This window comes from Octopus bimaculoides, chromosome 1 (assembly GCF_046866305.1).
Source record: "Octopus bimaculoides isolate indiv1 chromosome 1, ASM4686630v1, whole genome shotgun sequence".
NCBI classification, from domain to species: domain Eukaryota; kingdom Metazoa; phylum Mollusca; class Cephalopoda; order Octopoda; family Octopodidae; genus Octopus; species Octopus bimaculoides.
Genome location: NC_142928.1, coordinates 4,836,145 through 4,980,323, shown reverse-complemented (window position 1 = coordinate 4,980,323; position 144,179 = coordinate 4,836,145). Strand labels below are relative to the sequence as shown.

At 38.9% G+C, this 144,179-nt stretch overlaps 1 protein-coding gene and 1 long non-coding RNA gene across 3 annotated transcripts; both read left to right on the top strand.

The window, feature by feature from the left end:
- The first annotated feature begins 25,615 nt into the window (after positions 1-25,615).
- On the top strand, positions 25,616-29,924 carry LOC149137440 (uncharacterized). Its single transcript, XR_016238226.1, has 2 exons — positions 25,616-25,658; positions 29,456-29,924. It is a non-coding gene; the product is annotated as an uncharacterized LOC149137440 (long non-coding RNA).
- Positions 29,925-69,862: 39,938 nt separating this feature from the next.
- Positions 69,863-141,188, top strand: LOC106880951 (uncharacterized). 2 transcript variants are annotated; one of them, XM_014931134.3, is made up of 3 exons: positions 69,863-70,030; positions 127,732-127,825; positions 135,702-141,188. In XM_014931134.3, the coding sequence occupies exons 1-3, from the start codon at positions 69,920-69,922 to the stop codon at positions 135,980-135,982; spliced, it is 486 nt and encodes a 161-aa protein (XP_014786620.1). In that variant the 5' UTR covers positions 69,863-69,919; the 3' UTR covers positions 135,983-141,188. The 2 variants fall into 2 exon arrangements, with proteins under 2 accessions (XP_014786620.1, XP_052832164.1); XM_052976204.2 differs by lacking the exon at positions 69,863-70,030 and adding an exon at positions 104,996-105,138.
- The last annotated feature ends 2,991 nt before the right edge of the window (positions 141,189-144,179 follow it).

Here is a 144,179-nt window from a genome sequence, read left to right as displayed (position 1 = left end):
GACAAACCAGACATAAAGACGCACATGTGCACATACACACAGACACACACACACACACACATAAATATACGTCAGGCTTCTTTCGGTTTCCTTCTGCCAAATCCACTCACAGGGCTTTGGTCAGCCTTGAGGCTATAGTAAAAGACACTTACCTAAGGTTCCACACAGTGGGATTGAACCCAGAACCATGTGGTTGGGAAGCAAACTTCTTGTCACACAGCCACACCTGCACCTATTTATTTATTCATTTAATTATTTAATTATTTAATTATTTTTCTCTAGACTAGTGCCCACTGGCTAACATCATCTAAGAAACCATTTCTCTAAGACAGTAGGATGTGAATTGAGGGAGATTCAGCTGCTATTTCTAGCAGACCAAATGTCTACATAGTGGTTTCCCCTGTTATGGCTAAATTAATGATTGTAGAAGCCGCAGCAACAATTCTGGCTGCGTTAAGTGGTCGTTACCATTGTAACTCGTTAGTATTCCTGGCTGACCAAACAGCAATATTAGCGACAAGGTCTGGTCAAGTGGAGTTGACCAGAGAACAGAGAAAAGCGGGAGGGGGAGTGGGTGGCTACTCTACAACCATAACGGCTGCTGCTGTTGCTGCTGTTGCTGCAACGTCTGCTGCTATGACTACTACTACTACAACCACTACAGTGGTGTATCTAAACTTCTATCAGAGCTGCTACTACTAATACTACTATCACCACCACCACCACTACTGCTGCTGCTACTAGCACTATAGTACTATAACTAAACTACTATTAGAGCTGTTACTACAATTAGTACCACTACCACCCCCACCAGTACGCCACCACCACTACTAGCACACCACCACCACCACTACCACCACCACCATTACCAGCACACCTCCACCATCACCACCACCACCACCACTAAACTCCTACAACTACTACTACTGCTACTACTGCTGCTGCTGCTGCTGCTGCTGCTACTACTACTACTACTACTACTACTACTACTACTACTACTAGAACACTAGAGTAAGGCAATCAGTCCTGTCCTTTGCTATTTATATGAACGAAATATTCGAGTTGATATTAAATCAGGTTAAATGTCTCATTCTGCAAGTTTTGGTTGGTTGCACCGAAATGGTTGAGTGGGTAAGGTGCTGCACTACCAGCCCGCAGGGAGTGAGTTCAAATCTACTTTGAGATCTTTTGTTGTTGTTTCTTAAAAACCAAAGCTGGCTTGTCAACCGTGTGGTCTTGAGTTCAGTTCTACTGTGTGGCACCTTGAGCAAGTGTTTTCTATTATAGCTTAGGGCTGACCAAGGCCTTCTGAGTGAATTTGGTAGCTGGAAACTGAAAGAAGCCCATATGTACACTTGTGTGTGTATGTGTGTGTGTGTGTGTGAATACTTGTCTTGATATCATTTGATGGTTGTACATCAGTGGTTCTCAAACTGGGGTCTGTGGTCCCCTAGAGCAGGGGTTTTCAAACTGTGGCCCCCGGAACACAGGGGGTCCGCAAGGACAAGACAGGGGCTCCGTAGACAGCAAATACTGTTTATGGGCAATTTGATTTTTAATCGAAATCTTTTAATTGACAATAAACCTATTTGTTAAATACTGTTAAATAAATAAATGTAAAAATATATGTTATTTTAAGCAAATATTTATGTATAAATTTCATAAGCGTTTAATACAAAGGGGTCCACAAGTCAAAAAGTTTGAAAACCCCTGCTCTAGAGAACAGCGAAGTGATTTTAGGGGACACTGCGAAGGGAAACTGAAGTATTGTGAAAACAGGGTAGCTTGAGTCAGTTAAGTTTTAAAATTTCAAGACTTTCAAGTTTTTGCATGCTATCATCCTTTTTTTGTCATTGCCCCCCCCCCCCCCCCAGCCCACATCACTCCTACACGTTCATTTGCTAATCACACTTGGCAGATAGAAAATATGTAGGGATAACAGTTGATCGTTCATGTGCTGTCGGTATTTTTCGTTTCTCATCTGTTTTGTAACCAATTGACCAACTGATTCCCCATATCTTCACATGCATTTATTGTATCCCTATAAGGCAACAAGCTGGCAGAGTGGTTAGCACGCTGGGCGAAATGCTTAACAGCATTTTGTCTGTCTTCGTGTTCTGAGTTCAAATTCCGCTGAAGTTCACTTTGAGTTTCATCCTTTCAGGGTCGATTAAATAAGTACCAGTTACGCACTGGAGTCGATGTAATCAACTTAATGTTTTAATTTAATTAAATTCTATGTCTTTGTGCAGCTGAGGATTGCTCTGCATCTTAAATTGATTTTAATCACCTTATTTTGAAATTCTATAGATAATACCGTACTAAATTCTGGTGCCCCGACTTAAGTACCTTATTCATCTGAATCTCTCTCTCTCTCTCTCTCTCTCTCTATATATATATATATATATATATATATATATGTATGTATGTATGTATAGGGTATTAGGTGTGATGTACAGAATTGAATATTGAGAAAAAAAGTCATCAGAATTTTGGAAAAAAATCCTTTTATTTCTTCATTATTATTAGCACTTTCGTTCTCTCTAGAACTTGTCAAATACAGTTTTGTGAATGTACAAACAACTTGTTCATTCATGTAAAACAGATATTTTTGGGGGGTTTTGTTTAGAAGAGGACTTTGTTTTTGTTTTTTTTGGGGTGAGGTTCCAAGACAATGGAAATGGATAGATAGAAATATAGGTAGGTAGGTAGGTAGATAGATAGATAAATGGATAGATAGATAGATAGATGGACAGACAGACAGATAGGTAGATAGATAGATAGAGAGATAGAGAGATAGATAGAGAGATAGATAGCCAGATAGATAGACAAATGGGTAAAGGGTAAGAGAGAGAAAGGGTATCCACCTTCCTATTCACCTTACCAACCACATGGTTCCGGGTTCATTTCCACTGTGTGGCACCTTGGGCAAGTGTCTTCTGCTATAGTCTCGGGCCGACCAAAGCCTTGTGAGTGGATTTGGTAGACGGAAACTGAAAGAAGCCCGTCGTATATATGTATATATATGTATGTGTATGTATATGTTTGTGTGTCTGTGTTTGTCCCCCAGTGGTGTGTTTACATCCCAGTAACTTAGTGGTTTGGCAAAAGAGACCGATAGATTAAGTACCATGCTTCCAAAGAATAAGTCCTCGGGTCGATTTGCTCAACTAAAAGGCGGTGCTCCAGCATGGCCACTATCAAATGACTGAAACAAGTAAAAGAGAGAAAGAGAGAGTATATATATATATATATATATATATATATATATATATATATATATGGTGGTTGTCTACTCCTTAAACAGAGTTTGACCACCTCCTGCACCTACACCTTAGCCCTTTCATGGCGTCTGATGTGGCTTTTTAAACCAGACAGTGTTTTGAAAAAACACCCACACAGATTGCACCTCTGATTTGCACTACCAATACCTGCAAGTAAGTTCTGCTCATTGTGGATCCTAACATGTCTTTTAAGACCCCCATTGGATTTGCAAACCCTCTGGCACACACCACATTCAAACGTGTGCACAAACATATAATCAGAATAGCTGGATGAGGTTTGTTTTCCATGGGTTCGCAGGTGAGATTTGAGGCCAGCCAAGGACAGACATGTGTATATATATATATATATATATATATATATATATATATATATATATATATATATATATATATATATATATATATATATATATATATATATATATATATACATATATATATATACATATATATACATGTATATATATACATATATATATGTATATATATATATGCGTAAGGATAAGCATCTGAAAAGGGGTCCGTGAGAAAACTCGTTTAAATAAAAGGGGTCCTTGGCAGTGAAAAGGTTGGGAGTCATGGGTATAAACTATCAAAGATTGTTTACTTAGCTAACATCATCATCATCATCATCATTTCATGTCTGTTTTCCATTCTGGCATGAGTTAGATGGTTTGAGTGGAACTGGTAAGCCAGAGAGCTGCATCAGGCTCCAGTCTGCTATGGTTTAGTTTCTATGGCTGGATGCCCTTCTTAATGCCAACCACTCCACAGAGTGTACTGGGTGCACTTGACATGTCATCAGCACAGATAATATTTCTCACCTGAAGAGTAAAACCTTAAAATTTCTTATTTTATTCTCTATGGTTTAAACCTGACCAGCTGCTACCAGTTTGTGTCAGTCACTGTCGAGGCCCCAGGTGTTCTCGGACCCTCCACTGCCGATTTCCTCCATAAAATCGGAATAAATGCAGCCCACCTGAGAAATGAGCCTCACATTGTGAGGGGCAGCTGCCGCAGCAAATGCTGTTGGCCATTCTCCACAGCAACGCCTTTACAATTATGTCTGCAAGGCACAGCTAAACACACCATTTTTTCCAGGGGTGTACCATCCATTACTCCTTCGCCCCCACCATCTACTGTTCTTAATTTGACCCCTTTTTTCTTTTCTTTTTCTTTGCTACCTAGGTGGGGTACTTCTAGGGCTTTTCCTCAATAATTTCATGTTTTATTCTTCTGATGTGCTGTCTTTTTTTCTTCCCATAAAAATATACATTATTTACATTATTTACATTTGACGGATATTTGTCCTCATCTTGTTTGTTGTTAACACAACATTTCAGCTGATATGCCTTCCAGCCTTCATCAGGTGTCTTGGGGAAACTTCGAACCTGATTTTTCATTCCTAAGGTATTTTTCGATGTTATTATTATTATTATTATTATTATTATTTGGGTTATTGACTGGAATTGAACTCGGAATCTTGGGGCTAGTAGCCCATGCTCTTAACCACTGCGCCATATGTCCATATCATATATAATAACATAAAAAAAAATACCTTAGGAATGAGAACCTAGGTTCGAAATTTCCCCAAGACACCTGATGAAGGCTGGAGGGTATATCAGCCAAAACGTTGTGTTAACAACAAACAAGATGAGGACAAATATCCGTCAAATGTAAATAATGTAAATAATTCCTCATCTCTAAATATGGAACTGTATTAGCTGTAAAAATGTTGTTAAAATACTTTTCAATAAAAAAAAACTAACAGGAAAAAAAAATTAATTGGGTTTGATGAATATAAGAGGTGGGGTGGGGGAGGGGTGGGTCTAATGACTTTTTTTTAGATTTTGGGGTTTTTTTTTGGGGGGGGGAAATATGAACTGATGCTAACTAACAGTCAGTGACTGGGAGATGCATTAGTGTGCAACTGCAACAACAATAGCAGCAGCAGCAGCAACAGCAGCAATGACAAGAGCAAGAACAACTGCTGCAGCAGCAACAACCACAATGATAACACTAATGGCCATTGCAACAACAACAACGATAGCCCCCCCCCCCCCCCTCACAACCACCACCACCACCACCACTACCACCACCACTACTACTACTACTACAGTGGTAGCATTAAAAAAATCAGTAATTAGTGATTTTCGGATGATATTCAGGTGAGCATCACACTAACCAACAACAGTATATTTTGTAGTGGCGGTGGCGGCGGTGCTAGTAGTGGTGGTGGTAGTGGTGGTGATGGTGTGGTGGTAGTAGTGATGGTGGTGGTGGTGGTAGTAGTAGTAGTAGTAGTAGTGGTGGTGGTGGTGGTGGTGGTGGTAGTAGTAGTAGTTGTTGTAGTAGTAGTGGTGGTAGTAGTAGTAGTAGTAGTAGTAGTAGTAGTGATGGTGGTGGTGGTGGTGGTGGTGGTGGTAGTACTTGTAGTAGCAGCAAGAACAGCTGCAGAAGTGATAGCAGCTGCGGCAGCAGCAGCAACAATAACGTGAATGCAACAGTGGAAGTGGTAGTGGTGGCGGCAGCGTGATGGTGATGGTGGTAGTGGTGGTGGTGGGAGTGACCAGAGTGGTGGGGGTGATGGTAGTCATTGTGGTGAAGGTGATGGTGGGGGCGTGCTGATTGTAGTAGTGGAGGTGGAGGTAGTAGTGTTGTTGGTGTTGGTGTTGGTGGTGATTGTGGTGGTGGCGGTGGTGTTTAGCCCTTGGTCGACCCTGATCAAGCACACCTATGATCGAAAGCATGCCACTGATGAGCATTTCCAAGTTTTTCTTTTCTCTTCTTCCTTCCTTCCTTTCTTTCTTTTTTAGACAGGCATCGTGTATCTAAGAGTATATTTATCTAATACAGTTTTAAAATGTCTTTGTTTGGTTGTTATTATAACAGTAAGGTGGGATTCAAATGAGATTTGGCTGCTTTTTCTAGTCAATCAATCACAGTCAATCAATCACATAGATTGATTGACTAGTGGTGAAGAGTTGCAGGGAGAAGTAGCAGCAACAAGGAGTATAATGAAGTAGTGTCCATAGATAAGCAGCAGCAGCAGCAGCAGCAGCAGCAGCAGTAGTAGTAGTAGTAGTAGTAGTAGTAGTAGTAGTAGTAGTAGTAGTAGTAGTAGTAGTAGTAGTAGTTGCAGTTTAGAAGGCAAGTAGGAGCGCACCAGTGCTCACTTCTCAATCCTCTGCTATTTGTCATTCTCCTCCAGGCCATAGCAAAGCAGTTTATGACTGGGGGCCCATGGGAACTCCTGCCTGCAGAGGATCTCGTTCTTACAGCTGAATCTGGAGCAGAATTGGAGGAGAAATTCCAGGCGAGGAAACAAGGCCTGGAATTAAAGAGCCTCAAAATTAACAAAGTTCTTTGTAAGCAGAAAACAGACAGACCATTAATCTTTCCAGGACAATGGTCCTGTTTGACATGTAGAAAAGGTGTCGGTAGAAATTCGATACAGGGTACCTCTTGCGGCTCTTACTGACAACTTTTCTCTTTTCCCTTGTTCCTTACTATGAAACCGACACCCCCACCATCCCAAGGGTTCATAGTCCTATGAACTGCATGGTAACCTCAATAGTGCTGGCATTAGGAAGGGCATCCAGCCATAAAAACCTTGCCAAAGCAGACACCGGGACATGGTGCAGGCCTTGGACACAATAGATCCTGTTGAAACATCCAACCCATGCCAGCATGGAACATGAACATTAAATAATGTTAATGATCCTGGTACACACACACACACACACACACACAGTCCGTTTGTCTGTCCTTGTTTGTCCCCTCTGTGTATAGCCCCTTGTGGATAGTGAAGAAATAACACATACATAGTCTGGTTGTTTGATCAACCTACTCATTGATCAACCTATCACAAAGTGGTTGAGTATTCCAAAGAACATAAGTATTTTAATGTAATTCTCAAGTAATACATACATATATATACATATATATACATATATATATATGTGTGTGTGTGTGTGTGTGTGTGTGTGTGTGTGTGTATGACGGTCACTCCTGTTGATTTTGATGTATGAGTGTTTGAAGGAGAGGATTTTAAAATTTTAAAAAAAAAGAGAAAAACAAAACGACTTCAAAATAAAAGAAACTGCATCTATTTGTGGTGGATGTATTGTTTTACTTTCTTAAGTAACTTAGTGGTTTGGCAAAAGAGACTGATAGAATAAGTACTGGGGTTGATTTGCTCAACTAAAGGCAGTGCTCCAGCATGGCTGCAGTCAAAATGACTGAAACAAGTAAAAGAATATATATACATATACAACGGGCTTCTTCCAGTTTCCGTCTACCAAATCCACTCACAAGGCTTTGGTCAGCCTGAGGCTATAGTAGAAGACACTTGCCCAAGGTGCCATGCTGTGGGACTGAACCCGGAACCACGTGTTTGGTAATCAAGCTACTTACTACACAGCCACTCCTGCACCTGAGTCCAGGGATGGATTTTGCCATGAAGTCACATTAAGGCCACTGGCGGTTTTGACTTTGCTTGGGATTGGCCAAATGTGTCTGTTGTATATATTTATTAATATTTAGAAGAAGTAACAGAGTGACTCAAGGACCAGAAGTTTTATACCTTAGCACTTCCCTAATGCAAAAAACACTTGGCCCTTGAGCCACTCTGTTACTGCTTCTAAATATTGATTTCAAATTTTGTCACAAGGCCAGCAATTTGGGGAAAAGGGGGGCACATAAAAAACACCTTTTGAGTATGGTCATTGCCAGAACCGCCTGACTGGCTCTCATGCCAGTGGCACGTAAAAGCACCCACTACACTCTCAGAGTGGTTAGCGTTAGGAAGGGCATCCAGCTGCAGAAACCTTGCCAAATCAGATTGGAGCCTGGTGCAGCCTTCTGGCTCACCAGTCCTCAGTCAAACTATCCAACCCATGCCAGCTTGGAAAGCAGACGTTAAACGATGACAATGACGATGATGATATATATATATGTATATATAATTAATCTAAAGGATTATTCCATACTTTTGTAGAGTACAAATTCATTATTTTTTTTAACAAGAATAGTATTAACAGTGACTTAGAAGTTTTCTGCCAGTTTAGCCATTATCAAAGTTATAGTATTAAAGTAGTTGTCACCAGCATACAATGTATTAATGGTTAAAATGGACATAGTTGCCATTGTTGTAAATGATATAAAAGAGAACTCAGTGCAAATAAACATATAAGACGAGATCAATATTGTTTTATTTCTAAATATTTGCTTTTTAGAATTGATTGAATATTTTTCTCTGGACATAATTGTGAATAATGAAATAGTTGTAATTAGTATTTCCACCATGTAAAATGTTGATAGCAAACAGATTAACACAAGTAGGTCATTATAGTGTTGTAATGTTACAGGATATGAGGATATTAGGCAGTCAGAATATAGCTTCTGTGTGTGCGCGTGTGTGTGTGTGTGTGTTACTGTTGGCCATATTGTTAGTCTATCTGAAACCTGTTGATTTAACCAGATAGCTTTCAAACCAAATCCACTTAGATCTATATTGTCTGCGATTGCCTGAAAATTTTGAACTGATCATGTTGGATTGTCTCCCTTACTTGTGATTTTAAAATTTAGGAACAAGAGGAAAATTTTATCTATTCATTGCTTGGATAGTCTCAACTGGTCAAAGTTTTTCATCTCCATTAAATAACATAAATGAGATTTTACAGTATATATATTTAACCTTTTTCATACCAACCCACCTGAGATTGTCCCTGGTTCTATATTAGGAAGACTTCTGGTTTTAAATTGATCTAGATTAAAATCTTCCATCAATATTTCAAGTTCATTTATGTGCCAGACACCAGCTTAATAATAACAAGAGTATTTTACTAAATTCTTCCTTATTTTCAAAATTAATTGAATCAAAAGTAATGTATACCCTCAACTACTGTATGTATGTTTAACATATTCTGAGCAACGTATGCTAACATATAAATATCCTGAACTGCATCACCAGCCATGTTGCATGGTCAATGTCAACATATAGAGAGTAGTGAGACAAGAAATGTTATTTAATTAAAACTATATCTGTAATGAGAGGAGAGAATCATTAACTTGATTGTTAATTAAGATCAATAAAGGCATGGCTATGTGGTTAAGAAGTTTGCTCCCCAACCACATGGTTTTGGGTTCAGTCCTACTGTGTGGCATCTTGGATGGACAAGTCTCTTCTAATATATCTCCAAACCAGCCAAAGCCTTGTGAGTGGATTTGGTAGATGGAAATTGAAAGAAGCCCATTGTATATACGAGGGGGTGCTGGAAAGTTCCTAGCTTTAAGGGTACAGTGAAAGGTCTGGTTAGAGGCCCAACCTTCCAAGTTTTTTTTACAGGGCTTAGAAAAATTGAAGGACCCCAGCAATAAGTTAAGTGTGTGAATCTGTGAGGGAAGGATGTTGAATAAAATCTCAATTAACTGATCCTCCTCTATTTTCTTATACCCAAAACCAAGAACTTTTCAGTACACCCCGTATATATATATATATATATATATATATATATATATATATATATATATATATATATATATATATATATATATATATATATATACGTATATATCATCATCATTGTCGTCGTCGTTTAACGTCCGCTTTCCATGCTAGCATGGCTTGGACAGTTTGATTGAGGACTGCCAAGCCAAAGGCTGCACAAGGCTCCAACCTGATCTGAAAAAGTTTCTACAGCTGGATGCCCTTCCTAACACCAACCACTCCGAGAGTGTAGTGGGTGCTTTTACGTGCCATCGGCACGAGGGCCAGTCAGGTGGTACTAGCAACGACCACGTTCAAATGGTGTTTTTTATGTGCCACCTGCATGGCAGCCAGTCCGGCAGCACTGGCAACGATCATGCTCGAATGTTGTTTTTCATGTGCCACCAGCACATGTGCCAGTAAGGCGCCACTGGCAACAATTACACTCAAATGGGGCTTTTTACATGTCACTGGCATGGAAGCCAGTCAGCGGCCCTGGCCACAATCATACTTGGATGCGCTTTTAACGTTCCACTGGCACGAGTGCCAATCAGGCAGTACTGTCATCAGCCACATCAGCGATTTTGATTTCACTTGCCTCAACAGGTCTTTGCAAGCAAAGTTTATTGTCCAATGAATGAGGGGTACTCATAAGTGGGCTGGTTATACACCACTGGCATAGGCCATGGGTTATATATACATATGCCGGAAGTAAAAGAAATTATATAACACATGCGTTTAACTCCATTTATTTAATCTTATATATACATATATATATATATATATATATATATATATATATATATATATATATATATATATATATATAATATATATATATAAACACACACACACACACGTATTCTTTCTGTTGAAGAGCGTAGTTCGAAACGTCAAAGACTTTCCGTATTCCCGAGCGTCATACTAATATATCCTTTTGTTATTTACACCACCTGTCCTCGTCTGTTGTTATTATTTGTATATTCTCCCACACACACTTACATACATACATACATACATACATACATACATACATACATACATACATACACCAAAGTAAGCACATAAATGTGAAATAAGGTGGGGAAAAATAGTACTTGAATACCTGAGGTAGAATAATATCAAAGTTGCAAAAACATTAAAAAAATATCACAAAACTGCTACTCAGAGTTTTGCGTTCCCATTCATCAAACTGTCCGACGAACAGGAACGTGAAACTCTGAGTAGCAGTTTTTTGAGATATTTTGTGATGTGTTTGCAGCTTTAATGACAATAAAGTATATATGCGATATGACATGCTTGAGAGTGTCAGGTGATATGATATGCTTGAGAAGACTTGTTGAGTCAAGTAAAACCAATATTGTAGCTGTGGCCAGTACCCCCTGACTGGCTCCCATGCCGGTGGCATGTAAAAAGCACCATCTGAATGTGGTCACTGCCAGGTCCACCTGACTGACTCCCATGTCGGTGGCACATAAAAAGTACCATCCAAACGTGGTCGATGCCAATACCCCTGATTGGCACCATGCCGGTGGCATGTAAAAAGCATTATCCGAATGTGATCGATGCCAGTACTGCCTGACTGTCTCCTGTGCCAGTGGCACGTAAAAAGCACCCACTACACTCTCGGAGTGGTTGGTATTAGGAAGGGCATCCAGCTGTAGAAACCTTGCCAGATCAGATTGGAGCCTGGTGTGGCCTCCTGGCTTGCCAATCCTCAGTCAAACAGTCCAACCCATGCCAGCATGGAAAGCGGATGTTAAACGATGATGATGATGACGACGATGTATGTATGTATAAATGTATGCCTATCTATCTATCTATCTGTCTATCTATCTATCTATCTATATATGTATGTGTGTGTGTGTGTGTGTGCATACACCACAGGCTTCCACACAGTTTTTGTCTCTGACATTCACTCAGGTGACACAAGGAAGATCATTGGCAGTGACCCTTGCAGAAGAATTAGAGTTCTGAATAGAGAAATGAAAAGAAGAGAGGAGTGGATGAATTGTTTGGTGTTGGGTTTAAGGTCAAGATGCAGCAAGGATGACAGGAGAAGGAGGGGTGGGCATGTCCAGGTTGAGAAAATCTGTTGCTTTTGGAGATAAGGAAAAAAGAGAGAGAGTTAAGTTAATGGTTGTAGCTTGTTGATCATTGAATCATTGCCAGTCAATGAAATAATGGTTTTGTCTTGGATTCAGTCTGGTGTGTGTGTGAGTGTGTCTGTTTGTGTGTGGGAGGGGTGCATGTGTGTGTGTTTGTTTGTGTGTGTGTGTTTGTTTGTGTGTGTGTGTGTGTGTGTGTATGTGTGTGTTTGTTTGTGTGTGTGTGTTTGTGTGTGTGTGTGTTTGTGTGTGTGTTTGTTTGTGTGTGTGTGTGTGTGTGTGTTTGTGTGTGTGTTTGTTTGTGTGTGTGTGTTTGTGTGTGTGTGTGTTTGTGTGTGTGTTTGTTTGTGTGTGTGTGTGTGTGTGTTTGTGTGTGTGTTTGTTTGTGTGTGTGTGTTTGTGTGTGTGTGTGTTTGTGTGTGTGTTTGTAGCAACTCTATGTGGTATATGTGGATAGCCTTTGTATGAGTGCATATGTGCGTAGTAACACTATCTCTTTCATGGAATAGCTGTGTGTGTGTGTGTGTGTGTGTGTGTCCATGTGTGTGTGTCCCCGTGTGTAGCAGCACTATTTCATATACACGAACAGTCTATTGTAGTCTATCAGCAGCACTAACCATGTTCTATAGACAGCCTGTTCTGTATGTACAACAGGCTTGTCTCATAAATCTGATTATGTTCTATCTGTGTGTGTGGCTGTAGCAGCAGAAACATTATCCCGTGTATATGGGGAGAATCCTATCTAATCAGACTTGAAGAATTTCCAGAAACTCGGGAGAAATCATTCGTGAGGTGCACACAGAGCAACGACAATAATGCTTTGAAGCATTCTGTATATGTTCTGACAGACTGAAACACGTATACAGACTTGTTACCAGTTCAAATATGTTTTGTGGCATATTTGGACCTGTAAGAAAGTCATTCGCTGTATTTTATCTTGGAGAATATTTCTTGTTGTAGACAAAGAGGTGTAGATACACTGAGCCAGCTTACAGCACCCTCTGACCAGTCTGTTGGATGGATGCATTTCAGAGTGGTTATCTCCTCTTCAGCAATAGAGCCAGGAAAGGCAGATGCTGTCAACTGACATGAGAGACAGGTCCATCATATGAAAATCCTGGTCATCATCCAATGACTGGTTGTGCTATTCAACAGCTCACAGTAAATAAAACACAGGATGACAGCACTAATCAGGGATGTGTGTATGATGTGGTACCCAAAAGAAACAGGAATTTTGCAATATTGTTTCATTCACTTAGTTTTACATGTTTACACTTTTATCGCCTTCAAAGTATTCTCCATTTGAAGCAATACATTGGTCCAGACTTGTTTTCCACCGTTTGAAGGAATCCTGAAACTTTTGCAATGTGATACCTTTTAATACTTAGCCTGGTGCAGCCTCTTGGCAATCCAGACCTCAGTCAAACTGTCCAACCATGCCAGCATGGAAAACAAACATTAAACGATGATGATGATGATGATGATGATGATGATGATGATAATGTTCTTTTTTTCTTCACCTCTTCCATATCTTCAAAACGTTTTCTTTTAAGGACTCTTTTCATTTGGGGAACAAAAAAAAAGTTGCAGGGAGCAAGATCAGGTGAATAGGAAGGGTGAGTAAGTGAGGGGTCATGCCATTTATGATCAAAAATTGTCTCACATTCAAGACGAGGTGCAAAGGTGCATTGTCGTGATGAAACCACCACTCTCCACTTTGCCACTGGTCGGGGCATTTTCATCTCACTGCGTCTCACAAATGCTTCAGAAGTGCCAAGTAAAATGTCTGGTTAACAGTTTGACCAGGAGGAACAAATTCTGTGTGGACAATTCCTTTTGCATCAATGAAACAAATCAGCATCGTCTTGACATTGGATTTCACTTGACGTGCTTTTGGGGTGCGTGGTGACATTGAATGCTTCTATTGACTTGATTGCTGCTTCATTTCCAGGTCATAGCTGTAGCACCAGCTTTCATCACCTGTGATGACCTTTGGAAAAAAAGGTTCAGATCAACTTTCAACAGTTCTTTCAGTTCACAACACACATTCACTCACGACTGCTGTTGATCTTCCGTGAGTAAGTGAGGCACTAAATTTTGCTGCAACTCTTTTCATTCACAATTCCTCACTCAAAATTCGTTGGGAGCATCCCCAGGACACACCAGTCATATCAACAAGTTCAGCAACTGTTTGGTGACGGTCCTCCAAGTTCAGTTCATGAATTTTCATGGTGTTTTCATTTGTTTGGGAGGTCGACAATCACCCTGTATGAGGTTGGTCTTGAAGCATCAAGTGACCATTCCTAAAGGGTGAAAACCACTCATAAACTTGTATTTTGATTATGGCAGCATCCCCTTGTAAGCTATTTGAAACATAACAACTGTTTTGGTTGCCATTTTCCCCAGCAAAAAACAGAATTTTACAGAAGCATGCTGTCCCTATGTTTCAGCCATCGCAAAAACTGACAAACAAGGAAGAAACACTGTGATTTTAGTTTTGATCACATGACCTTGATTGTCTTGATTGCTGTTATTTACCTGCTGTACAACTGCACAGAGTTCTGTTCTGTTTACGGCACGTGTTCACTGTTGGTTTTAGGTAGTCGAGAATGTAGCAACTTGCTGCATAAAACTGTTATTGCGTTGAAGTTTAGTTTTGCTTACAATTTAGCAATCTTTGTTTGTATTGTAGATTGCTGTATTTTTAGTTGATTAAAACCTTTTAAACTTAGACATTCCAGTTTGGGCTTATAACACACTGCAAAACAAAGACGCACCACATGGTAGTATCACTCCACTTGATGAAGCCATTCAGCAGACTGGTACCTGAGGGTCGCATCAAGTGGTTTCTAGTGGCAGAAGCCTGAATTACAATGGTCATGTCCCACAAATAACGTTTCTGGTTACTTTTTGGTACCCCCCTTGTAAATACAGGTTTGTTGCCAGTTCAAATATGCTTGAGACATATTGGAAACCTGTAAGAAAGTTGTTCACTGTATTTTGCCATGGAGAAAATTTCTTGCTATGGACAAACAGGTGTGAATACACCAGGTCAGTTCACAGTGTTCTTCTTCTTCTTCTTCTTCTTCTTCTTCTTCTTCTTCTTATTATTATTATTATTATTATTATTATTATTATTATTATTAATAATAATGATAATAATAATAATATTTGCTTGATAGCATTATCAGTGATTCTGCTGGTTTCATTTGCTAAACATCAAGCTGCAACTCTTGTCTTTTAAGATTCTAGCTGTGTCAAGGAGACATGCTTTCTCTACTCTCACAAAGTTAATAATTATGTTCGTTTCAGAAAGCCATTTAATGTTATCCATTTAGTAACAAATATAACTCATATTTCCTTGCAGTTCCAAAACCATTTTAATTTCCTTGTTAGAATCCTGGGGTTTTATATATCTTCTCATTTTCTCTCAGTTTCTTTGTTCTTCACCCTGGTCTCCAATCGACTGTCCACATCTGATTATTTTAGAATTCACAGTTTCTTTCTTTAGCACAACAATATCCGGTCTTGAATTGTCCAGTTCCTTGTCTGTCTTGATTTTCATGTCTCATAAAAATCATAGTTTGATTATTTTTGACAACTTTCATCATCATCATCATCATCATCATCATCATCATCATCATCATCATCATCATCATCATCATTATCATCATCATTTGATGTTCATTTTTCTCTGCTGGCATGGGTTGGCCAGTTTGAGAGGAGCTGGTTAGGCCAGGGTCCACACCAGGTCCCATTTGTCTGCTTTGGTATGATTTCTACAACTCGGTGCTCTTCTTAATGCCAACCAATTTACAGAGTGGCACTGGAGGGTTTTTAATGTGGAGCCAACTCCAGTGGGGTTTTTTTTGTGTGGCACCAGCACCAACAGAATCACCAAGCAACTTGCAAGACAAAAAAAAAAAAAACCCTCGGCTGTGCCTGTTAATGAGCGATTAAAGGTATGTAGGGACATGGATAGATGTCTTGCTGTAGAGTAGACACACGGATACCTCAGCTGGAAAAGAAAGGAGAGCAGGTTGGGGGGGGGGAGCAAGATAAAGAGAACAGGTGAGTCAGTGAGTAATAGTGAGAGGTGTTGGTCTACATGAATACCACATGTCTGGCTGTTCTCAACCATGTGTAACTGTGTCACTGTAACACTGGTCAGTGTGTAACTGATGTAATTCAGTCATGTCTCCATCCTTTCTGTGGTTTCTGTACCAGGGTCACATACAAGGAGTTCATACATGAGAAGGCTACAGTCTCTACTCTCTTGTCACCCAACGGACACAGTAGTTGAGAGCGTGGGCTACTAACCTCAAGATTCCGAGTTCTCTATGATACATGTTCCTGTGTTGGTAATTATACCTGTCCTAAACAAAATGGCATTACTTTTTGACTCACCCTCGTATATACATAAATTAAGAGGGATAACTATAATTCTGGCTATCATCTCATTAGCACATATTTCCAATATTACGGTATGTGTTATATAATACTGTGTGAATTGCATAACATTTTAATGAGATATGGAATATATATATTCTCCGTTTATGGAAACAATTGTAATGTCAATCTAACTTCCCCTTTCTTCATTGAAATGATTATATATACATTGATTATATATATATTGATTTGTAGTGTAGTAAGGTTCCTGCTGTGACCTGAACCATCGTGCTCAGACTCCCTTGCTCAGGATGGTTGTGGTTGTTGTAAAGGTGGTAGTGGTGATGGTAGGGGTGGTGGTGGTGGTGGTAGTGGTGATGGTGGTGGTGGTGATAGCAATGACAATGACACAAAATAAAGACATCGTCTGAGAAGGAAAGAAATAATTACATCTCGTTAAATAATTATCAAACTGAGCAGTCGATGAGGTATATATTCACTGTAACAACAATAATTTATTAATTTTCTTTTTTCTCTTTTGTCCAACTTCACTGAAAATGACTTTAAAACACAGAATCAATAGTTTTGTACAAACAAATTGTTTATTAGATTTACCGTACTCAAAGATATCTTATTTCACCCTGTCTGAAACATAGCATTGTTCATTTGCAAGTGTTTATACTGTTTCTTTCTGCAATGGAATCATTCAAACAGTTTGTTGACATCACAGGGAGACCAAAAGAAGGGAAAAAATAATGCCTTGAATGTTTCTTTACTTCGTGTGATATTATGTCATATCGCATAAAGGCCGTGTGAGCCGGCAGAAATGTACCACCTGCACAGGAGCCAGTCCAGTGGCACAGGCAACGACCTCGCTTGAACGTTTTCTAATGTGTCACAAGTGCCAGTAAGGCGACACTGGTAACGATCACGCTCAAATGGTGCTATTTACATGCCACTGGCACGGAAACCAGACAGCTGCTCTGGCAATGATCACGCTCAGATGGTGCTGTTAGTGCTCCACTGGCACGGGTGCCAGTCATCGAATATGGTTCAATTACGATTTCGATTTCACTTGCCCCAACAGGTCTTCGCAAGCAGAGTTTAGTGTCCAATGAAGGAGAGGTTGGGATGGGTGCCAGTCAATGAATTTGGTTCAATTTCGATTTCACTTGCCTCAACAAGTTGTTAAATAATGATAATGATAAGAATAATGAAAGCTGGATAAGAGGTCCTCTACTGTATAATACCAACGCGGTGAGATGGCAGAAACATTAGCACACCAGGTGAAATGCTTAACAGTATTTCATCTGCCGTTATGTTCTGAGTTCAAACTCCACCGAGGTCGAGTTTACCTTTCATCCTTTCGGTGTTGATTAAATAAGTACCAGTTCTGCACTGGGGTCGATATAATCGACTTAATCCCTTTGTCTATCCTTGTTTGTCCCCACTATGTTTAGCCCCCTGTGAGCAATAAAGAGATTTGTATAGTACTAAGATATGCTGTACTCGAGAGGAACCACCCACCAAGGTGCTACATAGAAAGCATTGGTGTGGGTGCTGGTGCCACATAAAATGCACCCGTGCCAGTGCCATGTAAAAAGCACCAAGCACATTCTGTAAAATGGTTGGCGTTAGGAAGAGCACCCAGCCGCAGAGACCATGCTAAAACAGACTCTGGAACCTGGTGTGGCTTCTGGCCTTGCCAGTTCCTGTCAAACTGTCCAACCCATGCCAGCATGGAAAACAGACATTAACTGTCGATGATGATGGCTTAATAGTTAAATAGTTTGTTTTGAATCATGAGGTGAGGGCTTCAGTCCTACTGTATGACATCTTGGGATTGTGTCATTTATCATACCTTTGGTTTTATGCAAACCTGCATGAACAGATTCAAGGCACCACTGACATCCTGCAAGACCAAACAATGACAACCTGAGTAAATTCCAATCTTCTCCTCAAAGACGAAGAATGAGAAATGGTTAATAATTAACGTGGTGCATTAATTAATATGGTGTGTTCGTTGTCGTGATGGACCTGACAACTTTCGTTGAGTTCACTGCAATGTGTTTAGTTGTCAGATATTTATTCAATTGTTTTTGGTTGAGTGAATAACTGTTTGAAAATCTGATATTAATAATGCAGATGTAATCATCGTCGTCGTCATCGCTGCCATCATCATCATCATCATCATTCCCACCACCAGCATCCTCATCATCATCATTTAACACCCCTTTTACCATGCTTCCATTCTCACATGAAATCTGTTGAAGCAGATTTTCTACGACCAGATGCCCTTCCTGCCACTGACCTTCATCTGTTTCCAAATAATCTAATCTTTCCCCGTGACCAGACATGTTTTTGCAGAATATTGGAAATAACAACATCATATGTCTGACAATGATGCTCATTTTAAACCATCATGTGATGTCTGGACAAAGGTAGCCACTAACATAAAACACACACGTTGTTGTAATTATTGTTGTTGTTATTATTATTATTATTATTATTATTATTATTATTATTATTATTATTATTATTATTATGATTATTATTATTATTAAGGTGACAAGCTGGCAGAATTATTAGCAAACCAGGTAAAATGCTAAGCGCTGTTTTGTCTGTCTTCACATTCTGGGTTCGAATTCCACCAAGGTTGACTTTGCCTTTCATCTGTTCGAGGTCGATAAACTAAGTACCAGTAAAACACTGGGGTCAATGTAATTGGCTAGTTCCCTCCCTGCAAATTCCAGGCCTTATTATTATTCAGTAGTTTTATTTTTATAACGTGCTTTCACTTCACTACCGAGCGCAGCTCTGTGCGCTTTGGGTATGTGCTGTGGTTTGCTGTGATGCTCTTATGGTTACTGTATTGAAAGTGTTTTGCGTAGGATGTGTGTAGTAATGCAATTTTCTGTATGTTATATATTATTATTATTATTATTATTATTATTATTATTTAGCATTTGGTAGTTTCAGGCAAATTCCTACTGCATCACCTGCTGCACCTTCATGTTGCTGGGGTGTGCAGCATTGTATGTTTTTTATTTGTTGTTGTTGAGCAAGTGCAAACTCTTCCTGGTATTGTATTGCATCACTTTCTTTTGTTATGGGATTTGGTTGCAGTCTTTTGTTGTATTAGTTTTTGTATTTCATGTTGTGTGTGTGTGTAATGTGCTAAGTATACTAGCCTGCTGGTGGTTGTTTATTTTATTGGATATTTGCTGTACAGAGTTGTCTTGTGTTTGTGGATTGTTTTGTTTGGGTTGTATTATTGAATTGATAGTGTCTTGCATAAGATGTGACCTACTTGTAGCAGGGCTATTTTTGAATTGTGTGTAATGTTGAGGGTCCAGGTATGGCGCCTACGTTTTTGTTCATATGTGCCAGTGGAGCACTAACAGTACCATTCGAGCGTGATCATTGCCAGAGCAGCTGTCTGGCTTCCGTGCTAGTGGCACATAAATAGCACCATTTGAGTGTGATCGTTACCAGTGTCGCCTTACTGGCACTTGTGCCGGTGGAGCATTAGAAAATCATTTGAGCAAGGTTGTTGCCAGTGCCGCTGGACTGGCTCCTGTGCAGGTGGCATGTAAAAAACACCATTTGGAGCGTGTCCGTTGCCAGTACCGTGTGACTGGCCCTCGTGCCGGTGGCACGTAAAAGCACCCACTACACTCCCGGAGTGGTTGGCGTTAGGAAGGGCATCCAGCTGTAGAAACTCTGCCAGATCAGATTGGAGTCTGGTGCAGCCTTCTGGTTCGCCAGTCCTCAGTCAAATCGTCCAACTCATGCTAGCATGGAAAGCGGATGTTAAACGATGATGATGATGTTTTTTATCATGCCCATTGCCCAAGTGTCTTCAACTATAATCCTAGGCTGACCAATGCTTTGTGAGTAAATTTGATAGATGGAAACTATGTGGAAGCCCACCATATGTATGTGTGTGTATATGTATATATTTCTATATATATATATATATATATGCATATGCTTATGTATATGCGTTTGTGTCTGTTTTCGTCTCCTTTCCATGGCATGACAATCGATGTTGGTTTATTTTTATACCCATAACTTAGCAGTTTGGCAAAAGAGATCAATAGAATAGGTAACAAACTTCAAAAAAATAAATAAATAAATAAATAAATAAATTAAATTAAATAAAATAACTACTAGGGCTGATTTGTTTAACTAAACTCTTCAATGTGGTGCCCCAGTTTGGCCACAGCTCAATAACTGAAATAAATAAAATGTAAAAAAAAAATGGTTAAGAGGTACTGTTAGAGTTCCCATGGTATGTAAAACAAGTGGTTGCCAAAGGTAGGAAGATTCCATTAATGCTAGGGACACCAGAAAATTCTTTCTGTGCCTGCCATGTCGGCTCCACCAGAATCAGTTTCCTCAGCAACTGATGTTCTCGTTAACAAAGCTTTACAACCAATTGTCAAGTGACATTTTCAAAAATATTTGTTTGATATGGAAAATAAATTTAATGAAACAAGAGAAGCAGATGTTGAATGATGTCATTTTCTAATGGCAACTGTGTAATTAGTTAATTTGTTGTTTGACCAGTGAATTGTTGTGATGTTAGAGTTTGTGAATGATGGAGGAAAACTGGAAAAGTGGATGTGACAGGAATCAGAAACAAATGAGAAAACTGTGTTGGCTTAGGCATCATCATCATCATCATCATCATTTAATGTCTGTTTTCCATGCTGGCATGGGTTGGGCAGTTTGACAAGAGCTGGCAAAGCCAGGAGCCATACCAGGTTCTATAGTCTGTTTTGCCATGTTTTCTACAGCTGGAGGCCCTTCCTAATGCCAACCACTTTACATAGTGTGCTGGGTGCTTTTTACATGGAACCAGTACTTTCCATGTGGCACCAGCACCAGTGCTTTTTACATGGCAGCAGCACCCATGCTTTTCATGTGGCACCACTACCAGTGCTTTCACTGCTGATGGTGCCCCATGGTATATAAAATATGGAGTAAGAAGATACGTGGTCCTGTGCTTAGAGTTTTGCATTCATAATCATAAGATTGTGGGGTTTGATTCCTGAGCTGGACAGGGCATTGTGTTCTTGAGCAAATTACTTCATTTCACATTGTTTCGGTCCACTCAGCTGTAAACAAGTTCCAGCAAGAGATGGAAAGTTAACCCTGTGAAGGACTGGTATCCCATCCAAGGGGTGGCTTTATAATTTTAGTGACTTATACACCACAGAAACCAGGTTTAAATTCTGGTTTTATGAGTCCTATGGCTCATGACAGACCTGTTGTATTTGGAATATATCAGCTATATGAAGAATTGTGCAGCACTGCATGTGAAGGGGACTTGAGAAAGACAGACACCTAGGAAGATTTGAGGTGAAATGAGGAAGATGCATCTCAAGATGATTCGCACATAAAAAGCACCATCTGAACATGGTAAATGCTAGTACCCCCTGACTGGCTCCCACGCCGGTGGCACATAAAAAGAACTATCCAAATGTGATCGATGCCAGTACCTCCTAACTAGCCCCCGTGCCGGTGGCACGTAAAAAGCACTATCCAAACATGACTGATTCCAGGCCCGCCTGACTGACTCCTGTGCTGGTGGCACGTAAAAAGCACCCGCTACACTCTCGGAGTGGTTGGCGTTAGGAAGGGCATCTAGGTGTAGAAACAATGCCAGATCAGAGCCTAGTGCAGCTGCTGGGTCTCCGGACCTCAGTCAACCAGCCAACCTTTGCCAGCATGGAAAACAGACATTAAATGATGATGATGATATATATATATATATATATATATATATATATATATATATATATATCATTTGTAGAAAACATAAATCTGGAGAAGCACACTCTAAGATGTAGAGTGGTAATGGGGGAAGGTTGGTTTATGGGATTACCCTGGGTTTCCCAGCTATAAAGGGTTTAGCTTTATGGCATATCGTCAGACCCTAAAACCTGTTGGCCTCAGACCTCTTAGGTTTTGGGGTCAGATGATACACCATAAAACTAAACCTTTTATGGATGGTAAACCCAGGGTAATCCCATAAACCAGCCTGCCCCATTTTTAATACACACACGCACGCACATGTATGTGTTTGTGTGTGTGTGTATAAAACTAGCCTGCTGGAATGATAGATAGATAGATAGATAGATAGATAGATAGATATATGATGTTATAGAGAAACAATAGTTAAAATTCTAAATGACTGACCTAAATAACAAATGCCTTTTACTGTTAGGACACATTAACTATGTCTCATTAGCTTCAATTTTCTTTTTCCTGTTGCCCTGACACATTGTACTTCACACACGCACACACACACACATGCGCGCATATACATACACAGAATTTTCCTCGATACGAATGTAATTTTAATGAATTAAAATTTCTTGGCTTCGCCCACAACTTTAAAATCTTTTAACACTGACCTGTGTGTAATGTAAATAGTACGACCATGCATGAGAGAAGCCAGAAGATGGAGGGTTATTAAGAATTATCGTGTAGAGCATGCTTTCCTTCCAACCATGAATGTAGTCAGAAGACGTAGCACAAGATGATGAAATTGAGGAGGTAAAGGAGTACATCTGCTTTGGATGTACAATGAACCTGCACCAAGGTATGGGTGCTGAAATCTCAAAGAGGATAAGGGTAAGATGGAAGGCATTTAATTCGAGAAAGACGTGTTCCAATCAAAGCTAGACAATGCCTTACATGCCAGACTCTTCAAAAGCACCATCCTACTTGTGTTCTCATTCACGAGATATGGCCTACAACAAAGAGGATAAAACGTCAATTGGTTACACTGTAAAAGGCCGTGGAAAGGTCCATGCAAGGAATACCATTAACTGATTCGTGCCGAAATTTTTCTGATAAATGAAATTGCTTGAAAATTCACATATTCTATTATTTTGACCTAAATAACAACTGAAAAAAAAATTCATTGAAATCTGTTTGATACAGATCATACACAAGTCACAATTTGTATCAAATATTTGTTTTATACCCTCATAAATTGTCAGTTTAAACAGATGATCGGCATGAATGGGTTAAAACAGAGTGTATCACAGAACCAGTGCCAGTCTGAGACAGATTGGCATCAAAACTGCTCTGATTCCAGCCAGTTTCTAAATTCCGGGTATTTGGCAGTATTGGTAACAGGAGGCTAATGCATGTTTCGCATCTCTCCTCAAAATTTTAATTCAGATCACTTTAACCCTTTTGTGCTGAAATTTTTCTAGTGAATGGAATTGCCTGAAAATTCAGATACTTTTATTTTGACCTGTAAATGACTGGGCAAAGTTTTTACAGCTAGATGCCCTTCCTAACGCCAACCACTCCGAGAGAGTAGTAGGTGCTTTTACATGCCACCAGCACAAGGGCCAGTTAGGTGGCTCTGGCAACGACCACACTCAAAAGGTGTTTTTACGTGCTACCTGCACTGGCAACAACCACGTTCGAATGTTGTTTTTCACATGCCACTGGCACGTGCCAGGCAACACTGGCACGTGCCAGGCAACACTGGCAACAACCACGCTCGAATGGTGTTTTTCACATGCCACCGGCACGGGAGCCAATCTGTGGCCCTGGCAACGATCACGCTTGGATGTGTTTTTAACGTTCCACTGGTACAAGTGCCAATCAGGCGGTACTGTCATCGGCCACGTCAGCGATTTTGTCTTCAAACATTCCATGCTTCCTGAAATTCATTGACACTTCTCTTGGTGTGCCTTATCCATCTTTTCTGCTTTAAGATTCTTTTAAGGCTCTCTTTTCTGTCTTTTTGTATTCTATTCTGTGTACTGTGAATGCACCTTTTAGCTTCCATTGCTGTCTTTCTTTACTAGGCTTATTATATGTCTGCCTTCTATCCTTTCTTTTAATCTTTTCTGATGAGCAGTAGTGCACCTGAGTGCTTTATACGATAAGCTCATTATCATTTTCCTCTTTCAAAAGGCAATGACTTTCCAGCTGTGGCCATCCTTTCTCTCTCTTCTTCCTTCCTTCCGTCTCTTTCTAACTCTCTTCAAATAATTTAATTCAATACATTATGCATAATATTTTTGTGCTAAAACATCAAAGTATTGAAGGAGATTTAGTCGTTATTTCTAGCAGCTCAGCTGACCGTATTGAGACACTTTGTGTAGTCGTTTTGAAAGTAAACAGACTTAAAAGTGATTATTCTTCAATAATTCTTTCATAATTTCATTGAAATTTGAAAAAAAAAATACAAATAATTGCATTTTGTTTTATAATTATTCATATTCGGTTGATATTTACCAAAAAACAAAGGACAGAGCCAGACAATCACTGCAACATATTTTCATTTCGAAATAATAATACATCAATGACAATATTATAGATTGAGATATTTCAAGAAAATTTGATTGAATATAGTTGAGACAATTGAGATAATGGCTTGCTAGCTAAGTTTACCTCCTGTGGGGGTCATGAAACTAAGGATTGATATATCTCATGTATTCCCTGACCCCAAAAGATTTTGTCATTGCACCTATGTTAGGGATCATTATTTAATTCAGTCTCATTGAGTTGGGATTACAATCCATCCAGACGGGATCGAATTTGCCTGATAAAGCTTTGTTGCCAAAAGAATTTGGGGTCTGGGTTACATAAATGATATTCTCTATCTCTCCTCCAGTCTACTTTCTGTCCATATTTATTCTTCCGTTTCTTAGTTTTCGAGCAACGATCTCGTGTTTTCAATACGAAGTTCTAATTCTGTGGAGATGGTTGATTTGTTAGTTCTCGAGAAGAGAAGACCGACTCCGTTTGGGGACAATACCGTTTAAACAACCTGATCGATCAATATTCGAAGTCTCGTTTGACTTTGCAAGCAATAAATTTTCTGAAGATAGGTCTTTAAGTACTCCCTATTCTCTAGTGTACAAACGAGGAAATGTATATGCCTTTCTGACTAAATTTTATTATTATTATCCATTTATATTTGTAAACTATATTCTTAACAAAAAAATATATTAAATAAAGGTAGTGTGGCGATTTCACTTTCGGAATTTTTTTCAATTCAGTTTTGTGATAGATATATTTTTATATCATTTGTTTTGTTTTATTCTCTATTGATTTATTTATTTGTTTCAATATAAAACTGAATTTCTTTTTACGATTTATTTACCAAAAATTAAAATTTCTTACGATTATTACCGAAGTACGTTTTACGAAATACATTTTCTTTTCCAACTTTTTATTTTTAACTAATAATATTAATCTTAACATCAAATTATTATTTTATTTTCGCAAAAATTCACAGATAATCTTCATTTAACAATTTATTTGATAGATATGTAATAATCTTTTTAACTATTTAAATCATTACTTTGGTTTCCATTCATTATCAGACGACAGGTTCATCTCTGCGTAAGTCTGAACAACGGTTTTACTTCTTAAACTTTAATTATTATTATTATTACGATTATTTTGTTTGAGACCCTCACATTAAAATTAACAACGTCGAGCTTTGATTCAATTAGTATCAAAAAAATATTTTATTTACTTTCTTTATAGAATATTTGGCGGAGATAAAAAATATGTACACCATCCGTTTTCAACGTAACAAAAACACTAACCCTGACCCTAATGCCAAACCCTAAACCTGACCCTAATCCCAAACCCTAACCTTAACCACTGGGTGTACGTATTTTTTACTTTCGCCGAATATTTATGTAATTATAGAAGTTTGGACGTTAAGGACATTGCTCTGTTAAAAGCTTCCTTGCCTCCCGTAATTCCCCAACATTACCCCTGACCTAACCCTTCTTTCATCTTCATGACCCCTAATGTCCACTTTTTTCTATCTATTGCTTATATTACTTTTTAGCTTCCGTTGATGTCTTTCTCTAATTACATGTCTTCTTTCTCTCTTTTCTTTTTTTTTTTTTGAACACTTTACAAAAGCTCCTTATATTCTTCTTTGGAAAGTTTTATTATTATGTACAATTTCTATTTTATTACATAACACGTATGCATATGATATATAATACATATGTAAGACCAAGTGCCTCAATGGGTCGCAACTACGAGGTTCAATGGAACCTACTGAAGCAAGCAACTCCAGAGGCAGATCAAAGGAGAGGCAGGAGGGCTCCCGATAAGTTTGCCTAGCAAAGTCGAAGAGCTGTGGGGCATTCCCCCTTACTGCATGGAGGATGACATTCCAGCAGATGGAATTGAAGGCATTCCTGAGATCAAGTTTGAGAATGACCTTTGGGGTCTCAGAAGGCAACTTAGTGGAAACTCTTGTGGCATGAGCAGCAGCCTCACAACCTAGCTTTGTACCCAATCTCTAGCTGAATAGGGGAAAATTTGATAGACGAGGCAGTTTGAAACTGAGGACAGACACACTTTTGCTGTGGGCTGTCACAGTGTACACCCAGCTGTTATGGAGCAGAGGTCACCGTTGGACTTTGTGAGATCGAATAGTTTAACCCCAAAGAGCAGGGGGAAAATGTAAGGAAGAACACTTTCAGACAAGGACATGTTGATGAACTGGGTTAGGTTTTCCAAGAACTCAAGACTGGCACCATGGCTGACAGGGAGATACCATTTTTGAGATGCTGAGTTTGTAGACCATCAAGCACAGCATTATAACTTGCAGGAAAAGATGCAGCCACCTTCTTGATATTGTCAGAGATGAAAGAAGGTTGTAAAAAAACCTAATAGGTTGGGCCAATGAAGGATAAAGCCAGACATTCATGGTAAAATGTTTTTATTTGGAAATATTATATCAATGACAATCTTTTTGATTAAAGATTAAGATATTTTAATAATATTTGTTAAAATGTAGTTGAGACAGTTGGATAAGTTTACTTTCCATCCTTCTGAGCGGTGGGGATAAAATAAAGTACCAGTTATGTACTGAGGTAAACATATTCCATTTTACCCCGACTCTAGAAGATTATGGTATGATCTTGTCCCTATGAGAAAATAAAATACAGAATAAAACATAGATAATGACATGAAATATGTTTATTACAAAAACTGAATTGAAAAAAACTTCCGAAAATGAAACGGTCATGAAATCTCTAATATATATTTTAAGACTGTGTGTTACAAAATATACTTTCTTAATTGTACATTACAATAGGGAAAACTGGAAGCTCTATTTCCAGAATATATAGTGCTCACAAAGTAAAGTGAGACTTTGAATACCGATTGATCAATCAGATTGTTTCAATGGTAAATTGTCTCCAAACGCCTTCAATCGATCTACCCTTTCTCTAGAGCTAACAAATCAAGCACTTCCACAGAATTAGAGCTTCATCCATTTGGAGCTAATCCATATTAGAAAACATGGGTTCATTGCTCAGCAAGGAAGAAGAGCAAGCATAAACAGAAAGGAAATTTGGGAGAGATAGAGAATAACATTTATGTAACCCCAAATTCTTTGAGCAATACAGCCTGGACAGGCAAAGTTGATCTTGTCTGGATGGATATTAATCCAGACTTAATGATCGAGATCTTTTTAAAATTCTTCTAACCACTTCTAAAAGTCTGGTGAAAATATAAAATAATTTTAAAAAGATCCTATTTATTTGCTTCATTTTATTTACTGAAAATTAATTATCTTTACGATTTATTTACCAAAACTAATGTCTATTTTCATGATTACTACCACAGTATGTTTTATGAAATACATTTTATTTTCCAAGTTTTTACTTTTTCACTAATAATATTAATCTTAGCATCGCATTAGAATTTTATTTTTAAAGAACAATTACAGATAGTCTTCATTTAACAGTTTATTTGATAGAAATATAATAATTAATATTTTGACTATTTAAATCAATACTTTGGTTTCCACTCATAACCAGACGATAGTTTCATCTCTGCGTAAGTTGAAACAACAGTTCTAATGCTTAAACTTTAATTATTTTTGTTTTTTGTTTAAAACCCTCATACAAATATTAATGTCATCAAACTTTGATTCAATTAATATCAAGAAATATATTTTATTTGCTTTCTTTATTGAATATTGATATAATTATCAAAGTTTGGACATTAAAGTACTGACTTAGTAGAAGCCCACAAAATACCCACTATCTTTCCATCAAAAATTTTGGTCACCTTTTTTAATTTAGTTTCACTCGCAAATGCATGTTAATAAAATAAAATAAAAACAAGGCAGCACCTTTGACTTCCAGAAACATTTTTTTCATGATCTGAATTGTTAAACCCTGGAATAAACTACTCACACCAGTTCTTAATCTGTCTGGACACCGCATTTTTAAAAAATTCCATATCATCATCGTTTAGCGTCCATTTTCCACGCTGGTATGGGTTAGACAGTTTGACTGAGGTCTGGAGAGCCAGCAGCTGCACCAGGCTCCAATCTCATCTGGCAATATTTCTACAACTGGATGCCCTTCCTAATGCCAACCACTCTGAGAATGTAGTGGGGTGCTTTTTATGTACCACCAGCACAGGGGCCAATCAAGTGGTTCTGGCGTTGATCATGTTCGTATGGTGCTTTTTACATGCCACTGGCACAGGAGCCAGTCAGGGAGTACTGGCATCGGCCACGTTCGGATGGTGCTTTTTACGTGCTACCATCACTGGTGCCAGTCAGGCAGACCTGGCATTAACCACGTTTGGATAGAGCTTTTTACATGCCACTGGCACTGGAACTGATCAGGGGACACTGGCCATAGCTGTGATATTGGTTTTACTTGACTCAAGAGGCCTTCTCAAGCATATCATATCATCCGATGCCTCAGGGGTGTTCTTTACTAGGCTGGATATGCATGGCTGCGATCTCACTTTAGTTGCTGAGTCTTCTCAATCACAGCATATCTCCAAAGGTCTCAGTCTCCTGTCATTGCCTCTGTGAGGCCCAATGTTTGAAGGCCATGCTTCACCACCTCATCCTATGTCTTCCTTCCATGCTTCCCAAAATTCACCAACATTACTCCTGATGTGCCTATCCATCCTTCCATCTTTATGACTCTTTTAATGTTCACTTTTCTATCTTTTTGTATTTTATTCCGAGTACAGTGTATGTACTTCTAGCTTTTATTGCTTGCTTTACTTATATGTCTGCTTTCTGTCCCCTCTTTTAACCTTTCCTGACAAGTTGCAGCGCATCTGAGCCCTGTATACAATAAGCTTATTATTACTATTATTCTGCTGAGGTCATCTTTGTCTTTCATCCTTCCAAGGTCAATAAAAGAAGTACCAGATGAATACCGGGGTCAATAGTGGGAATATTTACCAGTCAGAGCACTGTATCCTACGTCACGATTCGCTAGAATATTACCCATGTCATCAGAAAGATCTGATCAATCAAGAATTTGCATAGAACAGGCTCCAATGGAAATTTCATCTTTTAGTTTGCTTCTTTCTGAGCCTAACCATCAATATATATTCGGTGCACCTTAGGTATTTAGACAAATGGTAAGATGAGATGAGATGGCAGACAGACAGCCAAGAGACCGTGGACAGCAGTTAAAGCAAGAGACATTAGAAGATGGTAGCATGGCCAGCAGCTAACCACATTTTAACTACTGCTACATTCACACAAATCCAAGAACAATTATCTCCAAACTCTGTTGATGTTTTGTCATTCATAGCAATGACCACATTTTTCTTTGTTTACGAAAAGAATAAATATTTTGTTTATCAAAAGTCTCAACAGATATCAATGTTTTTCTGTGAAACAAGTGGTGACCCGAGTGTATGAAGAACATTCCACAACCTCATCTTTGTAACAAGTAGTAACTCCGAAGGAAGAATATGATGCAGTCTAGAACTCGCTGATGACCTTGTCTAAGGACATTGTGCAGCTTTGCAAGGTGAAAAGCACTGCCACTACACACCTTACCAACACCTTATAAGTTCACATGAACAATGTTGATATATCTCTGAGAAAATTCTCTCTCCAGGCAACTTTTCCCTGCCATTGTAGCCTTGCTGTGCCACCATCATCTCTGTCAGTGAAGCACTGGTTATCAGGTCCCAAACATGCTTCTTATCATTACATCAAACGTTTTCAGCAACACCGCTGGGATGCCAGTCCGCCGCCTGCAACACCAACCTCAACATTTACACAAATAATATCAGTACATTCTTCCACAGATGCCACCATCTGCTCCAGTGACAAGAATGAGATAAGTCAACATGTGTTTTCTCAGTGCAGTTTGAAAAAAGACTGTTTTCTTCATCAAGATTATTACATTTTTCCTATTGCTTTCTCCTTCTTTCTGCTCATTCACGCATACATCTGAATGCATTTTTACATTACATACACTTCAGCATGCACACATTCACATCTAAAATGCACACAAACACCCAGCACCTGCACAGCATGCTCATAGACAATTAGCAAACACATTCTCATTGCTAGCAGTATACATCAAATTACTATGGATAGAAGATGCAACCCTACTTTGGCTGCTTTTGTTCAGAAGCTTGGAAATAACTGAATTGGTTCACTATACTGACCCACTGATTATCAATAATCAATGCAAATGCATGCATATTCAAGGGCACATGAATAAAATTGCTAATGTGGCCGATGACAGTACCGCCTGATTGGCACTCAAACCAGTGGAACATTAAGAGCACATCCAAGCATGGAGTGTAATCACCCCACTTATGAGTACTCCTCATTCATTGGACAATAAACTTTGCTTGCGAAATCAAATCAAAATCGCTGATGTGGCCAATGACAATACCGCCTGATTGGCACTTGTGCCAGTGGAACGTTAAAATCATATCCAAGCGTGACCATTGTCAGGGCTATGGATTGGTTCCTGTGCCAGTGGCATGTAAAAGGCATCATTCAAGCGTGATCATTGCCAGCGTTGCCTTACTAGCACATGTGCCCATGGTACGTGGGAAACAACATTCGAGCATGGTCATTGCCAGTTCTGCTGGACTGGCTCCCATTCAGGTAGCATGTAAAAAACACCTTTTGAGCATGGTCGTTGCCAGAACCGCCTGACTGGCCCTCGTGCCGGTGACACATAAAAGTACCCACAACATTCTCGGAGTAGTTGGCATTAGGAAGGGCATCCAGCTGTAGAAACTCTGCCAGATCAGATTGCCAGCATGGAAAGCGGACGTTAAACTATGAAGGTGATGATGATGATGATGATGACCCACTGGTAGACATAACATTAACTCACTGGTGTACATGCACATGAACCACTCTCTCAATTATACATTTAGCTGCACTCATCTGGTTCATGTATTCACATGTAACCTCATCAGATCTTCTTTCCTAGTATTTTTACAATTATACACTGGCCCAACATTTAAACACAAGTCTGATTTCCCTTGCATAATGTTCATTTTTATATTTCTTATTATACAATCCTGGTTTTGCAGACTTTTGAAACACAAACTTGTACAATACTTCATGCATAAGAAAGCATTGCACTGCACACGAAAACCATCTTCTGAAAGTACTACAGCTCATTTCATCTGGACTAGCTGCTTGCCATTTATGAAATTCAACCAAGGTTCTTAGTCTTATATTCACCCTTTCCTAATGCAAGCTCTCTTTGTACACTTCACATCTGCAATTCCTGCACTACTCTCATAATTTTGTTCAATTCACCATGAACGAGCATTTTTACCGGTAGGGGAGTCAGACAGCAGGAATGTTTAGCAATCACATCACTATATCTAATACTGTGATTTGCTAGAATATTACCATCATCATCATCATCATCATCGTTTAACGTCCGCTTTCCATGCTAGCATGGGTTGGACGATTTGACTGAGGACTGGTGAAACCGGATGGCAACACCAGGCTCCAGTCTGAAGATGATAATGATGATAGTGCTTGGAGAGCTGTGAAATATGGTTCTTAAGGAGAATATTGAAGATAGCATGGACAGGTAAAGTGTCTAATGAAGAAGTGACGACCCGAGCTGCAGTAAGTAGGAGACTGCTTTGCGAGGTAAAGGGCCAAGCGACTGAGGTTTCTTGGTCATGTGACGAAGGAAGAGGGCCTGGAGCATTTAGGGATGACTGGAAAGATTGAAGGGAAAAGGAGGAGGAGAAGAAGGAGAAGGGTGATGTGGATGTCACATTTGATGAACCGGTTGAAAGAAAGAGGCATTTGAATATCAGGAAGTGGAACTACATGCAACCTACAACCTCTCATTGTGCTTAAGAAGACTAAATGGCTAACCACTGCATGAAACTTCATTTAAAAGAATCCACTCTCTTGAGCTCGACTGTGAGGGGAGATAACTCAATACATTGGCCTACTCTTCCCTACAGCAACAACCATTCAAACCTTAACCATTCCAGCCGTTATCCAGGATTAATCTACCCTGTTCATATTAATCAACGTATCTTATTTTTGAGACATGGGAGTAGGTAGATTTAATTGACCAACCACAAAGTTTTGTTTTTTAGTCCATTCATATTTTCTCTTGTTCGTTCAGGGTTGACAGAAGCAGAACAGGTGTTGAAACTATAAGTATCAACCATTGTGTATTCTCTGTACTGCTCTTGACCATCTTTAAATCGATTGATAAAATACAAATATTACTTCCTTCAGTCAACTCCATGCTTGAATTGGTTGTGGTCATGTTCTTGGGCATGGTCATGTTTATGGTTGTGCTTGGTTCCCAGCTCGTGCTTGTGTCCATCTGATGACAGTTTGGCTGTGGAGGAAACAACTAAGTCCTCGGTGACTGTCACACTGCAAGTACTCTTCAACAACTATGAAGAGGAGCGCATATAGCAGCTGGCTGCATTGATCTCTGCATTCCACCACCATCATCATCATCATCGTTTAACATCTGCTTTCCATGCTGGCATGGGTTGGACAGTATGACTGAGGGCTGGCAAGCCAGAAGGCTGTACCAGGCTCCAATCGGATCTGGCAGAGTTTCTACAGCTGGATGCCCTTCCTAACGTCAACCACTCCGAGAGTGTAGGCGATGCATTTTACGTGCCACCAGTATGAAGGCCTGTCAGGCGGTACTGGCATCAGCCACGCTTGAATGGTGCTTTTTACATGCCATTGGCATGGGAGCCAGTCAGGTGGTACTGGCAACGACCATGCTCGAATGATGCTTTTAATGTGCCACTGGCACGAGGGCCAGTCAGGTAGGTGGTGCTGGCAACGACCACACACAAAAGGTGCTTTTTACGCGCCACCAGCATGGGACCAATCAGCTTGCACTACCAGAACATAATCCTTTCTACCAAAGGCACAAGGCCTGAAATTTGGGAGACAAGGACTAGTCAATTACATCAACTCCAGTGTTTGTTTCACTGGTACCTAATTTATTGCTCCCAAAAGGATGAAAGGCAAAGTCGACCTAGGCAGAATTTGAACTCAGAACGTAAAGAGGAACGAAATACCGCTAAGCATTTCGGCCAGTGTGCTACCGGTTCTGCCAGCTCGTTGCCTTACCACCAGAATATAATGGCAAAGAAAATTTCCAGTAGCTGTTTTTCCACATAGCCATAAAGACTAAAGGTGTGGGGGAAGGGTGTTGATAGGGGTTATAACATTCCCGGGGGGGGGGGGGCTGATGGGTGTAAGAGTATTAGTGATACAAGGGGAGAAGCTACATTCAGGAATAGAAGCCAAACAGCATACTATTTTATGGAAGGGCTTTACCTTCTTATCTCTAGTAGTTGCTATTATGTGGCTATTTGTTTGATAAAACTAGATTCAGACTTGTAGAATAGTGGAGAAAAATTATGTCAAAACTACATTTCCAACATTGTGTTTTAAACCTGGAAAATAATAGAATGTTCCGATAAAAATTTCTGTCAAATTGCAGACATAAAAGAATGGATATTATCTTTGGCTTAAAGAAAGGAAAAAATTCTATTGTTATGGAAATAAGTTGGCCAGTTAATGGGAATTTTACGTCAAAGGTCAGTGAAAAATGAGGACATTTACAGATAGTTGATGTAGAACCTGCAGCATTATATTCTGATTATAGGTTCTGGTTTATTATAATCTCTGGTGCCGTTTGATAGCAGTGATTGTGTTACTGAGTGCTTCAGAGGTAAACTTAACATGGAAGTTCTCAAGAAATAAACAAACAAAAACTACAGCAAATCATGTCCTCCAATAATAAACTGGTGAAAATATGAAATTTTATTTCTGAAGTGCTTCTGATTTATTGTGTGAATTTCAACAAGAGAGATTTTTCTCTTTATTAGAGACTCGGTCCAGAGTTTGGTGAAGACATTTGAAAGGGAAAAAAGAAAAGAAAAGGAAACACATTTTCTCTCTCCCTCTCTTTCTGTCTGTCTGTCTTTCTTTCTCTCTCCCTTTCTTTCTCTGTTGTTTTCTCTCTCTATCTCACACACACACACACAAAACCACCCATGTACACACATGTGAGAATTGTCCATGGACAGGGACATGAAACTCTGTGAAATAGAATGCTACAGGGTGGAATTGTAAACCTAATATATTTTATATTTACTCAGGCTAATGTATTGAGTTCTTATTTATAGACTATACTCAGTCTAATGTATTGAGTTCTACTTTGTAGAATTATTGTGCATGTAATAATATATGCAAACATGCTACTATATATGTGTGTGTGTGCGCGTGTGTGTGTGTGTCTGTCTTTCTGTCTGTCTGTCTCACTGTTTTGTGTGTACAGATAGATGCATGGCCGCTATTGTATGAGTTAGAGCTCTATGTAGATTACCATCATCCGATCAGCTTCAAGTACAGTGGTTGGTCTACCACTGTACGTAGCAGTGTTACTAGTTATGGCATACAGAGAATATCTAGGGGAAAATTAAAATAAATTTTTATCCCCATTTTCACTATTTATATTTGTGTATAAAGAGGAAATAATGGGATATAATGATGGATGGCAAGAATTCATTTAAATGAAATGTTATGTGTGTGTGTGTGTGTATATATATATATATATCATCATCATCGTTTAATGTCCGCTTTCCGTGCTAGCATGGGTTGGACGATTTGACTGAGGACTGGTGAACCAGATGGCTGCACCAGGCCCCAATCTGATCTGGCAGAGTTTTTACAGCTGGATGCCCTTCCAAATGCCAACCACTCCGAGAGTGTAGTGGGGGCTTTTACGTCCCACCGGCATGAGGGCCAGTCAGGCGGTACTGGCAACGGCCACGCTCAAAATGGTGTATTTTACATACCACCTGCACAGGAGCCAGTCCAGCGGCACTGGCAACGATCTCGCTCGAATGTCTTTTCACGTGCCACTGGCACGACCACCTTCCTGGCACTTGTGCCAGTGACACGTGAAAAGACATTCGATATATATATATATATATATAAATACAGTGTACATTTAAACACATAAGAGAGATGTCCATAATAGGACATCTAACCCGCTAGAAGGAGCAGTCAAACTTCAAACCACAATTAGGGATAATTTCAAAAGGGAATGAAAAATAAAAACATTTACCATCTATTTCCTGAACCATGGTTTCAAGCTATTTTCAGCAAAATAAAATAATTTGCTAGGCCAGCTATCGTCAGCAGGAAAGCCAAGGTTAACATGTAAACATGAGGCAATACATAGAACATGCCTTGTGCTTATATGTTATAACTTTTCAAATCTACCAGGCATGTGCGGTTATTTTATCAGCAGAAGATACAAAAAATGCCGATTTTCTTCCAGAAATTTTTTACTACCCTGATATATATATATATATATATATATATATATATATATATATATATATATCAGAGAATGAAAATACACCTTGACAGTTGTTTCAAAAATTTAACAAATTGTTGATATTATTATTATGCATATAGGTTTGCAATAATTTCAATAATTTCACTTGACTCAACAGGTTTCCTCAAGTATGCTGGGTCTACAGCTCTCATGCCAGTGGCACATAAAAAGCAGCATTCGTGCATGGTCGATGCCAGTGCCACATTTGGCTTGCCAGGTTTTCTCAAGCATGCCATGTCAAGTTTTTAGCCAACACTCTGTATAGACAGACATAAACACTTTATCTGAAGATTTCTTGTCACTTCCAGCTATTCTGCCCATCCATTCCATCAATATCCTTCAGACCAGATCAATACTCTATTAACACCAATTCCTTTTCACTCAAGGAATTTCAACCATGTTTCGTGGTCTGCTACCACAACAGCTCCTTTATAGGATCCAGTTAGCTCAAGACATCATCAAGAGGAACCACGTCCGGTTTCGGCCCCTACTCCTCTACCGTTTTGACGTGGCGGGGCCACCCCCTTTCAGAGGTGTCTTCAGCTCTGGTGTTGGGTGCATGTCTTCTTTCACTGTTTGTGACTGTTCTAATTCAACTGTGGAATGTCCCTCGCTATGGTTATTTTCCAGGAGGTTCTGGCCACACGTCTTACGGTTCATCAACCTGCGTTGTTGAATTACTTTCTTCACTTCACTTTTTTCAGTCAATTTCGTTTCTTATCCATTTTTTGACCCTTTTTGATACCAACCTGCCTGGGATCACCCTTGGTTCTGTGATACAAATTTCCTGTTTATGTAACCTAAATCAAAACCTTCCATCAAAACTTCATGTTACTTTAAGTTCCAAATACCAGCTTAATTGTGAAGAAGTTATTTTAATAAATTATTTCTTATTTTCAAAATTAATTGAAACATGGCAGTGTTTTACAACAGAAATATGGTAACCAAAGGGTTAAAGTGATCTAAAACCCTTCCATCATATATACAGGAGTGTGTGTGTGTGTGTGTGTATTATAAAACAAGATGAAGAATATATGAATGTGGGGAGGAGAGGTGGTGGGATGTGGTGTGACAGATCATGAAAGACTGGAGAGGGTAGCATATGGTTGTGTGTTTGTGATAGAGACAGAGGGACAATAGAAGGGGCAGCACAGAGATATAAAACCAGTCACACTGATAGACTGGGGTATAATGGTGGTGGTGGTGGGAGGGGGAGGGGGTGGGAGATATGAGAGTGATAGACAGGCTGACAGACAGTCAGACTGACAGATGGTAGACTGATAGGGAGGTTTTGTGTGTGTGTGTGTGTGCGTGTGTGTCTGCATCTGCTCGTGTGTAAAACAATAAGTATCTTTTGATCTTTTTTATTTTTAGAAAAGAAATGCAAATTTAAACAGAAAATAAGGCGGCAGAGAGAGAGATAGAGAGAGAGAAAGGGAGGGGGCAGCAACTCGTTATAGAGACACAGAAACAATAGAGAGAGAGAGAGAGAGAGAGAGAGAGAGACAGACAGAGAGAGAAATGGAAACAATTGAGAGACAGACAGACATAGAGACAGAAAGATATGGGTGCGTACACACACCCACATCCATACAATGTAGATAGAAAGATAGATAGAGCCAATGTAGATAGAAGGAAAGAGACAAAGAGAGAGAGAGGGAGGGACAGATAGACAATGTAGAAATAACTAGAGACAAAATGGTGGGGAGAGAATGGGGGAGAGACAGACAGACAGACGCAGACAAAGGGGGAGAAAAGAGACAGAATGGGACAAAGAGAAGTTAGGAGAGAGTGGATGACATGAGCAAGCTGTGAGAGAGAGAGAGAGAGAGAGAGAGGGGGAGTCGTAAGGAGACGGCATAATGAACGTGCTTATAAGAGGGTGTATAATGTGGGTATATATGGGATAGAGAGAGAGAGAGAGAGAGAGAGAGAGAGAGAGTGTGCGTGAGTGAGGAAGTGAGAAGTAGTGTGTCATAAGCAGAGATAGACAGGCAGAAAATGTGTGACTGGTAGAGTGTGTATGAGAGAGAGAGAGAGAGAGAGAGAGAGAGAGAAGGAGAGAAACAGACAGACAATGTGGCTGTGAGAAAGACTGACAGGTAAAGATAGAGGTGGGTAGAAAGAGAGGAAGAAAAACAGGTAGTGGCAGGAAGAAGACAGAGAGTGAGAGAGGAGAAAGAGAGAGGTAGGCAGAAGACAGAGAGAGAAGAGAAAGAGAGGCAGAAGACAGAAAGTAAGAGAAGAGAGAGAGAAAGAGAAAGAGAGAGGTAGGTAGAAGAAAGAGAGAGCGTTTCTGTGTAGGAGTGTGAAAAATTAAGCCTGTTTCTGCAATATAGATTGTATCAGAGATAGAGAAAGAGAGTTACTGGGCGTGCGTGTGTCAGTGTATGTGTGTAGTAAAAAAAAATGGAAGCATGTTTTTGTGATAAAAACGAGATTAAAGCTGAGAATGTGAGGATGAAGTAGAGGGGAAACTGTGTGTCAAGTAGACTGCGTGGATGCCTGTATGAGAGTATATGCTTTTGTGTATGAGAGAATATGTGTGTGTGGTTGGGTGTATGTAAAGAGGACGAGAGAGTGTGTGAGTGTGTGTGTGTCTATGTACAAAGGACAAAACTTATGAGAGTGTGTGTGAGTGCGTGTGTGTAAGAAGACAAGCCTGTGTGTGTGTATGTATGGAAGGAAAGTGTCTTTGAAAGAGTGCAGATAGAGGGAGAAAGAGAGAGGGAGAGAGAGACAAAGAGAATGGACAAATGAAAGATACAGAAAGGCAAAGTAAACTCATCAAATAAATAGGTGTATATGTATGGGCGAGATCGTAGGATTTTCGAGCGAGACCGTTGCCAGTGCCCCTGGACTGGCTCTTGTGCGGGTGACACATGAAATTTTTCGAGCGAGGTCGTTGCCAGTGCCCCTGGACTGGCTCTTGTGCGGGTGACACATGAGATTTTTCGAGCGAGGTCGTTGCCAGTGCCCCTGGACTGGCTCTTGTGCGGGTGACACATGAAATTTATCGACCGAGGTCGTTTCCAGTGCCCCTGGACTGGCTCATGTGCGGGTGACACATGTAAGTTATCGAGCGAGATCGTTGCTTGTGCCCCTGAACTGGCTCTTGTGCTGGTGACACATGAAATTTTCCGAGCGAGATCGTTGCCAGTGCCCCTGAACTGGCTCTTGTGCGGGGCTGTCGGAGGATTTTCGAGCGAGATCGTTGCCAGTGCCCTTGAACGGGCTCTTGTTTGTGGCCGCCGTAGGATTTTCCAGCGAGATCGTTGCCAGTGCCCCTGGACTGGCTCATGTGCGGGTGACACATGAGATTTTTCGAGCGAGGTCGTTGCCAGTGCCCCTGGACTGGCTCTTGTGCGGGTGACACATGAAATTTATCGACCGAGGTCGTTTCCAGTGCCCCTGGACTGGCTCATGTGCGGGTGACACATGTAAGTTATCGAGCGAGATCGTTGCTTGTGCCCCTGAACTGGCTCTTGTGCTGGTGACACATGAAATTTTCCGAGCGAGATCGTTGCCAGTGCCCCTGAACTGGCTCTTGTGCGGGGCTGTCGGAGGATTTTCGAGCGAGATCGTTGCCAGTGCCCTTGAACGGGCTCTTGTTTGTGGCCGCCGTAGGATTTTCCAGCGAGATCGTTGCCAGTGCCCCTGAACTGGCTCTTGTGCGGGTGACACATGAAATTTTTCGAGCGATATCGTTGCCAGTACCCCTGGACTGGCTCTTGTGCCGGTGACGCATGAAATCTTTCGAGCGAGATCGTTGCCAGTGCCCCTGAACTGGCTCTTGTGCGGGTGACACATGAAATTTTTCGAGCGAAATCGTTGCTTGTGCCCCTGAACTGCCTCTTGTGCTGGTGACACATGAAATTTTTCGAGCGAGATCGTTTCCAGTGCCCCTGAACTGGCTCTTGTGCGGGGCCGTCGTAGGATTTTCGAGCGAAATCGTTGCCAGTGCCCCTGGACTGGATCACGTGCGGGTGACACATGAAATTTTTCGAGCGAGATCGTTGCCAGTGCCCCTGAACTGGCTCTTTTGCTGGTGACATGAAATTTTTTGAGCGAGATCGTTACCAGTGCCCCTGGACTGGCTCATGTGCGGGTGACACATGAAATGCACCGTTTTGAGCGTGGCCGTTGCCAGTGCCGCCTGGCTGGCCTTCGTGGGATTTTCGAGTGAGATCGTTGCCAGTGCCCCTGGACTGGCTCTTGAGCGGGTGACACATGACATTTTTCGAGCGAGATCGTTGCCAGTACCCCTGAACTGGTTCTTGTGCTGGTGACACGTGAAATTTTTGGAGCGAGATCGTTGCCAGTGCCCCTGAACTAGCTCCTGTGCGGGGCCGTCGTAGGATTTTCGAGCGATATCGTTGCTAGTGCCCCTGAACTGGCTCTTGTGCGGGTGACACATGAAAGTTTTCGAGCGAGATCGTTGCCAGTGCCCCTGGACTGGCTCTTGTGCGGGGCCGTCGTAGGATTTTGGAGCGAGATCGTTGCCAGTGCCCTTGGACTGGCTCATGTGCGGGTGACACATGAAATTTTTCGGGCGAGATCGTTGCCAGTGCCCCTGAACTGGCTCATGTGCGGGTGACACATGAAATTTTTCGGGCGAGATCGTTGCCAGTGCCCCTGAACTGGCTCTTGTGCGGGGCCGTCGTAGGATTTTCGAGCGAGATCGTTGCCAGTGCCCCTGAACTGGCTCTTGTGCGGGTGACACATGAAATTTTTCGAGCGAGATCGTTGCCAGTGCCCCTGAACTGGCTCTTGTGCCGGTGACACATGAAATTTTTCGAGCGAGATTGTTGCCAGTACCCCTGAACTGGCTCTTGTCCGGGGCCGTCGTAGGATTTTCGAGTGAGATCGTTGCCAGTGTCCCTGAACTGGCTCTTGTGCGGGGCCGTCGGAGGATTTTCGAGCGAGATCGTTGCCAGTGCCCCTGGACTGGCTCATGTGCTGGTGACACATGAAATTTTTCGACCGAGATCGTTGCCAGTGCCCCTGAACGGGCTCTTGTTCGGGGCCGTCGTAGGATTTTCCAGCGAGATCGTTGCCAGTGCCCCTGAACTGGCTTTTGTGCGGGTGACACATGAAATTTTTCGAGCGCGATCGTTACCAGTACCCCTGGACTGGCTCTTGTGCCGGTGACGCATGAAATTTTTCGAGCGAAATCGTTGCCAGTGCCCCTGAACTGTCTCTTGTGCGGGGCCGTCGTAGGATTTTCGAGCGAGATCGTTGCCAGTGCCCCTGGACTGGCTCATGTGCTGGTGACACATCAAATTTTTCGAGCGAGATCGTTGCCAGTGCCCCTGAACTGGCTCTTGTGCGGGTGACACATGAAATTTTTCGAGCGAGATCGTTGCCAGTACACCTGGGCTGTCTCTTTTGCGGGTGACACATGAAACTTCTCGAGCGAGATCGTCGCCAGTGCCCCTGAACTGGCTCTGGTGCGGGTGACACATGAAATGCACCATTTTGAGCGTGGCCGTTGCCAGTGCCGCTTGACTGGCCTTCGTGGGATTTTCGAGTGAGATCGTTGCCAGTGCCCCTAGACTGGCTCTTGTGCAGGTGGCACATAAAATGCACCATTTTGAGCGTGGCCGTTGCCAGTACCGCCTGACTGGCCTTCATGCGGGTGACACGTAAAAGCACCCACTACACTCTCTGAGTGGTTGGTGTTAGGAAGGGCATCCAGCTGTAGAAACTCTGCCAAATCAGATTGGTGCCTGCTGTAGCCATCTGGTTTCACCAGTCCTCAGTCAAATCGTCCAACCCATGCTAGCATGGAAAGCGGACGTTAAGCGATGATGATGATGATGTATGTATGAGCGTATGTGTATATGTATATATATGTGTGTGTGTGTGTATGTATGTATTTATATATGTTTGTTGGGGTGTTAGTGCCTCCCTACTCTGTAAAATGGTGTGTGTTAGAAACTATGCTAGGCATGAGTGTGTGGTAAGAAGCTTGCTTCCCAACCACATGGTTCCATGTTCAGTCCCACTTCATGGCACCTTGGGCAAGTGTCTTCTCTACCATAGCCTTGGGTCAACCAAAGCTTCATGAGTAGATTTGGTAAATGGAAACTGAAAGAAGACCAATCTCAAAATGCAGAACCTTATGAAGGAGATAACAGGAGACCAAGATAAGTGGCGCATTGCTGTAGTCAAGGAGACCCGTCTACCACAGCAGAATTGAGATCCTAAATCCAGGGTACCATGTAAAAAGCATTGATGTGTGTGCCAGTTCCATACAAAAAGCCCTAGCAATGGTACCACATACAAAGCACCCAGTACACTCTGTAAAGTGGTTGGCATAAGGAGGGCACCTAGCCATAGAAACCACGATATGCGTGTGTGTGTGTGTGTGCGTGTGGACATGCACGTGTGTGTGTATGTGTATGCATGTATGAACTAGGTGTGGCCCCTGGCCTTGCCAGTTCCTGTCAAGCTGTTCAACCCATGCCAGCATGGAAAACAGATGTTAAATGTTGATGATGATGATATAATGTGTGCGTGTGTTTTTTTGTCTCTCATCACTGCTTGATAACCAGTATTAGTGTGTTTACATCGCTGTAACTTAGTGGTTTGGCAAAAGAGACCAATAGAATACATATGTAGCTTAAGAAAAAGAAAGTAATGGGGCTGATTCATTTGACTAACAATTCTTCAAGGCAGTCCTCCAGCATGGCCACAGTCTAATTACTGAAATAAGTAAATGAAAGACTTTGGAGCTGAACAGCCCCCCCCCCCCAGCCCATTCACCTTTCCTGCTGGCATACGTTTGATGGTTTGACAGGATCTGACAAACCAGTGAACTGTGTGGGGCTCCAATGTCAGCTTTGGCATGGTTTCTACAGCTTGATGCTTTTCCTAACACCAATTGCTTTGTTTTTTTTCCTGACACCAGCATGAATGAGGTCACCGAAAAACACACCACACAAGACAAGATCCCTTGATGTGGTGGGGTACAGTATTGAGGGAGGTGGCTTTGGGCCAGGTGTTGAAAGGCAAAAGCATGATGAAGGAAGAGGAGGCACAGGCATGTTGCTGTAAAGGAGACACATGGCTACCTGAGCTGGAAAGGGAGAAAAGATGGTAATGACGAGGTGTTAGGGCATACCTCAAGGTTTAGGAAGGAAGGTGGAAATAAAAGGGAATAAGAATAGAGGATCAAGGATGGGTAGATGGGTAGGTTTGCAAGTGTGAAAAGGGAGACAGATTGTTAGAGATGGGGAGGGGGGGTTAGAGGTGAATGGAGGGCACAGGTGAAAGCATGGTCCATAGTAAATTTCAGTTTGGAGGGAAAGGTAAGGTTCAGGAAGAAGGTGATGAGTGGCTGTAGACAAAAGGGTGTTGGTGGAGAGCAACAGGATAGTAAAGACTGATGATAAATCAGGAGATGATGTGAATTGGGGACAGGTGTGAGAGACGAAGGTTAGGGGTACATAGAAGATATAGTGACAAAGGTTGGCATCTATGACAGATATAAGAGGGTTTCAGTGGAAAGTGAGGTGATAGGGGATAATGTTAAGAATGCAGGATGGGTTTCAATTAGAAGTATTTCTAAGGAGGGGCATAAATGGTAGCTCAAAAGTGGGATGAAATACAAGGTCTGGTCAAAATGTATCAGGACTGTTGCTATGGTAACAGAGCCAAAACATGCAGAGTGAAGTTGCTTGACCCAAATTAACCTTGAATTCTTTCACACATGCACACTCAGTTATAATGTTCTCACTTACTCCTATTGTTTATAGCAATGTTTGGAAGTAAAGTGTGTAGAGTTTGGTAGTCTCAAAAAAGACAGGTTTCGGCTATACAGGGTTTCCTTGATTGTGTTGAGGAAGATGAGAATTTTTTTTAAAACAGTCATAACAAGTGGCAAATCGTGGATCTATGGCTATGACCCTGAAACCAAGGACTCAGCCTTTGCAGTGGAAGACCTCACGAAGATTTCAAGATGTTGGAGGCAGCTGTTTGCTATCTCCAAAAAGGTGTTCCAAGAATGCTTCCATCAATGGAAACAATGCTGGATAAAGTGTGTGGCTTCAAAAGGGGACAACTTTGAAGGAGACCAAATGCCAAATTGCTGTGTGTTGTAGTTTTCTGTTTATAGCAGCAGTCCCGAAACTTTTTGATCAGACCTCATATGTGATACACACACACACTGATGGACAAATGATGAAATTATTGCTGAGCTATGTTCTTAGGAGAGACTATGTGGAATTTTTTATTTGGACATTCACAATACTCTTAGACATCCAATATGATTTATTTATTTATCTATTCTGTTGCCATATAACATATGACTACATTTGTTTGCTTTTTATTTCCCTTAGAAAAATTATCATGTGACAAGACAGACAGACAGCAAATTTGTCTGCTAGTCACCGATCATGTATTTATTTGATATATTATTAGTAAATTATGATTTGTGACAAGAAAAACTGGTAAAGACGGTGCATATAAATGGTGCTTAGTAATTGTAGGTATTTCATGAATAAAAATTATATATGCAACAAAACGTTCAGACAATGATCTTGTTGTCCAGCATTTATATATTTATTTGATGTATTCTTTATAAATTACTATTTGTGACAAGTAGGTACAGCCATGGCTGTGTGGTTGAGAAGCTTGCTTTTCAACCATGTGAGCAAGTGTCATCTACTGTAGCCATGCACACGCTCCTGTGTGTGTGTGTGTGTGTGTGTGTGTCTGTGTGTGTACCCTTGTCTGGTCATCTCATGATGGTGGTAAATGAGCACCATTATCATACAAGTGAAGATGTTCATTTTCATATTTCCATGAAAAAGATTCTATCTTTGGAAACAATTAAGAGTTGGTGACAGGAAAGACATCTGGCTGTAGAAAATCTACCTCAGCAGATTCCATCTGATCCAGACAAGCATAGAAAAATGGAAGTTAAATTAAGATGATAATGAAAACAAGACAAGTGGAGAATACAAATACTGCCGGGCATTCATAGGAGAAGTGCTGGCCATACTTCTGCCTCACCACTGATGTCGACAAGATTTTTCTGGATTTGCTCCTTCAGTAAACTATGCAGAAGTATCATGTCACCACTCTTATCCCCAGAGAATACGCAGTCTATGCTCATCATCACCATAATTTAATATCCATCTGGCACAGGTTAGACAGTTTGACAGGAGCTGGCAAGCCAGAGGGCAGCACAAGGCTCCACTGTTTGTTTTGGCTTGGTTTCTACAGCTGGATGCTCTTCCTAACACCAACCACTGGACCGGCTTGCCAGTCCTCAGTCAAACTCTCCAACCCATGCCAGCGTGGAAAGCAGACGTTAAATGACGATGATGATGATGATATGTATATGTTTGTGTGTGTGTGTGTGTGTGTATATGTGTACATGTGTATATGTGTACGTGTGTATACATGTGTGTATGTAAGAGAGAGAGAGACTGTATATGTGTGTGTATTATCAATATTGTTTTAATGTCCATTTTTTCCCATGCTCGCATGGAATTTGTTGAGGCAGATTTTCTACAGCCAGATGCCCTTCCTGTTGCCAACCCTCACCTGTTTTCCCTGTGACCGGATATATTTCAAGCATGTTTCCATGGAAAGTAGGAAACAAGGGACATTATTTGTGTGCGAATGACACTCATTTACAACCATCTTGTAATATCAAGGCAAGAAGACACGAGCACACACACACACACACACACACACACACACACATTATGTTAGCACATAAAATGTCAAGACTTTCCTTTCCTTTTAAGTGTGAAACTGCTACAGTATTTGTTAAAACTTGTCTCTCTGATGCTGTTTTCTTTTTATGTTCATTGTTTAAAACATGTATACTAGTTCAGTATCTCATCATTGCCAGGAAATTTTCACAATAGAGTGCCTTTATTTCAATTTTTTTTCTATTCCATATCAAACATTGTCTTTCCTGATGGATAAGTTTTTTGATCAGAATGGATTTCTGCATTATTTGGGACAATTTACGATGTCTTGATTAATGAAATTTTTTTGCTTTTCCATAAGGTGCATATATGTAAAGATTTTTTTACCTCCTACTCCTGAACATCCAATGTAATGCTGCCTTTGAGTGAAGCAGGTCTCTTCAATTTGTAAACTGGCAACTAAAAATGTTTGCCCCTGTGATTTGTTGACGCTCATGGCAAAACTAAGACTCACTGACAATTGAAGTTTGAATTGAAATGGAGTCTGTGTGACAGAGGCTCTTGAGCACTTAGCATCGAATCGATGCATCCTCTGCTTGGATGTCTCCCAAAATTATGTGATGCAGGCTTTTATATAGCCTCATCATCATTTAAAGTCTGTTTTCCATGCTGGCATGGGTTGGACAGTTTGACAGGAGTTGGCAAGCCAGAGACCAGGATCCAGTCATCTATTTTGTATGGTTTTTATGGCTGGATTCCCTTTCTAATATTAATGTCAATTTTTCATTGAACTGAAGGATTATGCAATTCTTCTGGTAGAGTACATAATTGTTAAACTTTTAGAAGGCAAAGGTTAACAGGGACATCAAAGTTTCAGGTGCCATCTTACCTTTGTCAGGCAATCTCATAAAAGCAAGCAAACTGAAATTTCAAAGTCACTATCAAACTTTTCCTTGTAAAAGTTTAATGAACACACACATGCATGTGTGTGTGTGTGTGTGTGTATATGTGTGTTTATATATAATATATATCTGTGTATAAATATATATGTATGTGTGTGTGTATATATATATGTATGTATAAATATATGTATAAATATATAAATGCATATGGGTTGGATGATTTGACTGAGGACTGGTGAAATCAGATAGCTACGCCAGGCTCCAATCTGATTTGGCAGGGTTTCTACAGCTGGATGCCCTTCCTAACGCCAACCACTCCGAGAGTGTAGTGGCTGCTTTTACGTGCCACCAGCACGAAGGCCAGTCGGGCGGTACTGGCAATAGCCATGCTCAAAATGGTGTATTTTACGTACCACCTGCACAGGAGCCAGTCCAGTGGTACTGGCAGCGATCTCGCTCAAATGTCTTTACACGTGCCATCAGCACAAGTGCCAGGAAGGCAACGCTGGGCACAGGTGCCATCACGATTTCTCTTTCGCTTGCTGAGTTTCGTGTCCAATGAAGGAGATGACGTTGGCATGGGTGCCAGCTGTCGAATTTAGTTTGATTTCGATTTCACTTGCCTCAACAGGTCTTCGCAAGTGGAGTTTAGTGTCCAATGAAGGAAAGGTACGCATAAGTGGGCTGACTACACCCCTGGCAGAGGCCTTGGATTTAGGTCTCACTTGGCTTGCCGGGTCTTCTCACGCACAGCATATGTTCAAAGGTCATGCCTCACCACCTCATCCCAGGTCTTCCTGGGCCTACCTCTTCCACAGGCTCCCTCAACTGCTAGGGTGTGGCACTTTTTCACACAGCTATCCTCATCCATTCTTGCTACATGACCATACCAGCGCAATCGTCTCACTTGCACACCACAACTGATGCTTCTTGAGTCCAATTTTTCTCTCAAGGTACTTACACTTTGTCGAGTATGCACACTGGCATTACACATCCAGCGGAGCGTACTGGCTTCATTCTTTTCGAGCTTACACATGTCCTCAGCAGTCACGGCCCATGTTTCACTGCCATGTAGCATGGCTGTTCGTACACATGCGTCATACAGTCTGCCTTTTACTCTGAGAGAGAGACCCTTTGTCACCAGCAGAGGTAAGAGCTCTCTGAACTTTGCCCAGGCTATTCTTATTCTAGCAGCTACATTTTCAGCGCACCCTCCCCCACTACTAACTTGGTCACTTCGATAGCGGAAGCTATCAACTACATCTAGTTTTTCTCCCTGGAATGTGGCAGAAGTTGTTTTCTGCAAATTTACAGTGTTTATTGCTCCTGAACATCTGCTACATACAAAAACTAACTTCCTAGTTAACCTTCCTTTGATATTGCTGCACCTCTTATGTGTCCATAGCTTGCACTGGGTGCAGCTCATAGAGTTTCTACCTATGCCTTTTCTACAGATCGAGCAGTGTCATCTACTTGAAGGGTTTTGTGTTTTTTCTACCTTCCTACTTATTAGGACTTTGGTTTTAGCTAGGTTTACTCTAAGGCCCTTCGATTCTAGTCCCTGCTTCCACACCTGAAACTTCTTCTCTAGTTTTGATAGTGACTCAGCAATTAGTGCAAGGTCATCAGCATAGAGGAGCTCCCAGGGGCATCCTGTCTTGAATTCCTGTGTTATTGCCTGGAGGACTATGATAAATAGGAGGGAATTCTTCACTGTACTTGTTGACAACCATCACCTTACTGACAGCGTCTCTGTATATGGCTCGCACAGCTCTCACTAACCATTCTTCTATCCCTGGTTTCCTCATTGACCACCAGATAAGGGATCGGGGGACCCTGTCAAAGGCTTTCTTCATGTCAACGAAAGCCAAGTACTGAGGTTTATTTTTGGCTAGGTATTTCTCCTGCAGCTGTACATATATCTATATACATGTATATATATATATATATATATATATATATATATACATATATATATGTATATATATCTATATACATGTATATATATATATATATACATATATATATATATATATGTATATAATACAAATGATATGTGAGTATATGCATATATACGTACATGTATGTACATACCTACATCTACATGTATATATAGATTCATATCTGGGTCCAGGACGTCACAAAAAAACGTGCACAAAATGAAAAACAGAACATAAACAGAACACAGAAAACAAACAAACCACATAGAGAACATTTCCTTCATCAGCTGCCACCATTCTATGCCAAGCGTTTCGAAGAGTTAGGGCATGTATATATACATATGTGTATATATATATCTATATACTTGTATATATATACATATATATATGTATATATATCTATATACATATATGTATATATATCTATATACATATATCTATATATATCTATATACATATATATATCTATATATATCTATATGCATATATATATATATATATATATATATATATATATATGTATGTATGTATGTATGTATATATATATGTATGTATATATATATATATATATGTATGTATATATATGTATATAAAACATTTGTATAAATACACATATACACGCACACACACACGCACAGAGACTACTCAGCCTGCAATGCGATAACAATCTGAAATACGTTGCTAGTTCACCCTCAGTTATGGTTTACTTCCTCTCCCAACCGTAACTATCTCATACCATATTATCTCGCCTTCCTTTATCTTTCTCTCTCTCTTTCTCTCTCTCTCTCTCTCTCTCTCTCTTTATGTGACTGTCTGTCTGAAAGTCTGCTTATGTGTATTTGTATGTTTCTTATTGTATTTCTTCCTCTATACTTGTGTGTGTATGTAGACACCCACGTCTATGTCTTGTCTGTGTCTATGTATGTCTGTGTCAATTCTCTGTTTCTACAACAGTATTCATATTGTCATGCTGGTGGTTCTCATGTTTTCAGAGGTGCGATATATATATATATATATACATATACATATACATACAGATACACACATATATGCATGGATACATACATATACACACATACATAAATATGTATATATATATATATATATATATATATATATTCCTAATAAGTAGGAAGGTAGACAAACCACTAACCCCTTCAGGTAGATGACCCTGCTTGATTTGTAGAAAAGGTGTGGATAGAAACTCTATAAGATGTACCCAGTGTAAGCTATGGACACATAAGAGGTGCAGCAATATCAAAGGAAGGCTAACTAGGAAGATAGTTTTTGTATGTGGCAGATGCTCAGGTGCAATAAACACTGAAAATGTGCAGAGAACAACTTCTGCCACATTCCAGGGAGAAAAACTAGACGTAGTTGATAACATCCGTTACCTAGGTGACCAAGTTAGTTGTGGGGGAGGGTGCACTGAAAGTGTAGCTACTAGAATATGAATAGCCTGGGCAAAGTTCAGAGAGCTCTTACCTCTGCTGGTGACAAAGGGCCTCTCGCTCAGAGTAAAAGGCAGACTGTTTGACGCATTTGTACGAACAGCCATGCTACATGGCAGTGAAACATGGGCCGTGACTGCTGAGGACATGCGTAAGCTCGCAAAGAATGAAGCCAGTATGCTCCGATGGATGTGTAATGCCAGTGTGCATACTCGACAGAGTGTAAGTACCTTGAGAGAAAAGTTGAACCTAAGAAGCATCAGTTGTGGTGTGCAAGAGAGACAATTGCGCTGGTATGGTCATTTGGCGAGAATGGATGAGGATATCTGTGTGAAAAAGTGCCACAGCCTAGCGGTTGAGGGTACCTGTGGAAGAGGTAGACCCAGGAAGACTTGGGATGAGGTGGTGAAGCATGACCTTTGAACATTAGGCCCCACCGAGGCAATGACTTGTGACCGAGACCTTTGGAAATATGCTGTGCGTGAGAAGACCCAGCAAGCCAAGTGAGACCATAACCCGTGGCCTATACTAGGGGTGTGGCGAGCCCACTTATGCATACCTTTCCTTGTTTGGACATAAAATCCTGCTTGCGAAGACCTGCTGAGACAAGTGAAATCAAAATCGAACCAAATTCGACGACTGGCACCCATGCCAACCTTTCCTTCATTGGACACTATACTCTGCTCGCGAAACCTGTTGGGGCAAGTGAAATCGAAACTGAACCAAATTCAATGACTGGCACCCGTGCCAGTAGGGCGCTAACAGCACAATCTGAGCCGGATCACTGTCAGAGCAGCAGTCTCACTTCCATTGCCGGTGGCACGTAAAAAGCAACATTTAAGTGTGATCATTATCACCGTTGCCTTACTAGCATTTGTGTATATATATGCTTGCATATATATCTCTCTACACCAACCTCCTTTGTGTTCTCACTGTCCTTCCCATGCATGTACAGGTGCTAGCTCTGTAGAAGTAAGGCACCATATTTTGCAAGTGATGGTCTGGTTTTGTGGGAGAGGTAAGAGACAGTTTCATGTGAGATAGGTGACAGCTGTGTAGACAGGATGAGAGTTTTTATGAGCAAAGTCTGTCAGGAGGACAGTAGGGATAAAAAGTATTATTAGAAAGAAATTTTTATTATTATTAAGGTGGTGCGCTGGCAGAATTGTTAGCATGCTGGGCAAAATGCTTAGCAGTATTTCATGTCTTTACATTCTGAGTTCAAATTCTGCTGAAGTTGGTTTTGCCTTCTATCCTTTGGGGTCAATAAATTAAGTAAAACTGGGATTGGTGCAATCAACTTACTCCTCTCCTAAAATTGCAGGCTTTGTGCTAAAATTTGAAAGCAATGTCATTGTTATTATCATTATTATTAAGGTAACGGGCTGTTAATGCTTCAGAGAGAATGTTCCGCTGGATGTATAATGTCAGTGTGTATACACAACAGAGTGTAAGCGCCCTGAGAGAAATGTTGGACATAAGATGCATCAGATGTGATGTGCAAGAGAGACGACTGCGCTGGTATGGTCATGTGCTGCGTATGGATGAGGATAGCTGTGTGAAAAAGTGTCATACCCTAACAAAGGAGGGAACATGTGGAAGGGTTAGACTCAGGAAGACCTTGGATGAGGTGGTGAAGCATGACCTTCAAGCGTTTGGTCTCACGGAGGCAATGACTAGTGACCAAGACCTTTGGAGAAATACTGTGCTTGAGAAGACCCAGCAAACCAAGTGAGGCTGCAGCTGTGGCCTATGTCAGTGTCACATAACTGGCCCATTTAAGAGTACCCTTCAATCATTGGGCAATAAACTGTGCTTGAGAAGACCTGTTGAGTCAAGTGAAATCATTGTTGTTGTTGGTTCCAGTACTGCATGACTGGCACCCGTGCTGGTGGTACGTAAAAAGTACCATTCAAGCATAGTCAATGCCAGTCCCAACAGACTGGCTCCCATGCCGGTGGCATGTAAAAAGCACCATTTGAGCATGGTCGATGCCAGTACTGCCTGACTGGCCCCTGTGCCAGTGACACGTAAAAAGCATCCACTACAATCTCTCGGAGTGGTTGGCGTTAGGAAGGGTATCCAGCTGTAGAAACCTTACCAGATCAGGTCGGAGCCTGGTGCAGTCTCCTGGTTCATCAGTCCTCAGTCAAACTGTCCAACCCATGCCAACATGGAAAGCAGACGTTAAACGAGGATGATGATGATGATGATGATTCCTTCTGGTTCTTTATATTCTGAGTTCAAATTCTGCCAAGGTCAACTTTGCCTTCCATCTTTTCAGGGTTGATAAATTAAGTGCCACTGGGGTCGATGCAGTTGACTTATCCCCACCCCCAAAATTTCAGGCTTTGTGCCTATAATAGAAAATATTATTATTATCATCATTATTAAGGTAACAAGCTGTTAGTGCTTCAGAGAAAATACTTAGCATCATTTCTTCTGGCTCTTTACATCCTGAGTTCAGATCCCACCAAAGTCAACTCTGCCTTTCATGCTCTTGGGGACAATAAAATAAACTATTAGTCAAGTACTGGGTTCAATGTAATCAACTAAGTCCCTCTTCTCAGAATTTTTGGCCCTGTACCAAAATTTCAAATAATAATCATTGACATTATTATTCATTTCAAATATTAATTATTGACATTATTATTATTATTTCTAAGACGGCTGGTTGGCAGAATTGTTACTGTATCTGCTAAAATGCTTTGTGCTATTTTTCCCAGCTCTTTACATCCTGAGTTCAAATTCTGCAAAGGTTGAATTTACCTTTCATTCTTTCAGGATCAATAAAATTAGTACCAGTTGAGCACTGAGGTCAATGTACTCCCCTAAAAATTAATGGCCTTATGTTAAAATTTGAAACCATTATTATTATTTCTTTAGTAGGTTGATAAAGAAAAGAGTTTCATGTGAGTTTCTACTGCACCACCTGCTGCCCCCTCCATGTTCCTGAGGTGTATGCAGCATTGTGTTCTTATTTTTATGGAAATTTGGGAAGAATAGACTCCTCCTGTTTTTTTTTGCACTGCACCATTTTGTTTTGTTATGGGGTTCAGTTTATTGTTTCATGTTATATTAGTTTTCTGTTTTGTGCAGTGTTTAATGTAGGTCATGTTATTTAAATTAGGTATTAATCTTGTATATGTTGCACGAATTGTGTTGTTTTAGATTATTAGATGCTTATTGTATAAGGTGTGTGTTATGTGTGAAGATGGTTCTATTTGATCTGGTCTATTGAATTATGCACTGTTCTATTGAATCGATAATGTCTTGCATAAGGTGTAGGCTGTTCCTAGCAGAGCTTTTTTTTTTTGGTGGGGGGGGGGGGGGGAGTGTGTAGTTTGTGAGCCCTGGTTTCTTTTCATATTTTTTCAATCAAGCCTAATGCTCCAATTACTAGTGGTATTGTTTTCCCCCTCACGCATCACATTTTGAATATTTCAGTCTCAAGGTCCTTACATTTTGATAGTTTCGCCACTTCTTTTCAGGTAACATTTTCATCAGAATGGATAGCGATATCTCTCAGTATGCATGCGTTTATTTTACAATTTTTTTATTGTTGTTTGGAGGGTTTGCTTTGATTTCTTTGTTAGTTTGCACAAGCAGCTCCCTATTATTATTATTATTTCATATACACTTAACAGATTAGACTGCTGGAAATGAAAAATTTCTAACATTGAACTACAATTAACCTTAAATGCCAAGAACCCTCTTAAGTATCCTAGCTGTCCCTAATAGCATTGTTTCCTGGGGCTGTACTAAACTGGGTTTTATGCCTGTTTCCCCTGTCCATCTGTTCAAATCTTTAGGGATAGTTCCCAATGCACCTATAACTACTGGGATACATTTTACCTGAACATTCCGTGGTCTCTGTAATTCAATGCCTAGGTCCTGGTACTTTGCTATTTTCCCTATACCTCTCATATTGACTTTCACATCATTTGGGACTATAATGTCAATTATCTGGCACTTTCTATTCTCTTTATCTACTACTAGATGATGCCTTCTAGCTTCTATCACTCTGTCAGTTTGAATGTTAAAGTCTCACAACATCTTATATTATGCTGCAACTGTCTTGCTTCTGACTAGTGTTTGAAGCTTGTCCTATTTTCTTAGGGAGTTCATGGCTCAGATTAGTATATGTTTTGGCTAGAACTTGATTGATAGAGGATAGTCACATGACTGGTCTTAGAAATTTTTGTAGGCTCCTTGCTTTGTCCGTATGTTAATGTCAAGTGACAGTGTTTAGTGTTGTAAGTCAAGGCTGACTCGGTTGAGTGAACATGTCTGGTGACATGACCAAACAATCAATGCTCTGTATGTTTTCTATCAAGTGTTGTAGAGAACGATCATATGATTCAAGTTTAGAACCTTTTGTACCTTTCCCACAATGTCCATACATTAGTGTCATGTGATGATATATTTTGCACCAAAAATTAAGGCCGACAGGGTTGAGTGAACATGTTTAGTTACAGTCAAGGCACTCTAATTACAGCTAAATTACCTTCTCCAATTCCTACGCCAACAATCAGAAAGTGTGGATACCCCAATTGCAGGACATGCATCAGCCTTATTGAAGATACAACTTACAAATTCAAATCAAGACAGATTTTTACCATAAAAAATTAATATATGTTCTTAAATGTCAAGGATGTAATGAAGATTACATTGGTCAAACAAAGCTTACTTTCAGAAATAGACTGACCATTCACTGACAACAAATATGAAACTCCAGTACTAGACAGATTCCACTGAGTGGACACACAGACATATGTACAAAAAATAAGTCCCTCAAATTCCAGGTCTTCCCACTCTACCTTTTTTCAGTGAATACCACAGAGGAAACATGGATAATCAGAGAAAATACATTTGTACAAAAATACAAACTAAGATTTAACAAACTTTAATGGAGTACATACACAAATAACTAGTCACACAAAAAACTCATTCTGCCACTTAACCCTTTCGATTACCAACCTGGCTGAAACCGGCTCTGGCTCTCAGTACAAATGTCTCATTTTCCTAAGTTTTGAATTAAAATCTTCCAACAAACCTTAGTCACAATTTATGTTCCTAACACTAGCTGAATGATGACTAAGTTATTTTACTAAATTCTTTGTTATATCTAAAATTAATTGAAAGAAACACAGAGCATCTCAGAATAAATACAGTAACGAAAGGGTTAACAAGTGAATCTACACAGTTAACAACCTAAACTTTAGCCACTGGACTACATACAAATGACTCCTGTCCACTCTTCCACCTGGCAGATTAAATCTAGAGTGCCTTGACCATAAACTTGTTCACTCAATTGTGTTGGCCTTAATTTTCGGTGCAAAATATACTGTCACGTGACACTAACACATGGACGTAGCAGGAAATGTACAAAAGGTTCTAAACTTGAATCCCATGATCATCCTCTACAACACTTGACAGAAAACATTCAGAGCATTGATTATTTGGTACTTTCACTTGACATTAACATACGGACAAAGCAGGGAGCCTACAGAAATTTCTAAGACCAGTCATGTGACTATCCTCTACCAATCAAGTCCTAGCCAAAACATATACTAATCTGAGCCATGAACTCCCTATGAAAACAGGACAAGCTTCAAACACTAGTGAGAAGCAAGACAGTTGCAGCATAAACCAAGTCTTTCTATCTCAACTTTTGAAAATCAGTGTAAACTGTGAAACTAGTTGAATCTTTGAATATGATAAAAAAAATTTTAATATTCTCAGTGCATTTTCAACTTCTATTTTTCCTATATTCCTACTTGTGTGGAATAGAATAACTTTATTTTATGTGTGTATATCATCGTTTAACGTCCGCTTTCCATGCTAGCATGGGTTGGACAAATATATATATATGATGTGTTGTGAATTTAGGGAAAGAAATCCCATAAAACTCAACAATTTTGTTAAAAATGGAGAAGAGAAGATGTTAAAATATATAAGAGAATTTTAATTCATGCAGATGTTCATTTCGTCCGGAGATATAAAAATCATGCAAATTCATGGTTGAATAGAATTAATTAAATTAATTAAATATCACAGTACTCTTCAGTGCAAAAGTATAAACAAAATTTTTACAAAGGATTTGATAAAAGAAATAGCAGAATGGAATCTAGGAGATTCATATTTATCCTTATGAGAAAAAGAGATGTGTGTCCAGTTAGGTATTAACTAAAACTCCAGTTAGGTGGGTATTAACTATAACTAACGGCCATAAGGGTTATTTGAAAGAGGTTTCAGATACGTTCCCTTTATAGATGAGTATATATATATATATATATATATATATATATATATATATATGTATGTATGTATGTATATATATATATATATATATATATATATATATTTATATATATATATGTATGTATGTATGTATGTGGAATTTCAACCATGTTTCGTGGTCTGCTACCACAACAGCTCCTTTATAGGATCCAGTTAGCTCAAGACATCATCAGGAGGAACCACGTCCGGTTTCGGCCCCTACTCCTCTACCGTTTTGACGTGGCGGGACCCCCCCTTTCGGAGGTGTCTTCAGCTCTGGTGTTGGGTGCATGTCTTCTTTCTTCTATTCGCTAAGAGCACCGTCCGAGCATGATCATTGCCAGAGCAGCAGTCCGGCTTCCGTGCCAGCAGCATGTAAATAGCACCATTTGAGCGTGATCATTACCAGCGTCGCCTTACTGGCACTCGTGCCGGTGGCACGTGAAAAAACATTTGAGCGAGGTCATTGTCAGTGCCGCTGGACTGGCTCCTGTGCAGATGGCATGTAAAAAGCACCATTTTGAGCGTAGCCATTGCCAGTACCGCCTGTGATACTGATGTTGCTGATAATAGAGGAAATGGTGGTGTGGATGCTGTAGCAGTAGTGGTGGTGATGGTGAGAGTGCTTAGTTGTGCTATCATTGGGGGTGGGGCTGTTGCTGCTGCTGCTGCTTGTGTTTGATGTTGGTGGTGGTGGTGATGCTGCAGATAGTGCTGCTGCTTGATGGTGGTAGTGGTGATGATGATGATGAAGGTGATGAATAAGAAATTACTTTAATGAATACCAAGTATTGATTTTCTCAAGATCATAACAGTTTGATAAATTAGCAGAAGCTTTATGGTCATTTTTTTGCAGGGTGGGGAGTGGGTTGTATGGAGTGAGAAGTTGTGAAAGTCATTACTTTCCACTCGCCTCATTAAGATCAGCAGTGACATTGACAGAACAAATAAATTCCATTGTGCAACTCAAACCAAGTAGCAGACTTCATTCATCAACAGATTCCTGTCAAAATAGCCATTCCCATCCTTTCTACTAAGGATTTTTTACCTTGGCAGAGTTGATAAAATATAAGGATTACCGTATTTGGTGTTATTGTTGCCAGGGCTACAGATTGGCTCCTGTGCCGGTGGCATGTAAAAAGCACCATTCAAGTGTGATCATTGTCAGCATCACCTTACTGGCACATGTGCTGGTGGCACGTGAAAGACAACATTCGAGTGTCGTTGTTGCCAGTGCCACCGGACTGGCCCCCATGCAGGTAGCATGTAAAAGACATCTTTTGGGCATGGTCGTTGCCAGAACTGCCTGACTGGCCTTCGTGCTGGTCGCATGTAAAAGCACCCACTACACTCTCGGAATGGTTGGCCTTAGGAAGGGCATCCGGCTGTAGAAACTTTGCCAGATCAGATTGAGCCTGGTGCAGCCTTCTCGTTCACTGGTCCTCAGTCAAACTGTCCAACTCATGCCAGCATGGAAAGCAGACGTTAAATGACGATGACGATGATGATGATGATAAGAGGCACTTTTTTTCTCCAGAAGCTGTCCCAATATTCACCTCAGGTTCTAAGGCAGTGAGCTGACAGAAACATTAGCATGCTGGGCGAAATGTTTAGCAATATTTTGTCTCTTTATGTTCTGAGTTCAAATTCTGCCGAGGTCAACTTTGCCTTTCATCCTTTCGAGGTTAATAAATTAAGTATCAGTTGTATACTGGGGTCGATCTAATTGACTGGCCCCCTCCTCCCAAATTTCGGGCCTTGTGCCTAGAGTAGAAAAGAAAAGAATATTCACTTCAGGTTCTATATGCAAGGTTGCATCAAATATTACATGCTTCAATGCATCTAGTATTGGATTTGGTAGAAGGAAACTGAAAGAAGCCTGTTGTGTGTGTGTGTGTTTGTTTGACCCTCCCTCACATCATACCACACTGCTTAACAACCACTGTTAGTGATTTTATGTCCCTGTAACTTAGGAGTCCAACTAAAGAGACCAATAGAATAAGTACCAGTTTTAAAACAAAAAAAAAATAAGTACTAGAGACGATTTGTTTGATTAAAAATTCTTCAAGGTGGTGCCCCAGCATGGCCGCAGTCTAATGATCGAAACAAGTAAAAAAGGTAATAATAAAAGGAAAAGACCTGCTGCTGAAACTGGAATGTGTTTAAAATGCCCTTGCATCTTTTATTATGCCTCTGTTGGACGTTATAACTTATAGTTAGTTAAGCTCTTTTATGTTCTGAGTTCAAATCCTGCTCGGACCATTTACATTTTATTCTCTTATAGTTTTATAAAAAGCAACAACAAAACAACTACTAGTCCAGTTGTGAGGCTCATATAACTGGCTGTACACCCAAAAATGTCCTGTTAAGTTCCTTTATGTTTTGACTTCAAATCCTTCCTTTCATCCCCCTGGGGTCAGTATCATTCCAGTAATGTTGGATGATATAGTTACTCTGCTTCTCTAAAACTCCTGTCCTTATGTCTGTATTAGATCTTGTAACCTGTATTTCATCAAGTCCTTTTATATTTTGTTTTCAAATATTTCCTTTTATCCTCCTGGATTCAGTACCATTCCCATAATAGGGGACGATATAACTAACTATAGTCAGTTCTGGGTATAGTCCAGGGCTGGCCAATCTGAGGCCTGCGGGCTGCATGCGGCCCACAGACTTTTGTCTTGTGACCCGCTTGATGCTTTCTTGCAATGAGTTTAAACAAGCATTTTAAAAATTTTAACAAAAATTAAAGATTGTAATAAAAAGTAAAAAGGAAAGATACTGTTTTTGCAACGATAATATTTCATGTTGTATCAATGATCATTCATTCATTATTGTAATAATAGCACAAGAAAGCAAAATGCTTTCAATTCTGTCAGTGTACAAGTGGCCCTTAAAATACTTTTTGTGATTAAAGTGGCTTGCAATGTAATTTGAGTTGGCCAGGCCTGTGTTTGTTATATTTATGTTAAGAATATTCACTTTCAATTCTTTAAGAATCAGATTCCAAATTATTATAATTTAATTATTTCTATCTTTCTAGTAATATTGTGTGTTTTTGTCAAATTTTGTTTCATTGAAAAGGAAGTTCACATGCCAACCACATGATTGAGGATTCAGTTCCAAGGAGCACTTTGGAGAGTGTCTTTTTCTATAAACCTGTACTGGTCAAAGCCTTGTGAGTGGACTTGGCAGATGGAAACTGAAAGAAGCCCTTCAATATATCATCGTCATCAAATGTCTGTCTTCCGTGCTAGTATAGTTTGGATAGTTCAGCAGGATCCAATGAGCCAGAGAACTGCATCAACTCCAATGTCTGGTTTGGCATCATGGGTTTTATGGTTGGATACCTTAGTTTGTATGTGTGTGTGTGTGTATGTGTGTGTGTGTGTGTGTGTGTGTGAATGAGTTTGTGTTTCCCTCATCTTCCTGTGTGTTTGCTGGTTGTAAACAAAAGGTACATTCGTATGCTGTTGTTTGCTTCCATTTCTCCACACAACCATGTCTGGGTTGTTTGTTATACAACAGCTGAAGAGAGAGATATATTAGCATGCTTAGAAACAAGAGAAGGTTGGCAACAGGAAGGGCATTTGGGCTGTAGAAAACTCTGCCCAACGTAATTTCGTTTGACTCATGTAAGCATGGAAAAATAGACGTTGAAACAATGACGATGTTAATGATGATAATGGTGGTGGTGATGGTAGTGGTGGTGATGATGATGACAATGATGGTGGTGGTGGTAAAGGTGGTAGTGGTGGTGGTGACAGTAATGGTGCTGATGATGGTGATGATAATGATGATGGTGGTGTAATAGTGGTGATGATGATGATGACAATGATGGTGCTGATGATGGCGATGATGGTGGTGGTGACAGTGACGACTGATAATTATGGTGGTGATGATGAAGATGATGATTAGGTCAATGGTGATGGGGATGATGATGATGATGATGATCACAACGATGACAACGGTGATGACATAACATTTTTGTCGTATCAGAAACTAGAAAATTACTTGTGTTATCTCATAAATGTACAGAAATGTGTTCATAGCACAACACCAACAACAGCTGCTGCTGCTGCTGCTACTACTACTACTACTACTACTGCTGCTGCTACTACTACTACTCAGAAAGACGTGTAGGAAGTTTGAGATAAATATAAATGTTAAAGTAAAATTTAGAATAAAAGACTCCAACAGACAATAGGGGCATCTGTTAAGAGAGCTTCAAGTACATATTTGTTTTAAAGATAAGCTTTTCCTATGAGGTACCAGCTTGTCTTTTTTTTTATATATATAACTACCTCAAACAGTTTTCTCATCTTCCCAAGTTTTTTTTTTTTTTTGGTGGGGAGAGGAGGATGCGTTACACACATGCATATATACATGCACATACATACATTCTTTTACTTGTTTCAGTCATTTGATTGTGGCCATGCCGGAGCACCGCCTTTAGTCAAGCAAATCGACCCCAGGACTTATTCTTTGTAAGGCTAGTACTTATGCTATCGGTCCTTTTTGCCGAACCGCTAAGTTATGAGGGACGCAAACACACCAGCATCAGTTGTCAAGTGATGTTGGGGGGGGGGACAAGCACAGACACACACGTATATATATATACATATATACGATGGGCGTCTTTCAGTTTCCATCTACCAAATCCACTCACAAGGCTTTGGTCAGCCCGAGGCTATAGTAGAAGACACATGCCCAAGGTGCCACACAGTGGGACTGAACCCAGAACCATGTGGTTGGGAAGCAAGCTACTTACCACACAGCCACAAAAAAAAAAAAGCAATTTCCTTCTCAAGCCATGCCAGGCTCATGAGGGCCGTTTTCCCGGTTTCAATGGCATATATATTCCCTACCTGGATGGGATGCTGGCCCGTCGCAGGAATACTCGTTTTTGCCAGCTGAGTGAACTGGAGCAACGTGAAATGAAGTGTTTTGCTCAAGAACACAATGCATTTCTCGGTCCAGGAATTGAAACCACAATTTTACGATCATGAGTCCAACACCCTAACCACTAAACCACATGCCTCCACTACATATATATTCATGTGCACACACACACACACACATACATTATCATCATTGGTTGCATGGAACAGATGAAATTCATTAGGACAGGTTTTCTCTGGCTAGGTGCCCTTCCCATCATCAACCCTTAACCTGTGCTTTCCAAGTAAGATTATGTTTCACCATGGTCGGACAGGTTTTCACAGGAAACTAGAAATAAGGAACTCTACTTGTGTGACCGCGATGTTTGTTTATAACTATTGTGTGATGTTGAAGCAAGGGGACACGAACACACACACATCTGACTGGCTTCTTTCAGTTTTTATGTTCAAAACTATCTATAAGGCTCTGATCAGTCCAAGGCTGTAGTAGAAGGCACTTGCCCAAGGTGCCAGACAGTGGGACTGAACCGAAACCACGTGGTTGGGAAGCAAACTTTTAACCCATGCAACCACACTTGTGCCTATAATTATATAGAAACACAGTTTGTTAATGTCCATGTAAGCATTTTATGGAGCTTGCAAATTTCCATATTTTAGACAGAAAATAATAATATCCCTCATATTGTTTTTCGCTAAAAACGTAACCATAGCAAATGGATGGTAAATGATGATTATATATATATACCGGAGTAAGCACATAAATGTGCAACAAGGTGGAAAAAAGAGTACGCAAATACCAGAGGTAGAGTAATATGCTTTATTTAAAAGCAGCAGAAATATAACAGAAAACTGTTACTCGGAGTTTCACGTTCCTGTTCATCAGAGAAACAAAACTGTCTGATGAACGGGTACGTGAAACTCCGAGTAACAGTTTTTTGTTATATTTCTGCTGCTTTTAAATAAAGTATATATATAGGAATGGAATTTCAACCATGTTTCGTGGTCTGCTACCACAACAGCTCCTTTATAGGATCCAGTTAGCTCAAGACATCATCATAAATCCTGGGACACTTAAGCAACATTTAGCTACCTTGTAATTATTCCTGTGGATTTTCCTATAAATTGTAAACTCTCTCTCTCTCCATATATATATATATATATATATATATATATATATATGTATGTATGTATGTATATGCACAATGGGCTTTTACACTTCTTCCATCTACCATTTGGTATATGTGTGTGTGTGTGTGTCCATCCCAAAGTGATATGACACTCACAAGTGAATGTAAATAGGCTTGTATAGAAATGACAACAGTTTGCTTGAGGACATGAATTGAAAAAAGCGCTAGAAGTCTGCACAGAACATAGATAATTTTAATTACACCAGTCGACCCAATAGAGGGACCAGCTATCCGAGTTGATAGTACCAGGGTAGATAAAGCAATTAAGAGTATGAAGACCGGGAAAGCCCCCGGCCCATCAGGAATCACTGCAGAGATGCTCAAAATATCTGGCAGTGTTGGCTATAGCCTAGTCACCCGTATTACGAACCAGGTGATACACGAAGGAGTCATACCTAATGACTGGTGTAGCAGCATCATAGTCAACTGCTACAAAGGTAAAGGTGATGCTTTAGATACAAATAATTACAGAGGCATCAAGCTGTTAGATCAGGTTATGAAAGTTACAGAGAGGGTCATAGCCCAACTAATTAGGGAGCGAATCAATTTAGATGAGATGCAGTTTGGGTTCGTGCCAGGTAAAAGCACTACTGATGCCTTATTTCTAGTGAGACAGTTGCAGGAGAAATACCTAGCTAAGGATAAACCTCTGTACCTGGCTTTCGTTGACATGGAGAAAGCCTTTGACAGGGTCCCCCGATCCCTTATCTGGTGGTCAATGAGGAAACTTGGGATAGAAGAATGGTTAGTGAGAGCTGTGCGAGCCATGTACAGAGATGCTGCCAGTAAGGTGAGGGTTGGAAATGAGTACAGCAATGAATTCCGGGTAGAGGTAGGGGTCCACCAAGGTTCCGTCCTCAGCCCCCTCTTATTTATCATAGTCCTCCAGGCAATCACAGAGGAGTTCAAGACAGGTTGCCCCTGGGAGCTCCTCTATGCTGATGACCTTGCCCTAATTGCGGAGTCACTATCAGAACTAGAGGAGAAGTTTCAGGTGTGGAAGCAAGGTCTAGAATTGAAGGGCCTTAGAGTCAACCTAGCTAAAACCAAAATCCTAATAAGTAGGAAGGTAGATAAAACACAAACCCCTTCAGGTAGATGGCCCTGCTCAGTATGTAGAAAAGGAGTAGGTAGTAACTCTATAAGATGTACCCGGTGCAAGCTATGGACACATAAGAGGTGCAGCAACATCAAAGGCAGGTTAACTAGCAAGTTAGTTTTTGTTTGTGGCAGATGTTCAGGTGCAATAAAGACTGTAAACAAACAGGAAACAACTTCTATCTCATTCCAGGGTGAAAAACTAGAGGTAGTCAATAGCTTCCGCTATCTGGGCGACCAAGTTAGTAGTGGGGGTGGGTGCGCTGAAAGTGTAGCTGCTAGAATAAGAATAGCCTGGGCAAAGTTTAGAGAGCTCTTACCCCTGCTGGCGACAAAGGGACTCTCACTCAGAGTAAAAGGCAGACTGTATGACGCATGCGTACGAACAGCCATGCTACATGGCAGTGAAACATGGGCTGTAACTGCTGAGGACATACGTAAGCTCGCAAGGAATGAAGCCAGTATGCTCCGTTGGATGTGTAATGTCAATGTGAATACCCGTCAGAGTGTAAGTATCTTGAGAGAAAAGCTGAACATTAGAAGCATCAGTTGTGGTGTGCAAGAGAGACGATTGCGCTGGTATGGACATATAGTGAGAATGGATGAGGATAGCTGCGTGAAAAAGTGCCACACCCTAACAGTTGAGGGAACCCGTGGAAGAGGTAGGCCCAGGAAGACCTGGGCTGAGGTGGTGAGGCAAGACCTTCGTACATTGGGCCTCACCGAGGCGATGACTACTGACCGAGACCTTTGGAAATGTGCTGTGCGTGAGAAGACCCGGCAAGCCAAGTAAGATCATTGCCAGTGCCCCTGGACTGGTTCTTGTGCGGGTGGCACATGAGATGCACCATTTTGAGCGTGGCCGTTGCCAGTACCGCCTGACTGGCTCCCGTAGGATTTTCGAGCGAGATCGTTGCCAGTGCCCCTGGACTGGCTTGTGCGGGTGGCACATAAAAGACACCATTTCGAGCGTGGCCGTTTTCGTGCGGGTGACACGTAAAAGTACCCACTACACTCTCTGAGTGGTTGGCGTTAGGAAGGGCATCCAGCTGTAGAAACTCTGCCAAATTAGACTGGAGCCTGGTGTTGCCATCCGGTTTCACCAGTCCTCAGTCAAATCGTCCAACCCATGCTAGCATGGAAAGCGGACGTTAAACGATGATGATGATGATGATGATGATATAAGTCCCTTTTGCTTGAAAACAGATATGTTTAATGACCAAAAATAAATGAATTATTGTAAAATGATTCTGAAATGAATATTTTAATTTAACATATAATTACATTTGTTTCAATAATTATTCTTGTTTTCTCCAATTAGAATGTAAGATAAAGATTTAAAATATATATTCCAAACATGATGCTTGACATAAAACAGAAAATTTCAAAGGGAGTGAAGCATTTGCAGAGGTTATTGATGAAATATTTCTCCTTTAGAACTTAGATACTTTAGTGTGTATGAGAGAGAGAGAGAGAGAGAGAGAATGTGTGTGTGCAAGTGATCCATCTGTCTCTCTATCTGTACTTGTGTGTGTGTGTTTTAAAGTGTAAAACAGTGTTACTGTGTGCATTAAGTAAACTCTTCACACAGATTTGTGTTGCAATAAACGGAAGAGTATCTGATCAATAATTGAAAAATTATTGGTTCAGTTCAGTTCTGAGCTATAAATGCCACTTAGATATTTCTGTTAGCATTGATATTGAATAAATAACTTTGTTTCTTTGAGAATGAGCTTGTGTGTATGCATGTGTGTGTGTATATACATGTGTGTAAGTACACACACACACACATACACACATACACTCATGTGCACACTGACACACACACAAGCACATACATGCACACATACATGTACACACACATTCACACATACATGCACACACATGCACAGACATACACATGCACACATGCATGCACACACACACACACTTATATAGATATGTATATGTGTGTGTTTAGTGCTGACTGTTAGAAAAAAAAGAGTACTCAATATTGTAGTAGAGATTAATATTTCTATTTTGGTTGAGTCAGTCACTTGCTACTCAGAGTTCTGCCTGTGGGGACACAGTCTTCAGGAAATGTGTGTGTGTATATATATACATGCATATATACTTACATACATAAGTATGTTTGCGTATATATCTATATGTATGTCATCATCATCATTATTTAACATCCATTGTCCATACTGGCATGGGCTCAAGAGTTTGACCAAGGCTGGTAAGCTGAGGGGCTGCACTAGATTCCAGTCTGATTTGGTATGGTTTCTACGGCTGGATACCTTTCCCAACACCAACTACTCTGAGAGTGTAATGGATGCTTTAATATGCCAACATGTATATATAAATGTATGTATGTATATATATAGACCCAGGAAAACATGGGATGAGGTGGTGAAGCATGGTCTCCAAACTTTGGGCCTCCCAGAGGCAATGACTAGTGACTGAGACATTTGGTGATATGCTGTGCTTGACAAGACCCATGAAGCCAAGTGAAATTGCAGTCATGGCTGATGCTGGTGTCAGGTAACTGGCACCCGTGCAAGTGGCATATAAAAAGCACCTTTTCAGCGTTGAGCTTCATGGAGGCAAAGTGGCTGAGCTTTTCATTGTTGGGCCTCACGGAGGCAATGACCGAGACCTTTGGCATTATGTTGTGCTTCAGAAGAAGACCCATCAAGCCAAGTATTATGCTGGACATAATTTTTCTTGCCTCCCGACATTTTTTTTCTTTTTTACTATTTCCTTCTCCTCTATTTTTTCTATTTCCTTTAAAAATTTCTCCGAGGTGTTACCCGTCACAATTCATCTTGGACTAAAGGCCTTTATTGTTCATCTTCATTGATTGTTTACTTTATATGTCCACTCTGTTGTTTGTTCGTTCGAAGCCTTAACACTCCACAAATTTTATATTTTAAAAATTTCTGGATGCTGCTGTCTTATCAAGTTTTCCTATCTTGTCATTAAAAGTACAAAATAGGGAGTAATAAAACAGTCGACAAATGAGAAGGAGTTAGACTTCTTTTGGTATTTTGTATTAATCTCTGCATGTATCTCTGTACTTTTCATTCATTGGTGACGTCCTGTACTTAATGTGTATTTTTTATTTATATATATATATATATATATATATATATATATATATCATCATCATCGTTTAACGTCCGCTTTCCATGCTAGCATGGGTTGGACGATTTGACTGAGGACTGGCAAGCCAGAAGGCTGCACCAGGTTCCAATCTGATTTGGCAGAGTTTCTACAGTTGGATGCCCTTCCTAACGCCAACCACTCCAAGAGTGTATGGGTGCTTTTACGTGTCAAATTCTATTATGCAGCTGAGGAGTACATTTTCATTGTACATTCTATGTGGTGTTCTCATTACATGAATAAATGGAGCTTGTACGAAACGTATGTACTGCTATAACCTATTGAATTTTTGTTGCTTAACTTCAAATTTTATTCACCAAATCTCTTGATTTTGTTTTTGATTTTTACCCTACCAAATTCTGGTGCCTCAAACATTTTAAGTACCACATTTAATCTTTTGATTAAATCTATATTATTATATATATATATATATATATATATATACTTTATTTAAAAGCAGCAGAAATATAACAAAAGACTGTTACTTGGAGATTCACATTCCTGTGTGTGTGTGTGTGTGTGTGTGTGTATGTGTGTATACACACATACATATGTGTATGTATATACATATGGATTTGATTCCGGGAGCAAGTTGCGTGTTGTGGTTTTGAGCAAAGCACTTCATTTTATGCTGCTCCTGTCCATTCAGCTGCAAATGGTTAACTCCGTCACAGATTAGCCTTCCTACCAAGGGTAATGTTGCCCTGCTTGCCTAGCCAGTTGGGTAGCATCATTCGAAAGCTAAAATGATACAAAGAGCATTGTGACCAGTGTTGTATAACATCCAATGATCTAGTCAATCAAGTGACATGCACACACACACACATACATAATACATACATACATCATTATCACTATTGTAATCACTTTCCCATCTGCTTGTCCATGTTGGCATGACTTGAATGGGTCATCACAGACTGAGCCAGTTCCTATTCGCATTGCTGTGCTCACTGATGGCTCAGAGAATATGAAGGGCAATAACTCCATTTCCATAACTATGTCCATACCTTTATCTATGTCTCTAGGTATATATGAGTGGTGGTATGCATGAATACACGTGTGTGTGTATGTATGTATATATGCACGTATATATGCACATATGTATATCTGTAATGGCTGATGAAAGCTAGCTTTCAGGTCAAATGGGAAAAGTAGGACCCATTTCAAAACAGCCGTTAAATATTTTAATAATCAGTGCTGTCTTTCTCTTTTTATACATATTTATCATCATCACTATCATCATTTTAATACCCTCTTTTCCCTGCTTGTCTGAGCTGGATGGAATCTGTTGAGGCAGATTTTCTATGGCCGGATGCCTTTCCAGTTGCCAACCTTCACTTGTTTCTAAGTAAGGTAAGATTTCCCTGTCCAGACATGTTTCCATGGAAGGAACGGAAATAAAGAATACTACTTAGATGATGGTGACATTCATTTACAATCATCATGCAATGTCAAGAGAAGGACACAGTAACGCACTCACACATGTGTGCTCATGCGCACACACACACACACAGCCACAAACCCGCACTTGCTCACAGATTCACACACACACACACTCACACGCTCATACACACATCCACACTCACACACACACACTGGAAAAAGTCTGTGATATATATGTATGTATATAGAGAGAGACAGACAGATAGGTAGACAGCAATAGGTGTGTGTGTGTGTGTGTGTGTTATTGTCTTCTTTTCTTAACATTCTTGCAAACAGGTGTCACTGTTGTACAAGCAGTGTCCTTTGTTTCAAAACTTCCATGAAAATATACCTGGCCATGGTTGGAGACAAGTGAGGGTCGGTGACAGGAAGGGGATACAGCTATAGAAAATTGTGCCTCAATAAATCATGTCTGACCCATGCAAGCATAGAAAAGTAAACGTTAAAATGATAATCTCTCTCTCTCTTGCACGCACATACATACACACACAAAGAGTGTCATTTAAGAAAATATTTAATGACCACCAGTGATTGCCCAAATATGTTTAAATTAACATTATCTCTCCACGATAAACAGTCAATGCTGATTTAAATATTTTGTATTAAATACAAATTGAAGTAAAAAATATGGAGAGGTTCTTTAGAAATTTAGTTAATTTTTTTATTATTTAAAACGATTTCAGTTTCAAAAAATGGTCTACTTTAAATGGTGTTAATTGTAACAAACTTTTAATTATTAACTGTTTGTGTATTAGTTCTTAAGAATTGGTGTAGTTTATTGGCTGTTAATTGTAACAAACATCTAATCATCATCTTTTGGTGTATTTGTCTTAAGAAGCAGGGTATACGTTATTGGGCCTTAATTATAATGAACTTTTAATTATTATATTTGTATATTAGTTTTTTTAAATGGTGTACTTTCCAGAGTGTTTTAATTATGTTTAAATGTGTAAATATTAATAAAAAATAGTGTACTTAGGGTGTTAATTATAACAAACTTTTATCTGTACACTAGTTTTTTTTAAATGGTGTGCTTTATAAGGTGTTCGGTTGTAAACGAAGTTTTAATTATTTGTTTAGGTATTAGTTCCAATATTAAAAAAAAATGCATTCCGCTTTTTAATACAACTCACACAATCACGTTCTTATTTTCACTTTCAGTTTCCTCGCTGTAAATCTATAATGATAACTACATTTGTCGCCTCTCCCGTAGATATAGTGAAACAGAAACAGTTCACTAAGCTGCACGAAATAGAATGAATCTAAGAGCAGAAATGACATTAAACGCTGTAATGTTAGCGATTATTATTATTAATTGTAATGATAACGGCTCTGTCTTTGCTTCAGAAGCCGAGAAAGCATGGTCTTCCTCTGTTCATCGTCAAATTGTTACTCTGGCTTTGGTCACAATCGCGTTTGCTCATAACCTATTAGAAATAATAAATAGGAATTGATTTTGTTTATTAAATTGTCAATATGACTGTATAATAAAATAAAATGATATTTTATATTCCTAAGGGATTAGAAAGTATAGAATCAGTGCAAAGAGTGAGAGCATGTTTGTAGTTTGTTAATAGTAGCAGCGTGTGTGTGTGTGGACTGAGTGCCGTCTGCTCAAGGCGCACAACGCTTCATCACCGACACGCACATACATTCTATATAGTGAAATGTAATGCGAATGAATACATCTCTGATCAGCGCACTAATACATTACTCATAATTCATACATTCCATGGTAAAAATCGATTTAAAAACATAAATATTTCCTAAGAGACGCTTTTTTCTTTATAAAAACAACTTTGTTTTGATAATTAGACAAAATTCTGAAAGCATTTATTCGTAAATGTGGTGAGATTTTTCGTGGAACTACTTTTAGGTCCACAATAGATCCGCGGAAGAAAATTTCGTCTGTGCCCATTTAACTTTTTTTGAAACAAGTGGAACATGGCTGGACAAGAAGGTAAAATTACTTATGTGAATAACGATGATACTGATTGTATTAAGAAAATCAAAGAAAAGACTGGCATTACGGCGGGACCAGACGCTAAAGTCAAGGTAAGCATTTGCCTCTTATTGCGCTCTTCCAAGCCCGACCTTGTCACCTTAACGTCACATCGACGCCATTAGTATGTGCAGCTCGAAATAGATTCATTCTCTATTGTCATCTCACGCTTTTATTGGACATGGAGATAGATTTGTGTGTATTTATCTGAATTTAACGTATACTTTAATCAAGTCCTCAGGGAATGTGTCGAGTATCTGACCAGCTTATAGTTTTGTGGTGTGGAAGAGCTGTTAGCAGGAGGTTGAGGGTTCGTTCCGTGTTGGCTCCTGTCGAGGATGTGTTTGCCTTGAAATTGCGCTGGAATTGCAGTTTCTCTTTACCTTTCCGATAAATAAACGAAACGATCTTCTTTCCTGATACCAAGAAAGATCGGTTTTCTCAAAATATTTAATATTTCTTTTACTTTTTAATCTCTAACGAGATGTCTGGAACCAATTTTAAATATTTTCATGTGTGTTAAATTCACTCAATTTCTGTTATAATTGTTTTTTAATTTTACCCGGGTTTATAAAACGACAAAATAAATCACCATCGTTAATTATTCACATACAACCAATTATATATCTGGAAACCTTAGATATTCCAGATTTTAACTTGATATCTTATTACCAAATTATATCGGAGCACATTGTAAATATTGGTGGAGTGTTATCGATGCAGCATCCCTCCCGGTTCACACAACAGCAGCAACTCAAAATGGTGTAAGATTACACAAGAAAGCCTTCCAAAATATAATCTACTTCCACCTAGGTTTTCAACATATTAATTAGATCAACTTAAAAATGAAACCATTTATTAATGATTGTTTTTATCTCGTCAATCAATGCTCATTAGGTAACCTGTCCCATTTTATAAAAAAACCCTATGGTTGTGTGCACAGGTAAGGTCACACACACACACACCTTATAATTAACACTTCTGTCCTTATATGCCACATATATCTCTTATTTTACCGTACTTTTTGGTGAACTTTTCATAGATTTGCCTTACTAATTCGTTATAGAATGGTAAATGTTTTTATCAACTCTTTTTATTATTTGTTATTTCGTATTTGGCAACCTCTATTAAACCAGTTTTAGTTGAAGCGTTGCCGCCTGGCCTACCATTTCGTTCACACACAGACAGATACACATATAAGCATTTATGTACATACACACACACACATATATAAACATACACACGCACATCTCTCTCTCTCTCTCTCTCCACACACACACACACAGATATGGTATGAAAAAAAGAAGGGTTTTTGTAAGGTTTATAATATATTCGTACATTTTGTGTATGTGTGTGTGTTGAGGGAGAAACTATAAAACGGTAAACCATGATGGAATTGCACCTGAGTAGCAGTGTTCTTTCACCACATTTTGGGTTATTCGAATAAAGTGATCCTACCTGCTATCACACACACACACACAATACTCCCAAATTACTCGTGAGATGTAGAAAAACATTTAAGAAACCTTATTTTCGCGTTCTTGGAATCTCTCTTCTATATTGTATCCCACTCAACACCGTTAAAACTGTTTTGGTTACACACACACACACAAGCGAATAAATACATACATGCAGTCAGATAGACATAAATACATACATGCGTGCACACTCGTCCATACCTACAGTGTGTATGTGTTAGAATTTATTTTTAAAGAATATCTTTGCTATTTGTGTCTTAGTTGGTTGTGTGTGACTGGTGCCACCACTATTTCACTGCCAACTCTCTTATTTACAGTGCAAAGCAGTCGGCATTCTAATCTATATAGCTTCTCTCTCTCTTTCTCGTCCTCCTTTGTGTTTGCCTTCTTTCGCTTACAAAACTACTCAAAATTATCGACACCAGACCCCTTCTGTTCCTTAACCTTTCTACACCTTACAAAATACACAGCAAATGTTGAAGCGAATTAGTGAGGTACGTTCTCTGTGAATCGAAACCGTCAACCCGGTTTTAATTGCAGCTTGAAAACGTCTCACTGCGTTTATGTGGCTAAACCATCGAGTGGGATGTGGGAAGGAAAGGCATGAAGGATGAACACTCATGCTTCTGTAAATACGAGGAAGTTGTGCCGATGCAAGAAGAGTCATATCAAAGACTTAATTTTCATTCATTCATCAACGATTAAAATTAACGATTTCCTGAACAGATTTACTTCAAAACGAATTTTTCAAGCTAAAAGATGCCCTTTTATTATAAAAGAAAGAAAATAAATTGATTTTAATTTTTAACGCGGGTTCATTGAAGTTGTATTACCCAAATAGAAATCATTAAATTGTTGCAACTTGTTTAAATGTTTAATTTTGATACTTCGAACTTACAGGCAACGGACTTAGTGCGCGCGCGTCTTCGTATGTATGTGTATATTGTTTTTATGACAAGTTCCATCTAAAAACCCGAAAGCTTACTCAATACTTTAGTAGGATATATGCTTCTTAAATTTTTACAAAGAAATGGTTGATAGTGACTTAGAAGTTTCGGCTTGCTTGCCTTCGTCAGTCTGCCGTGTATGTGTGTGTGTAAGTACCTATATGTATGTGTCTTTATCAATTCATTTTATGACTTCATTAGTAACCAGTTGTTAACTTGTTGAACTCGTTTTTCTTTCTCTCTCCTTCTTTCGACCAGAATTAGTCAGAAAAACCGTGTTAAAATTTCTGAAATCTTTCTCTCTCTTTTCTACAGGAACTTTAATTGTAGCTTTTTATATATCGTGACAAACGTGTGTTTATGTACGTGAATTGAATTTTTAATATCTTATTCCTCTCTCTCTCTCTCTCTCTCTCTCTCTCTCTATATATATATATATATATATATATATATATATATGGCGGAGGTAAAGAATACGTACACCACCGGTTTTCGGCGTAACAAAAGCCCTAACCCGAAACCCTAACCACCAGGTGTACGTATTCATTACCTTCACCTACACACACACACACACACACACACACAATAATGTGGAGTTATTAAATATTAAAGCTGTAAATGTATTGAGTGCTACTTTTCATTTGTTCACCCATTTGTGTGTTTATACACGAGTGACTATATAATGCTTTAACGGATACCAGACGTTATAAGAGGTATTTATTACTGTAATTGATTTGATGTTATTAATCTTAAGAACGCACGTGAGGTGTGTGTTTATGTTTGTCTCAACATCGTCATCATCATCTTCTTTTAACACCCATCTACCATGCTGGCATAGGATCCAACTGTCTGACAGGATCCAACGGGTCTGAAGACTACATCTTGCTCCCAAGTCTGCTTTCGCAGTGTGGACTGGGTGCTATGTTCGTGGTACAAGCAGCATGAAGTCACCATGCAACGTGCAAGAGTAAGGGCCTAAATAGAAGGAGAATAAAAGAGACAGTTGAATGATTTTAGCGATGAGAGAGAATAAAGTATGATGAGAGGAATAGATTAATAGTTGGGAGTGTGGTGGGAGTGGAGATGATAATAAAGCAGAGTGTTAGTAGGAGGGAGTCTGGAAGGGAAAAGGAAGGGATGGGTTTAGTGAGAAAGGGAGGGACAGAGTGGGGAGGTGATGAGATGGATCAAGTAGAGGCAATGAGCACTGGATTAACTATTCAGCCAAATAAGCATGTGCTTAGGGAATCAAGGCTAGTGGTGGTGGTGGGGCACCACAGAAATGGTAAATGGTTTACAGTACAAAAGAAATCGCTTTAAACGTGTTAAACTTGATATTTGAAGTGGTTTATAAGATTGGAAATATAATTTCGAAGTGGTCATGATGTCATAGTGAAGATCTAATCGAAGACTTTGCGATGAAAAAAAGTAGGAGAAAACTTTTCAAATATAATAAAAAAGGTGGAAGTATTACAAAAATAAACATCATCTTCCATTTTGTTGATAGTTTTGTTGCATTTTGAAAAATAGAAATTTATTTTATGGTTTATTGTTGTTTAGATTTTGAATTACATATTAATATATGGGGACACCAAAATCAAAAGTGCTTAGGGCTTCTGTGGGTCTTCATTTGGCCCTGAGTGCAGTGCTATCCTACATTGTAAGGGTAAGTGTAGACTGGTGTAAGGGAAAAGGAACAAGAAAGGGAAGAAAATAAACAAGAGTTGCAAGATGTCTGGAGAGAATCATTAAAAGGAAGGAAGATGTGGTGGTGGGGATCCTGGACCCAGGCCAGAGTGGGGAGATGAGAGACAGGTATTAAGGAGGTGGAGAAACCAGTATGATAAAACAAGATGTGGGGTTGGGGAATAATGGGTGATTGCAGCAAGAGCAATGAAGGAAAGAGTAGAAAAAACCCCTCCCAGGTAAGAAGGTAAGAGAGAGGATGATCAGAGAGGAGTTGGGGAGGGAGTCAGTGGGTGAAAGAAAAGACAGGAATCATGGAGTGGAAGAAGTGAGGGGGAAAGGGAGGATGCAAAATGAGGTGGGGGGGGTTAGGTGGCATGGTAGAGGGACAAAAGAAGAGAAGGGGAGACCCAAGAAGACATGGCGAGTCACCTTCAAAGGAGATCTGAAGTAACTTAGCATCGCTTGGGTAGATGTAGGCGCCTATGTACAAAACTGGGAGGATTGGAGACAGCTTGCTACCTGATGTGCAGGCCAATTGTAGCGCAAGAACTGAGGCTAGGACACGTGTGTGTGTGTGTGTGTCATATATAAAAGCAAACTTTCAGGCTGAAAATGATTGCAGGATGTACAAGCTCATCTGACTATTGCACCATCAGGGCTTGAAACACATTGCTATTCACATTTAAATCCTGTGTTTATTAAATGATATTTATCTCTCACTCGTTGGAGCACTTATTTTAGTGATCTCATAAGTGCGGGGACGAAATTTGCTTAGGGGGCCGCAAACCCAGGTCCAAAACTTTTAAAAAACAACGGCAATTTTTTTTCAATCAAAACGAACACAGCTATAACAATAATAATAATAATTATTGTATTTGTACTTCAATCAAATCAGATAAAGTCAATAATGGAAAAGTAAAGTTTCAAATCATCCCAAAAATGTTTCTACACTCATTTGTTTTGGCAATAAAGTTTTTCCGGAGGATGTTCAAAGTTTTTTCATTGTGTCCTGATAAAAAATTTTAGCAGGATGTAAGTGCACCCTTATGGTTTATCCCATCATATGAATAGTACACTGTATATATGTATTGTATGTATGTATTATGGCTTCTAAAGCTACCCTTGTGTTAAGGTACATTTTGCCAGGGATGGACAGGTTTTCTGTTGCTAAACAGTATGGTTCTTTGACATCTATCTGAGATGCATCAGCTTTAGATCTGCCTTTGCCACTTTGTACCATATCTTTCTTGATGTCTCCCTTCTGCAGCTTTCACTAACATGGAGCACTCAACACTACCTCATGCAGGGGGTCATCCTCCATACTCATTGCATGCCCATACAAGCTCAGCCCCTTTTCTTGTTCATTCATTGGAGGATTGGCTTCGTTTCTGTGAAGGGAGACATCGGGACTGGCGGCAAAGGAGGAGGAGTGACTTTGGGACCAGAAGCAAGGGGAAGTGACATCACGTCAAGGAGCAGGGCATTTGAATGGCCTCTTTCTTTCATCAGGGTATCAAAGGGAACAGGCATGTGGAAAGGATCTCCGAGGGAGAGTAGTTTCTGGCTAGAGGTTGGGGTAGTGTACATGTGCATGTATAGCCAGCAAGTTTTGCTGATCCTTGTGAAGCAAAGCTGAATACGCTATTCTCATTTCATTTGAACAACATCAGATGATATTAACCAAAGAGAATTCTTCTAGTCTTCACACATCAAATGCAATTGAAACCCACGTCTTTCCCCCATGCGACATCATATTCCTGACACAAGTATCACATATCGTATCCTTTTCTCTGGGGCAAAAGACCTTTGTTGGCAACAGTGATCGTAATGTGCTGCACTTTTCCCAACCTGTTCTTATCCTGGCTACAGTCCTTTCTGTTACAACCACCTCACTTTCTAATTATGTTTCCTAGGTAACAAAAGCCATGGACTACTTTTAGTGAGCCATCCAGGCATTTAAATGAATCTACTTCCACTGGGCTTTTAATATGTATTGCTCCACTGCATCTGCCACATACAGACATCTGTCAGCCTGCCTGTCATTCCACTACATCTCTTATGTAGCCATAGCTTACATTAGGTTCAGTGCACACACACACACACACACACACACAACTGTATATGTGTGTGTGTGTATATATATATATATATATATATATATATATATATATATATATATATATTTATATATGGCTGTGTGGTAAGAAGTTTGCTTCCCAACCTCATGATTCCAGGTTCAGACTCACTGCATGGTACCTTGGGCAAGTGTTTTCTACTGTAGCCTCGGGCCGACCAAAGCCTTGTCAGTCGATTTGGTAGACAGAAACTGGAAGAAGCCCGTCATATATATGTATATTTATATATGTGTGCGTATATTTGTGTGTGTATGTGTGTGTATTTATATACATGTGCATGTATATATATGTTTATATATGTGTGTGTCTGTGAGGGTATATGGCCTAGTGGATGGGGTGTTGTACTCATGATTGTGAGATCAAGGTTTCAATTCCTAGACCAGGGGGTGCATTGTGTTCTTGAGCAAAACACTCCATCTCATTTCGACACCTGAGGCATGGCACACCTGTGCCCCTGTTCAAACAACGTCAATTTGATGGAAAGAGGGAGTTAATGTGCTGCACGAACATTTGATCCCAATAAACAAATCGTTTGTCGTGCAGGTCGTTTGACAAAACAGCTGAACACTCACACGTCATCTTCAATGGGAGAGGCCATCATCATCATTATCATCATCATTTTAAAGTCAGTTGTCCATGCTGGCATGGGTTGGACAGTTTGACTGGGCTGGCACGCTGGACGACTGCCCCAGACTCTAGTCTGATTTGGCATGGTTTTCTATGGCTGAAGCACTCCGAGTGTATGATGCATGCTTTTATGTGCCACCAACACAAGTGCCATTTGTGTGACACTGGGGTGTTTTTATGCGCCACCGGCACATGTGCCAATTTGCGTGACACTGGTATCTGCCATGACTATGATTTTACCTAGCTTGGTGGGTCTTCTTCTCCAGCACAACATAATGCCAGATGTCTCGGTCATTGCCTCTGTGAAGCCCAACACTTGAAAGAACCTCAGCTACTTTGACACTTTATATATATATATGTATATATATGTATATATATTTATATATATATATATATATATGAGGTTTGAAAATCGATTAAGGTTGTTCATCATTTTTTCAGTCTGTTGAGAAATGGCTAAAAATGTGCCCTGTTTATAATTATACCATATGTTATACATATGTATATGTATGTATATATGTGTGTATATGCTTGTATATATTTGTGTATGTATATATATATATATATATATATATATATATATATGTATGTATGTATGTATTTGCCATATTGGACCATTGAACTCAACACATTTATTCCATTCTCTCTCTATTTCCTCTTTTTCCTTTCTGTTGAAGTGCAAAGGCTTGAAACATAAAAGTCTTTTTCATTTTTCCCGAGCATCAAACTAATACACTTGCTTGTTGTTCATACAACTGTCTTCATCTTTGCTTTTCTATAAATTTGAACTATGTATGTATATATGTATGTATATATATATATATATATATATATATATATATATATATTTATATATATATATGCATGTGTATATATATATATATATATATATATATATATCATCAGTCCTCAGTCAAATCGTCCAACCCATGCTAGCATCGAAAGCGGACGTTAAACGATGATGATGACGATGATTATGTAAATATGTGTATAGATGTATATACATATATGTATATGTGTCTACTCACAGATACGTGCATATTTTAAATGTTAATATATATCTATAAGGCGAGCTGGCAGAACCGGTAGCATGCTGGGCGAAATGCTTAGCGGTATTTCGTCTCTCTTTATGTTCTGAGTTTAAATTCTGCCAAGGTTGACTTTGCCTTTCATCCTTTTGAAGTTGATAAATTAAGTACCAGTTGCATACTGGGGTCAATCTAATCGACTGCCCCCCCCCCCCCCCACCGTCTCCAAAAATTTCAGGCCTTGTGCCTAGAGTAGAAAAGAATATATTTATATAAGCTGAAAAACTTTAGCAACTGTTTCTCAGTTTCACATAACTGATTAGCTGACTGAAATGTATATTCCAAAACTTCATTTTTGTCTGATAATCTGTTACTTAAAACTCTGAGTAACAGTTTGTGAAGTTTTTCAGCTCCAAGGAAACATATTCTCTTCTACTTTTTGTTATTCAAGTTTTATTTTCTTCTCCTTGTTTATCACCCATGTGTTCAAATGTGCATGTGCGTGTGTGTTTGTGTGTGTACATATATTTTTCCAGGGTATGGGAAGTTCAAAAGAAGTTACGTCTGGCAACTTGGAATAAAGAATTCAAAGATAGGTCTGAAAGTGGATAGAATACTTAATCCATAATCTTTAGGCCAACAAAATATATTTACGTATGCATACATAATTCCCTGATACTACCTTCCCCTCTACTCCACCCTTTCCTGCCCATCACCCTCTTCCATCTTATCTTTCCGTCATACACCACTTTACCCATCCATGTATAAGGTGGGGTGGCACTATGCACCCTCTTAAACTCTCCCCACTGTCTTTTCACTCTAACCCTTTCTCACTAACTCCCTGATGTTAGTTTTCATATTTTGAGAAGCATTGCCATTGAAAAAGTGACTGTACTTAATGTACACAAAAAGGAGTACACGGGTGTACAAAGGGAGTTTCATGGGATACACTGCACGGAATGCATGGTGATGCTTATATCTACCTTTTGACAGGTGTTTTTCATCATGCAGGATGTCCAAAAAGCAGTTTGAGGGTTAGGATGCTAGCGTAGCCATTGACTGCTCAGCAATGCACAAAGCGTGCATAAGTATCACATGTTCATACCAGTGCAGTCTTGTCTCTTGCACACAAAACCTGATTCCTCTTATATTCACACCACTGTTTATTGAGACTGTCATTACACATCCAGCAGAGCATACTTGTCTCTTTTTTTTTCAGCTTTCACAAATCCTCTGTATTCAATGCCCACATCTCAATACCATTCACCATCATACACTGTACACAACCATTCTGCAATCTACCCTTCTTTCTGAAAGGGAACTTGGAGAAAACCCTTTTCAACTTGCTTTTAGTCTGTCAACTGTGCTGGCAGAATACCCTCCCTTCACTGGTAATTAGGTCAAATAGACAACTAAAGCTATCAGCTTCCTCTAGAGCTTTCATATCTATTTCATGTGTACTTTTACTACTCATGTGTGTCTACCACATACAAAGACTACCTTCTTTAACAGCTTGCCTGTGATTCCACTGCCTCTTGCGTGTCCATAGTTTACACTGACTATACTGCTTGGAATAACTAACCACTCCTTTTGTGTACATCAAGTACAGTCACTTCTCCATGGCAGAGTCCTCAATGACCTCTGTAATATTAACTAAAACTTTAGTCTTTGTTAGGTTTATTTTGAGGTCTCTTGTTTCTAAGTTTTGCTTCTAAGTTTGGAATTCCTTCTCCGAATCTTTGACAGTTTCAGTTTAGAGGACTAATTCATTGGTGTACAAGGAGTTCCACAGACATTAGTCTTAAATTCCTCTATTTTGGTCTGGAGAACTACAATGCATTGGAGTGTTCTGAGAACCAAGTCCTGATGAATAACTATCAATGTTTGCCAACTCTCACTTTGCTGTTAGTATTTTGGTGCATAACTTGCACTGCTCTCACAAGCCATTCATCTACACCTTGTTTTCTTAATGACCACCTCACTACGATGAATGTTAAGGAAAAGTGGTTTCTCTTGGCTAAGTACTTCTATAGTTGTTTCACCAGGAAGAGTGTATCAAATCTAAACTGCATCTCCTCCTAGTTTTCTTTCAAATCAGTTGTGTTATAACTCTTTCTAGTAACCATCATAACTGTGACCATCAATGTGATGCCTCTGTGGTCCCCCCCCCCCTCTCTCTCTCTCTTTAGCATCTCCTTTACCCTTGTTGCAGTTAATGATGTTACTGCTACACTAGTCATTACCTATAACGTCTCCCTCTATGTTAGTGACCAGTGCATGACGTACTGCACCAAATATTTAAACACCTCTGAGGCTGACTCTGGTGATTCAGTTACCTTTCCAGATTACATTTCTTTAATTGTGTTTTCAACCACATAGCTATCAATAACAACAGCTGGTCATTCTGTTGGGTTGACTTGTTTGAGCAGGCTCCCTTCCATGCCTCTTTCTTTATGGTGTCAGTGAGGGCATGTATGATGCTGTCATACCATATACACCTTCTCCTCCTCAACATTTCAATCCACTTTGATACACTGGTTTGCAATTTTGGACCCTGCACATCTCTGATCCTTACATCACAGAACATGAAAACCTTTTACCATTGACTGTATCATCATCATCATCATCATCATTTAACGTCCACTTTCCATGCTAGCATGGGTTGGACGATTTGACTGGGGATTGGCGAACTGGATGGCAACACCAGACTCCAATCTGATCTGGCAGAGTTTCTACAGCTGGATGCCCTTCCTAATGCCAACCACTCCAAGAGTGTAGTGGGTGCTTTTTACGTGCCACTGGCATGAGGGCCAGTCTGGCGGTACTGGCAATGGCCATGCTCAAATGGTGTTTTTTACATGCTACCTGCACAGGAGTCAGTCCAATGTTTTGTTCACATGCCACGGGCACGAGTGCCAGTAAGGCGAAGCTGGAAACGATTGCGCTCAAATAGTGCTTTTTACGTGCCACTGGCACAGAAGCGAGACCGTTGCTCTGGCAGTGATCCCGCTCGGATGGTCCTGTTAGCGCTTCACTGGCATGGGTGCCAGTCATCGAATTTGGTTCAGTTTCGATCTCACTTGCCCCAACAGGTCTTCGCTAGCTGAGTTTAGTGTCCAATGAAGGAAGGTTGGCATGGGTGCCAGTCATTGAATTTGGTTCAATTTTGATTTCACTACTCTGATTGGTTGGTATTTGGGCAATTTGCCTCTTACTCTGTTGCGCCAATCTGCAGCATATAACCAATCAGAGTAGTGGACACAACGGGGTCCAAATAGCAGCCAAAGGCTAGCTGTTATCTGCTACATTCGAATGCACGCATATATAATAAAAAGGGGAGAGTTGAATTTCACTCGAGTGTTCGCTACAAGCCTGAAGCTATAGTAGAAGACACTTACCCAAGGTGCCACACAGTGGAACTGAACCCACAACCATGTGGTTGAAAAGCAAGCATCTTACCACATGCCTATGATCATATTTATTTTAGTTATTAATAAATGTGGGCATGATTGGGTACTTATTGCTGTTTATGTATTTAGTTAAGACACAACAGATGAAGTTGTGTCTGTTAATCTGGGTTGTGACTACTTTAGGATGTACTCTGTTAGATAACAACTGGCTGATAACATTAAGCAGAAGTAATATAAGAGTGTCCCAAGTGGGTTTGATAACCATAACCACTTAATAACAATATTTGTGATTATAATCAATGGCTTTCACTGTATGTAACAATATATGTGGCCTTTTGTACGCGCTCAAAATATCCAGTGGCTGAACAAGCTGATCCCCGTCACACACACAATACTGTGGCACTGTTGTACTATTGTATATGCAGTCTTATGTAATTGAAAATATAACTAAAACTATGAAAGACATCTCATCATCATCATCATCATCATCATCATCATCATCATCATTTAACATCTGTTTTCCATACTGGCATGGGTTGGACGGTTTGACCAGGGCTGGCAAGCTGAAAGGCTGCACTAGACTCCAGTCTGATTTGGCATGGTTTCTACAGCTGGATGCCCTTCCTAACACCAACCACTTTACACAGTGTACCGGGTGCATTTTATGTGACACCAACACCAGTGGCACCAGCATGGGTGCTTTATACATGGCACCAGCACAGGTACCTTATACATAGCGCCAGCATAGGTACTATATATGTGGTACCAGCATGGCTGCTTTTTATGTGGTATCATCTCTGTTTAAAATTTATGCAATCCTGTTAAGGGTATTTATTATTTTTTTTTCTCAAGTGAAATTAAATAATTACTAAAATGTTAATTTCAGAGATGTACTTACCTGGCAAGTGATTTAATTTGAGAGTGTGTGTTGAAGCTGAAATAATTACAGCTTAAAAGCCACGTAACACGTATTAGCCATTCAAAACTGGTTAACTTCATTTAAATACTTATTATTTGGTAATACAGTTCTATATTTAAGAGATAAGGAATTATGTACATTATTTACATTTGACGGATAACGTGTTAACAACAGACAAGATGAGGACAAATATCCGTCAAATGGAAATAATGTTATTATTTGGTGTTAAAATTTTCATTTACCAAATGCAACCTGGTTACGAACATGGTTTCACTACAACTCTTTTAATTCAAGTGAAGTTAACAGTTTGTGTGTGTGTGCTTTGGAATGGCTAAAATGCGTTTTCCAGGTTGCAATTGTTAAAATATTAATGTATTTGCATGAAAACATTTTCTCCAATTTTAAGGAAATTTGTAAGAAATTAAGAAAAATATATTGTTTATAAATGCACTCAAATTTTCTAGCCAACTGGCAGACAGATGTTTTGTGTGCAAAAATAGTTGTTTTTATAGCTGAGTGTCTCTGATAATAAATGAGGTAGATAGATAGATAGAGAGAGAGAGAAGGATTTCAATGTATTTGGGACAAAAAAAGCTTATATTTTATTCTAACACTAGTTTCTATCAAAATAACTAAATAAGACTATAAATGCTGGTTTTTAGATTCTATTAATTCTAATACTCTAATTGATGTCTGTTGTACAGGCAATTATTTGACAATTTGACAGTTTATCAGAGTGAAACATTGCAGTGGTGTCTCTTTTTTTTTTTTTCATGTCTCATAATTTATGTATTTTATACAATTATTTGTCCTGTAATCAAATGAAATTTTGAAATTATATATAATTCATGTTAATTGAATAATAAATATTGGTTTCAAATTTGGGCACAAGGCCAGCAATTTTGGGGGAGGAAGTAAGTTGATTACATCGACCGCAATATTCAACTGGTTGTTATTTTATCGGACCCAAAAAGATGAAAGGCAAAGTCGACCTCTGTGGAATTTGAATTCAGAATGTAAAAATTGAATAACAAATATTAAAATCTTCAAATTTCCATATATAGGCAATGGTATGACTGTGTGGTTAAGGAGCTTGCTTTGTCACCAAGTGGTTTTAGGTTCATTCTCAGTACAGAGCACCTTGGACAAGTGTCTTCTTCTATAGCCCCAGGCTGTGAGTGAATTTGGTAAACTGTGTGGAAGCTTGTTGTGTTTATATATATGTGTGTTTGTGTTTGTATATGTTCCTCCTTCATCTTAGCTTGACAACAAGTTTTAATTTATTTACATCCCCATAACTTAGCAGTTCAGGAAAAGAGACCAATAAAATAAGTACCATTAAAATGAGTATTGGAGGTGATTTGTTTGACTAAACCCATCAAGGTGGTGCCCCAGCATGGCCACGACCCAATGACTGAAACAAGTAAAAGATAATAAATTGATATCAATTAAATTTTCCTAATAAATGTGAAGCATATTTAAATAATGTGATGGTTTCCAAGTTAGAACTCCTTGTTAAGTCAATATTTGGTTCCAATCCGCCAAGGTCAACTTTGCCTTTCATCCTTTCGGGGTCAATAAATTAAGTACCAGTTGCATACTGAGGTCGATCTAATCGACTAGCCCCCTCCCCCAAGATTTCAGGCCTTGTGCTTAGAGTAGAAAAGAATATTTGGTTCCAATCTGCTGAGGTCGACTTTGCCTTTCATCCTTTTGGGGGTCGATAAATTAAGTACCAGTTGCATACTGGGGTCAATCTAATCGACTTCCCCCCCTCCCCTAAAATTTTGGGCCTTGTGCCTAGAATAGAAAAGAATTTTAGATGGAAGAGATTAGTCAGTCACGGATAACTTATCCACAGAAGAGATTGAACCTGACCCTGTAGAGTAGTGGTCTTCAATGGTTTTTGCCTATGGACCCTTTTGATTCCTATTTTACTTGGGTGGACCCTCATAGCCATTTGATGTTTAAAAATATTATTATATTTTTTAATTAAATATAATTAGAAATTGTATATAAAAATTGATAAAACATTTTGTGTATTGTAGAACTATAATGAACTTATTACACATTATTTTTAACAACAAAATTTTACATGGAGCCCCAAAGGGCCATATAAGACCCTTGTTGAGAACAGTTGTAAGTTCTACAGTCCTGCTTCTACTGCACCAATGAATTATACCATTTGTTTGTTCGTTTTATGTCCATTTTTCCATATTTGCACAAGCCAGAATTGGTTGAAGCAAATCTTTCTATAATCAAATGCCTTTCCTGTTGACAACCTTCACTTGTTTTTCAACCAAGCTAAGATTTCCCCATGGCTGGATGTGCTTTCTCAGCATATTGTAAATAGATGGCACTGCTTGTATGACAGCAATGCTCATTTACAACTATCACATGATGTTAAAACCAGGGGACACACACACACTCTTTCTAAAACCCAAGAAAACAAATTCAACTCCAAATCTTTTTTTCCAACTAACTCACAGATATATAAAAGGTATGCATTTTCTGCAAGAAACCATTGATGATGAATCCCTAAAAGGAATGAAAGCACTAAATAAATAACTTTTATCCAAATTTTGACCATCCCCTTTTTCTTAATTTACACATACACACCTCGGGCATCTTTCAGTGTCTGTCTTCCAAATTCACTCAAGTAGAAGACACTTGCCCAAGGTGTCACACAGTAGGACTGAACCTGAAACCATGTGGTTGGAAAGCAAACTTCTTAACCACACAACCATGTTTTACAGTTGATAAAGTGTTTTAAACTCGAGAAGTATTTCAAATTGTCAAATATAATATCTCACTGAATATTAATATCTTGCATTATCTCCTAATTAAATTTAAATTTATGCCCGTGAGTAATTCTGTGATTGCTCGTTAAATAAGGAAATCCATTTTATGCTGTTCAAATATTGGGAATTTGTGGAGCAAAAGGTCCCTGATTATGAAATCGCATGAAATATGGATTAATATGGCTCACAGCAACATAGCTGAGAACGATACCATTTAACTAGAACGAAATAACTATAATCATTATTTTACATTCACTTTTCTATGCTGGTATGGGTGGGATTGGACCAAGGTAATTTTTATATGGAGCTACTTCCCTTGCAGATGGATCACAAGCCATATGTTCCATTTTTTTGACCTGATTTCTACTACTGGATGCCTTCTCTGTTACCAACCTCCTTACAGAGTATTCTGGGAATAGTTGACTGTAGCACCAGTACTAGAGAGGGTGCTTTGTGTTCAGTAAGTCTAAATCCTTCTCTCTGTGTTATCTTTGTTCTTTCATCAGTCTCTTTACAGAGTGTATTGGGTGCATTTTATCATGGCACCAGCACTAGAGAAGTTGTCTCGTATGTGGCAAGACCAAAGAGTCCTTTCCAACCTATGTTGTTTGCGTGCATTCTGTCCAGTGTCAGAAAGTTGTTTCATGCCCAGCAGATGGAAGAGTGATGAAAGATGACTAGAGCAACTGGGTAACAGAGAGAGAGAGAGAGATGGAAGAGAATCAGTGGGGATAGAGGAAGAGTAATGGAGAGAACGAGAGAGATTATCAGCTATAAGATGGCTGTTGATGAGGTAGTTGAATAGAAATAGCCCAGATGGTGTGAGGAGTGAAGAGACATATTAAAATATAAAAAGTGTGGAGTAATTTTGATTAATTAATGAAAAGCTGGCACAACCACAAGCCATGAGAGTCTCTACACAGTCTGCTGGAAAGAGCAACAAAGTCCTCCTCAAACACACTCTACCCTCTTTAAAACAAAAGTAAAAACGATAAGATAGTCATGACAAGAATATCATTGGTCATTAATCTACTCAACTAGGGCTGACCTGGTGTTCAACAACAACGAGACATTCTTTTATTCATTTCAATCATTTGACTGAAGCCATGCTGGAGCACCACCTTTAGTTGAACAAATCGACCCCAGGACTTATTCTTTATAAGCTTAGTACTTATTCTATCAGTCTATTTGCTGAACTGCTAAGTTAAGGGGACGTAAATACACCAGCATCGGTTGTCAAGCGATGTTGGGTGGACAAACACAGACACACACACACACAAACACACACATACATACATATATATATATATATATATATATATATATATATATATATATACGACGGGTTTCTTTCAGTTTCCATCTACCAAATCCACTCACAAGGCTTTGGCTGGCCTGAGGCTATAGTAGAAGACACCTGCCCAAGGTGCCACGCAGTGGGACTGAACCCGGAACCATGTGGTTGGGAAGCAAGCTACTTACCACACAGCCACTCCTGCACCTATTTACATTTTTCAACAGTGGTGCCCCAGCATGACCACAGCTTTAAAGCTGAAAGAATATATTCATTATTAAGTTTTAAATAATTATATATTCTGCCACCAGTAAAGGCATGTGGGTTAGCAGTTATAGTATTTGACTCTCGATCATAAGATCATGAGTTCGATTCCTGGTGGCTCATTGTGTCCTTGAGCAAGACACTTTATTTCACGTTGCTCCAGTCCATTCAGCTGGCAAATATGAGTTGTACTTGTAGATCAAAAGGCCAGCTTCATCACATTCTTTGTCAAGCTGAATCTCCTTGAGAACTGCTTTAAGGGTACGCATGTCTATGGAGTACTCAACCACTTGCCCATTAATTTCACACGTAAGCTCTTCCATCGATCGGATCAACTGGGACCCTCATCACCATAACCAACGGAGTGCCAGTTCTTGTTATTCTGCCACTAATCCATAGCAGTTGTACTGTAGAAATGCTCACTAATATCTCTGCCAGTAAGACCCTACACATATAGGCATCACTGGTTGTAATGGCAGTGCTTTTGGATTTGGAGTAGAGACCCTTAAATGGGGACCGAGAGCTATTGCTGTTGGTTTCAATTACACTCTGACACACAAAGTCGCATGCAGAATTGGGTAGCTTCAGGTTGCTCTTAGGTGTTTCTAAATGGGTGCATTAAGGAAGAAGCAGATTGCAGGTGGAGGGTGAATGTGTACAGCTCTTTGTTGTTTTTCATGTGGAGAGGGTGCAAGCTGGAGCAGTCTGTCAGTGAACATGGAGTACAGTAGGACTTCTCTATCTACATATTTGACAAATTCTTTGAAACTATAAGATCTTGTGTGTGTGTGTGTGTGTGTAGCAACGGAGGTTTGGGTTTGGGGGTGTCCCCAAAAAATAAAACATCTGTAATTGCCTGTTGGAAACAAAAATAGAGAGAATAAGGAAAGAGCAATGGAGCTAAAACAAGGATTTGTTGAAATGAGCTCTATTCAGCCCCTCTTCATTTGTCTGGAATGATTTTTTGGAGTAAATTTTGCACGCACACACACACACACACACACACACACACACACACATGCATGTATGCACGCACGCACACACACACACACAGAGTGAGAGGGAGAAAAAGCAAGAGGAAATGAGCATTTAATTTCTCTTGCTCTGCTAAAGTTTCAATGTATGTATGTATTTATTTTACAAATCAACTTAGTAACACTAATGTAGATTATACTTTTAAGTCTAATTATACACAATTCTCTTTAAGAGGATTATTGAAATAACATTTCTATCATTAATAGCGTACATAATTGGTAGGTGTTTAATTACGAAAATAAAGACCATATACATAGGTATGCTATTTGTAGACAAACAACCATTATTGGCCGACAACTATATCAATGTAAAAGTGTAGGTCAGAGATAGTTGTGTTAGTCCATTTACTGCAAGTATTTTTTTTTCAAGTAGCTGAAGTATATGATAATAAGGCTTTAATTAATTAAGTTTAATGCAAGTGAAACAAACCCTGTGATATTTTGATGTAATTAGCAATTTTATAAAATACTAGAGTTCATTGTTTTAATAATGTAGATCTGTAATGAAAATAACCTTAATAAGCAGACTTGTGGCCTGGAGGTCAAACTTATTGCACTACATATATGTATGTGTGTGTGTGTGTGTGTGTGTGTATCATCAGAACTATCGTCATCATTTTAACGTGTACTTTTCCATGCTTCCATGGATCAGTGTTTTGCAAGATAGATTTTCTATAGTCAGATGTCCTTCCCGTTACCAAAACCTCATCTGTTTCCAAACAAGGTAATATTTCCCCATGGCCAGATCAGAATTCACAGAATATCTGAAATGAACGACACTGCTTGTAAGACAGTGGCACTCATTTACAACTATCACTGGAGACACAAACATACACTTGCTTATGCTTGCTCACACACACACACACACACACACACACACACACACACACGCACACATGTGCACACAAACACAGTGTGTGTGTGTGTGTGTGTTTAGTGTTAACTGTTGGGAAAAAAGTGTACATGATACCGTAGTAGGGATTGATAATTTATCTTATTTTGTTAAAGTCAGTTTTCTTGCTACTCTGAGTTTTACCTGTGAGTGCACAGGGTCTTCAGGCAAGTTATGACTGGAGATCAGTCATAGCTTGCCAAAAGATTCTAAAACTCAAAGTAGCAAGAGACTAACTCAGCCAAATTAAAATATATTATATGTACACATAGGCGCAGGAGTGGCTGTGTGGTAAGTAGCTTGCTTACCAACCACATGGTTCCGGGTTCAGTCCCACTGCGTGGCACCTTGGGCAAGTGTCTTCTACTATAGCCTTGGGCTGACCAAAGCCTTGTGAGTGGATTTGGTAGACGGAAACTGAAAGAAGCCCATCGTATATATGTATATATATGTGTGTGTCTGTGTTTGTCCCCCCAACATCGCTTGACAACCGATGGTGGTGTGTTTATGTCCCTGTAACTTAGCGGTTCGGCAAAAGAGACCGATGGAATAAGTACTAGGCTTACAAAGAATAAGTCCTGGGGTCGATTTGCTCGACTAAAAGCGGTGCTCCAGCATGGGTGCAGTCAAATGACTGAAACAAGTAACAGAGAGAGTAAAGAGTATACACACAACAGGCTTCTTTCAGTTTTTGTCTACCAAGTCCACACACGGGGCTTTGGTTGATATTGTTCATTTCAGTTTTTCTGTGGAAAACCTGGCTGGCCACGGAGAACTATTACTTTGCTTGGAATAGGCGAGGTTGGTGATAGGAAGGGTATCCAGCTATAAACAAAGCTACCACAACAAATTCTATTTGACTAATGCCAGCATGGAACAGTAAACTTCAAACAATGATGATGATGAACAGTTTATCAAACTCTTTTAAGAAATATATATGGTTTATCAGAAACATTATGTATAAAGGTGTAACATTAAATATTAAAAACTTGCTGAAAATTTTTGGATGTTCTTTTAAGCAATTTCAAATGTAAAATATTTAAGCACTTTCAGAAGTAAAAAAGAATCAATAAATCTTGGTAATTGTCATCATTATCATCATCATCATCATTGATTTAATGTTCTCTTTGCTATGTTTGCATGGATCAGACAGAATTCATTGAGACAGATTTCTGGGTTCCTTTCCTGTCACCAACCCTCACTTGTTTCTAAGCAAGGTAGTATTTCACCATGGCTTGACATGTTTGCATGGAAGATTAGAAGCAGGGGACACAGCTTGTGTGGTGTTGACACTTGTTTACAGCTGTTGTGTGACATAAAGAGAGGAAGACACAATCACTTGCCCAAACACCTACTCACACACAGGCTTCTTTCAGTTTTTGTCTGTCAGGTTTCAAATCCACTCGAGAGGCTTTGGTCAGCCTAAGGCCGTAATAAGAGGTGTTTGCCCAAAGTGCAATGCAGTGGGACTGAACTCCAAGGCATGTGGTTGGGAAGCAAGCTTCTTAATCACACAGCCTCAAAACCGTACATCAATGAAACTCCTTACTTTCAGTTAAACTCCCACAACAATAATTGAAGACTATAAAACACCCATGGGAACAACCATATGTAGATTAAGTGGCTTTTATTATGTTGTTGGGAAAGACTTTGACCTAGAAACATTATCTAAAATAAAGCATGTTGAAACATTCTGAAATGTTGTGATTTCACCCCAGTTCTAACAGTAATTAAATATTAATTAATTCAATACTGTTGAGACAAGACAATCAGGAAAAATAATTTCTATCAGTGTTTCAGTTTGTCCAAGTATACCGATATAGCTTTACAATCCAACTGAGTTAACGTTAAAAGACTGTAGAATATGTTGCAAATAAATTCAGCTATGAGATTCAATCAATAGAAAAGGTGAAGATAATGATAGTATAATAGCTAAATTACCACTGAAAGGAAATGCTGCTTTTACTGATCCTAGACGCTTGCTGCTGTAGACAACTAAATAGATTTTTTTAATGCTATGAATAAACTAGTGTATCCATGTGAATATAAAGCAAACAAATGCCTAAAATGTAGACATATTGGATAGTAACATGGATATACGTAGGCATTGTGCTATTTCTCTAAAGTTTTCCGATCATCCTGATTATCAAACGAGAACTAGTGCTACTTGTCTTGTGAGTGCTAACTTTGCAAGTATGCTTTTGTCACCATGGGTAATATCATGAAATATGGCATGCAAAAGATAATTTAACTTTTAATAAATTTATTGGTGCTGATGGCAAAATGATGAAATCATCATCATTATCATCATCCTTTAATGTCCGTGTTCTATGCTAGCATGGGTGAAATGGTACCACAAGAGCCCCATCTTGTGACTGTTTTGGCAGGATTTTTACAGTTGGATGCCCTTCCTAGCACCAACCACTCAGCAAAGTGGACTAGATGGTTGACAATCCTGTATCTGCACATGAAGTGTTACAAATGAGACATGCACCTCTTGGTTCATATGCAACTTGTCTCCATGGTTCCAATTCCTCTCTCAATAATCTCACATATACACAGTCACAGTGGTTTATTTACCTTTCACGATGAAGTAAAATTTTGGCAATATAGCTGTCGAGTTTCAGTTCGTTTAAAAGTTGTTTTGACTTGAACTTCCAGAACTTCAATGTTCTATCTGCTCCAGCTGTGACAGTGATCTGGTTATTGGCATCGACACTGATGCCAATGAATAATAATTTTCAAAAGAAAAAGTATTTATTACGTTAAAATTGAACAAAACAACTTTCTCATTTATTTATTTGCAATAGAATTGTTGGTGCATCAGACAAAATGCTTAGTGCTATTTCCTTCAGATTTTTACATTCTGAGTTCAAATCCCATTGAAGTCAACCTTTCCTTTCATTCTTTCAGGGTCATTAAAATGATGCTTTGTATCGAAGTTTAGAACAATTGTTTTTCTAAATTTTATCAACATAAAATCAAAAATTCATCTCTACAAAATCTGAACTTCTTCCATAATTACTCTGTCATTTACTTCTCCTTCTCAATCTTTGTGATTCTTTTCTATCTCTCACTATGTGGCTGTGTCATTGCTTTACCCATTGCTTGCCAGCAAGCCTATTATGCACACTCATCGTACACCTGTTACATTCACTCTCTCTGTATATCTCTTTTATTCTCTTTCCTTCTCTCAATATGATATAATACATGACTGAATAAATCTACCAACCAACATAATATACCAGCTATTATTAAATAGTGATATAACTTGAAGACAATCAAGTAACTTCTGCATTTGTGTACTTTACAAGAACGAACCGGTTTCAGTTTTAAAATTAGACAGATAGCCAACACTTTATTTTGAGCTTGTCAGTGATATGTAGTACCTTGGCAGTGTTGTTAGAGCATTCGATAGACTGTACTGAGACTTGCAATTGTGAGTTCAAATTGCACTGAGATCGACTTTGCAATTTAACGTTTCAGGATGAATTTTTAAAAAAAAGTAGTAATCTAGGCCGATGGCTTCCCAGAGCTGTAACAACTTCAGACCGAATGCCTTGTGGTATTCATTCCTGCTGTTTGCATTCTGAGTTTAAGTCCCTCCATGGCCTACTTGGGTGACAGACTTAATCCGTTGCCCAGTTTAACCATACTACCCGACATCTTGGGTACCTTTGGAGGAGGAGTCCACTCCATTGTAGGCCTTCAGGCCAGGTCTCTGGTTAAAGGGTATCTTCCTTCCTCATTGCCTCCTGTAACGAGTCGTGGACCTTGTTCTTTTGTCCTCACTAAGCAGTCACTTCCAGACCTCTAAAAACTTGCTCCCTCTTAATGAAACAACTGTTGAGTACAAAGCATAAGCTATGTGAAATCTATGCTTTGCTTCCTTCATTCTGAATATGTTGCTTCTGGGGGTCATTTTAGCTGATTGTATATATACATGGAAGTTGGTCCCACTTGGATTTACTGCAATGTAATAAACGCATTCATGTTTAACAGCCTATTATTAATCAACTCCTTAATTACCATTGGTTTATCGTTTAATGTTTACACATTGGTTCTCTATATCAGGGGTTGGCAAAGCAGTCAGTTTGATCCCTGGGAAGGTGTCTAGCCTAGGGGCTAATGAGCACATGAACTGATTTTGAGTGTTAACGATACTAAATTATTAGTTAACCAAATCTAGAAGACTGCTGCAATTTAAGGCTTAAACTAATTTCCAGCCAAATATCAATGCAATAACTAGTGTTCATCAAACAAATGATTCATAATAAATATTCCAACAATATCAATATGACTGAATTTTTATTGGTCTTTATCAATTTCGTTAAGCATTTTAATTAAATTTCTTTAAATATCTCTTAAAAAGCTGTAATGACAGAAAGAAAAAAAAAACAAAAAGGAATTATTGTTTTAAAATCAAGAATTTTTTTTTGTTAATTATACTTTTTAATTTTATTTTAGAAATTTACATGATGAGGATCAATAAGTTATCAATGATTACATGAAGGGGTCAATGATGTAAGAAGTTTGCTGACCCCTGCTCTAGATGGTTACATATTTGACCCAATCCTTGAAACAATGCAGTTCTTTTCTAAATTTTTAACCAATAGCCGATGTTGTATTTTGGTAATTTAATACCATCCAAAGGTAAATCATTTTAAGCTCTAGAGTTCTTTTTATTGTTGTAATTCATAATTTGTAGCTCTCAGTTTCCACCCATTTTGAGTATTTCATGTTTCAGAAGGTGTTGATTAACAAAGTTGTTTTATCTAGATTTTATACTGATAGGTGACCTGTTCTCCAACAGGCTCATACACATGTACATAGGGTTCTTGTGAAGGCATGTGGCTTAATGGTTAGGGTATTCAGCTCGCGAATGTAAGGTCATGTGTTTGATTCCTGGTAGCATGTTGTGTCCTTCAGCAAGAGTCTTTATTTCACATTGCTGCAGTCTCCACTCTGCTGGTAAAATTGAGTAGTACCGGTAATTCAAAGGGTCAGTCTTGTCACATTCTGTGTCATACTGAGTCACCCTGAGAGCTACATTAAGGGTATGCCTGTCTGTGGAGTGCTTGACCACTTGCACAGTAATTTCATGAGCAGGCTGTTCCACTGATTGGATCAACTGGAACCTTTATCGTTGTAACTGGTGGAGTGCCATTAACAGTAGTTCTATTGAATTACCTGCTCTCAAGTTAATGAGTAAGTTGACTGAGTATTCCACAGATACATGTGCTCTTAACGTAATTCTCAGGCAGAGTCAATATGACACAAAACTGTAATCTTTCGAATTGTGGGGACAATCCATCTTATGAGCTTCCATACAGTTTCTATCAACCCAGTTTTACTTGTAATGTATGCATCAGTCCGAGGCTATAGGAAAGACTTTTGTCCAAGATGCTATGCAGTGAAATTGATCCCGTGTCCTCATGATTACAAAGCAACCTTATTAAGCATTCAACCATATTGTACCTATTCCAAAGTCATTGATTTGCAAGTAAAACAAAACTTAGTAATTGATATAAAATACAATAAAAATAAGTAGTTGTTGTTGTTGTTTTGGACCTGTTATATTCATTTAAGTAGGTGGACATTCTTGTTGTACTTTTAGGTCTGTTACGATTATCTGTTGCAATTATAGTAGAACGGTGGTTTTTATACGTTCCATCATCTATTGTTTCTAAAGTTGTGCTATCATCGTTACTGTACAAGTTGTTGTTGTATTTGGTTAAGAGTTATGTTGAGTCTCAGATTCAGGAGGTTGAAATAAATGACTTGTTGAAACTGTATCATTCCCCATCAATATTTCAAATTGAATTTGATGAAGTAGCACAAGACTACTTCAATCTCCAGCACCTTTTCAACGAATGGATCTATTTTTGGTAGCCAAACATGTTTTTTAAGATATATTGATTTTCCAGAGGAAACCCAATCAGGAAGTGATTTTGTCAATGTCAAAGAAATTAAGATAAAAATCATCTGGACTTTCCAGTGGAGAACGATGTGTCAAGTTAATTACTATGCTGTGTTTAACCCTTTCGTTACCATATTTCTGTGGAAATACACTGCAGTTGTTTCAGCTAATTTTGAAAATAACGAAGAATTTAGAATAACTTTGTCATTATGAAGCTGGCGTATGGAATATAAATTAACTTGAGATTTTGATGGAAGATTTAAATTTAGATCACTTTAAAACAGGAAGTGTATGCTAGAAGAACCAGAGTGGATTGGTATCAAAAAAGTTAAAATTCCAAAAAGTAAAGTTCTAATATTTAGTAAAAGATGTGGGAGGTTTTTGTGCTGCTATTTTATAATGTTGTTTGTTTGTTTGTATAGGAGATAACTGAGTAGTTTTTCCATATCATTCATTTTGGCCATTTGATGAAGAATAGTAAGGTGTGAAAATTTTCCATCATCACTCTCTGAGTGGTTGGCGTTAGGAAGGGCATCCAGCTGCAGAAACTCTGCCAAATCAGACTGGAGCCTGGTGTTGCCATCCGGTTTCACCAGTCCTCAGTCAAATCGTCCAACCCATGCTAGCATGGAAAGCGGACGTTAAACGATGATGATGATGATGATGATGATCATTGTCGTTTAATATCCACTTTCTATGCTGGCATAGGTTGGATGGTTTGACTGAGGGCCAGCAAGCCAGAAGGCTGAACCAGGCTCCAATCCGATCTGGCAATGTTTCTACAGCTGATGCCCTTCCTAATTAATGCCAACCACTCTGAGAGTGTAGTGGGTGCTTTATACGTGTCACCGGCACGAGGGCCAGTCAGGCAGCACTGGCAATGACCACACTCAAATGGTGCTTTTTATGTGCCACCAGCACGTGCCATGTAAAAGCTACCTGTACTGGTGCCATGTAAAAAGCACCTGTGCTGGTGCCACATACAAAGCACCCAGTACACTCTGTAAAGTGGTTGGCATTAGGAAGGGTGTCCAGCTGTAGAAAGCATGCCAAAACAGACAAATGCAGCCTGGTGTAGCTCTCCAGCTTGCCAAATTCTGTTAAATTGTCCAACTCATGCCAGCATGGAAAACAGATGTTAGATGATGGTGGTGATCATTATCATCATGACCATGGTCAAGATCATCATTATCATTTTACCATCTACTTTCCCATGTTGGCATGGGTTAGACAAGAGTATGTTGAGACATCTCGATGTCCTTCCTGTTGCCAATGCCCCTCTTATTTCCAGGTGAGGTTGTTAGTCTCCTTGTTCATTGAACACCTAGCAGCCTTGTCATATCTTCTGAGGGGAACTGGAAACAAACAACACTGTTTTTTGTGGAGTCTCAAAACATGCCAGGGAGAGCTTGTATGTCCTTTTTTCATGACGCACTGCAAGCCATTGTTTACAAACCAGTGAACACGATGGAAACTCAAAACACACACACACATACACACACACACACGAGCAATTATGATAAGCACTCGTTTACACCTGTTGTTCTACACATACATTTTACCATTGTGGTCATTTGTAACTTTTGCACTAGCAGTTCCAATACTCTTTATATGATAGATCACTAGCCACTACACATTCTTTATTTTCTCTCCTTGTGTCTTTCTGTGTTCCTTTCTGTGGAAAGAGCGTAGGCTCGAAACATTAAAGAATTTTTCACTTCCTGAGCATTAAACTAATACATCTTCCTAACACTCTCAGAGTGGTTGGTGTTAGGAAGGGCATCCACCTGTAGAAACTCTGCCAGATCAGATTGGAGCCTGGTGCAGCCATCCGGTTCACCAGTCCTCAGTCAATTTGTCCAACCCATGCCAGCATGGAAAGCGGACGTTAAACGATGATGATCATGATCTGTTTGTTGTCTACCTGTCTTCGTCTTTTGTTTCTTTTGTGAATTCTTCCCTACACACACATATATATAATAATAATAATAATAATAATAATAATTAATTCTTGTTTTATTGGCCACAAGGGCTAATATAAATCAAAAACATGTAAGGACAAAGAATAAATAATTTGGACTAATAGGTTTAAGCCGATTAGTGTGTTTGAATATTGAGTAGAGCACCGGCACAGCTGAGGCTAGTTGTTGTCATCTGCAGTCATGGTACACTTCCTTTGGATCTACTTCAAAAACCCCCGAGTGTCACTTAGGGTAATTTACTAAATAACAGAAGATGGATTGGTAATAAACTTTAATACGTACAACGTACGTTTCAACCCATCCTGCTATTTGTCCTTTATGTGTGGGGCTCCATGCAACATGTTATGTTGCATGGGTTTTGCAGTCTGGGTCTCATCAGGTACATCGATGAAGTAACAACAAGGGAAATGGCACTCAAGATCTGTACTGAGACAAAACTTCATCGATGTACCTGATGAGACCCAGACTGCAAAATCCATGCAGCATAACATGTTGAATGGAGCCCCACACATAAAGGACAATAGCAGGATGGGTCGAAACGAACGTTGTACGTATTAAAGTTTATTACCAATCCATCTCCTGTTATTTAATAAATTATATATATATATATATATATATATATATATATACATATATAAAATTAATCAAAGTTTCTTAAAATTGGCTTTTATTAAATGTAAACCAAACTATTCTTAGGACAAAGGAACCACCAAGCATGAAAGATTCAACTTCTGTACCGTTGCCCATATATTTTTGCTTTTATATTCTCAAGAATGTGTGTGCATGCATATATATATATATATATATATATATATATATATATATATATATATATATATATATATATGCATGCACACACACACACACACACATACATATATGTATTACATTCATGCACATATATATATATATATATATATATATACACACACACATACATACTCTCGCAGTGGTTCGTGTTAAGAAAGGCATCCAGCTGTAGAAACACTGCCAGATCAGACTGGAGCCTGGTGCAGCCTCCTGGCTTGCCAGACCTCAGTCTAACCGTCCAACCCATGCCAGCATGGAAAACGGACGTTAAACGATGATGATGATGATATACACACACACACACATACATAAATTTGTTAAAAAGGAAAACAAACAACATGGCAAGACATCTCAAGTCATATATGTTGTTATTATTAAAACTTATTAAGCAATTGCTTAATAATTTTTAATAATAACAACATATATGACTTGAGATGTCTTTAACAAATTTATATCTGCTGTATCAGAAATCTACAATAGTTCCGTAGTTCCTTAACTCCTGTCTTGGTTACAAGCCTGGAACCTTGGTAATCTGTTCAGAAATTACCCAGAATACTCCTTTCCATTTAGATCACCTGTGAACTAAACACCTATATTTCGTATGTATATATATATATATATATATATATATATATATATATATATATATATATATATTTATATACACACGCACACACCTTCACATTCACACATACATATGATTACATACATACACACATATACATACCTGTATTTCATTCATATATCATCAACATCATCATATATCATCATCATCATCAACATCATCGTTTAACACCTGCTTGCCATGCCTAGCATGGGTTGGACGATTTGACTGAGGACTGGTGAACCGGATGGCTGCACCAGGCTCCAATCTGATATACACACACACACGCACGCGCGCGTTGTTGATCAGCTATGGTTGTGCATGTTTATTAATTCATCCCTGTAAGGAAGACATGGAGGAAAGTAAAGTGTTTAGTAGAGAGAGGGGTGGGGGCAGGGAGAGAAGGAAAAAGAGAAGCGAATGGTGATGGCTCTGTTGTTGGGCGATGTTTGTGATGTGACTAAACACCAATACTTAATGGTTGTTGCTACTTCATCTAATTAATATGAACAACTTGATAATTCTTGGTCGTAAATGCTTTCTGATGATAACAGTTGGCACGAACTGTTCCCATCATTAATCTTCTGTGTGTGTGTATGCATAGGTGCAGGAGTAGCTGTGTGGTAAGTAGCTTGGTTACCAATCACATGGTTCTGGGTTCAGTCCCACTGCGTGGCACCTTGGGTAAGTGTCTTCGACTATAATAGCCTCAGGCTGACTAAAGCCTTGTGAGTGGATTTGGTAGGTGGAAACTGAAAGGAGCCCATCGTATATTGATATTGATATTGTACCCCCTTTGGTCATGAATGACAATGGGATTGCACCTAGAAAGTTACCCTCCAAGGCACAAGTCCAGGCGTGGTTGTTTATGCAAGGCCAGCAGTCGCCCATGCATACCAGCCTCCCCTCTCCACACCACTGATGTTATCCAAGGGAAAGGCAAAGGGGCCGATACAGCTTGGCACCAGTGATGTCGCAACTTATTTCTACAGCTGAGTTAACTGGAACAACGTGAAATAAAGTGTTTTGCTCAAGAACACAATACACAGCCTGGTCCGGGAATCAAACTCACAACCTCACAATTGTAAGCTCGATGCTCTAACCACTGAACCATGCGCCTTCACATTATCGTATATATGTGTGTGTGTGCGTGCGTGTGTGTGTCTGTGTTTGTACCCCCTCCCACCATCGCTTGACAACCGATGTTGTGTTTACGTCCCCATAACATAGCAATTCAGCAAAAGAGACTGATAGAATAAATACTAGGCTTACAAAGAATAAGTCCTGGGGTCGATTTGCTTGACTAAAGGCGGTGCTCCAGCATGGCCACAGTCAAATGACTGAAACAAATAAAAGAAAAAGAAAAAAGTATATATATACACACACACACATACAGAACTAGCATACTTTATATATATGCTCCGTTGGATGTGTAATGTCAATGTGAATACCCGTCAGAGTGTAAGTATCTTGAGAGAAAAGCTGAACATTAGAAGCATCAGTTGTGGCGTGCAAGAGAGACGATTGCGCTGGTATGGACATGTGGTGAGAATGGAGGAGGATAGCTGCGTGAAAAAGTGCCACACCCTAACAGTTGAGGGAACCCGTGGAAGAGGTAGGCCCAGGAAGACCTGGGCTGAGGTGGTGAGGCAAGACCTTCGTACATTGGGCCTCACCGAGGCGATGACTACGGACCGAGACCTTTGGAAATGGGCTGTGCGTGAGAAGACCCGGCAAGCCAAGTAAGATCGTTGCCAGTGCCCCTGGACTGGTTCTTGTGCGGTTGGCACATGAGATGCACCATTTTGAGCGTGGCCGTTGCCAGTACCGCCTGACTGGCTCCTGTAGGATTTTCGAGCGAGATCGTTGCCAGTGCCCCTGGACTGGCTTGTGCGGGTGGCACATAAAAGACACCATTTCGAGCGTGGCCGTTTTCGTGCGGGTGACACGTAAAAGCACCCACTACACTCTCTGAGTGGTTGGCGTTAGGAAGGGCATCCAGCTGTAGAAACTCTGCCAAATCAGACTGGAGCCTGGTGTTGCCATCCGGTTTCACCAGTCCTCAGTCAGTCAAATCGTCCAACCCATGCTAGCATGGAAAGCGGACGTTAAACGATGATGATGATGATGATGATGATAGATGATTTTTACCTGTAAATCAGGTAATTTAGTCCAATGAAATGTTCAGATATGTTTTAAGTATTGAAGTATGAGTTAGTGATAAACTAGATCTCACTTGAACTTGGCCATTAGGTATGAGCTTTCGTCTTTGTTGTTTGGTAGGAATGATAACATTAGGCTGGGGTATCGTGGGAGATGATATTTGACTAATTCAATTATAAATGAATAAATGACCCCTTTTTTAAAAAGCATGATAAGCCTGTAGAAATTGTATGCATTAGAGGAAATATACATTATTGAATATAATAGATATAAAAACATTGATACAATATGAAAGAAAAGTCTGGGGAAATATTGCTGGTATTACAGAGGAAACTCAGCAAGTGAACTGTGCAACAAGCCATCTGGTTTGCACAGTAGTGACAAACAGCTTGGAGAAATGCGTGTGTGTTATATAAAGCTTAAAAATACCAATTACATTTTGTTTTGGGTTTCTTATTAATACATGATGTGACATGTAAAATGCACCCAGCACACCCTGTAAAAGTGGTTGGTGTTAGGAAGGACATCTAACTATAGAAACCATGCTACAACAGACTATTGGAGTTTGGACAGCTCCTGTCAAACCACTCAATTTGTGCCAGCATGGAAAAATGGATGTTAAATGATGATGATGATGATGTGGCTTGAACTCCACACATTGGCCTATCCAGGGATATGATTGTCATTCTCAGGATAGACCCAATCCTTTTGGTAACATGTTGTCCAGCACATATTTTTAATTTTAATATATATATATATATATATATATATATATATATATATATATATATATATATATATATATATATATATATATATATATATATATATATATATATATATATATATATATATAAGGATGAGGTTGTTGATATCACATTTATTTCATGGTTTACAGCTGCTTCATTGATGCATGGGTGACAAATCATATAAATTGGAAAATATGGAAAAGAGCAATGATACTGTCGTATTGGTTATATAATATTGATCATATAACAAGAACCTTAGTGATCTAGTCATAAGCTTTATGAACAAATAAATAAGGGTACAAACTGGATGGGTGTGCAATTTCTCCATAGTAAGAAAAATATTAACACTACCAACTGATATTGTTTGTCTCTGTTAATCATTACATCAGTATACCTACCCATTGGCATTCAAGCATTTTCAGAAGATGACTGTAGATCTCTCCTATTTACTATTGCATGTCACCCATGCGGCTAGAAATGGTATTAACCCATAAAGTGCTGGGATTTGCTCTTACATAGCATGGACTGCCGAGCACATTTTATGAAAATGAGACTACCATACACACATAAAAAACAAAAAAATAGTTTAAAAATCTTCTTAGTATATAATGGTGGCAAGTTTTACATCATCTGAAAAGTCATTAGTGGAACTATTAGTCTTCTTGCATTCTGGTGGGTATCGGAGCGTTTGAGTGACATTAGATCCCAACAAATGCCCATAAATTAAATCTATCTGGGCCAGTGTCGATGTGTGCCTGATGGCCATGATCGTGGCCCGTTGCGCTTTATGTGTTAAACCTAACTTCCTTATCTTTCTGACTTTCTCTCCTATTCACTGCACCATGTCAGTAGGTTGCATAGTTGAGACGTTGGATTAAATAGTTTATTACAAGCAGTTCTGTATGTCACTCGGATTCATAACTGAGACTATGGATCAAATACACGGGCTGCTGCAAAAGTTCACCGTTCTTAATGAATGTTTCAGTGGTTAACACACGGTATGCACCAGTCTGAACCATGATGGTAGCTGTAAAAGAAATGATAAAATATGGTGCTCCAGCATGGCCACAGTCGAATGACTGAAAAGTAAAAGAATATGAAGACACCATTAATATTTGCCTGACTTCACTTGCAGCTGGGTGCAGCAGATAAATTTATGCAAGGTTTTTTTCTGCCTCACCGTGTACTTGGCTACAAGCAGTTTTGTAGAATAACTAATTTAATTCCAAATGATGTTGGTGTTGACTTTGATTCTTAATACCATTAAGTCAATAAAAATAAATATCTATAATATATTAGGTTTGATTCATGGAGCTGTACTAAAATGTTGCTAAAGCTTTTCTGTCCAACAAAAAGAAATCTGGAGTAAAGATTGTTTGCCAACATAACATGGCAGTCCTCAAATTGAAGGAGTTGCCCATTTTAGCAAGTGATTTTTGGTCCCAAGCTTTTTTATAACAGCTACCTGAATCAAAGACAATTTCCCTATCAAATAAGTTCCTGCTGATTGTACCTAGTTCCCAAAAGAAATTTCCACTTGTTTCACCTGACGATACTACTGGTACTATGGTTTATGCACCATAGCATTGCAAAACTTGTATATATGCTTTTGCAAAATGTCTTATCATCTCACAGTCAAGACATTCTCATCATCATCATCAGCAGCAGCAGCAGCACATTCTTTATGGCCAAGTTAGATGGACGGACAAAGGCTTTTCACTCCTTCCTTATTGAAAACTTGTTTTTGACTGTACAAAAGTTGATTTCCCTACAGCAGCAACATAAGCATTACGATTATTTGTAACAATGCCACCCATAATACTAACAGTGGACTCTTCCAACTGTATTTGTAGAAATAGTATCCTGAAATATAAAGGTCTTCCCAGCTTTCTAAAACAAGGTAAAACAATGGTAAACTGTCTTTCAGTTGGTTTCCCAGTTAAGTCCTCAACAAAAAAAAACATCTTTGATAGCATCTTCTCCAAGTCATATAGAAATTTACAATATTTCCATATTTGTTTAAGAGAACTGACAAAGTCATTAAAAGATGGTCTCGGTTATTGTTTCAATAAACATAGTCGTATTTGTTCACTGAGTATATTTTTACTGTTTGTGTATTTGGAATCAATGAAATGTTCAGCTCTTGAACAACACATAATGTTGTCTTAGGTTTCCTCTTCTGTAATCTCTGGTCGAGTTCATTGTTGTCACTGACTTCTGTATCTCCCAGACTTAATAGAAGTAAATCCAATGTATACTTTTCATCTGGTTTCATAAATCATCATCACCATCATTTAACATCTGCTTTCTATGCTGGCATGGGTAGGACAGTTCGACAGGGAACTGGCGGGCTGCAGGACTGTGTCATGCTCTAATGTCAGCTTTGGCATGGCTTCTACAGCTGGATGCCCTTCCTAATGCCAATCACTTTATAGAGTGTATTGGGTGTTTTTTTTTCGGTTTTTTTTTTCATACCACTGGCACTAGTTAGGTTGCCGTGTATCTTGCAAGGTAGAAAAAATAGAGAAGGAAAAAGCTCCCATCATCATCATTTAACGTCTGTTTTCCATGCTGGCATGGGTTGCTAAGAAAATGTATTTGGGAGGGAAAGGTGGAGGTGAATGGCTGTATGCCAGGTGTTAAAAGGCAAAAGTACAGGTACATTATCTTTCAGAGTAAGAGGGTTGATTCTGAAAGATAACATAGCTAATTAAAATATTTTTTTAAATAAAAAATTGGTGTAATCTTTAATTTCGAGGAGTCAATATCCAATCATAGACACACTTCACACTTTAGAAGTTATTTCCTAATAAGTTGTCAAAGAACTTACATACTGGACTCTTATCTCACCTTATTCAACTGTTACTAATTAACTTCACAATTATAGAATAATTATAGACAATTATAGAATAACCAGTAGAAGTAGAACGAATAGGTTTCTTCTCTAAATTGTTTCAAATATCAGCAGTCTTAGTGAGAATATCATTCTTGATATAAGAATTTTACTTCTTTAAACCCCTTTGTACCATATTTCTGTCGAAATAAATAATTTTGATTTCAATTGGTTTTGAAAATAATGAAGAATTTAGTAAAATAATTTAGTCATTATTAAGCTGGTGTTTGGAACATAAATTAAGAAATTTCAATGGAAGGTTTTAATTTAGATCACGTTTAGCTTTTTGTTAGCACATTTCTGTTGAAATCCACTGACTTTGTTTCATTTAATGTTGAAAACAATGAGAAATTTACTAAAATAACCTTATGGTTAATCTGGTATTTGGTACATAAATTAGCATGGAATTTTGATGGAAGGCTTTAATTTAGATCACTTAAAGATAGGAAATCTGTATCATAGAACTGGGGGGGGGGGGGGGTCAGGCAGGTTGGTATCAAAAGGGTTAACAGAAGTGTTTCTGTAGATAATTCTCTATAAGACTAAGTTTAGAGAGCTGTTACTTCTTTTAGTAATAAGATGCTTTTTCTCTGCAAAAAGGCTTGCTGTATGAAATACGCACAGGAACTTTGATGGGGAAATTGTATACCTAAGATGTGTTGGGGCTGGAGAGAAAGGAATCAAGTATGATTCATTTGATGTGTAAAAGTAAGAAAACTAATGATGTTGTTATAGAGTTGTTGTGATGAATGCTGGGCAGAAAAGTGTTACATGATGACAGTTGAAGGTAGTTGAGGAAAACATGGACATTATGAGATTAGAACTTGCATTGCTAGGATATACTTGGTTTTTGTATTTGGTTTGCAAGATTCTTGATGTGAATTTATGTTGAAACAAATCTTGTGTCTTGGGAGGGTCAGTATGCCAATAATAATAAACACACATACTGGTTCAGTATCACTTCTTTATTGTTAGTCAATTCATTAAATATCTAACCAACTAACTAATCAATTGTTTGTTTAATGTGTTTGTTAGTGAAAGTTCTTCCATTGCTGTTCACAAACCTTCTCAGTGACTTCGCCGCTCTTTTCAAGGTGTTTTATTTGTTTTATAGAGAATTTTGTGAACAATGGCATTGTTGCTTACAAGTTTCCAATGAACCAACAATTGGGTCACTGCATTTACTACAGCTAGAATAAATGATAGACTGCTTACATGAATTTTAGTCACTTCCTTCTTGCCTTCATGACATAAAAGATCTGTAAAGATCATTTTTACTAATTAGAATATTAGTATTTGTCAAGTCCACCATGAGCCTCTTTGATTCCAGACCATGATTCTAGGTCTCAAGCTTTTCCTGTTACTCTTCCTTATTTCAGCAATGGGAGACAAGTCATCCTCTTATAGAAGTTTTTACCTGATCCCGAATTCTGTGATTAAGGGTTTGCAGAACCAATGTGAAGAGTAAAGGGCTCAGAATGGAGCCTTAATGAATATCTACTACCACCTCAAATTCTTCACTGTATGTATTATTGGTTTTTCTAAATCAACAAAGTGAAGTGCTGCTATTTAATTTTGGTTAAATAATTTACATATTGCCTTATGGAATATGGAATTATTCTACAGTTCCTGCCTAAACTTCAAACTGAACCATGTTCTTTAAATTTTCTCTCTTGACTTGCCTTACAATACTTCATTACCTATTAATGTCATTCCATTTGAGGATACCACTTCTTCTGCCACAGGAGTTTATTGGTAGCCCCTAAGTCAACCCTGGCACCGTCAAATCTATAATCAAAAACATTCCAACCATGATCATTCCATCTTTTATTCAGAGATAATGTGTCAAGGACTACATCATCCAATGTATCTCTTTGATTGTTTTTTGAAGATGGTAGGGTGTTATTTGAGGGAGATTTGGCTGCTATTTCTGACAGGTCAAATGATTGTGTGGGGGCTACCATGTTGACTCAGTTTCATAGATGTTAATAATGGTGGTGGTGGTGCTGCTGTTTTGCCGCTTCTTGAAACAGATGGCTCTTAGGGAGAATTTGGTTGAAACTATACATTTGACATATTTGAATAAATACTTAAAATCCAATATTTTTTCCCTAAATTGTATCTTGCTGGCAACCACACACACACTCACACACACTCACTCCTGCATATATTTTATTAACCACATATTTTATTAAAATATTAATATTTTATTACAATTGCTTCAATGCATTCTTGTAGTTCTTCAAAGGCCAGACTTTAATAACTCTATAATGCCTTGAGTACTTCCACAAGTTATGGTCTACTTGATCAGTGATTGCTCTCTATATACAATGAGTGTGTATATGTGTATGAGAGAGAGGGAGAGAGAGAGGTAGGGGATAAACAAGGGTTACATACCTAAACTGTAGTTCTATTCAGTCAGTCCTTTAGTTGACTAATGCACATCAGTATTGTGGAAAGGAGACTTTCCTTTCCATCATACTCACTTGTAGAGTTCACCACCATTTTAACTTATCATCCATGTCCCACTCGGTTTGTAATCCCAGGTATTTCACATAAATTAACATATATAAAGACTCTGTTCACTTTCAATATAAATTTTAGTGGATACTTTTGTGTTTTTGTACCATTTTTGCATACTCGTATACATTTATCATCATCATCATCATCGTTGTTGTTGTTTTTATGTCCTTTTTTTTCTATGCTGGCATGGGTTAAATGTTCTGGCATATTTTCTACTGATGGATGCTCTTCCTGTTACCAACTCTTACCTATGTGATGTTTTCTTTCCACTCTCCCCACACATAGAAAGTGATGGGCCATGAAAAACTGAAAGAATTTTGCTTACTGGAGACTGTAAAGGAAGACATTGTTTTGTTCAGGTGTTGTTAATGAGGACATGTGAAAACAATGCACACACACACACACACACACACACACACCAAGCTTATCAGTTTCTGCCTACCAATTCCATTCACAAAGGGTTGATCAGTCCAAGCCTATAATGGAAGACATTTGCCCTAGGTGTCACTCTATGAGGTTGAACCTGAAACCATGTAGGTGAAAAGCAAACTCCATAACCATGTAGACATGCCTGCACACACACACCTTTCAACCTGTATATCGTACTTAATGCAGATACATCATGGAAACCCAAATTTAATGCTGTATTTGTTCAGAGATGTTTTTTCTTGAAGGTATACACTGTTAAATAACTGCAAAGTGGTTGGAGTTAGGAAGGGCATCCAGTCATAGAAACCATGCCAAAAGCAGATATTCGAGCACAATGCAATCTTCGGGCCTGTCTGATTCCATCAAATTGTCCAGCACATACCATCATGGAACATGGACATTAAAATGATGATGTTGATTACTGTATATTCATGTAGGAGAATGTTAGAATCGCACATAGATTGCTGTTGTGGAATAACCAAGCAAAGATCTGTAAAATTATTGAGGGGCTGACAACACTGTACCACTTAGCCAATACTGGATTCAATTTTCAAACTATCCATTGATATCGTCCCTGCTCATTACCAAATTGTGATGAGGTCATACATATTAATGTATCATCATCGTCATCATCGTCGTTTAACGTCCGCTTTCCATACTGGCATGGGTTGGACGATTTGACTGAGGACTGGTGAAACCAGATGGCTGCACCAGGCTCCAATCTGATTTGGCAGAGTTTCTACAGCTGGATGCCCTTCCTAACGCCAACCACTCAGAGAGTGTAGTGGGTGCTTTTACGTTCCACCGGCACGAGGGCCAGTCAGGCGGGTACTGGCAACGGCCACGCTCAAAATGGTGTATTTTACGTGTCACCTGCACAGGAGCCAGTCCAGTGGCACTGGCAACGATCTCGCTCGAATGTCTTTTCACGTGCCACTGGCACAAGTGCCAGGAAGGCAACGTTGGAAACGATCAACGGCCATGCTCGAAATGTATGGTTTTAGTTAATCTTTATTCCTATTATAACTTACATTTGTTTGTTGATGATCATTAATAAATTACATTAATCTATTTTAGTTTCATTCTGGTTCATTTTGTTGCGACGTGTCTGTGAAACTGCAACACTTGAAGCTTTTACTCATAACCTTGGTAATGTTTCGTTATGTAGTTTACACGACAATGTTATAGTTAGTATTTGTTTAATTCCAGATCTGTCCTTATTGAGCAAGCCTATGGTCAAAAATCTTCCAGCTGTGACCATCTCATCTATATATTTTTTTTTGAGAGATTGAATATCCATTGTCCTGTTATTAATATGTTGAGTTGTGATTAGGTCAAGAGTTCACAAAGAAGACCGTTGTAAGTTTGGAATTGTAGTAGTAGTAGTATAGGTACAGGTGTGGTTGTGCGGTTAAGATGTTTGCTTCCCAGCCTTATGGCTTTGGGTTCAGTCCCACTGTGTGGTATCTTATACAAGTGTCTTTTACTACACCCCTGGGCCAACCAAAGCCTTGTGAATGGATTTGGTAGAGAGAAACTGAGAAAAGCCCATTTTGTGTGTGTTTTTTGTATCTCTTTATCCTGGCATCACAAAATACTCATGAGCATCACTTATACAAGCAGTGTCAATCATTTCCAATATTTTGTGGGAAAAAAAGATAAAAGGCAAAGGAAAAATGGGTTATAGGTAGATATTACTTTGCTTGGAAACAGGTGAAGGTTGGCAACAGGAAAGGTATCCAGTAACAGAAAATCCGCCATCAATACAACTTTTTCTGGCCCATGCAAGCATGGACAAGTGGATGGTTAAACAATGACAATAACGATAATGGTGGTGGTGTTGGTGTTAGTTTAACTGGAGGTCAGCTCTGAGCAAGTGGACGTATGATTGAAAGGCATTCCTGTTGTAATCATCTTGTTTTACTTTTCAGAAACTGTAAAAGAGAAAAATGCAAATGGAATATATAATTTTATAATTTAATTGAGTTAATTAATTGTTACTTTACTGTTAATTATTGACTCAAGATTCTTTAGAATAGTGAAATGAAAAAGTACAGAAAATTATATTTTACTGGGAAAATATTTCATAGTGGCAAGAATTATAATGAACCGTTGTATGGTATAATTTCATCCATAAACCTTCTCTTTATAACTGGAAAAGAGGATTTGTACTAAAAAATTAAGTTTACAAAAATAATGAAATTTATCAATTATCTTACTCGTTACTTCTCTAATTAGCAAAATGAATATTTTCATTTTAATTGAACTTCATTCTTTGGCTTTGAGAGTTTAGTGTGGTATGTGTTGTTGTCATAAGAATTTGTAAACTTTGGGAGACCATAAAATAATTCTTTTTTGGAATGTTGGATCTCGAAGCAGATAAGCTATAAATAAAAGTTAGGTCAAAAACCCTTTGACTTTCTCTATCTAAAGAATTTTTTAACCCAATATTTGGACACTATTATTTGTAGCTTACTTGCTTCAAGATCCAGTGTTCCAAAAAGGATTATATCGTCGACAGATGAGAGTCATCAGCTTTGGGCGCTGGAAGTGCCAGATCACATGATTTCATTCTGCTATGGGTTCTTCAATGACAGATGTCCAGCAGCACAATAACAGCTGAATCTCCTGTCAACGATATAAATCTCAGTGTCTCTTCAGGCACTGGTGCCACAAATAGCGATTGGGTTTATTAAGATATAATTAATAGTGACAGAAGCAGTATCAATAGCAAAAGGTAATCTTGATCTCTAGCTTAACGTTAGACCATAGATCCAACCCAAATGCTTGCAACAGAGTGGACCCCACTAAAACCTCTAAAGATCAGGTGATGATGTCAATGAGATGTTGAAAAATGAAGGAATGACACACACTGAAAGTCTCAGCAATGGTAACAATATGTAAATGGATTTCTTCATTTTGATGATGAATATGTAGTTAGGTGGTTTATGATGCTTAATAATTAAGTAAGCAGTTGTGTTAATAGACAAGAATGACCACACAATAGATATACGTTACCATGCATTTATTATGTTAAACAGTTTATATATGACAAACATACAAAGAATATGTTTATTACCGGCATAATGCCTCTCCCAAGGTTTAATTGTATTTCTTTCAACACACGTATCCACATCAAGAATCTTGCACACGAAATACACATACGAAATATACAAAGAATATTTATGTCATTAATAAACATTTCTGTAAGGATGTAGGTACTGTAATCCCTCGACTATCGTGAGTGTTATGTTCCAAACCCCCCATGAGAAGTGAAAATCCTTGAAGTAGAAACAATATTGTACTGTATATATTTTTTTTTTTATGATTTGTATATATTTATTTTATTATAAATGCAAAACAACACCACGGAGGAATTGATGTGAGCGTAAATAATAAACCGCAATAGGTGCGCCGCGATATGGTGAGGGATTACTGTAGTACTTAAAGCTTTACAATATGGAAAATAAAGAGACTGTTCTTGTTAAATATGTTCTGTGACATGTGTCTGTTATTAAATAAAGGAAAAAGAAGATAATTATGTAGAATGATGTTGTTTGTGTATGTGTGTGTGTGTGTGTCAACATTTAAATAGAAAGATAATTACCTTTGTTGAACATTTGTATACACCATATGTTATGTAAGGACAAGCAGATGGAAGTGGAAATGTATCACACAGAACAAAGTTTGGAATTTGAGTTGGATCTGGTGTGGGGGTTCAAATCACCAGTATTCCATAGCCTTTTGGCAAGACTTCCTAGAACCTTCAAATTACAGTTTGGCAGAAAGCATACACAACTTTCCTTTAACATTTGCTGTCCTTAGTTGGTACATGCTGGCCATTGCTGATTGACTCGTAAATGTGAGTGTTCCGTTCTCTCAAGGAGCTGGTCATACCCTTTATGGTGATGTAAGTAGATTGTAGTTCTAAACAGGAAACCTGAGTGAAGTGGTTCAAATCTTGGCCAAAGCCTCATCATCATCATCATTTAACGTCTGTTGTCCGTGCTGGCATGGGTTGGACAGAGCACTAGTTTTTCAATGAACTGCAATACCTACTCATTGTAACAGCATGTAAGTGGCTGCTGGTCCTTCAAATTACAAGTACAACCAATCTGAGAGGCTTCACACAGTTTCACTCAGGATTATGGCACTTAGCCATGACTGCATCTTTAAAAGACATTCTAAAGATCGGTTGGTGGGAAGTGTTCTGTAGAGTGACCTTTTCCCATTTTGCTCTCATTTTCTTATGATTGACACAAATTTAAAACAGCAATAACTCTACTTAACGTGGAAATGAAATCTGCAGGAGGGGTATGTGGCCCCTGTCAGTATAAGCTCTTGAAAGGCCAAAAAGTGAAGGCCTGAATTGGAACCTGACCATACTCTTTTACTCTTTCACTTTTTTACTTGTTTCAGTCATATGACCGCGGCCATGCTGGAGCACCACCCTCAGTCGAGCAAATCGACCCCAGGACTTATTCTTTGTAAGCCTACTACTTATTCTATCGGTCTCTTTTGCAAAACTGCTAAGTTACGGGGACTTAAACACACCAGCATCGGTTGTCAAGCGATGTTGGGGGACAAACAGATACAGAAACACACATACACATATATATATATATACATATATATGACAGGCTTCTTTCAGTTTCCATCTACCAAATCCACTCACAAGGCTTTGGTCGGCCCAAGGCTATAGTAGAAGACATTTGCCCAAAGTGGCACGCAGTGGGACTGAACCCGGAACCATGTGGTTGGTAAGCAAGCTACTTACTACACAGCCACTCCTGTGCCTATAATAAATAATAGCCATGATGATAAATAATAAAACTGTGTGCTTTCTTCTCCAATGATCTTCAGTCCATTTGATACTAACCAGCCTGAGATTTACTCCTGCTTCTTCCATACAAGCTTCTTGTTTTAAAGTGATCTCAATGAAAACTTGCCATCAAAATTTCATGTTAATTTTATGTTCTAAACGCCAGCTTAATTATGATAAAATTATTTCACTAAATTCTTCATTATTTTCAAAATTAATTGAAACAAAGGTTACGTATTGCAATAAAAATACTAAAGGGTTAAACCAAACCTCTTTGAGATATTTTATGTAGTTATAATAATATCATATAAGACTTCATTTAATTAATATGCTTTAATAATTAATGTAGTAATTATTTAAGATCTTAAAATATCTTCATTAATCAATAAATTGAAGATGTGGTACATTCTGTATGTTCCTTCATGTAGATAGGATCTCAGTATTAATTAATTCCTGTTCACTATAAACCATTTCAGTTGGTTTTGAAAACGTAAGCAAAACTGAACACATTTTACAGTTGACATCAGAAACTATGCAAATAAGTCTTTATTAAAGATGTGTCTTGTAATGAGTTCAACTATAAATAATAGCTTATAATATATTGGTGGCAAACTGGCAGAATCGTTGCTGCACCTGGCAAAATGTTTAGTGGCATTTCGTTTCTCGGTTTCTATTCTGAGTTCAAATTCCACTGAGGTTGACTTTGTCTTTTGTCCTTCTGGGGTTGTTCAAATAAGTACCTGTTGAGTACTGGGGTTGATGTAATAGATTTAACCCCTCCCCTAGAATGACTGACCTTGTGCCAGAATTTGAAACTAATATATTCCTTTCTACTAAAGGCACACAACCTGAAATTTTGGGGTAGGGGGGCCAGTCGAATACAGTGATCCCCAATGCTTAACTAGTACTTATTTCATGAACCCCGAAAGGATGAAAGGCAAAGTTGACCTCGGCAGAATTTGAACTCAGAACATAGCGGCAGACAAAATGCCACTAAGCATTTCGCCTGGTGTGCTAACGATGCTTGCTTTCTCATTTGAAACTAATACATTGGCTTCAAAACAAATCCTTGGATGGAAAACTTTGATATTAGAATATATTAAAATCATTATTAAAGACATTACCAGCCTCTTGTAATTTAGTTATTGATGAAAGAAAGACAAGAGACTACTTCAGTGCAATTTGTAGCACATATGTCTGGTTTATAGATGTTGCATGGTTCAAGTCCCACGGGAAGCTTTTTGACTTTTTTTTTTCCACCCAAGAGGTTTTTAATCCACTTTATTATTATAAACAGTTATTTATAACTGAATTCACTTAGAGACATATCATTAATAAAGTACTCTTTTACAGTGGGTAAGAATATGTCAATAAAGCATAAAATAGATACAGACCAACTGATTGCTTGGTCCAGATTGAATTTCTTGGATCCAACGTCTTAATTGTGGGAGATGTAATCCAGTTAAACAAAGTATGAAACACACACTGGTCGAGCTAATCAGAATAAAGATAGAATTAAGGATAGACAAATAGTGCTTTAGGCATCAAAGCATTTATAAATAAATTACACAAATATATAAAGCAGGAAGATAATCCGTGGTAGAACTTCATAAATAGGTTCATTTACATATTTCTCAATCTTTCGACATTGGTCTTCTTGGAATCTATATTTGATGCATTTACTTAGCAATAACTCATTTTTCTGCTAACCCACTCTGTTTTCTTCATTTTCTCATAAATTCTACTATTTCAGTTTGATATTTGAAATCTATTTTATTGTGTACTATCAGATGAATTTTATGATGTAACCTTAGAAATGCAAAGTTTGTTCAGAATTACATTAGAGTTTTATTGTTCTATGTATATTTAATATTTTGGGAAAGACAGCAATGCATAATCGTTTTGCATTTTGATTTAGTCTTGCACTCTGTGTGTGTGAGAGAGAGAGAGAGGTAGAGAGAGAGAGAGAGATAGAGAGTATTTTGCAATATTGTATTGTTAGATTAGGAATGTATGAGCAGTTTGATCCAGAAGTGTAAGAATAGTTTTAAGAGGAGAGATAGAACTTCATCATCATTGTTTTAACATCCACTTTTCCATGCTTGTATGGCTGGACTGAGTTTATTGAGGCAGATTTTATACGACTGGCTGCTTTTCCTGCTTGCAATCCTGACCGGTTCCCCTTGCCCAGACATGTTTTTGCAGAATATTGGAAACGAAGGACACTCAATGACTGTCACACAATGCCAAGAGTAGACCCCCCCCACACACACACGATGGTCTTTTTCAGTTTCTGTCTACCAAATCCACTTGCAAGGCTTTGTTTGGCCTGGGGTTATAGTAGAAGACTGCCACCCAAAGCACCATGCTGTGGGACTGGACCCAAAGTGCCATGTGGCTAGGAAGCAATTTCTTAACCACATGGCCATGCCTGCACCTATTGAGATAAAACTTCAATACTAAAAGGTATTAAGGTCATCATTGCCATTAGTACAGACATTTTAATCCCTTTTCATTACCAGTTTATTGTATTTAGTTATTGGTCTCATGGTCTATAACTCCTTTTCAATTTCATTGCTCATAATCAACAATATCTGATAATGCATTTTACCTAAAATTTAAGGAGTCTTAGCTTGGGTTGCCTTCCTGGTTTATTGGTCCCTTTTATTATCTTTAATCTTTAATTTAGAAGAAAATCGTAATGAAACCAAATTGGTTTTCAGGAGTTTCAGTAAAATTTAAGAATACGGTCATATTTATTCGCATATCTAGAGTCTATATCTGTCTGTCTGTCTTCATCATTATCATCATCATCATCTCCATTTAACATCCACTATTCTATGCTTGCATGGCTCAGACAGAATTTGTTAAGGCAGATTTTCTACAACCAGATGTCTTTCCTGTCACTAACCCTCACCTGTTTCCCAAGCAGAGTTGTATTTTACCATTGCTAGACATTTTTTCACAAAAGGTTGCAGATGAACAACCTCACATTTACAACCATCACACAATATCTATTGACAGATGAGGATAAACATATACACACACACACATACAACAGGTTTCTTTCAGTTTCCATTTACTATGGCCACATATAGAAGACATTTGCCCAAGATGTCATGCAATGGGACTGAACTCAAGGCCATATGATTGGAAAACAAGCTTCTTAACTACATAATCATGTCTGTACCTGTAGCTCCATCCGTGTCTCTATATATAGAGACATGGCCATGTGGTTAAGAAATTTGCTTCACAATCACATGGTTTTGGGTTTTGTCCCACTGTGTGGCACCTTGGGCAAGTATCCTTCACTATAGCTCTGGGCCAACCAAAGCTTTGTGAGTGTGTGTATTTGATGTTTGTGTGTCTTCAAATCACATCATCATCATCATCATCATCATCATCGTTTAATGTCCGCTTTCCATGCTAGTATGGGTTGAACGATTTGACTGAGGACTGGTGAAACCGGATGGCTACACCAGGCTCCAATCTAAATTTGGCAGAGTTTCTACGGCTGGATGCCCTTCCTAACGCCAACCACTCAGAGAGTGTAGTGGGTGCTTTTACGTGTCACCCGCACGATATATATATATATGTATACATGACACTGGTAAATAGTTGTCACTGTCATTCATTCCCAATATTCTGTGAAACATATCTAACCTTGGGGAAATATAACCTTGCTTGGAAACAGGTGAGGGTTGGCAACAGGAAAGGCATCTGGCTGTAGAAAATCTACATCAATGAATCCTGTCTGATCCATGAAAGCATGGAAAAGTGACATTAAAACAATGATATATATATATATATATATATATATATATATATATATATATATATATATATATCATGTGATGTATGATAAATATGTGTTTGTATATGTGTATGTACAATGTGTTTCATTACTTTCTTCTTATCATCATCATCATCATTCAACAACATGGCAGTGAGCTGGCAGAAATGTTACCACTTTGGGCAAAGTGCTTAACAGCATTTAGTCTGTTCTGAGTTCAAGTTCTGCTGAGGTTGACTTTATCTTTCATCCTTCTGGGGTGGATAAAATATATACCAGTTGAGTACTGAGATCAATGTAATCGACTTACCCCACTCCCCCGAAATTGCTGGCCTTGTGCCAAATTTTGAAACTCTTGTTATTATCAAGATGACAAGAAATAGATCACTTTTGCATCATTTACTTCTGCATTTATTATTTAGACAAAGGACATTGTATCCTCTCACTTATTCAATTTAAATCTGTCCAAAAAATCCCAGTTTTCATTTTTTCCCTTTTGCTATAACATTGACGTTATTGTAATATTACAAGTTTTACATGCTGTGTCATGTGACTCTAGTTGATGATCATGTGATCTATACTATTTAATAGAGCTAGCAGTTCAATATAGAGTGCTTGATTACACAGAAAAGGAAAAAAAATCTGCCATCGGGTGAAGGACCACATGTTTTCAGAATTGCTTGCATGACTACTTTATTGTGAAACTTGAGCAAATATTTAAGAAATTTCTTCTTTATGTGACTGGTGTAAATTGTTCACAGGCTGCCGTGTTTGACATATGACATTCAGTACAAACTCTTTTGTTATTATAATAACCAACAGTACAAGTATGGACGTTGCATCTTATATACTAATGTTTAAATACTCCTCTAGACTCACTCCTGGCCATATACCTTTGGGACCTGGTGGAGAAGAGCTACACCAGATTCTCAGCACTTTTCTTTTTACAATATTTCAGTTGAAATCGTTGATGTTTTATTGTATGTCTGATAATTTATTTGGTTTCTTCTTGACCACTTCGTCCCCTCTGTCTGTGTTTATACACCCTCTTTATTTCAATCAATTTCAAAAACAAGAAGGAATATAGGAAAATAACTTTGTCATTATGAAGCTGGTATTTGAGACATAAATTAACATGAAATTTTGGTGAAGGGTTATAATTTAGATCACTTTAAAATAGGAAGTTTGTATCACAGGACCAGGGGTGGTCTCGCTGTTGCAGAGAATCTGTGATTTAGGGCCAAATTAAGTTGGGTTTATTTGCTCTTTGATGTTAGTTTGACAATCAGAAATAATAAAAATAAATATCAATAATGACAGTTTTTCTTATCCTGATATTTTCTTACTATTTATCTATTTTCAATTAATCTAATGTTAATTTAACCATGAAACGCTCCACATCAACTTATCATCCATTTCTCATAATTTTTTGCTGAACCACTAAGTTATGGGGATGTAAACACACTAACACCAGTTGTCAAGTGGTGGTGGGAAAATACACACACGCACACACACATATATATAATGACGGGCTTCTTTCAGTTTTTGTCTACCAAATCCACTCACAAGGCTTTGGTCAGCCCAAGGCTATAGTAGAAGACACTTGGCTAAGGTGCCATACAGCCTGAAGCAGGAGGGTCTTTGACTGAGTATGACTCAGGGTGGGAGGTAGCTTTATACTACAGAATGAGAGGTTAAAGCAAGAGAGGAGGGTTCAAAAGAGAACCAGTTTCTTGCTGTAGAAGTACTGCATGGTTACTCACAATGTAGAAGAAGTGGTCAGAGTGGAGCTGGAAGAAGAGATAAAGTAGTGATGAAGAGATGTGAGGATGTACCCTCATGATGGGTGCAAACCCAGGTCCAAATTTTTTTACAAGCAAGGTCGATTTTTTTTTTCTGTCTTAATATCAAATCAAATACAGCTATTACAAAAATAATAATAACAATTATTAACATATTTACACATCAATCCAATCAGATAAATCCAATAACAGAAAAGTAATGTTTCAAATCATCCCAAAAACGTTTCTACACTCATTTGTTTTGGCAATGAAATTTTTCTGGAGGATGTTCAAAGTGTTTTCATTACCCCCCTACAAATTTTTGGGGGGCTGTGCTTGCACCCCCTGTTCCCAAGCCTATGGATAGGAGGTGAATAGCAGCGAGTGTAATATGGTAAACTGTTATAGCTTCATTCAGCGAGCTTGCAGAATTGTTAGAACATTGGAAAAATGCTTAGCGGCATTTCTTCTTGCTCTTTACGTTCATCATCATCATCATTTAATGTCCGTTGTCCAAGCACGCATAGATTGGATAGTTTGACCAGGGCTGGCAAGCTGAAAGGCTGCACCAGACTCCAGTCTGATTTGGCATGTTTCTATGGCTGGATCTCCTTCGTAATGCCAACCACTATGAGAGTGTAATGGGTGCTTTTATGTGCCACCAGCACAGGTGCCATTTGCATGATACCAGTATCTGCTATGACTGCAATTTTGCTCGGCTTGATGGGTCTTCTTCTTGAACATAACATAACAATGCCAAAGGTCTTGGTGATTGCCTCCGTGAGGCTCAACACTCGAAAGGAGCTCAGCCGTTATGTTCAAAAGGTGCTTTTTAACTGCCACCAGCATGGGTGTGAGTTACATGACACTTGAGTTCATATTCTGCTGAGCTTGACTCTGCCTTTCATCCTTTCATTCAGTACAGATAAAAATAAGTACCAGTTGAGCACCGGGGGGGGGGGGGGGGGGCGTGTAATCAGCTAGCTCCCCCACCTCTCCCAAAATTTCAGGCCTTTACTAGAAAGAATTTTTAAACTATTAAATGCTTAATTATGTATTATAAACAAACTGATAACTCAGCCACTGATGAAGTTTCTTTCAAATTATATTGGTTATTAGACAGTGATCATAATATATCACTAAGTCTTCTGATATTCTAAGGTTCCAGACATGTCTGATGGAGAAGTGTATGCAACATGAAATAATAACCATATTGTTAACATTAGCCATTTAGGAAGCTTATTACTGAGATATTTTAATCTTACATTTCAAAGCATTTTGTAATTGAAACACTTTCTCTGTAATTTAATCTTGTATATTTTGGAAGATACCAACTTAGAAATATTTCACATCCAGTATCATTATAGAATCTTTTCATGTTGATTCATTAAAACAAATGATTTTGTCATTTAAATAAATGATTTTGTGGCCAATTATTAGAAATTACACAGCTACTACAAAGTAATTATGATGTTCATAATTACAAAACAGCTGTGTTCTTTAACCCACGTTTAAAAACATACCATGTTATATGTTATCCTCAGCAGAATCACTAGCATGCTGGGCAAAGTGCTTGCAAGCATTTCATTTATCTTTACATTCTGAGTTCAAATGCTACCAGGGTCAACTCTGCCTTTCGTCCTTTCAGGGTTAGTAGATTAAGTACCAGTTGAGCACGGGGTGATGTAATTAACTTAACCCCTCCCCCAAAACTTGTTGGCTAACCCTAACCCAAGCATTTGAAACCAATAGAAATAATAAATTTCGAAATCTCTCAGAGAGATTTATGCAGTAGCAGCACGATAAAGTGATAGTATGTTGTCAACTTAATGTGACAGTCCCATAAAAGGGAAGAATGCTACTGTTATTTAGCCCTAGGAAACACCATTTCCTATGTCCTTATGTTTTCAAAGTGGAGATAAGCACCTCCACCCAACAAAGCCAGCATCCAGAGACTAGTTTCAGAGTCATTGCTCATCATCAGTCCAGAGTAGCATGGCCTGCTGGCTGTCGATGCCTATCTACCTTTGAAAACATATATTTCAAGTGAAATACATTCACTGATGGTACCCCCCCTCCAATTCAGATTCACCATTCTTATTTCTTTATTGCCCACAAGGGGCTAAACATAGAGGGGACAAACAAAGACAGACAAAGGGATTAAGTCGATTACATCGACCCCAGTGCATAACTGGTACTTAATTTATCGACCTCGAAAGGATGAAAGGCAAAGTCGACCTTGGCGGAATTTGAACTCAGAACATAACGGCAGACGAAATACTGCTAAGCATTTCGCCCGGTGTGCTAACGTTTCTGCCAGCTCGCCGCCAGATTCACCATTCTTGATCAATGTTTCAAGAACAAATGCACAATGTACATTTGCTGTTGAAAATAGTAACTAAAAAAGAAAAAGAGCAGTGACCATTGGCTACATGAAGACAATTACCACCTCTCTGTCTAATTTGACAAGTGCCGAACCAGTGGCTGTGGGTAGTTTTACTGCCACACCCTTTAGCATTCAGATGTCTTATGTAATGCTTATTGTTTTTGAATTAATCATTCGTTATGGTCAGTTTAGATGCTGAAGGGCTAAGTTGGCTACCATTCCTTCCCAAACAATCTCCCATGCTGTATCATCAGTACTGTTTAAATAACTGGTCTTTCTAACCGTTTTGGCTCCTTCCATAAGTTCACTCTGTTCATAGAATCCACTTCTAAACCACTGCACCATTAAACAGACAACATAGAATATTTTCCTTCTGTAAATATCACTCAAAAGTTAGTTTTCTCCATTTTTTTTTGTTGGATATTCTTTGATTGGTTCGCAGAAGAGATTGAAAAAGTATATTTATTCTACATAAATTGTTTCTGTATTTAACTTAGCCAGGTTGTATTTAATGGATGTGTATTATCTAGAATAGTGGATACGTTGTTGCATTATGTGATAGAGGAAACTAAATAGTCAGATATTTCTGTGACAGTGAATACTCTCTCCTTTATGGCAAACTTATAATCTATAAAAAAAGGAAAATAGTTCAATATCTCTGACAGAACAGGATTATTATCCTAACCAGTGATTTAACTGGAAGAATCACAAATATAGAAACCCTAAGTTTAGATGAATTGCAACATGTAAATATAAAGGATTTCAATGGAAAGTACCATTGAAATGAAACCTGAAGTATTAGAGTAGAAAAAAAAGAATTGGATATTTGGTGTATCAAGTTAATAGAAAGTGATTTTTATATGGATTCTACACGTCTTCATCATTTCTGTAGTTTATGGACATTTCTACAAGTGACAGGATAACAGGCTTACTAGCAGCATTTCAGTCAAGTATATTCTTAAGCCATTGCTTTTAGTGAATTCATAGTGGAGTTGTGTGGCTCAGTGGTTAGGGGTGTTGGACTCATGATTGTAAGATTGTGGTTGTAGTTCCTGGATCGGGTAATGTGTTGTGTTCTTGAGCAAAACACTTCCTTTCATGTTGCTCCAGTTGACTCAGCTGGTAAAAGTGAGTCACCCTGCAACAGACCAGTGTCCCATCCAGGTGGGGAAAGTATACACCACAGAAACTGGGAACTAACTTTCCTTTGAGTCAGGAAAGAGCTTCATCCTTTTTCAAACTTTGGTGAATCTAGTGCAGATGCAGAGAGAGAGAGAGCAGAGGTCTTAATCAAATCTGAATGAAATTGCATAAGACAACATGGACATTTTATAGACATACGTCGTCATCAGAGTTTAGTGTCCAATGAAGTAAAGATACGAATTAGTGAACTGGCTACACTTCTGGCAGAGGCCACATATATAATAAGGTTAGTTGGCTAGTGTAGTGTATCAAATACTACCAAAGGGTTTAATTTGATCAATTTATAGTTGATCTTCATAAAATATGTTCTTGTACTTATGTTGTTGTTGTTGGTGGTGGTGGTAGTGTCAGTGGTGTTGGACTGTTTAATAATTAATTGAACTTCTCTAGCAGTCTGAAAAATAAAACTGAACCAATGTGTTAATTAAATGATTAGAAACAAGGATTTCTAATTCATATGATACGATTAATGACAAAAATATATCATTGATTAGATTTTTCCCAAAACACTTCATTATCTGAATTTTGCTTCATGTTTGTTTTTGTCAAGTTTAAATGGTTTCTGCCGATTAGATGTCTGTGCCAAGCAAGACCTGCCTCTATACCGTTTGTATTAATGGTTAATAAAGACGTGTATATTTTTGACTGAAATAATCCTATGTTGAATAGATTAATCCTGTTTTCCACAATAAACAACCATCTTTGTTTTAAAGAAGTCAGAGCTGAAATATTTGATTTATCTTGAAAATTACTAAGAAACTGAAAACTGGGCAAAAATTGTCATAATGTTTCCTCCTCCTCCTCCTCATCATCATCATCATCATCATCATCATCATCATCATCATCATCATCATCATCACCATCACCACCACCACCACCACCACCAATACCACTTCTCCATGCTTGCATAAGTCAGAATGGATTTGTTAAGGTAGATTTTCTTTGATCCGATGCCTTTCCTGTCACTAACTCTCACTTGTTTCCAAGTTAGGTAATATTTTCCCAATGACCGGATATGTTCTCATGAAAGATTAAAAAATGAACGACACTGCTTGTATGACTGACACTTGCTTACAACTATCGTGATGTCAAGATGAGGGACACTAACACATACACATATATATGTACATGTGTACATATATATACATAAATGCAACATAATATTTATAAACAAACCCAAATGGCTTTGTAAGTTATGGAGAGAAAGCTACTATGAAAGACTCATAGTATAATAATATTTATTCTGATTTGAATCTTCCATAGTAGCTTTCTCTCTGTAACTTACAAAGCCTTTCAGGTTTGTTTATAAATATTATATGTAGTATTAGACAGTTTAAGTGTATATTAACTGAAATTGATGGATGAGCGTTTGGTCAGTTGGATGTGCAAGGAGCTGCGTAAGTGTTGATTTGTGGGCTTGATTCTGCCTGGGGTTAGCTCATCATTTTTTGGTCATTTGTTTATATTTAAAAATTGTCGCTTCAAATCAGAGAATAAATAATATGTGATATAATTATACAGTTATATACATAAATATGTATGATGAGCTTCTTTCAGTTTCTGTCTACCAAACATGCTCACAAGGCTTTGGTTGGCTCAGGGCTATAATAGAAGACACTTGTCCAAGATGCCATGCAGTGGGATGGAACTCAAAACCATGTTGGCAAATAGACTTCTTGACCAAAATTTTAAAATTTGTATGTGAATCTGTGTGTGTGTTGTTTTTTCTATTATTTAGTCCTAGATGAACCTTCGTCAAGCAGAGGTGTCCTACACATGACTGTTTCATTTATAGACACCCTTGTTCAATTTGTTACTCCTTTTTTAACCCTTGAACAGCAGGGAAGGGTTGCATGAATGTGTGTGCCAAATGAGGTAAACACAAAAAAATATCGCTTTTTCTCAAGGCTAATTGTTAGTCTTTTTGTGCAATAAAGTTACAAACTCCTAATCGTAAAGTGCCACAAAATGTTCACCTTCCTTTGCATCTGGCAATGAGCATAAATTCATTTTGAGATTCCTGCATTGTTGTTGCCAAATGAATGTACAAATGGAGAGAAATTGATGCACTTTTTCCATCCAGAGGTAGTTGAAGCACCTTGTTGTTGTGTGCTATCTAGAATATCCTCCTCATCTGATAATGGAAAAAACTTCTTCATTACTGTGTCATATTACCACCTTATGAATGGTTTGACAGAAGCTGGCAAGCTAGAGGACTGCAGCAGGCTCCAGTTTTCTGCTTTGGCATGGTTTCTACAGTTGAATGCCTTTCCTAACGCCAACCACTTTACACAGTGTACCAGGTGCATTTTACGTGACACCAGCACAGGTACCTTATACATGGTACTGGTATTGGTGCTTTCCTTGTGGTGCCACCACAGGTGCTTCTCATGTGGCACCTGCACAGGTGCTTTTCACATGTCGTGCCAGGCCTGGTACTCTCCATGTGGCACCAGTACAGGTGATTTTTACATGGCACTGGTGTGCTGACTGTTTATATATTATATCAGTTAATATCCAGATATATGTGGTGGGAGGTGGGTTCACAGTTCTGTCTGAAGACGTGTGCATGTCTGAATAATCTGTCATTAAGGCGGGAAGCTGGCAGAAACATTAGCATGCTGGGTAAAATGCTTAATGGTATTTCATCTGTCTTTACATTCTGAGTTCAAATTCTGCCAAGGTCAACTTTGCCTTTCATCCTTTCGGGGTTGATAAATTAAGTACCAGTTGCATACTGGGTCAATCTAATCAACTGCCCCCCCCTCCCCAAAAATTTCAGACCTTGTGCCTAGAGTAGAAAAAAAGAAAAAATGAATAATCAGTCATTGTCAACTGTATTACTTGTCATAATGGACAACAATAACAACAGCAACAATGAGCTACCATAATGCTCTTCTACCAGCATCCCAGTGGCAATGCTACTACATTTAATCTGTTAACTTTGTTCGGTAACACGGATAAATCAAAGCTTCAAAGTTGACTTCTTTACTGTTTGAACAGTACTTTTCCATTTGATGTAATTCATACGAGACGTGAGAAGGGGTATGCTTTGTTGAATCTAACTCCCTGTTGAGTTAATTTCTTATTTAGTTGTTTCCAGAATATAGAAATTGATATACAGTGTTTTAGTACTGATACAACCATACACATGAACACAAGGTATAAGTTGTACACAGGCATGGTGTGTGGTAAGAAGTTTGCTTCTCAACCACATGGTTCTGGGTTCAGTCAAGCTGTGTGGTACCTTGGCCTGACCAAAGCTTTGCGAGTGGATTTTTTTTAACAGAAACTGAAAGAAGCCCATTTAATATATATGTATATATAAATATATGTGTGCATGTAGGTATCTGTGTTTGTCCCCCACTACTGCTTGACAACTGGTGTTTGCATTCCTGTAATTTGGCAGTTTGGTAAAAGAGACTGATAGAATAACGATCAGGCTTTAAAAAAAGAAAAAGCCCTGGGGTCAATTTGTTTGACTAAAAATTCTTCAAGCCAGTGCCCCAGCATGGCCACAGTGTAATGACTGGAACAAGATAAAAAATAGAGACCTTAAGGAATACAAACAGACACTACTGCTACTGCTACTACAGTTGTTTTGTATTTATACACATGGCCAGCAGTTTTGTAGGGCTTGACTGGTGGGTTGAAAGGCAAAGTTGTCCCTAGGATATGCATCCTGACCAACTTTGCCATTCTTTTACTTTGCTAGAATAGCTTTAAGTTACAATGACAGACATAAACAAAATATTTGTGGATGTAGACAAAAATGTGGAAAATCTTTATTTATGGTAGAATCTAGGCCAAATATTGATTGATTTCTCGTATTGAACCAAAGCCAGAAATTGTAAGGAGGAGTGTAATATTTATAATTGGTCCCTGAACACGGTTGGTATTTATTTTATTAAGCCCCAGATGAGAAAGGAAAGATAGAGTTGTGACAAAGATTGGACTGGTATTGAATAACCCAGGAGACAAGTTCAAAAAGCAGAGTGGACAGCCAAGTGAGGAACTCAGAATATAAAGGGACTTAAAATATTGTAGACATTTCTACCCTTCACACAACTATTTTATATAGTACCCTACCAATTCTATCAACCCTCTACCCCTCACACAACTATTTTATATAGTACCCTACCAATTCTATCAACTCTCTACCCTCACACAACTATTTTATATGGTACCTTACCAATTCTATCAACCCTCTACCCCTCACACAACTATTTTATATGGTACCTTACCAATTCTATCAACCCTCTGCCCTTCACACAACTATTATGGTACCCTACCAATTCTATCAACCCTCTACCCTCACACAACTATTTTATATGGTACCTTACCAATTCTATCAACCCTCTGCCCTTCACACAACTATTTTATATGGTACCCTACCAATTCTATCAACCCTCTGCCCTCACACAACTATTTTATATGGTACCCTACCAATTCTATCAACCCTCTACCCTCACACAACTATTTTATATAGTACCCTACCAATTCTATCAACCCTCTACCCCTCACACAACTATTTTATATGGTACCCTACCAATTCTATCAACCCTCTACCCTCACACAACTATTTTATATGGTACCCTACCAATTCTATCAACCCTCTACCCCTCACACAACTATTTTATATGGTACCCTACCAATTCTATCAACTCTCTACCTTCACACAACTATTTTATATGGTACCCTACCAATTCTATCAACCCTCTACCCTCACACAACTATTTTATATGGTACCCTACCAATTCTATCAACCCTCTACCCCTCACACAACTATTTTATATGGTACCCTACCAATTCTATCAACTCTCTACCCTCACACAACTATTTTATATAGTACCCTACCAATTCTATCAACCCTCTACCCCTCACACAACTATTTTATATGGTACCCTACCAATTCTATCAACTCTCTACCCTCACAACTATTTTATATGGTACCCTACCAATTCTATCAACCCTCTACCCCTCACACAACTATTTTATATGGTACCCTACCAATTCTATCAACTCTCTACTCTCACACAACTATTTTATATGGTACCCTACCAATTCTATCAACCCTCTACCCCTCACACAACTATTTTATATGGTACCCTACCAATTCTATCAACTCTCTAACCTCACACAACTATTTTATATGGTACCCTACCAATTCTATCAACCCTCTACCCCTCACACAACTATTTTATATGGTACCCTACCAATTCTATCAACTCTCTACCCTCACACAACTATTTTATATAGTACCCTACCAATTCTATCAACCCTCTACCCCTCACACAACTATTTTATATGGTACCCTACCAATTCTATCAACCCTCTACCCTCACACAACTATTTTATATGGTACCCTACCAATTCTATCAACCCTCTACCCCTCACACAACTATTTTATATGGTACCCTACCAATTCTATCAACTCTCTACCCTCACAACTATTTTATATGGTACCCTACCAATTCTATCAACCCTCTACCCTCACACAACTATTTTATATGGTACCCTACCAATTCTATCAACCCTCTACCCCTCACACAACTATTTTATATGGTACCCTACCAATTCTATCAACTCTCTACTCTCACACAACTATTTTATATGGTACCCTACCAATTCTATCAACTCTCTACTCTCACACAACTATTTTATATAGTACCCTACCAATTCTGCCCCTACATCAATTTACAAACGCTCAAGTCCACCGAAAGAAAACAATACTGATGAGTACATTATAAAGTGTTACACATATAACGTAGGTTAAATCTGGACATTTTGTCTCTAGGTTTTATGCTAGAATCCTTAATGCTTTTTTCCCAAAAAAACGTTTTTCCATTAAAAAATATTCAGTCATTTTTAGAAAAGAGGTTTATTTGTATTAGTTTTATTTTCATTTACGTACAGAGCCTTGTGGATTATCATTTATGCGAAGGGAGGTAATTATCTCTTTACAGGTGGGATTAGAAATTTGAATTAAAAATCAAGGAATACAAAAAGGATACCAGGCAGTCACACATGTTTCCATTTTATCTAGCAAAATATGGGAAAAAACCCAGTGTTACTCCATCATATAGCAGGTACCTTTGCATGTCTACTTTTTTGTCACCATTGGCAATATCAGGAAATATGATACACTTCCATCACACTTTCATCACACTTCCTTGTGCTGATTCAAAAGGCAGTGAACCTTTTATCTTTTATCTTTTACTTGTTTCAGTCGTTAGACTGCGGCCATACTGGGGTACCATCTTGAATGAATCAACCCCAATATCTATTTTTTTTTAAAGCCTGATAGTTATTCTATTGGTCTCTTTTACCAAATCACTAAGTTATGGGGATGTAAAAACACCAACACCTTTAAACATGAGCAACACACAACTAAAGGCCCCACAATCACTCCAAATGCTGGTTCTCCCTATCACTGAGGACCTCTACTGTTGAAAGCACCTCCTTAACATAGCTAGGACTACATCCTAACACTTGACCCTTCTCAGATTCAGAACATACTTCTGCCCCCCCCCCCCCACACACAATTATTAACACTTTACAAAGCTTAGGTGAGGCTGACAATGGAATGTTGCTTTCTCATCTGAGATTCTCTTGCTGCACACACACAAACTTCTTAAACTCCGTCCAGCTGATTGGCATGAAGTCACTCAAAGACCCTCTCCAGCCTCAAATCCACAGGTACACTGTCCTCTCTCTCTCTCTCTGCCTTTCCTATTGCTACTAGAATGACCTCCTCAGAGCTGGTTGAGTCCATTCCACCTCCATTCACATGAATTTCCTGTTATATCTGTAACACCCTACCGTACATGAAACATGTGGTCTACATACAGTGAACAGTGACTGCCCCAAACTGTCCCATTATGAACTAGGATTGCTGTCTCTATATTTAGCAAGTAAAAATCCTCTTTCTTTAACTGTAACATCTACATTCCTATTTGCCAATGTTCTCTGGCAAAGAGAAGAGTTTAAGCCCCATTATTCTAATTGGCCATCAAATAATCTGAACCAATGAAACTAGTTGAAATGTTTTCCGTATCTTGTGAAGTCAGTTCATTCATTTATTTGTTGTCTTTTGTGTGTACAAACTGGTTATTTCTGTGGCAGAAAAGCTCTTTGTGCATGTCCTAGTGATTGTTTTTATATTTCTGTAATTTTAGGGTGACAGGAAAGAAGACTCTGGTGACAAGGAAGTGAAAACAGATGACCAGTCGAAAAAAGATGAAGCTAACAAAACAAAAGACAAAAATGATGGTATGTCACATGTTACATTTAATATACACCACACTGGTATGGATATGTTGCAATTATTATAACCGATAGTGGTGTACAGTCATTGTGCAATTAAACTGTGTGTAGTTTTCTAATTACTACATGCTACAAATTCTTTCTCATTTAATTTATCTTCCTCTTTATAATATAAAGGAAAAAATATTCCGTTCATGGAGTGAAGCTACCACTGTGTAATAAACGATAGTTTAAACAGGAAAGGAAGTAAATTTAAAGCTTGTGTTTCATACTTTATGAAATTTTTAGTTTTATATATTTATTGTTTTAAATTTTAATGTAATTATCAATTATAAAAATAACTAAAAAATAAATCTTATTAACAACTAAGTACACCGTAGGTTATTAGTGTTTATAGACTTAGTAGTCTTAGTTTGATTTTTTTTCTTTTTTGAGTCAGTGAAGGCACATGGCCCAATGGTTAGGGTGTTGCATTAACAATCGCAAGATGGTGGTTTCAATTCCCAGACTGGGTAGTGTGTTGTGTTCTTAATCAAAACACTTCATTTCACATTACTCCAGTCCACCCGGCTGTAAATGGGTTCCAGCAATAACTTGGAAGTTAACCCTATAAAGGACTGGCATCCCATTCAGTCGGGGAGGTATGTTGTTACTTATATGCAATGGAAACTGGGTCAAGTTCCTGGGGTCAGGACAGATCTAAGTCTAAATCTTGGATATGGTTTCCATCATCCACCTATCTGTTTTTCATTTGTCAGAAATGAAACACCTGTGCTTTACTTTTGATGACAAAGGTGATTGGTGGCAATTTAGTTGTCTTAGATCTTCCATTCTGACACAGTCTGAGAGTTTGGTGTTATTAATAATTTGCATTACATAATTCTGAAAGACTTGCTGTTTCTCTAGTGTAGCAGAAGTCCAGTTGACAATCTAGGCCATATAAAACTAACTGGAAGAACACAGGTGTTGAAGATGCTCGATTTCATGTGGTATGGGACTTGTTTGGAAAGCTCTTACCAAAGATCAAATACGCTAGAGGCCACTGTCTCGTGTTGGTGCAATTCTGCCACAGGTGAAGACAGCAGGAAGAGGAATAGTCAGCAATTTTGTAGCCAGTCAGCTGACTTTCAAAAAAAAATCCCCTGGCATTGGAGGAGGGAGAGAATGTGGATTTGTAGCAAGATCATTCCAATAAGGCAATGGTCAAACGAGCCGGTAGGTCAAGAGAGAGTTATTATCAGCTGGGTTTGGAGGTGAAAGGTAACATTAATATGGGGATAAGTGTGAAAGCCAAGAGAAGTAGTGAGGATTGGATTAATTAAGGATTATGATTTCAGAGAAGAGCGAAATGAGATGTTATTGATAGAGAAAGAGAAATGCTTCTGTGAAGCGTGTGGTAGTTGCTGTTGTTGCTGGTGAATGGAAAGTGTATTCGGCTGTGTGTAGAAGTAATTAACATCATTCATGAACAATTAACAAAAGATTTTATTACTGCCCCTAGTGTTTTAACTTTGTTGGTCTTTTTTCAAATAATAACAACAGTAATTACACACTGGGAGTGGGAAACAGCTCGGGATTTATGACAAGTCGACTGATATAGCAATTTGTGGCTGACTCATCATAAATGGAAAATTATTGTGCTATATTGGTGGTAAGTCCCATTGCATGGCACCTTGGGCAAGTTTCTTCTACCATTGCCTCAGGCTGACCAAAACCTTGTGAGTGGATTTGGTAGACTGAAACTGAAAGAAGCCCATCGTGTGTATATATATGTTTGTGTCAGTGTTTGTCCCCCACCACCACTTGACAACTGGTGTTAGTGTGTTTACGTCCCTGTAACATTAGTGGTTCAACAAAAGAGAATAAATACCTGGCTTTAAGAAAAATAAACAAATAAGTGCCAGTGTCGATTTATTCAACAATAAATTCTTCAGGGTGGTGCCCCAGCATGGCCACAGCCTAGTGACTGAAACAAGTCAAAGATAAAAGCTATCTGCCATCTGTCTTAGTTGGTTGCATGTGAAGATGAGAATAGAGACATCAGGCGGTTCCCTCAACATTCTGTGATTACTGCCTAAAACTGCCTTTAGGTAGGGCCTAAAGAGAAAGTTCTCTAAAATCAAATCACACAATGGCTTGATGCTGATTGGATGCTTAATAGACCAATCGCATGGAAGTACTGTGGTTTGATTGTGATATCTGCTTGGCTGCCTCGGTTTTGAATCTGTTACACTTCAAGAGTTAGTGGTGGTTAAAGGAGTTGAAATAGGGGGAGAATGAAATCCTCAGATGTGCAGACACCAGCTTTTTGGAGTGGAGTCTGAGTAAAGAGTGTTGCCTGGACAGTAGAGATGGACTATTAATAGGGATTAAGAGATTTGTATGAACTAAATATTATCTTTTTTTTTTAGGAGCTGAGTATTATATTTATAATAAAAGCTATGTTTGCATAGTGAATGATTTAGCATTTGAAACATGTGTAGACACATGATGCTGGGTTTAGGCTTTATGTTGGTTTTGCTTCCCTGTACATGAAAGACAGAATGATGGGGAAGAAAATATTCCAATATTTAATGATAGACTTTTCATTTGGTCATAAAACTCTTAGAGGATTTCAGATATTCAGCATGAAATAAAATTAAATGTTTGTAGAGTAGAATAGAGTATCATTGATCAAGTGTTGGATGTTCAACTGAAGACTTTGATAGTTAATCATGATATATAATGTCATTATTATTATCAGAATTGAATGTCCATTTTCCACGCTGGTGTGAATTGGATGGTTCAGGAAGAACCAGTGAACCAGAGGATTGCATCAAGCTCTCATGTCTGCTTTGGCTTTGCTTCTACAGCTGGATGCCCTTCCTAACACCATACAGCATGGACTGGGTGCCTTGCATTATGCCAATCTGAGCTGGCAAAGTTTCAACTGCTGGCTGCCCTTCCTAATGCCAACCACTCTGAGAGTGTAGTGGGTGCTTTTCACGTGCCACCGGCACAAGAGCCAGTTAAGCGGTACTGGTATTGAATGGTGCTTTTTACATGCCTCTGACACAGGAGCCAGTCAGGTGGCACTAGCGATGACCATGCTCAAATGGTGCCTTTTATGCGCCACCGGCATGGGACCAGTCAGCCGGCACTGGCATCGACCACACTTGAATGGTGCTTTTTACGTGCCGTATGTGTGTCTGTGTTTGTCCCCTCACCATCGCTTGACAACTGATGCTGGTGTGTTTACGTCCCCATAACTTAGCAGTTCAGCAAAAGAGACCGATAGAATAAGTAATAGGCTTACAAAGAATAAGTCCTGGGGTCGATTTGCTCGACTAAAGGCGGTGCTCCAGCATGGCTGCAGTCAAATGGCTGAAACAAATAAAAGAGTGAAAGAGCAGCTGCCCTGAGCAGTGCTCAGAATATTCATTGATATTCTCTCTTCCGTTATTGTATTCGAGAAGAATCGAAATGAAAGGCAAAACTGGCAAGAAACATTAAATTCCTTTATTGCTGATGTTGAATTTATTGACCCTGGTTGCACACGAGTTGAATTTGAACATTTTAAACTAATTATTTGCTTTGAGCTGGATATATTCGAATATTCTCAATCCTCTCTTATATCAGTTACAAGAGTGATTAACTTAAATGTACAACTATTCACTAGAAATCTATAAGGTCACCAGTTTGACATTTGAGTTGTTGCTCTTAGGCAAGATATATTATCTATCTATGTATATATATATATATATATATAAACAGTTGCAGTGTAGAAGGTGTTTATAAGCCATTTAAAAGCACACAAACACCGTTAAGATTCACTTCAACATATAAATTTAATTTGTCAAAATATTTTCGTCACTTTGCAACTTCGACCTGTTCACTGACAAAATTCCAGATGCAGCACGGAATTTTGTCAGTGAACAGGTCATGGTTTCAAAACGATGAAAATATTTTGACAAATTAAATTTATATGCATGTTTTTAAAGGATTTATAAACACCTTCCACACTCCAACTGTCTTCGTTTCAGTACACGATATCAGATCATGTCACTTGCTATGCAAGTACATCTCCGTAATATATATATAGTTCTGATAGTGACTCCGCAATTAGGGCAAGGTCTATGCTGATGACCTTGCCCTAATTGCGGAGTCACTATCAGAACTAGAGGAGAAGTTTCAGGTGTGGAAGCAAGGTCTAGAATTGAAGGGCCTTAGAGTCAACCTAGCTAAAACCAAAATCCTAATAAGTAGGAAGGTAGATAAAACACAAACCCCTTCAGGTAGATGGCCCTGCTCAGTATGTAGAAAAGGAGTAGGTAGTAACTCTATAAGATGTACCTGGTGCAAGCTATGGACACATAAGAGGTGCAGCAACATCAAAGGCAGGTTAACTAGCAAGTTAGTTTTTGTTTGTGGCAGATGTTCAGGTGCAATAAAGACTGCAAACAAACAGGAAACAACTTCTATCTCATTCCAGGGTGAAAAACTAGAGGTAGTCGATAGCTTCCGCTATCTGGGCGACCAAGTTAGTAGTGGGGGTGGGTGCGCTGAAAGTGTAGCTGCTAGAATAAGAATAGCCTGGGCAAAGTTTAGAGAGCTCTTACCCCTGCTGGCGACAAAGGGACTCTCACTCAGAGTAAAAGGCAGACTGTATGACGCATGCGTACGAACAACCATGCTACATGGCAGTGAAACATGGGCTGTAACTGCTGAGGACATACGTAAGCTCGCAAGGAATGAAGCCAGTATGCTCCGTTGGATGTGTAATGTCAATGTGAATACCCGTCAGAGTGTAAGTATCTTGAGAGAAAAGCTGAACATTAGAAGCATCAGTTGTGGCGTGCAAGAGAGACGATTGCGCTGGTATGGACATGTGGTGAGAATGGAGGAGGATAGCTGCGTGAAAAAGTGCCACACCCTAACAGTTGAGGGAACCCGTGGAAGAGGTAGGCCCAGGAAGACCTGGGCTGAGGTGGTGAGGCAAGACCTTCGTACATTGGGCCTCACCGAGGCGATGACTACGGACCGAGACCTTTGGAAATGGGCTGTGCGTGAGAAGACCCGGCAAGCCAAGTAAGATCGTTGCCAGTGCCCCTGGACTGGTTCTTGTGCGGGTGGCACATGAGATGCACCATTTTGAGCATGGCCGTTGCCAGTACCGCCTGACTGGCTCCTGTAGGATTTTCGAGCGAGATCGTTGCCAGTGCCCCTGGACTGGCTTGTGCGGGTGGCACATAAAAGACACCATTTCGAGCGTGGCCGTTTTCGTGCGGGTGACACGTAAAAGCACCCACTACACTCTCTGAGTGGTTGGCGTTAGGAAGGGCATCCAGCTGTAGAAACTCTGCCAAATCAGACTGGAGCCTGGTGTTGCCATCCGGTTTCACCAGTCCTCAGTCAAATCGTCCAACCCATGCTAGCATGGAAAGCGGACGTTAAACGATGATGATGATGATGATGATGATTGTGCTTGTTTTAGTTTAATTAATAAACAGATACTACTCTTATTTCATATTTAAGTAATTAGCTTGTGTTTCCAGCTGTTGAATAAAAACAGTACTAAAATTATTTATGCCAGGGAAGACATTCTGTTGAAATTTTAAGATCTTATTCTGGTACCTGATTAAATTTTTTGAAAACTGGAAACATTGAGACTAAATGCTTCATAGCATATAGTTTTTAATAATAATATTAATAATAATAAACTGGCGTTCTGTTGGTTACAACGATGAGTGTTCCAGTTGATCCAATTAATGGAACAGCCTGCTTGTGAGATTAACGTGCAAGTGGCTGAGCACTCCACAGACATGTGTACTCTTAATGTAGCTCGCAGGGTGATTCAGTGTGACTCAGAATGTGACAAGGCTGGCCCTTTGAATTACTGGTACTACTCATTTTTGCCAGCTGGGTGGGCTGGAGTAACGTGAAATGAAATGTCTTGCTCAAGGACACAATGTGTCAAGCACATGACCTTAAGTTTTTGAGCTGAATATCCTAACCATTTAAGCCACATGCCTTCACAATAAGATAATAATGAGCTTATTGTATGGAGTGCTTAGGTACAGGACTTGTCAGTAGTAAATGTTAAAGGAGGAGAGAGAAAGCTTTCATTGCTGTCTTAACCTATTATTGTTAAGAAGTACATTCACAACACACAGGATAAGAGAGAAAAATGAAGAGTCACAGAAGACAGAAAGGTGAACATTAAAAGGGTCTTAAAAAGAAGAAAGGGTTGATAGGCAGAAATTTGGGGAAACAGGGGAGTTTTGGAGACTGCAATGTCCTGACAGATTAAGAACTGATGAGGGGAGTTTAGTCCATGCTTTCACAATTCTGATAGTGTAGTTCAATGGTTCTCAACCTGGGTTCCACTGACCCTTGGTGGTCTGCAAAGGTAGTACTGGGGGTCCGTGAACTAAATTCAAAGTCTCTCATATATATATATATATATATATATATATATATATATATATATATATATACATACATACATACATAAGGATAAGCATATTAAAAGGGGTCCATGGGCAAACTCATTTAAATAAAAGGGTCAGGAATCACTGGTGTAGTTCTTTCTAATCTTAGAGTTAACTTTGGTTAATAAAATCAAGCTTCAGAGAAAATACAACTCTCCCCCTTATGAGGGGTTGGGATCGATAAATTATCAATGGTTCCATGATGAGATCAATGATATAAGAAGTTTGTCAACCCCTTCTGCCCTAAACCAATACAAATGTATTCTAATATGAAAAGGAGATACATTTGAAGAAATTAGCATATCTGATTGTTAACATGATCAGAAGTAAATGACTTCATTTTGTGGTCGTTTAGAATTGGCCCACTTTTTGTGGTTTCTAGCAGTTCCAAGATAAGAGGAAATCAGTTTATTCAGACATTTGTTGAGTGGTTTAACCCTGTATCATTCCGATTACTTTGTCGAACATAATGCTTATCCATTCAAATTGGTTTGAATTCATCCTGTATTATCTCGTAGCTGCAAGATTTCAGTGACGATCATCATCGTTTAACGTCCGCTTTCCATGCTAGCATGGGTTGGACAATTTGACTGGGGACTGGTGAACCGGATGGCTGCACCAGGCTCCAATCTGTTATGGCAGAGTTTCTACAGCTGGATGCCCTTCCTAATGCCAACCACTCTGGGAGTGTAGTGGGTGCTTTTACATGCCACCGGCACAAGGGCCAGTCACATGGTACTGGCAACGGTCACGCTCAAAAAGGTGTTTTTTACATGCCACCTGCACAGGAGCCAGTCCATCAGCACTGGCAATGACCTCGCTCGAATGTGTTTTCATGTGCCACTGGCACGGAAGCCAGACGGCTGCTCTGGAAATGATCACGCTCAGACGGTGCTGTTAGCATTCCACTGGCACAGGTAGGTGCCAGTCATCGAATTTGGTACGATTTCGATTTCGATTGCCCCAACAGGTCTTCGCAAGCCGAGTTATGTGTCCAATGAAGGAGACAATGTTGGCATGGGTGCCAGTCGTTGAATTTAGTTCGATTTTGATTTCACTTGCCTCAACAGGTCTTCGCAAGCAGAGTTTAGTGTCCAATGAATGAAAGGTATGCATAAGTGGGCTGGCTACACCCCTGGCAGAGGCCTCGGATTATTGTCTCATTTGGCTTGCCGGGTCTTCTCACACACTGCATTCCAAAGGTTTCAGTCACATGTGATTGCATATTTTTAGAATAACATTGTATGGTAGATGTTAGAGGCTGGAATTGGCCAGCTCTAACAAAACATGTAGAATATTTGGGCCCCGATATGGCCAGTGTAAATGGTAAAGGGTTGATTGTCGTTGTTGTTTATGTGGTAATCTTTTGGCCTGTGTTTGCTGACCTGTTTTTGTTCTTGTTTTAAATCTAGATTTGGTTGGAGAGGACAAAATGTTTAAGAAACCAACTAAGCGTCTTGGAGACACTCCACTTGACTTGACCGTGTCCACGTCGAAAAAGAAGAAAGACGATGGCTTGCAGAACAGCACGGACATGCAGAATTCCAATCTAATGTACAATGAAGAGGATGACGATGAAGACGAAGAGGAAGACGAAGATGAAGATGAGGATGAAGAAGACGAAGAAGATGAAGAGGATGATGAGGAAGAAGACGAGGAGGATGAAGAGGAGGAGGCAGAGGAAGAGACTTAAAAATCCTTCTGGTTGCTTATTTTAGTTGAACTGTCCCAGTTGTGCCTATAATAATAACGATAATAATAATAATAATTTTAATTGATAATTATAATGATAACAGTAATAATAATTATAATAATAATAACGATAACAGTAATGATAATAATAATGATATTAATAATACTAGTTATAATGATAAGTTCTAAAGTGGTCAGTGGTATTGCTGCAAGCTGCTGACTGGAGAAGCAGGACTTCTATGCTGGAGCTAACTGGTAGCAGCAGATCTAAAAAAAAAAAGGAATTGGTGACACCACATCTCTTTTTGCCTCCTACTTTCTTTCCTTCTCTTCATCTTCTCATGTTTCCTCTTCCTCCTCCCGTGATCTAATCTCTTACTGACACCACCACCACCACTACTCATCGTCGCCAGCCAGCCGTCTATTTTAGAGGCCAGCTAAATCATCAGCCAACGAACTTCACCCCAATTTTATTTTTTTATTTTTTTTCACGTTTCTTTTTGAGTTTTTAAAAAATTTTTTTTTTTGCAAATTTTCTTGAAACTTTGTATTCGGTGCATGTGAATGAACAGTGTCTCCATAGATATACACGCATTTGTGTGTTTACATATCTACACATGTAGATACACACATGTTTATATATGTATATCTATATATGTGTATATATATATATATATATATATATACACATATATATAAAAATGTCTGACTCAGTGTTGTTATCTTATGTACCACAGTCTAAAAAAAGAAAATTTTAATCTTTTTTTTGTTTCCCCTTCTTTTGGTGAAGATGCTTTTGTAATGGATGATCCCCTGTATATTTACTTACTAGAAATAATAACCCTTTACTTCTATCTAATCAGCTACACACCCCTCCCCAATACTCCCTTTTTGGTTTCAGGCCCCTACGACTTTTAGAGATTGCTTCAATTCAACAACAACAACAATAATGATTTCAATAATAATAATAAAACTGCCATTTTTCTCTCATTTTAAACAATCACCACCACATCACACCCACTACTACTACTACTACAACATTGTCCACCACCACCACCACCACATCACATGCCGCCACCATCACAACCACAATATATTTTAAATCCACATTATCAATTCATTCTTTTAGTCGTCTATTTTCCATTGGTTTTTGACTTCTACGAAACCTCGTTTATTTCCCTGCTCTTTTCTTTTTCTTTGCAGTATTTTATACACACACACACTCACACACTCACACACACACACTCTCACACACACTCTCACACACACTCACTCTTCAGTCTCGTTATTCTATTGTAAACATGAAGAGATATATCTACTTATTTTATGATTATCACTTACACATACTGATACTAATAACCAGTTGTTAGAATTCAATACATTTTATGCTTTAGAGCAGGGGTTCTCAACTGGGGTCCATATGACCCTGGGATGGGGGGCTCGTGCAAGCAAAATTGGGAATCCTCGGTAGTATTTGAAGGGTCCATGAAAAAACATTTTTGATTTTGATGTATTTATTGCAAAAGACAGCTTGGTTTCTTTCTCTGATGTTTTACAGAATTTAAGGTTTCCGGCCACTGGAACTTGTTCTCTCAGAGAGTGTTATTATTGCAAAGCCATACAAGTGAACATAGGGGGGCCAAAAACGAAATAGGAATTTTGAAAGAAGTATCTATAAAGCTAGTTTTTAAACGTGGAATGGCTATGAGGGTCCACAAGGATAAAATAGTACCCAAAGAAGTCCATAGGTAAAACAATTGGTTGAGAACCACTGCTTTCAAGTACAGTGTTAGGTGAGTTATTAACGAATGACAAAAGAACAGGAGTCTCATAATTCTGTTATAAGAAGCTCTGCATTCAGAGCTGAGTGCTTATGTAACATCCTATAGCTTATGGCAGAAACTGCTGTAAGCTAATGAATGTGATTACATGACTCCTTTTCTTTTGTCATTCATTAAGATATATTTATTACTGATTTAAGATTAACTTATTCTAATTAAGGATAATAAATAATCCTAAAGAAACAATAAACTTAAAGAACAAATTAAAATATTTTACTGCTGTTAATCCAGTAATTAAATACTTGGGTGTGTTGACAAGATGGCTTGGTTAGGCTTATGAAAATGTTTGTCATGAATAGGGGAAAGGGGGGGGGTCAATAAAATGTAAGTACCAGTCAAATCCTGGGGTTGATGTAATCAACTGGCCTGTCCCCTTCTCCCCTCAAAACCACCTTTGCTGCCAGAACCATTAGCTCTCCCAGCCAAGGGTACCAGTTGAGCGCTGGGGGTCAATAGGATTGACGTACCCTTTCCCCAAATTTGATGGCCTTGGGCCAAAATTTGAAAAACCATTATTATTATTGTTGTTACTATTAGTTAATGCTAGTTTCTAATGTAATATTTATTGGAATTTTTAGCTAAGTCAGTTTTAGTTAACTCTCCATGTCATTTTACTACAAAATAAATATTTCTGTCTGTAAACGTTTACTTAAAGTTAGTGCTGTATATTGTGAGTGCATCATTTGCAAATAACACTTTGGAAGAAATGATTTTTTTTTTCACTATCCACATTATAGGGGGTGTGCATGTGTGTGTGTGGGTGTGTATATATAAACTAGTTTATTCGTTACTTTATATACTCTTGTTGGAAAGATGTTTGTAATTCCTCCCTCCAAGGATATTAAGTCCAAATTATCACCCCCCCCCCCATCTCTCTCTCTAAAATATGAGGAACACACACACGCACACACATAATCCTTTATATCCACTGCTTCATTTCAAGAAATCTCTCTCTCTCTCTCTCTCTCTCTTCCTTTTTCCAGCCATTGTCATCTGGTTCAACAATGATCATCCTCTTACATCACCGTCATCACCATCGTTGTCATCATCATCATCATCACTATTATTCCCCCCCCCCCTCATTTTATCATCATATCTCTAATGAAGTTGTCTCCATTCTTGGTTGCTATTCAGCTGTAAACCTGCACTAGCCTCAGCCCCCACCCCCACCACCACCCAAATTGAAGTAGGCATTTCTGGTTAAACAAGTCATTAATCAGTTAGTTAGTTTTATTTATGGCCAATTGCTTTCAGAAGATGAAATTAAAAATGATACCATGATGATAATGATAATAATAATAATAATAATGATAAATTTACTAAAACCAGTTTTTTTTTTTTTTTTTTTTGGTTGTTGATAGTTGATTTTATATCAAAAAAAAAAAAATAGATTTCTTTTCCAACTCAATGTTATTGCAGCAAATTGGAAGAAGGAAGAAAAATAAGTTTATATGTGTGGGTGGGTGGGTGTGTGTGTGTGAGAGAGAAAGAGGTAAAGGGAGAGGAAGGGGGAAAAAATAAGCGAGAAGCACTTATTCTCTGCAAAAAAAAAAAAAAAAAAAAAAAAAAAAAAAAAAATTGAATTTAAAAAAAAGTAAAAAAAAGGCTGCATTTCAAAGTTTGCAATAAAAAAAATTTTAAAAATCAAAGAAGATAAATAATTAATCTTAATGAATTAAGTTTTGATTATTTAGCAATGAAAACATTTGGTAAACTAGCATCAATTTGTTTGTGAGTGTAAACGTTTTTCTTTTTTTTTTATTATTATTTTCTTTTTGTTTTTGAAATTTTTTTTTCTTCTTCTTATTACTGGGAAGTTCTGTGCAGAATTTGTAAATCCTTGTCACACAGTATAGGCCAGAATTGAAATATTAACTGCTGTGTTAGAGTAAGCAACATCAACAACCAATGTAACTCTACAAAGCTCTCTTTAGTAACGGTTGAGGAGGGGCAATCACCAGACTTAATTTATTTGTCGTCGATCATTAATTTTGTTCAAATTAATTCTTTATTAAGATTGTATTCCCTGTATATAGGATGCGTGTCGATACTTTTAACCTTCATTATTATAAATAATATTAATAATAATCATAATAATAATAATGTATTCTTCTATGATTTTACAGCAACAATTTTATTCAACTTGTAATCTCCATTTGTAGGTAACACTTCTTAAACCTGGAATTCTGTTGCTGGACACGATTTTAGTTCATTAGTTTTGCTCACTGAACAGTTTAGAATCTCAGTTCTTGCCTTTGGCATTGGACAGTCTTGACATTAGAACTAACCTGTTCCTTGTGTCGTTAAATGTGGAATTTAAAAAAAAACAAAAAGGATCATTCATTTTTACAATATTTAGGAACTTACTCGACTGAAAGTGGGGTAACACTGGATTGCTACTGTAATCCAGTCTCTGATCTGAATTACCATTTAAATTCCTATTCACTATGTGATCTCTTTGTTGGAATAGGAAAATGTTCACCATTTTTTTTTTTTTTTAATTATATTTCAAACAAGATCTCATCTTAAATTATAATCCAACGATGTAATATTATTTAGCAAAAAAAAAATACACTTCATTTCTTTTTCTTTTTTTTTTTTTGTCTCTTTTTCTGTCTTCAGGGGAATACTCTCAGAAAATTTGCTCATTTCTTCAAATCAGTTGACAGACAGATGCTTCCACTTAAAAAAAATAAATAAAAAAAAAAAAAAAAAAAAAATAACGATCATGAAAAGTAACTTTTAGTGGATGGATCCTTTTACTCATTAAAATACTTCACATATTTTTTACACCTATTGAAGAAAAATTAAATTTTAAAAATTTAAAAAAAAACAAACAAAAACAAACAAAAGGCAATAGAATTAAAGTAGAACATTTTTTTTTCCACTGCCTCTATAAACAATTTCATCTTTTTTTTTGTCTCCCAAGATATAATGTACCTCTCTAAGCATATTCACATGTCATCACTACAAAGGATTATTTATCATTTTTCTTTTTTTGTTGGCAATGAGCATTGTTTTTTTTTTAAATAGCTTGTTTGACTTTCTAAACCTTTTCTTTTTTTTTTTTTCTAATTTTCCACCCATCCCACCCCACTTTTTAGATTATCTGTATGGATACGATGACTGTTGTACTAAAACTATTTCGTCTTGGGTGTTTCAAATTGTCATGTGTGAGCCATAAATAGATTCAACAGGTTTTAGCTGAACTTCGGAAGAGAGGACTCACTCACAATCTCTCTCTTTTGATGTGGACATCTCATAAGGGCCTCAGGTAAAAAACAAAAACAAAACAAAAAGCAAAACAAAAAAAAAACAAACAAAAAACATCCCCAACTTTCAAACAATAAACTTGTTTCTATTGTTGATATTTGTTGATTTCTTTAATTGATTTAAGAATTTCATTTTTGTTTTCTGCCTTTATTTCAAATTCATGGAGAGAAATGTTGGACATAAGAAGCATTGGATGTGGCGTGCAAGAGAGACGACTGCGCTGGTATGGTCATGTACTATGTATGGATGAGGAGAGCTGTGTGAAGAAGTGCCACTGCCAGACAGTGGAAGGGATCTGGGGTAGAGGTAGACCCAGGAAGACATGGAATGAGGTGGTCGAGCATGACCTTCAAATGTTGGGCCTCACAGAGGCAATGACAAAAGACTGAGACCTCTGGAGGTATGCTGTGACTGAGAAGACCCGGCAAGGAAAATGAGATCACAGCCGTAGTCTACACCAGGGTCGCATAACCAGCCCACTCAAAAAGTACCTTTGGATCATAAGGCAACATGCTGTGCTTGAGGAGACCTATTGAGTCAAGTACATCAAAATCAAAATCAAATGGAAATTGTAATTGTGATCCCCGTGCCAGTGGCATGTGAAAAACACCATCTGAATGTGGCCAATGCCAGTGCCACCTTGAACGGCTCCTGTGCCGGTGGCACGTAAAAAGCACCAACCGATCGTGGTCGTTGCCTGGCCCCTGTGCCAGTGGCATGTAAAAAACACCCACTACACTCACAGAGTGGTTGGCATTAGGAAGGGCATCCAATTGTAGAAACACTGCCAGATCAGATTGGAACCTGGTGCAGCCTTTTGGCTTCCCAGACCCCAGTCAATCTATCCAACCTATGCCAGCATGGAAAACGGACATTAAATGATGATGATGATGGAGGAAACTGAAAGAAGCCCATTGTTTATGTGTGTTTGTCCCACACCCCAAGGCTTGAGAACTGGTGTTAGTATGTTTACATTCCCATAACCATGTGGTTCAGCAAAAGAGACCGATAGAATAAGTACCAGGCTTTAAAAAAAAAAAAGCTAGGGTCAATTCATGCTTCAAAGCAATGCTCCAGCATGACTGCAACATCAACCTCCCTTGTTGCCAATCCTCTTTTGTTTTCAAGCAACGAACATTTCCCTTCACCCAGAAATGTTTTTCTTTTTATTAAAGACTGGAAACAAACACCATCATTTGTCTGACTATGATGCTTGTTTTATGACCGTCGTGGGATGTCAAAGCAAGGGGACCCATGACCTATAAACACACATATTACACAATGGGCTTCTTTCAAGTTTCCATTTACCAGATCAACTCACTAAGCTTTCGTTGATCCAGCACAATAGTGAGACAACTGCCCAATGCCCTGTTTATTAGGATTGAACTCAAAGCCACTCAGCTACATTTGTGTCTGTCATCATCATCATCATTTAACGTCCGCTGTCCATGCTGGCATGGGTTGGACGGTTTGACCAGGGCTGGTACGCTGGAAGGCTGTGCCAGGTTCCAGTCTGATTTGACATGGTTTCTACAGCTGGATGCCCTTCCTAGCACCAACCACTCCAAGAGTGTAATGGTTGCTTTTATGTGCCACTGGCACGGGTACCATTTGCGTGACACAGGGGTGCGTTTACATGACACTGGTATCTGCCACATTTGCAATTTTGCTCAGCTTGATGGGTCTTCTTCTCAAGCAAGAACCTTAAATGTGTATCACCATCCTTTAACATCCATCTTCCATGCTGGCATAGGTTGGATGGTTTAACAGGAGCTGGTGAGCCAGAGGGCTGTGCCAAGCACCAATATCAGCATTGACATGGTTTCTATGGCCAGATGCCCTTCCTAATGCCAACCACTTTAGAATGTACTGAATGCTCTTTTACATGGCTTCAGCATCAATACTTTTTATGTGGCACTAGCACAGGTGCTTTATACATGCTACCAACTCACTGCATTATTTCTGATTAAAACCAGATCTTAATTACAGGGAAAAATAAAACCTCAGGAGGGATCAGATCGTCATCATCATCGTTGTTTAACGTCCGCTTTCCATGCTAGCATGGGTTGGACGATTTGACTGAGGACTGGTGAACCAGATGGCTGCACCAGACTCCAATCTGATCTGGCAGAGTTTCTACAGTTGGATGCCCTTCCTAACGCCAACCATTCTGAGAGTGTAGTGGGTGCTTTTTACGTGCCACCGGCATGAGGGCCAGTCCGGCGGTACTGGCAACGGCCACGCTCAAAATGGTGTATTTTACATGCCACCTGCACAGGAGCCAGTTCGGCGGCACTGGCAACGAACTCACTCGAATGTCTTTACACGTGGAAATGGATATCTGGATATGTTCCTGTTTGTAATGTTATTGGCTATTGGTAAAAAAAAGAAAAAAAGGGTTTATTTGCTGAGTTTTGGTGAAATGGTTTAGCCCAGTGGTTCTCAATTGTTTTTCTGCCTATGGACCCTCAACCATTTTATGTTTAAGAAAATTCTATTCTTTTACTCGTTTCAGTCATTTGACTGTGGCCAAGCTGGAGTACCACCTTTAGTTGAACAAATTGACCCCAGGACTTATTCTTTGTAAGCCAAGTACTTATCCTATTGGTCTCTTTTGCAGGACCACTAAGTTACGGGGGACATAAACACACCAACATCGGTTGTCAAGCAATGGTGGGGGAACAAACACACACACAAACATTTACATATATATATAATGGGCTTCTTTCAGTTTCTGTCTACCAAATCCACTCACAAGGCTTTGTTCGGCCTAAGGCTAAAGTAGAAGACACTTGCCCAAAGTGCCACACAGTGGGACTGAACTCGGAACGGTGTGGTTCGGAAGCAAGCTTCTTACCACACAGCCATGCCTGCACCTTTCAACATTATTGTCATCGTTTAATGTCCGCTTTCCATGCTAGCATGGGTTGGACGGTTTGAGTGGGGACTGGCAAGCCAGGAGGCCGCACCAGGCTCCAGTCTGATATGGCAAAGTTTCTACAGCTGGATGCCCTTCCTAACGCCAACCACTCAGAGAGTGTAGTGGGTGCTTTTACGTACCACCGGCACGAGGGCCAGTCAGGC

Coding starts and splice junctions, on each gene's coding strand:
- LOC106880951 (XM_014931134.3), top strand. CDS start 69,920: ATGGCTGGACAAGAAGGTAAAATTACTTATGTGAATAACGATGATACT. Junction 70,031..127,731: donor GACCAGACGCTAAAGTCAAG/GTAAGCATTTGC, acceptor CTGTAATTTTAG/GGTGACAGGAAAGAAGACTC. Junction 127,826..135,701: donor AACAAAAGACAAAAATGATG/GTATGTCACATG, acceptor TTTTAAATCTAG/ATTTGGTTGGAGAGGACAAA.